The sequence below is a fragment of the Xiphophorus maculatus genome, chromosome 19, assembly GCF_002775205.1.
Source record: "Xiphophorus maculatus strain JP 163 A chromosome 19, X_maculatus-5.0-male, whole genome shotgun sequence".
Taxonomy (NCBI): Eukaryota; Metazoa; Chordata; class Actinopteri; order Cyprinodontiformes; family Poeciliidae; genus Xiphophorus; species Xiphophorus maculatus.
Window position 1 is genome coordinate 2,743,062 of NC_036461.1, and position 132,216 is coordinate 2,875,277.

Below are 132,216 nucleotides of genomic sequence, written 5' to 3' on the forward strand. Positions count from 1 at the left end.
CCTCTTCAACGTCTGATTTGGTGTTCTTTTCTGGCCCACAGCAGAGCAAATCCTCATATGGATTCAAAACATTTCACTGCCTACTTAATCACAAAACAAATTGTCCTGGTTCTAGTTTCGAATGGGATTTTTTTTCTCCCCCCCAGCAAGCAAAGTCCCACCGCTGCCTGCAGTATGATCCAAGGCTCACCGCACTTGATCAAGTGGACCAGCCTGTCTCTTTTGGGGATTACCCATCAAAGTGCCAAGCGATGGTAACTCGATGCTTCTTGCAGACAGTGATTGATGATAGTTCTGTTTCATAACAAATCGCGCCCCCACAAGAAGTCGCGCACAAGTGGGAAATGTTAATTGAAATGCTTTGTGTGCAAAGGGTTGTGATTTTTACCAAGGTGTTACAGCAATAAACTGAAGGCAGACGTGGGGGGAAGACTGTATCGGTTTCATGTTTTATGAGAAAGCGAACAACCTGACGGCAAACTGGAGTCGACTTTGAAGTGGGAGTACTCACCGTATTATTTACAGGTCTTTTGTTTCGAGCAGATAGCAGGAGAGCTTTGCTGCAGGGGCAAAAGGAAAACCGTTACTCTTCTTTTCACAACAAATCTATAATCTAGTGTTGCTGTTTGTTTTTTGGGGTTTTTTTCAGATACAGTTATGGAAAAACAACCTCTATCAATTTGTTGGCAAAAGACTGAAGAAGCACTAAGAAATCAGAATCTGACTATTTTGGACTCATAAATTAAAATTATTTCATACACTGCAAAAACACTAAATCTTACCAAGTATTTCCAGTCTAGATTTTTGTCTGGATCTCTTTGTATAATGGAAAAATTAACTAAAAGTAACTTTTCAGCAAGATGTAGAAGCTTGTTTAAGTCATTAATTTCTTAATGTTAGTGGAAGTTAGCTTTGTCTTATTTCAAATGGACTAAGATACCTAGACAAAAAATGTTTGGCATGATTTTGTGTTTCTGCATTGTACTATTCATTAAATCAATCTATTTCTATTTCTATAAATGCTTCAACACTCTTAATGGACGTACTGGACAGTAACTGTTATAGTATTTCTTTTTTTATATACTGTATTTTCCGCACTATAAGGCCCACCTAACAACCTTCAATTTTCTCAAAAGCCGATAGTGCGCCTTATAATCCAGTGCGCCTTATAATCCGGTGCGCCTTATATATGGACCAATATTGAGCCACAACAGGTCTCATAACTACGGTAAGCAGCCGCCGACTTCATTTTCCCCCGTAGAAGAAGAAGCGCGCGGTGCAGGCTGGGTTTTGTGTAACGACCCCAAAATGGCTCCTATTAAGAGACGAGCTGACGATGCAGAGTTTAAGCTCAAGGCGATCAGTCAGTAGAACACGGGAACAGAGCAGCAGCCAGAGAATTTAACATGAACGAATCAATGGTGGGAAGTGGAGGAAGCAACAGCTGTTCATTCATTTTGGGAATGAACGGAGTTTTCAGAACGCTGGTTTGTAATCCATTAATAAAGTTTGACTGACCTATCTGACTATTTTGTTGACCTTCGCTGTAGCGCAGCTTCATCTAATGGATGCATAACGTAACCCCAGCCTCTACTGTAGCGTCTATTCTATGCACCTTATAATGCAGTGAGCCTTATATAAGAAAAAAGTCTTAAAATAGGCCATTCATTGAAGGTGCGCCTTATAATACGTTGGTTTTTTTTGTTGTTTTTTTACACGAAAGTGTTTCTGATGACCAACCAATTTTATTATCCAATCATCTGTGCAGAATTATTTTCATTTAGCCATGTTGGAAAGTTTTTGATCACAAGCAGCCTGTGTAAGATTATGCCTCAGGATCTCTTGACTTTAACTAGGTCATTCTAAACTTTTGTTTGTGTTTTGCTTTGAGACTTTCAGATTACTTGTTGTGAAACTGAAAAATAATTCCAGACCACATAGAACATCATATGATGTCGTTGATATCGGCCAGGGAGAATCTGATTGGTGCATCTCCACAAGGACAACACGTCTCTTCTCCTTCAGTTGAATCATTTTTTCTTCACTAAATTTCAGCAGAGGACTCACCGTTCATATGGGAGAGGTTTGAACTTTTCAGGTCCAACTGCCACATAATGCTGGTTGTTCTCCAGTTCAGAAGATCCGCTGACAGGACGTCCGTCTAACCGGCAAAGCCTGGAAAGTTTAAAAAAAGGTAAATAAATGAATTATATATCACAATTCACACCAGTTTTAACCTTCAGGTCCAACAATAAGACACTAGTTGACTAATTTTGCCAATTTAAAAGGCAGTCATTCTTATTTTAGTGACTAGAGTCTCAAACATGAGTCATCAAATCTGATCCAAGCCTTTTAGTGAAAAGTTAAGTGGAAGAAAAAAGAGGAAGAGGTACACTAACAACGTAAATAATCACAGCCTTGAGAGATTTGTGAAGCAAAAAGTATTCAAATCTGAACCTTACAATCCTGCCCCGTTTTCTCCGGTTGTCTTCACAGATTCCTGGTGTTTAATTGTTGTCAATTATTTTCTTTTTCTTTTCAAAAAGAAAATATTTGAGGTTGTCACTCAAATATTTTTGCAAAATGTATAAACACCTCTGATGGGAGAAATTTGTAAACTCTGGTAGGTAAAGAAAAGAGCCAAAGAAATATTAGCAGATGTATTTAATAAAATGTTTTACACCTTTTTTGCAGTCACCAAAGCATATGGAAGCTTGTTTTTGTGAAGGGTGGATTTTGTTTGAATTAATAGAACAGAAAAATGTAGAAAAACTAATACTGAGAAATTATCAAGTGAGCTTCACTGACTTTACCAAACAGTCTTCAAATTGTGTTGCAGCAACATGTTGAGCACTTCAGTCAACTTTTTTTATAGAACAAAAGTCATAATACAGTAACAACAAAAAGAAATCGTGTCTCTTGACTCTCTTCACACTCAGTTAAGTCACAGCGATTGATTTTACTTGTAAACGGCCCCAGTGCGGAGTTCCACTTTGTGCGTCACCATGGATAAAACACGGTCCCAGCTTTTAAGAGTGTGCTTTGGGATCCGGACCCGAGCCGGAGGAATCCGCAGCTCTCCGTTGCTGAAGACGCTGTAAAACAAAAACCCCTGAAATACGCTACCAGACACTGTACTGGGAGGACTCTGGAACCAGTCCTCACATCAATACTCACTTTATTGTGCAAGTTCCATCCCTGATTTTCCTCCAGCGAGCCGAAGCAACTACTCTGGTGTGAGGTACAGGTTTAATCTGTGCAAAAGAAAATCAGGGTCACATAATGAAATATCCTATTTTTTTAGGTTCATTAAATGCATCAAGATAAAACACTACAATTTCTTTATACACAACAACTAGCTTTTTTTTCTCATCTTTGTGCGAGTTTAATGTAAATGAGTGGAAGGTTAGGAACACAGAATTTGGATTTTTGCTGCCCAAGTGCTAAGAAACATAACAAACTAAAAACACTTAAACTTATTAGTCCACATGCATTTATTCAACATTTAATTTGACTGTAATACTTCAAAATATGGCAGAAGCTTTATGAAAACTGTTTTACATGATGATACAGCATGATCATTCAACTGAACAAAAGTGTATAATTTGTTCTTACCAGATTATTTTTCCTTTTCTGTGGCTCTATGGTGGCTATCCCACAGTAGCTGGGAAAAAATACAAATATTGACTCAAACCTGGCGTCCAACATGGAAATGTAAACACCTAATAATTGCCTATTTTAATAAATATAGTGAAGACAAATTACATTAATGGTTAAATAATTACATTAAATTGTTCTTTAAAATAGCTAATAATTATATTAACATTACTTTCTGGACTTGTGTTTTCTGTAGGTGTGTGAATGCAGCCCAGATCTGGTGAATTTGTGGTTATAACCAACTTGTTCTTCATTCAGTGAAACAGCAGGTAGAGTCTCCAGAGATTTAACTCAAGGAAGAGTAGCAATACCTTTATAATAAAATTACTCAAGTAAAAGTGAAACGCATAATAAAAATAAAAAATATTTTTCTTCACAAAGTTACTCAAGTAGATGTCACTGAGTAAATGTAACTACCACCCATCTCTGGTTTTTACTAATCATTCCAACTAAATCCCTGTTTTACAGCAGCGCATTCAGGCATTTCAAGATAAAAAAAAGATAAATTTCCTCCAGAAAACTCTGACATTTTTAGATTAATCTCTGAAATTTTCTATATAAAAAAACTAGGAAATTTCTGAGTCTGAAAAGTCTAAAATTTGTTGGAAAAAAAAACTGATTTTTTTTTTTTTTTGATTCATCTCAGAAATTTTATGGAAAAAAGTGAAAAAATTGCCAGAAAAACAATTGAAATTTTGAAATTAATCTCTGAAATTTTCTTGTTTTTTCTTCTAGAAAATTTCTGAGTCTGAACAGGAGAAAACTTGTTAGAAAAAAACCCCCAGAAAATCTCAAGAAAAAAAAACATGGAAACTTCTGCGTTTGAAAACTCAGAAACGTTTTACTTTTGAAAAATGTCTGAATTTCTAAGATTAAAGATTTCTACGTTTTCTGGTGGGAATTTGCTCCTTTTGTAAACTAAAAAGTTAAAAGCAACTAGTTACTATTCTGGTTATTATGAATCCCTCTAACTGAATCCCAGTTTACTTACTTCAGGACCTTGAATGGTTCTTTCCCCGCTGCAACATAGGAGCCCCCATGTTTCAGCTGATCCAGCTCCTGCACACTGTGGCCCTTCGTGGGTGTGTACAGCCGCCTGACGGCGCCGAACGGAGCCTCCATGTGTCTGGTTAAAGTGTTCATAAAGTTGTCGAAAGTTGACAGATGCCGGGGATTCATCACTACTTTTTTCCCGGGATAGAAAGCGTCTCCATTCCGGTACACGGTGACGGTTTTGGTCGGAGGAAGACGCGCAGTTATCCGCGGGCTCGCCGCCATGTTTACCTGCAGGCGGTCCGGTCTGGTCTAAGTGGATCCGGGATGCTGGGAGCCACTGGAGACGTAACTGGATCTATGAGCTGGTAATATGGGGAACAATTCAACCACAGGGGAGGGGCGTCATCTTGAAACTTATCCTCCGTCTGTTTTCTTGTTGTGGGATCGTTGCCAGTTAACCGGCAGAGAACAAAAGCTGTATCCATGGCAACAAGAATCAGCGTTTTTGTATTCTTTTTTAGTTGGCTAAATTACAATATTTCTGCTTATTTAATCCAGTCAGGTATCCCCTGGATTGGTCGTTCAGAGTCGGCCTCAGCATCCTTTGATAAATTATTATTTTTTAAGATGAAAAGTTCAAAAACGCTATTTATTAAGGAACATTAAATGTAAATCATCCAAGAGTTTTCAAAGACTCGTAGATGGCGATGCAGTAGCAGTCAGGCTTACAACGAATCTGAAAAGGCCTCTGACTGAAACCAAAAAAAGCTACCTATGCAACATAAAGACATAAAAATACCGTATTTTTCAAACTTTTTGTCATCAAAACTAGATTATCAATTTAGATTTGTATTATTTAATGAAAAATGTGCATGTCTTTTAATTGATCTTTTCTTTCTTGTTGTTATATGTTACAAAACTGGACCATATTCCTTGTTTGTGTTTGACTTGTGAAGCACTTTGTGCAGTTAGAGTCGTTGAAAATGTGCTATAAAAATACATTTAACATTGACATGCGAGGCTGTCCTGCATATTTTTACATCAGAAATAGCCACACCTGAACCAGATAAAGTCAAGAAATGTTTAAAGTATTGATGAGTTTGGACATGAATAAGTATTTGCTTTTTAGTGTCACAGGAAGACATTAGAGAGGAGGAAACTCAAACCATCTCTTCCATCAATCATAATGAAAAAGAATCATATCTAAAAACTCTCTGCCCGACTTTCTAACCAGACAGTCAGTCAGATATTTAAAGAAGAGCTGCAAAAGCAAATGAGGTGGATTAGCAGTGCTTGTAAAAAAAATAAACTAAACTAAACAAACTGATGCTCAATCTTCAATAAAACATATTTAGTATTCCATTTTTAAAACATAAAAATCACATAACCACTTATTATTTTACTTTTTTTTCCTCAAATTTTTGTTTCACACTATCTCTTACTTCTGTTTGTGCAACTAAGTTTTCCATTGTTTACTCTTCTACAGTTTCACCAGCCCTCCAAACAGTTTATTCTTATTTCTGCAAAGGTAACCAGAGATTGAACCAACCATGACACTTAATTGGTTTATGCTAGACAACTCCTGGTCATGTGGCTGCATAATTCATTTCAGCATTAATTATTCATTTCTTAAGGGACTGCTGGTGTGTTTTATTTGAAGACGTGCATCATGCATATTCAAACTCCTTTTCCTAGAGAGCCACAAATTAGGATATCATCTCAGCTGGGATGCATAACTTAAAAACAATAGCTGGCAGGTTGTGGAAGGCAACTTGAGGTAAAACGCAAAACAAAAAAAGCTAATCTAAAGTAAGATTGTTATTCAGGACAGAGTCCACAGAAACATCTGTTTGGAAAACAAATTGGAGCCCCCTACAGGTCAGAGTGGGAATTACCTCCCAATATGGTGGACGACTGATCTTTGATCCTGTGGGATTTCCAGACGAATAAAATCGTAACAACCAATCAAGTTTGAGATGAAGAGCAACTCACTCCACCCAGAAAAGCAATGTTTAAGTTTTTATCAATTTTATACTGGAAATGTTTTTCAAATAGCCACATTTTTCAGTTTCGTAAAGCAGGGTATAGTTGACAAACTACAACGCACAGCAACGTGTGGGGGAGGGGCAGAGGAGGCTCCAGCAGGTAGGAACATAAAATAAATTCAGTTTTCATACAGTAATTTTTAAAACCTTGAGAAATAGTTCTGATTGTCTTTAGTTCTCCACATATCTTAATACACTTGAAGTGAAACAAAGCTAACTTACAAGTAACTTTTCAGCAAGATATAGGAGTTTGTTTTAATCCAATAATTTCTTAATACTGATGTAAAACGTACTTGTCCCATTAGCAGATTATTTCACTTACAGCAAAGATTTTTCCCATGTTTTCTGAAATAATCTGCCATTAGTACTTTTTCATCAATACAAAGCTCCTATATTTTGCTGAAAAGTAGTTTGTCTTATTTCAAGATAAAATACTTGGTAAAATGTTCTGTTTTTGCAGTGTACCAGCTTGTCCTTTAAGATGATTTTGGTTTGGTGTGAGATTTGAATATGGGGATTATTTCCTGTTGATTTTGTTTGTGTGCACTGATATTGTTTTAGCAAACATTTTGCCTTCAAAAATGTTAAAGAAGTGGAATTATCTTCTGTCAAAAGTATCTCTGCAGGTTTTCTCCTCTCCTTCAGTCTCAGGGTTTTTCTCAGCTGCAGCACTGCTGCACTGAATAAAAACAGCCAGCTCAGCAGTAGGAAATAATGTCCTCTTTCTTGTGTATCCATCACTGTTTATTGTACAAAAACCTGCACATTTCTTATCATGTTGAATATAAACGCAGAAAGCATGCTGCATTCTATTTGTTTGATTAAAAGCACTCAAGCAGAAACTGAATGTGTTTTTTAATTGGATATTTTTCCACACAATCTATAGCCCACTGCATATTTGTCCTGTTTGTCAATGAGACTCTTACAGGATATTTGCATGCCATAAAAGCTCAATATGCAGATGGAAGAAAACCAGAATATGGTAGTGCGGATGCGATTTGAATAAGAAGAATTTAAAACAAACTCAGGATCCTGCAAACTCAGAAATAAATAGCTTATTAGATCCACAATCAAACAGAACGTTTCCTTAATATTTACATGAAGACTGATCTCTAACATTTTTGTATGGCTGCAACTAACGATTATTTTAGCAATCAGTTATTCTACCAATGATTCTGACCGATTTTAAAAAGTTGTGCTTTCTGCAGATTTTTCACTTAACCACTTAAGCCTTTTTTCATAAATACATTAAAAGATTCAAATAAATAATTAAAGTTTTAAGCAAGAAAATAAACATTATATTGCCCAAAATGCCATCAGAGCCTAATCATGTGTAGCAAAGGATACACTGCAAAAACACAAAATCTTACCAAATCTATGTGACTAGTTTCTGGTGCAAATATCTTAGTACATTTGAAATAAGATAAAAACAAACTTACAAGTAAATTTTCAGCAAAATATAGAAGCTTGTTTTATTATATATTTTAAGTCAATAATTTGAGTTTTGATAAAAACATCTAGTTCCATTAGTAGAATTTTTTGATTTATAGCCAGATATTTTTTATCATAAGTGAAAAAATAGAACTAATACTTTTTATTAATATTCAATACTTATTGACCTAAAAAACACATATTTTGTCACTTTTCAAGTGGACTAAGATATTTTCACTAAAATACTTTGTAAAATACACAAAAGATTTTGTGTTTTTGCACTGTAAAAAATACTTCTAACATCAACATGTGAAAAGCCCAGACCTTTCTTCTTGACTTAACATCAAAGCAGTGTTGGGTTTATTTATTTTTGGATGAACCAATTAATAATTAGATAGGAAAATGTTCTTTACAGGAGATAGATTTCTTTTTTTAATTGAAGATTTTGAACCACGTGAAGTTAGGAGCAGTTCTGACTGGATAGAACAGATTTATACACAAATACATATATTTTATCTTAAATGCAAAATTTATATATTTTTGTTCAGTTTTGGCTTAATTACATCTTTGAGTATGTCTTTCTTTTTGCAAACAACCTCTTTAAAATCAGTGTACTCCAGTAAATGATTAATTGAATGATTAATCAATTACTAAATTAGTTGAAGATTATTTCAACTATCGATTAATCATGACCATTCATGACTAATGTAGTTAATCGCTCCAGTAGTGTGTGGTTTTATCCCCGTTCTCACACAGAGTCTTTGTTAAATTCACAGATGAAGAACATGGTGGGATGGCAGGCCACGTCGGTCCACTCCCCGGACGCCACCATCTCCGTGCAGTCCTCGTCGTCGTAGGCGTTGTTGGGCTCCCCTTGCCTCCACCTGCTGAAGGTGCTCATCGGGGAGCGGTCCACGTAGGTGAAAAGCCCTTCCTGGTCCAGGTCGTGAACGCCGATGTAGACTCTGCTCAGGCCTGCCTCTGTTATGTAGCCGGCGATGGCCGCGTTGGCTCCGTCGTCCTTCGGCATGGCCAGGTGCCCCCCCCTCGCCTGGCAGTAAGCCTCGGCGTCGGCGTAGCGCTTCTCCTCCTTCACCAACAGATAGACCTTACTGTCTGTCTCTTTTATGCCTGCAACAGCTGCAGGGGAGGGCAGTGCTGTGAAATGACCACTTGATTTTCTATAAATTTCTTATTGACTTGCACACCAATTACATTTGGATGAATGGTTACTGCATAATAATGATTCGTTTAAGAGAATGTTAGTGTAGAAGGTTTAGAGTATACCATTTTTAATAAAGTTCAGTTCTGAGGACAGGTGAGCCACGACGATGTCCATTTCTCCAATCGTCTTCCTCATTGACGCGCACTCACATGGAACACCTGGTAAGGCGGACGTTTGATGGATTACCACTCTGCCGCTTTACAAGTTTTGAATTTGTTAAACTGAATAAAGTAGCTTTTTGTCTAACCTGGCTCTCCGTTAGGACCTCTAGGTCCTGGGTCGCCCATGTCACCTTTAACCCCTGAGAATAAAAAAGAGAATTCATTCAAAACTAATATTTTCTTGAAAGTTTATTGCTAAATATACTTTTTTACGAGAGGGTCTGAAGTATTTGTGCATGTGTGTGTGGTAGCTCTCCCTAACTAAAAGAGAATCCGTTGTATAAGTAACTTTAAAAACAAACAACAAAAAATTCTAACACTTACAAACATACTTAGAAATCTTATTGTACACTTGTTGATCTTATTTTACGCATACAAAGAGATATTTGCACGTTTTGTGAATCTTTTTGAGACTAATTCACTGTCCACTTAGAAAGTGTCAACCAAAGAAAATCAGCTTCTTGTTCAAATGGCAACATCTCAAGGCATCAAAGTGATATTCAGGAAGGATATGGGATTGTTAGGAAGCCTGCAGTCGATCCCATGTGGGTCAGAAATGGTTCCCAGATGGGACTGCTGGTCGGGCAGTGGGTGGAATAAATGAAGATGGATTACTGCGTCCAGGTTCCACAAAACAAGACAACTGAAACGTGGACACAGTATTCCAAAGCAAAATAAACCTAGACTGGTGTTAGAAGAGCTAAAAGCGCTAACGTTAACATTCTGAATGACCACAAGCTAAACCATATTTTAAAAACTAGCGGCTAGGCTAAAACCCAGGAGACAAACCAGTTTTAATGAGTTACACCAGTTTTGACAAAAAGAGAGTTTAAACATTAAGAATCAAATCAGAAGTTTGTTGATTTTTACAAAAGTCGGATGTTGTCTTAACAACCAGCTAATGGAGACTGAACCTCTGCAGACGATGGTGTAAAAAAGGATATAAACTGAAGAATATAAATATCCTGAGCAACTTCTTCACAAAACGGGAATAAAACAGCATCTTCAGTCAGAGGTGTCTTCAGAACCGCTGGATTACATACTGCTAAGGAGATTCTTACTGCCGACAGACATAACCATCTAAAGTGACTCTTTGAGAACTTTGACTTGCAACAATGTTTAATTTTCCTTTAAGATTTAAGTTTTGAATTTATGTAACTGTATTATTTTGACCCTGAAATTAAATTAAATTTTTATTTCGAACAAGTTAGCTGTCAGAGGAGAAAACAATATATATACATATTAATAATCAAACATAAAAATGGATGAAAGGAAATCAACAATAAATCCAAAGGCCAAACTTATAATATTTACACATATGATGAGTTTAGGTTAACTTTTGACCACTACCTACCTTTTATTCCACTTGGGCCAAATTTTCCATGATGTCCCATAATTCCTTTCTGTCCTTTAAGCCCAGGTTCTCCTGAAAAAGCAACACATTATAAAAACTTTCCAAACTTTAAAAAAACAACGGATCTCTGATTAAAGTTCTGCTTTTAGATACTTTCTGTAAACACCTAAATCAGAATATAGTGACTCAATCTGAAAACATCCTCCACGCTTTATTAATCTCTGCAGTAAACTCTTGCAGTAACCCTGCATTCCTAAATTCGTTCCTCCTCCAACTTTTCACCCAAATGTAAACACATGGAGATCTGTGGCTGGCCGGGACGCAACTTAACTGCACATTATCAGCACAAGAAATGTGATCTTTGCCCCGGTAACTGCTGCAAGTCTTAGAACATAGAAACGAGGCTTTAGGGAAACAAACGTACAAAACAAATATTCAGGAGAACACTGCAAAAACACAAAATCTTACCAAATATTTTGGTGTAGTTTCTAGTGCAAATATCTTGGTACACTTGAAATGAGACAAAACTAACATGCAAGTAACTTTTTAGGAGCTTCTTTTAACTTCATAATTCTTTAATATTGATGAAAAAGTGCAAGTTTCATTTCACTTATAACATGGGAAAAATGTGTTGTTATAAGTGGCATAATCTGCTAATGTGACAAGTATTTTTTCTTCAATATTAAGGATTTTTTTTTAACCGAAAACAAGCTCATATTTTTTCCTGAAAAGTTATTTGCATGTTAGTTTTGTCTTATTTGAAGTGTACAAAGATGTTTGCACTAGAAACTAGACTAAAGTTGAGTGTTTTTGCAGTGCAACATGAAGGTTTACCGTTCCCTCCTGGAGGGCCGACTCTTCCTGGTCTGCCAGGCGTTCCTTTTTGTCCTTTTTCTCCTGGTTCTCCTGCAGCAGCAGGAAATCAAATCAGACATATTTCACCTTTAATATGATTGTTGTGTTGAGAAAAGCAGATTATGCACAATGTGGATCATTTGCCTTTGAGTCCAGGGACAAGGATCTGAATTGTACAGGAGTCTTCTGCCACTTGTTGTCCATGTAATAGCTGCACTTGTAATAAACTCATCATCATCACAGATATCAGAGTCGCATGGAGTAAAGGTTTCCATCGTGCCATTCTTCCACATGGACTGGATGGTGTGTTTACTGGAGAAACAGAACAAGATTAGAAAATATTAGGTTAGAGGATGAAACTGGTTCAGAGCTGAAGTAGTGACGTTTAGATTCACTGCAAAAACATAAAATCCTACTGAGTGTTTTTGGTTTTCTAGTGTAAAAACCTTTTAACACTTGAATTAAAACAAAAATAACCTACAAGTTAATTTTCAGTAAGATATAAAGCTTGTTTTAAGTCAGTAATGCACTGTCACAATCAGACATTTTCCCCAGGATATAAATGAAATCCACAAGTAGAACTAGAACATTTTCATCAATATTATGGTGTTATTGAGTAAAACAAGCTCCTACATCTTGCTGAAAAGTGACTTGTGAGTTAGTTTTGTCTTAATTCAAGAGCCTCTAAGATATTTGCACTAGAATCCTTGGTAAAGGTTTGTGTTGATGCAGTGTCGTTCCTTTAGAAGGTGCTCATAATAATCCTGGAGCAGAGACAAAACACATGATTTATTTTTATGAAAACTTCTATCTTTTTAGAAATATTTCACAGTTTAAGATTAAAACCTTTGGTTTTTCTGACGCTCACCTTGACGAGTGTTTTCCAGACCAGACAGGCGACTCCAGCTTCCAGATCTGCAGCAGCTTTGATTTCTGGGCGTCCTACTGAAAAGTTTTCATGTTCCTCTTCGGATGTATGTATGTGTGTGTGTGTGTGTGTGTGTGTGTGTGTGTGTGTGTGTGTGTGTGTGTGTGTGTGTGTGTGTGTGTGTGTGTGTGTGTGTGTGTGTGTGTGTGTGTGTGTGTGTGTGCGTGTGTGTGTGTGTGTGTGTGTGTGTGAGAAAGTGTGTGTGATAGCACATTTATAAACAGTTCAGAGATAACGTGCTGAAGCAGTTGGGGCCCCTGCAGATAATTGGCTGAGAAAGCAGCCTGTGATGGATGTGAGTTTAAATTCACAGACTCAGTTATATCACTCATTTTTTGCTTTTAATTATTCATTTAGATCTTTACCGTCATATGTATATATATAATTCAGAATACTTTAAGTATGGCTTTGTTTAGAGGCTTAAATTCTGTCAAGGAATTAAAATATTTTTATAGTTTCCTGTGCAATTCAGTGTAGATGTTTGCTCATTTAACGCCTATTTCAAGAAAACTGCATCATTAGGACTTTAAAACAAAGATAAAAAAAAAATCAAAAATATATAAATGACAATCAGACAAAATTAAGCACAATATACTGTAGAGTGAGGGTAAAATTACAACATAATATACTGTGTTACCAAAAATCGTGTAATCCAATCCATAGGAATACAGCTGAGTAGGATAACTTATAAAAAAACAATGTGAATTAAAAAACAACAAACTATTTATAATATATAAAAATAAAACTGTGCAAACATACATGTAAAAACCAGGAGAAATTTTATTAGAAATAATTTGTTGATTTTCCAATTAATTAATTTTATGTTTTATTACTATTTAAGTCATTTGTAGAACCTAAATTTCCTGCTCCAGCTTTTCAACATGTTTTTCACCTCTTTGACCACTTGAGGGAGCCAGCGTCCATAAAAGGAGAGAGTAAGTCCTGTTGGCATGTTGTGGTGTTTGAACCGTTTCATTGCATCTCTTTGTGGTGCTTTTTTGTTTTTTCTACTGTGTCCAGGACTTCTTAGCGCCACCAACCTGGTATTAAAATGGTACCAAAAAAATGTCCAGCCACTGTTGGACATCTTGTGTCAGTAATCAGATACGGTCCACTGTGGGAGTATCCGATGTCCTAATTAGATTTACAAACCCTGTGGCAGCCACTGTTTCAGCTGAGGATTGAGTGTCTCCTTCAAAATTCCCCCCAAAAGTTTTACATTACCTGCTTCTCAAATATTCATGACTCTCAAGGCAGCAGTTGCAGCCACTTCATCTAAGCTGATGAAGTGGTCAGCGGTTCTCTGTTACTCTGCTGCAGTTTTATACCTGCAGAGTCCAACCAACCCTCTCCACCTTCCTGTCATCGAGCTGAATTTAATGTTTGTTTATTTATTTATGCTATATTTTGGTGCGACTCAAGTAAATGAAAAACCAGTTGGAGATCGATTATTATAGTTTCATGGGGTCATCATAATTTTTTTTTTAAATGAAGTGGTCCAAACAGGCAAAGTTTTTCAGAAAAACTAAATATAATTGATTTCAATTAAATCTGTTTTGACGGTTTAGCTTCATAGTTTTTTGAAAATGCGGAACTACAACAAAAAATAAACACATATACACACAGCGACAAAATTGTTTGTTTACAGCTACCAAATATGAATAGGAGATGAAAAATGAGAATATGAGCACAGACGGACGGGCAGACAAACAGACAGACAAACAGATTATGTTAAAGATATTGTTTAATATTTTGATCTTAAATGTCATGTTTTCATTCATCAGAAAATTGACATAATTAACAAAATTACTTGAAAACATCCATCTTTGTGTATCTATATCATGTGAACTGAGTTGTTGAAATAGGAGCAAAGCTGTTTATTTAGAGTTAGAACAACGTCCAGCCCCTTTAAAAACTTTGTATAGGCTTATAAACTTCATATCCACACACACGAAACGATTAAAAACAAATTGGACGTAAGACGATAATTCAAATATTCAAATGTTTGTTAGTCAACGCACGTTTTCCACGCCTTTAGGCGCCAGTAAATCTACCTGACACGGGATCTTACGAGCAGCACTTTAACGCACCTCCAGGATGACGTCACGTGCGCTCACCGGGGGCGCGAGCGCAGCGTTTTGTTGCAGCCTTTCATCTGTGCGTCCTGTGCTGCAGCAGCGCGAGGAAACGCGGAGGATCCTGGACCTGATCCGTCTGAGGGACATGAGAGTTGTGACGGTTCTTCTGCACCGAAACGGATCCATCTGAACCAGATTAAACGGTAAGAGTTCGGGATTTTATCAAACTTTAACTCCGGTTCAGAAACTCCCTCACGTTTCTTTAATTTAATGATTTGTCATGTGAATTTTAATTTCTATGCATAGTGTTTATTATAAATTTATTGGACTTTTTCTATTTTATTGTGTCTTAAAAGTAAATTTGTAAGTAAATTTCTTACTTCCATGATAGAACATGGAAGATCCTTTCATTCAATGTTCAGTCATGGCCAGCCTTCTCTTGTGTGGATGTTTAACTTTCCAGTTTTTGAAATGTTCTTTTAAATTTTCTCCAATAATACAAATCTTTATCTTAACCCAGTGTTTCATACCTTTTTTAAAAAGTGCAACCTTCCCAGTATTCACTGCTGTCCAGTTTTCCATTCTCCCTTTGGCCTGCTGTAGTCAGGAAACAAATGGCAGGAAACAAGAGGCGTGTTTTATGTGTCCTGCTTCAAACTCTGAGCTAGTGTCCGTGCACACTTACATGCTTGCTGTCTTCTGATTTGCATGCTCCTTACGCTGATGGCTGGCTGACTTTGGTCCAACTTGAAGCCTATCACCTCTCTGTTTGGATTAGGGTCAAATACTAAGAGGATTTCAGGCTGCAGAGTCAAAGTTTTTCTGGGTGAAGAACTGATCATGGTTTGATGAGGAGTTTGGATGTATTCTCCACAATTTGAGTTAAAGTAACATTGAAAAAGCTGCTGTCGTAAACTGAAAATCAGACAGTTTATGTCCTAAGGCATATGCTAGTTAGGAGGCTGCTTAGGGCCTCCACTCCACCAGGGGGACCCCAAGAGCACCAAGCCAGAGTCATGGCTCTCTAACTATATACAAATTAAAAGTTATTTCACATGAAAAAAATAAGTTCTATATCATGTCTTATAGTTGTTACATAATAATACGGAAGTATAATAAATAATAATAATAGGTTAATATCTTCCTGCTGCTACTGTTGGGAAAATATGAAATATTTCCCTAATATTTATTTACTGTAAACTTAGTGTTTATCAGGTGATTTTACACTCAAATAGTTAAAATAAAATGGCACACTTAAATACCAATCTGCATTTCAAAATCCAGTTTTTTCTTTTAGTTTGCTCCTCCTGTAAGGTTAAAATCAACAGCCATGATAACACTGGAATGATGTAAGCTAATTACAAGTTATGCTAATGATAGCAGGTATGTTACACCTATAAGGAAGCTTAGGGATGATGAAGCACTTTGAGTTGAGTTGTTGGTGAGGGACTCCCAAATGAAAATCTGCTTAGGGCCCTGAAAAGTCTTGGGCCGGCCCTGCCTGTAAAGAAACTCAGATCAAGGTTATGAACTTTAGCATAATTCTGTAGTTATCATCCATCTAACAAAAACAGTGACTCCATTCCTCTTCCCCCTCACAGCCTTGATCTACCACTTCAAGGCTGATGATAAAAACTGAGAGGATAAACGTCTCTGCTGTGGTTTTTAATTTAACTGCTTTCAACATTCAGTTCTAATTATAAATATATATATATAAATATAAGAGGTCCATGTGGGTTTTTGTCAAGTTTGGTTTCTGATTTGGGTTGGATTTCTTGCAGTTTTTATGGCTGGCTTCCTGTCTTGTTTTATTGGCGTCACATTTTGTGCCACTATCAGCGTTTATAAGCTACAATAAAGAGTTTTCAGTTCTTTATTGTTCTTTATTTGGGTTCAGTGGCTGATCCTGAAATATCTTCCTCAATGCAAAAACACTTTTGTCTAATTTCTAGTTCAAATATCTTAGTTTTCTCTTATTACAAGTGTACTAACTTTCAAGAAACCTATTGGCAAGATAGGAGCATCAATAATATTGATGAAAATGCAGCAGTTGCACTGACAGATAAGACATTTTCCCATGTTACAAGTTAAATAATCTACCAGTGTAACTAGTACATTTTCATCTACATTGAGGAATTATGTACTTAAAATAAGCTCCTGTATCTTGCCAAAAGGTTACTTATGAGTTTGTATTGTTTCAAGTTTGTAAGATATTTGACCTGGAAAGTAGACAAAAATATTTGGTAAGATTTTGTGTTTTTACAGTGCTCTGCTTGTCTGCTTGTCTACTTTGGACAGAAATGCAGTGAATCCTTCTAAAACTCTTCTAACTGCCCATTTTATTAGTTTAAGCACCAAATTTATATTAATGTACATTAATATGCACAGTGGAAACCTTCCACAGAAGCTAATATCTACAGTCTTTCTTATTTCTTCACTTCGTACAGCCAATCAGAACCCAAGGAAAATAAATGGAGCTCTCCGGTTGGCTGCTTTGCAAACGGCAGGCAGTAGCGTGCCATGTAGCATTACAGCTAGCTGTTTCAATTCCTGAATTTGCAGGTTTTATTTAAAGTATTCTAGATATTCTCTATGGAAAAATCTGCAAATACAGAATTCTCACAGAATAATTTGGAGTCTCGTTCCTGAGAAAAAGTTACAAACACTTAAACTGTTGTTATGGTGTAAAGTCATTTTAAAAAGACAATGTGCCTGAATTTTTCTCTGGGTGCAATAATGCACTCCTGTCTTTTCCCAACTACTACACTTTTTCACTGTTCCAAAATGAACAAATTCACCTGTTTAGAAATATTTCAATATATATGATCAGTCATGGTTCAGAGAATCACCCAAATCTGACAAATTGTTTATTATATTGGCTGCAGTTGGAATAAATGTTGTTGTTTTTGTAGAGATGCATCAATAAATTCACCAAAAAAATCCAAATTTCCTTTAATCACCTTTGATTGTTGAGCAGTAAGTGAGTTTTTTTTATCTTCCTTATTCAAAAAATGCTTCCAAATTTAGAAGTAAGCACATGAAACAACAACTTGAACCTTTTTAGTTTAATAAAGGTCAGATGAAGGTCAGGAGCAGCCTAACAGACCGGAGCAGCGCTCACTTTAAAGAAGACGAAGCACAAATCCATCTGCAGTCCTTTTTAGAAATATATATAAAATCAGAATTTGATAGGTGCATCTCTAGTTTTCTGTTTTTATTGACAGCAATCAGTTTATGCAGCACATTATTGCTGCAACCTTCAGTATAAATACCTTATATCATACTGCGAGTTGCATAAGCTATATAATTTATCATGCTGCAGGTATCTCATATCGACTTATGACTTATGTTAACTTAAGGAAGTTATGTTCTATAAAATTATATTAGAGACCTTAAATTTACTTTGTTTAGACCTCACACTGCTCATTGTTATGCAGCCTCAACGCAAACGTTATAATCAACAAATGTAGAGAAACAGTGTGTGTGAAAACTGGAATAAAGTCTGACAGGTTTTATCTGAAGAACATGATCAGTAGTTTTATCACCAATCTCTTTGAATGTCCAATCCCTGAAGATGAATATCAGCTATTGTTGGGTTATAACATCTATTACAAATGTTTATAGCTGTTAACGTCCAATCAGATTGTTTTTTTTTAGCAGAAATTAACCTCCAGTGGAGCAAGAGAAGCGACTTTGTCATCTTTCACTGTTTGCTGATGTACCAGAAACATTCAAATCCAAAGTTTCCTCTTGGAAATCTTGTTTGTAAAATTAAATTAAAAAAAGTTAATAATTGTGTTAAAATCGAATCAAAATTAACATGTTAAAGTCCCGGCCATAACAAGAACGCAACATTTTTACATGATCATGGAAATTATGTTAGTGTCTTCATCAAATACTGTGATGACAACATCAGCAAATTAATATGCAGTAATTTATAAAATCAGTTGCTATTGGTCACATTTTCATCACCTATATTTTTCTCTTTCATTGCAATGCGTCCAAACTATCTGTGACCTTTATCAGCATTGGCTCTCACAGCTGGGCAGTGTGTGGCTATCTACTCCATCCAACAGGCTAAGCTGTTAGCATACAAAGCATCACTTGGAATATAAGTGCCAACAAATATCACCTTTTAAACAGGCTTTTTATATTAACACATCACTGCATGTGCTAAATTTACCCACTTTGAACACAACAGCAGTGTTCATAGTGGAGTATGTTCCTATATGTCAACATGATATCCTTTGTGCTAGCAATAGCATATTTAAGAAACATTAGCATGTTACCTAATTTAATATAAAATCGGCTAACAAGTTATATCAATGTTCAGTAATATTGATATAATTATCTAACATTATAAAGTGTTTGTGTTTGTTTTTGCATACTGGATGGACTATATTACAGGCTTTGGGCTGAATGTCAACATGCTATCCTTTATGCTAATATTAGCATTTTTAGAAAACATTAGCTAATTTTAATTAAAAGAAAAACTAAGCCTATCACACTGAATGGAGTGAATAAATGTTAGTTGACATGCTAGCGAAAGACAGAAAGGCAACAGTGCTCCATGAAGCCCAGATTTAAAATATGAGAAGCAGCCCAGTTAGAGGAGAGATGTGTTACTCTGATCGCCCTTGCATTAAATCAGCTTTAAACAGAATGAACAGTAACTTTAATAGTTTTAAAGCTGTAACTATTTAAATCCGGTTAACTATTCCTGATAATCTTCATTTGGGATGTTCATGTGGGGTCACCTGAGGTCATGCTACCCCCTGGAGTGATTTCAGGAACCCTGCGGGGCGTATTCCCAGTCACATTGGACTGGGAAATCCTCTCTTATAAGATCAAGAGGGGAATAACAGGTTAGTGGAAAGAAAAGCAGACAGCAGCAGCTGGTCCAGTCCCAATCAACTAATGCAAAAGACTGGGAAATGTCACTGCTGACATCATTGAGAGTTCTAGTAGTTACTCTGATGCGGTCTTTCTGTTTCACGTAACAGATTGCAGTCAAATGATATTAGAAAATGTGATTTAGAAACATATAGAAAGCTGATAAAGAAGGTCCTGGGTTCAATTCCCGGCCCGGGGACTTTCTGCACTGAGTCTGCATGTTCTCCCTGTGCATGGTGGGTTCTCTCCGGGTACTCCGGCTTCCTCCCACAGTCCAAAAACATGACTGTCAGGTAAACTGGTCTTTTTAAATGCTCCCTAGGTGTGAGTGTGTGTGTGTGGTTGTTTGTCCTGTATGTCTCTGTGTTGCCCTGCGACAGACTGGCGACCTGTCCAGGTGACCCCGCCTCTCGCCCAGAACGTAGCTGGAGAGGCAGCAGCTCCTCCTGACCCCATTAGGGACAAGGGTGTAAGAAAATGGATGGATGGATGGATGGATGGATGGATGGATGGATGGATGGATGGATGGAAAGCTGATATAAATCTGTTTAGTATTAGATAAGAAATTTGGTGAGTGGCACTATTAACTGCACTGCAAAAACACAAAATCTTACTAAGTATTTTTGGTCTAATTTCTAGTGCAAATATCTTAGTATACTTGAAATAAGGCAAACTAGATATAGGAGCTTATTTTAGCTGAATAATTTATTAATATTGATGCCAGTTCCACCGGCCGATTATTTTATTTATAATATATAAAAAATATTTTGTTATAAGTAAAATAATGAGCCAATGGAAATAGCATATTTTTACCAATATTAAGGAGTTATTAAAACAAGCTACTATCTATATCTTGCTTACTTAGAAGTTTGTTTTTCTTATTTCAAGTGTTCTTAGATATTTGCACTCGAAATTAGACCAAAAGTACTTGGTAAGAGTTTGCCTTTTTGTAGCTCTGATAACAGACTGAAGCGTCTTTGTGCATTTGGAAGTTAGTTAATTTTAGAAGCTGAGAATCAGGTTTGGTTTTATGAACTGATGTAAAAAATGCAAATCTGTGTGTCTAACTTTGCATATTTCTACAAAAGCAGGTTCTTCTTCTATTTGTTACCCACCTTCCTGTTCCTGTCACTCTCTCCCCAGCGGTGCGGCTCGGCTGAGCGGAGGTAAGCCATGGAGGACGGGAAGCCAGTGTGGGCGCCCCACCCCAGCGACGGGTTCCAGCTGGGCATCATCGTTGACATAGGAGCCGAATCGCTCACTATAGAACCGCTGAACCAGAAGGGCAAGGTGGGTCATCGCACTCCTGCACACAAACTGTGACTCTCAAGCAAGTTTCGCTCCGAACATGCAGCGAGAAAGATGATGTGCATCGGTTTGATTTTAGTATTTTGGTCTCAAAAGTGTCGCCACTCCGCTGTCAATACAAGGTTTTCAATGAGGCGTTTCAAGGTTTTGGAAAGTGCTTAATTTCTGTATAAAGTGCTTGATATTCAAACTGCACGATTTTTTAATAAAGTGCAATTTAACATTTGATTAAAAGCTTAAATTTTGAACAGTTGAAACAAGATATTTTCATCCACCAATTAAAAAGACACAAGCTGCGTTTCTATTGATATAATTCTGCAAATTGGAATTAGGAAAATACATTTTTCTTAATGGAGACACGGCAGGTCTTAAAAGTTTCCGGCTCTATGAAATTAGTGTATTTTACAAAACTGGAATGGAAAGACTTTTTTTTTCCATCACACTAGTCAAGTGATCAAAAAATGATTTGTACTACTGGTGGAAGAAGACAAGAGGAAATGATAGAAGGATAATGGCGCGATACGGTTTTTTAATTACTTATCACATGAAAAAATGTATTTACATGTGATTTTTTAATTGCATTTTTAATGTAAAGGGATTGTTTTCACGACATTAGTGGACTACCGACAAAGTTTTTTGTGCATTTGTATTGAAATTGCTGCTACTGACTTTTTCTTTCTCACTATCTGAACTTACATCAAACTAAACGTTTCTTGTTTTAGGTCAGTTAGAATCAGCAAAATTATTTCTATTTCCTAAATGCCAGAAAACTAAGAGAGAACATTTTTTAGACATTTTTATATTGTAACTTTTTTGTATTTGTGTAGTGGCATTTAATTTAACTGTAACATAGTTTGCGTAATGAATATTTATTATTCCTAATGCTTCAGTGACTTATATTAAATATGAAATTTTGCCATTGTTTTGGTTACTGTGTCTGTGCTACAGAATGTATAATACTATTACAATACTACAGGAAATTATATCATATAATAGTTTAAACTGTATTTTTTAGTTCATTTGTATTGTTTTTATCTCCAAAGTGGAAAAGTTAGAAAATTTACATTGAAACTCATGGATTCAGGGAAAACATTTTCCCCAAAAAATAAATTCTGTGAATAAATATTTCTGTAACTTTCCTTCAGCCAGTCTCCAGTGTGATTTCAGGCTTGAAGGCGTCAGCACAACAATGTGCATAATGGGAGAAACACGAGAGACCGCATGTACAGAAACATAAATAAGTAAAGAGCAGCAGCAGCAGGTGAGCTGATAGCGTTGCCTAGAGAGAGAGAAAAGAGAGAGAGCAGCTCATTAGGAGGTGAAGGCCACCTGTTGCACCTGAGTCACCACCGGTCCACAACCTGCAGCCATCTGATGTTTACAGCAGCTGCTAAATGCCTCTTATTCTTTAAATAATTTCATAAATCTTTTTTAAATTCTGTCTTAATGTCTTGCTAGGAGCCCTTACTTAATCTGTAAGGTGTCGTTTATACGGAAAAACAACAAATTCAGAGTCTGTTCCTAAAATAAGAGTGTGATGTGTTGCAGCTTTTCTACAAACACACCAGACAATTTTATGCTAAATCAGTTTAGCTATTATACAACACAGAAAATAAGATAAGACAAAATAATTTTTTTGTCTCCCGTAGGAGAAATTTGTCTAGGAAGCAGGAGCAAAAACTGCAGTAGAACAATAGAAACAACACATGCAAAATGTACAATAGCTGCGAATAAATACGTAAAAGCAAAAAAAAAAAAAGGATTATATTTGCATAATCTTAGTGAGATTTGACACATTAAAATGGCTGTATTTTGTTGATTTCAATAGAACAAATGCAGATATGTTCAATAATTTAGAATATCCTCAAAAAAGTTTAGTTCTATTTTCTACCAGATGTTAATTTAATTATTTACTTTTTGGTCATTTTTTACTTTACCACAAGTTAAAAAAAAAAAAAAAACACCACACACACAATGCTGAAAAAAAAAAAAGACAAACATTTTTTAAATTCCTCTCAATGGCAATAACACAAAATGCTGATTAAAGAATTGTAGGTAGAAGTTTAAGCATCAGCAAAATCAATCATTTATTTTAAAAATGCTGAAACTCCTATACAAAATACACAGATTCAATATTTGCAGTTATAAATTTGAAATAAATAAATTATAAATTATAAATTTGATGGTTATGACTTTCAGCAAATAAAAACCCCAATTTTTTTTTATCAGAAAATTTGAATCTTACATGTTAATTTTATATAATTTTATTTATTTCTTTATAATACCATCAGCTTGAAATTATTAAAAATAATGTCATTATATTTTATCAGTAAACTCAACAATATTACATAATAAATAAATTCCACTTAATGGAAACTCCTGTGTTTTAATTGTCACACATTTCCAAATGACTGAAAATTAAAATAAATGTACTTCTATTTTTATTTGATTATGTTACGTCAAACTGACGTAACGATCAGGAAGTAGAAACATCCAACAGCACCATCCCTTTCTCTCAGCTGAATTTACATATTTTACTTCAGATAATTTGTTTAATAAGTTCCAGGGACGCCGGCGCTGCATTTTTTACCTCAGCTTTACTGCTTCCTGTCAGCTTTTCCTGCTCCTATGAAAATTATACATTTGCAAACCATCTGAGCTGGAATGTTTTCAGGATAATTAATATTTGTTTGTGTGATGAAAAAATCCCTTTGAAGTTGAAAACATCTTTGTTTTAGAGCCTGATCCCCTGAAACATGTCAGCAGGCTCATTAGCGGCTGTGTTTCTGCGTCACGTTTTATTGGTTAGCCGTTATTCACGCAGTCGTTATCATGGATGACTGTGTCTGTGTTTGTGCCAACATCCTCCAGGAGGCTCACAAAGCTCCCCTTGTTTATGATCGCCGGCTCCCTGTGGTAATAAACCATGCAGCTTTGTGCAGCCGGCCGGATTTACGCTGCCAAGCATTAATATAGAGATGTGGAGGAAAGCCATTAAATATAATGGAGAATATAATGGAGTTTATGAAACCAAAATATATTGTAGGAGTGAAACTTATGTTTGTCTTGATTGATTTGTCACCATTAATAATAGAGCTGCTTTATTGGTTCCTATGAGTTCAGCTTCATCATCATCAGGGCTGAACAAAGCATTTTTAGGGCCCTGAGCAAATTGTAATGTGGGTCCCCCATTTTAAAATCAACACCAGATGCTTCGTCATTTCTAGGTTACTCTATGTGTGTAAGATTCACTTCAAAAACACAGTAATATACCCTGAATAATTGTCACAATAAGCAGTAAATCAATTAATCTTACAGTAAATTAAAATTCTCAGTTTCCTTTAGCATGATTTATAATTTTTCTTTTTCTTTCTCTTTCTACCAAAAACTGGATGACAAAAGTTTTATATCTGGTTCTTTGGTCTCAACTCGCCATTTTTTTAAGGACAATTTTGTTTACAGAGACTTCAATAAAATTTATTTTATTTGTTATTTATGTTGTTTTGTTTATTTATTTTGCATTAGTAACATGTCTTCAAGTTCGTTAGAACTTAAAGTTTATTGATCTTTGAGAATATGTTCTTGCATTATTATGTCACTAACATTATATCACTTGATAAAATGGTCTCAAAATAACAATATTATCGCTTATTGCAATAACTTTTGGTTGGTTATTGTCACAGGCCTGCCTGAAATAAGACACTATTATAACTTATAAGTTACTTTTCAGCACAAAATAGAAGCTTGTTTGAAGGAAATAATTCATTAATATTGATGAAATCGTTCTAGTTCCACCGGCAGGGGAAAAACATTAAAATCATAATAATCTGCCAATAAAAAGTGTGCTATATTATTTTAACTATTTAAACACAGAATTTAGAAGAGAAACCTATTATAAATGTACCAACTCTAAAAATAATGTAGTTTTTTTCATGTGTAATAGCATTTATTTTGTATTATTCGATGTTATTCAAAAACAGAGGTAATTTTATCATGCTAGCTTTTTGCTCTGGTGGTGTAGAGTCCCTAAGCAGCTGCTTAACTTGCACGTGCCTTGGGCCGGCCCAGGTCATCATCATCATCGGCTCCTCACTCAGTCCGCTCACCGACTCAGTCAGGTGTTCAGATCCTGTTGCTCTCCCTCCAAATTATTCATCACGCTGCCATGTCTCCCCTTGTTTCTCTCACAGCCGACTTGTTCCATTGAGTTTATTTCCATTGACTCAGACTCAGAGACAAAGCCGCAGAGCAGCAGTAACTAACACATCCATGCTGCGTTGAACGTCATTACAGCCGTCTTTAAGCGTGATCAATCATGTTTATGCCGGATTGATTTGATCTTCTCTGTGCTTAACACACATCTGGCTTTTATGCCCCAATAAAAATGTTTTCTACTCTGCAAAAATGTAAAATCTTACCAAGTATTTACTACTACTTACTACACTTAAAATAAGACGAAACTAACTTACAAGTACATTTTAGCAAGATATAGCAGCTTGTTTTAAGTTATAATTTATTAATATTAATAAAATGTGTCTAATAACATGGAGGGGGGAATATTTTAAATGAAATAATCTGCCAGTGAATTAGTACTTTTTTTAATAAGTATTAAAAAATTACTGATTTAAACTCGTCTATCTTGCTGAAAAGTTACTTGTAAGTCAGTTTTGACTTATTTGACATATTAACACTAGAGCCTTCACCATAAATACTTACTAATATTTTGTGTTTTTGCAGTGTAGCATCTAATAAATGGTAAATATTTGTTGCATAAGTGAACCAAACACACCTTGTGTTTTTTTTCTTGTAAATGTTGTGGTGTAAATGTTACCGTCACTGATGTGGTTCATGTTTCAGACGTTTCTGGCTCCTATGAACCAAGTCTTCCCAGCAGAGGATGATGTCAACAAACACGTCGATGACAACTGTACGTTTCCAGTTCTTAAAAATTTCACTTTGTTCTTCTATATTTTCACTTGAATTGTTCTTTTTTTTCTCTGTGTTCAGGTTCCCTCATGTACCTAAATGAAGCCACTCTTCTCAACAATGTCAGAGTTCGGTACAATAAGGACCACATCTACGTATGTTTTTACTTCTGTCTATAATTTACAGCCTTGAAAATATTATGTTTTACTATAACGATTAATAGATCAGGATTCTGTGGCAAATTTTTCATATTTTTCAAAGTTTTGATCTGTTGGTGCTGATTTCTCTGTAATAATTAGAATATAAGAGCAGAAATCAGGAGATTCACCTCATTCCTTCTATGAACAACTTTTAAGTATTTTATAAGAAGCAAACTTTCACCTCTTGGAAAAATGGCTACCTTATAAAACACAACATTCAGAAAAATATGAAGAGAATTTTGAAAAAATGCATGTCTTGCATTGCTATATATATATATATATATATATATATATATATATATATATATATATATATATATATATATATATATATATATATATATATATATATAAAGAGAGAGAGAGAGAGAGAGAGAGAGATTATATAAGTTTTTCTGCTGCTGTTCTTTCATTGTAAAAGTTAGAAAAGATCCTAGCTTGTTAATAAGAACCTACTGTATATCAGTACAAAATCATTTAGATCATGAAAAACAGTCTTCATGTGTTTACAGTGGAGACCTTGAAAGTAATGGAGGAAGCAAAATGTTGCAAAAATAATATAAATATTTGTCAATTTTAATGTTTTTGGATCAAAAACAAAATTAATCATGTGGAAAATGATGGACTTTAACTTTTGACTATGTTTTGCTGCTAACATTTAGTTCTGTGGACTAATAGAAACTAAATAAGCTAAAATCATTAAAAATAGGCAGCTTGGTTTAGCCTTCCTGTTATCTATTGAAATTTTGCTCTCTCTTGCTTTCTTGCAGCCTGAATGAATGACAAACATGTGGTATTAATTTCTCTTTACATACACTTAGGCTGTTATTATTGTACAAAAATGTTAGTATTGACTTGGATTAAGTAGCAGATTGCAGAGCAGAGAGACAGGATCTCCATCCTTGACTCCCTTGGGAAGAACTTCCAGGTGGTACCGGGGGAAGGTCAGACCCGGGTCAGACCGGGAAACCCTGCCTTTACCTCACTGACTCACTTAGGAAATTAGAAACAGCTGGTTGATGAAAAATTCAAGACATGAAAAACGGTAGAAGGTGTGTCTTGCTCGCTTTCAGTCCTCTCTCTTTCACTTCTGTTATTGTTTTTTGTTGAGGAATCTAAATTATGCATCTGCAGTGGCTCTAACCATGCATGTGCTTCTCCTGCAGACATATGTGGCGAATATCCTGATAGCCGTTAATCCTTACTATGACGTACCGAAACTGTACGGGCCTGACGCCATCAAGTCGTACCAAGGAAAGTCGCTGGGAACTCTGCCACCCCACGTCTACGCTATAGGTGAGAACTCGCCTGTCAGACTGACCCCTTGCAGGTTAATGTTTGCAAAAACGCCGTGCAAACTTTGAACTTCCTGCTCAATGAGGATGACACTGAATGTCCAGGTAGCAGAAACAGGCAGGAAGGAGGACGGATGCGTTTTGAAAGTCTTCACACGCCGATGTTTGAGTTCTATAAACTTGTTCTATATGTTCTGCACTATAGTTTCATAAGTGAAATAATGCATTATTTCATTTCATAGATTTGCATGGATGGCAAATGACACAATCAGTGTTCCATTTTGTTTGTTGTAGCGGATAAAGCCTACAGGGACATGAAGGTTTTAAAGATGAGTCAGTCCATCATCGTCTCTGGTGAATCTGGAGCTGGAAAAACTGAAAACACCAAGTTTGTTCTCAGGTATTTCCTCTTTCTTTCCTTCTTGTTTTGCTCTGATTTATTTCAGGTTATTTTTAAAACAGTTTTCAGATTCTTCATAAAACCATTCATGACCTTCAGAACATTTTTACCTTGAGTGTATAAATGCATTTTATTTCTATTTTGTGCTGCAGACCAATAAAGAAAGTAGTGCATTGGAAAATAGTTTGTTTTCAAACATTTATACAAATCTGAAGATTAAACTGCATTTGTGTTTAAGTAAAATCCATTTGCATCTGCCAGTCTCCTAAGTAGATAAAACACACTTTTACTTTTTGAAAGTTTTTTATCTGACAAACACTTTGGTGTTCAGTTTAACTATAAACCATTTTTAAAAAGGAGAAATTCTTAGTTTAACTCACAATGTTTGAGTTCATTTTTAGAAAAACAAATTTGAAACACTTTTTAACACCTTTAAAACCATTTAATATTCAAGAAATCTGCTATATTTTCATTATAGTAAAGGTTGATCTCATTCCCACCATATTTGGTTCATTTTTTGGATTAATAAATAGGATTAAAAAGGAATTCAGAACAATAAAAACGGAAAAAGTGGAATTTAAGAAAATAATAATACCATGGCACACATTTCAGATTTTTATAAACAAATTTTAACAATCAACAAATTAGTTTTGTGCTTCATTAAATGGCATCCAATAAAATACTTAATAAGAAGGTTTTGTTATAAAATATAAAAACTCTTTATTCTCATGAAGCTAACAATTTAGACATTTTAAAGATTAAAAAAAACTTTTAAACAGATGTTTTTTTCTGTCAGTCAGAGAACAAAATCTAGATTTTAAATCTAGAGTTTTATCACCTGAGATGTGAAGTTCTTCCTCAGACTTCAATACTTAATAAACACAATAAATAATATCATCATGTCTAACTTCATTGTTGACTGTGCAGCTGATTACCCAGCATGCTTTGCATAACCACCATCTGTGTTTATTTTTCTGCTTCGTGCTCATCCTGCAGATACCTGACAACAACATATGGCAGTGGTCAAGATATTGATGAAAGAATTGTGGAAGGTAATCCATGACCACGTCACTGCTGGATTATGTGTGTTTTTGGAGTAATTCTCACTGTGATTTTTACACTTTATGCTCCAGCAAATCCCCTTCTGGAGGCATTCGGAAACGCGAAAACTGTCCGTAACAACAACAGCAGTCGGTTTGGGAAGTTTGTAGAAATTCACTTCAATGACAAAGTAAGTGATGACGACTTCTTCAGTTTTGTTTCCATTTAAAGCACATAAAGAACTTTTGGTTTAATTTGTAGTGTAAATATCTTAGTACATTTAAAATAGAACAAAACTAACTTACAAGGAACTTGTATCAGAGCTTGTTTTAACACAATAAATCTTTAATTATGATGAAATAGTGCTAGTGAAACAAGATGTCTATTCCATATTACAAGTTAAAAATGTCCACTGGTAGATTATTTAACTTATAAGTACTACTTTTTCATCAATATAAGGAATTATTTACTTAAAACAAGCTCCTCTACCTTGCTGAAAAGTTATTCAGAAGGTTTTTTTTGTCTTATTTCAAGTGTACTGGGATATTTGCTGTAGAAACTAAACTCAAAATACCTGGTGAGATTTAGCATTTTTGCAGTGTCTAGGTAATTATTCATCAACACACCTGCTGTAAAACTTGTCTTGTGCGTCACCAGAACGCTGTTGTGGGTGGATTCGTCTCCCATTACTTGTTGGAGAAATCCAGGATCTGTATGCAAAGCAACGAGGAGAGGAACTACCACATCTTCTACCGGCTGTGTGCCGGGGCGTCTGAGGACCTGAAGAAGACGTTACACCTCGACTCGCCCGATAACTTCAGGGTCAGTGTGCAACAACCAGCTTCTTACAGAAGTGTTCGTGTCCTTGAAGTTTGTCATGTTTGGTCTTTTTAAAACCACAGATGAGCAGATTTCATCACTGCGATTATTTTGGGATCCGTCTCTACGAGCTTTATGCATCAAACGTTTTTTAAAGGTTTTTGTTTTTGTCCAATCTACTTTGGAAAATAGTAGATTTTAAATATGCAATATATTTGGGAATTGCATATTTAACCATTTTTCATCATGGGCATGGCACTCCGAGTTAATTGTCCACACCTATGTTCCACATTTATGCAAATCCAAAATTAAAACACAAAGCTACTCTTATGATTGCTTTAATACTTAGTTTAGTTTGAGAGTTGGTGCAGCTACTTGCACTAAGGACGCAGACTGTGCCGCACTGACAGGTGAGAAGAAACGGAGCTAGACGTCCAATTAGCTCCTTAAACTAGCATTAAGTGGGATTGTGGGAAATGAAGGAATAAGTCATGTGAATCGCACAGCTCACAAAATACGCCTGAGTATATGGGAGCTTTAAGGGAATCTGAATAAAAATGCACACCGCACGTTTCAGATTATTTTCTGTGAAAACCTGTGAAAACCATGCAACCTATCCAGAAACTTAGCAGACAAAATTTGTAGCCAACCAATATTGCGTCGACTGACATTCTAATTTCATGACTGAATATTTTCAGTTCAGCTATTTAAAATATAAAAAGTGATTCTTTATTTTTGTTCTGAGACCAGAACAAAACCCGCCTCAGGCTGCTCCTGTAAATGTTTACCAGCATCAAATCCCCAACGCCTCTTCCACATCAGCAGAAGCCGCTTCGTCAGGCCGTTTTCTTCTAGTTATTCAGAATAATATTGCAATAAATCAATGAAGATTTCTCACCAACGATGAGTTTAATATTTCCTAATCTTGACATTATTGAACAGTTTTTTCTGGATTGTTTTTGCAGTACCTGAACCGAGGATGCACCAGATACTTCGCCAGTAAGGACTCTGATAAACAAATCTTACAGAGCCGCAAGAGTGCTGAGGTAACTTTCCTCCTGTGTCCCTCTAATGTTCAATTTTTGGTTTTTCTAGAACATAAATGAAATTAAATATTCTAGTTTCAGCAGTAACAACGATTCTCTAAAGTGCAAACTTACTTTTTAAGACAAATGATTATGCAGTCTTGAGTAGCAAAGCTTTTTAATTAATATTATAAAATGATACAAAAACCTATTTTCCTCTCCATCTCCTCACAAATTATTACATTTATTCTGTAAAAACTGCAGAGTTTTGGTGAAAATAGATGCGTTACGCACAGCATGATGCATTTTAAGGGTTTCATTTTGTTCATTTAATATAACAAATGTAGCTAATAGCTAATGAAAAACCCACAATATATGAAAATTACATCAGACCAATTTAAAAAGAGGCTTTAATGCAGAAACATCGCTGACTTGGAAAACTGCAAAAACACAAAATAGTACAAAGTATTTTTATTTTACTACGCAGTAAATATCTCAATACACTTGAAATAAGACAAAACTAACTTATAAGTAACTTCAGCAAAATAGAAGAACTTGTTTTAAGTCAATAATTTCTTTATATTAATAAAAAAGTTCTGGTTCCACTGGCAGATTATTTTACTTATAACATGGAAAAAATGTAAATGAAATAATCTGCCAGTGGAAATAACATTTTTATTTATTCCCTAACAACAACCTTGGCTTCATGACTTGCACGCCATCTTTTTGCCTATTTCCTGTCTGCATACTTCAAAATAAAAGTGAAAAAAAATCATTTCCTATTGGTCTGATGTAATATTAAAATATTCTGAGAAATTTGGGGTTTTTATTAACTTTATGCCAAAATAACCAGAATTAACACTTGAGATAATTAAATAAATTAACTTTTCAGTGAGATCCTAATAGATTGTTTTTTAAACCTAAAGGATTATATTCGTACCTGTAATAATAAAAACTGTTTCATCTGACATCAATCTTGTTAATCATATTGTTTGCTTATAATGTCTATAATCAGTAATTTAATGATGAACGTCCTGTGAGCTGTGATGTAAGTAAAACTGATTTATTCGTTCCTGATGATGTCATTTCCTCTCTGTCCCGTCGCTCATAATAAACAGGAAAATAAGGTGATTTGTTTTTCCTCCTGTTTTTTCTGACTTGCCGTCGGAGTTTTCCAGGCTCTCGCTTTTAGTGAAAACAGGAAATGGGCGCATAAAGTTTTTTTCTTTCTTTTCTTTTTGCATTTGCATGCCAGTTTGGATCTGGGTTTGGTGTGGCTTAATTATTCAGCTGTCTTCAGACCTTAAAGGCACGGCTGCAGAACTTCATGCAAATTTTACATGCAGCCATGTCACCCTCTTAGAAAAAAATAAACATTTTTCCTCCTTTTTTAAATATTGACGAACAATTCATCTTCAGTGATCACTTTACAAGATTTATTGTGATGTAGAACTATTCTTACATATTCATACGTTATTATTTTATTCTTATTGTAATATTTTGTTGTTCCAAAGGTGGAACAATAAAGTAAAAAGCACATGTAGAGATAAACTGTTGCTCCATAAAGTTTGCTGAGTTCTGCTGGTGGAGGCATTTCTTTGATTTTCATATTTCAAACCTGTTTTGCAGTTTCAGTGTGAAGTTTGAGTAGGGATGCACAATATATCGTCACTAACATCGGTATCGGCTGATATTAGTTTTAACATATCGGTATTGGTTCCATTAAACATAAATAAACTGGGCCAGAATTAACAATCTTTCCATCTTGTTGCCATTTATTTCTGGAGGTTTGTCAAGTGACGGTAACAGTAGCTGCATTTCCATTACAAATGTGCACAAAACTTTGTTGATGGCACATTAATGTTAAAAAAATACAATTTCACATTTACAGTGTTTCCATTAAATACCAAACTCAGTTAAAATCACAAGTGAATACGTTTGTTTAGGCAATAAATCATAAATGATCAATAAACATCATCCTTCAACTACATCCAGTTGTTTTCTACTTCGTCTTCTTGCTGCTAGGCAACAGTGTGCAGCCCTATTGTACATAACAGCAGTATTTATATCAATATCGGTCCAGATTTTATATTTGTGCATCCCTGTGTTTGAGTGTTTGACTGAATTTTTTAACTTGACCTTCTGTTTACTTTCTGACTCCTCCATGTTTCTTGCAGCATGTGAAGCTGGGTGCTCTCCGCGACCCCCTGCTGGACGACCAGGGCGACTTCAACAGGATGTGTGTGGCCATGAGGAAGATCGGCCTGAACGACACGGAGAAGCTGGACCTCTTCAGGGTCGTCGCTGGCGTTCTGCATCTGGGAAACATCGACTTTGAAGAAACTGGGAGCTCCTCAGGTGAGAAATGAGCAACAATCAAGAATATTTTATTATTTAGTCTCTAAAAAACAAAAACCCTGGATTGGATAATCAGTTCATTCCACGGCTTTATAGGCATCATTCATTTCCACATTTTATTTTTTTTTCTGGTTTTTACGATTGATGAACATGAAGTAGTTCATTTTGATTTATACCAACATTTTTCAACATTTCTTCTGTCATATTTGGACACAAAACTTCTGTAAACATCCATTTTAAAGTCCTGCCATAGATTTTTCAGTTAGATTGGGTTCTGGTTTCATCTAAACCACTGCATTGTTGCTCTGGCTCTACTTTTTCTGCTGGAAGATTAACCTTCACCCCAGTCTCACGTCTTCGGCAGCCTGTAACAGGATTTACATTTGTTTATCTCTCCATCAACTCTGACCAAATTCTCCTCCACTGCTGAAGAAAAGCATCTCCACGCCATAATGCTGCCACCAACATGTTTCATCATAGCGATGTTTGCTGTGGTCTACATTAGCTTTCTTCTTCTCATTCTCCCATAAAGTGCAGATTTGTGCAGTGCACGACTTAGATTCCCACATCTCAGAGTCGAATCTCTGCAGCTCCTCCAGAGTTGGTATCAGAAAATAATCTAAATCCAAATGTTTGAAAAAAAATTTAGGTCTTTATTTGTTAAAAAAAAAATTGAAATTTATGTTTTTTCACCACGATTATACACTATTTTCTGTTCTAGCTCCTAAAATCCCAATAAAATGCTTTGAGTTTGGGTTTTAATACAACAAAATTTCTTTTCTGCAATTATTTTCATGATAAATTCAAATCAGCTCAACTTCCGTTTTGATGTTTAATGTCTTTTGAACAATACTTTATATCTGGGTTTCGGTTGTGTTTGGTTTTTGTTTCAGTTTTATTTATTGCTTTTGGTTGTCGTGTTTTATTTTGGATTTTTAAAATGTCTTTCTGTTCTGGAGTTACGTGATCTTTAAAAAATTTAACTTTATGGTGAACCTGCATTATTATTCTATTATCAATATATTATATTAAAAGTAATATGTTGTCTATCACAATAATTTATTGTCCAGTAAAATTTGATATTGTGACAAGCCTAATCTTTCAAAACGTTGTGTATATGTTGCATTTTGTCATGGTTTTATTTCAACTAAGTAGATAAAAGTTGTCTTTTTAAAAATCTAAGTGGCATTTTCATACATTTTTGTAACCGAAAAGTAAATTGTAGACCTTCAATGCCACTGCAACTTAGTCAGAGAAGGTAATAAAAATGGAGATGCTGCTGTTGATCTCTTTACTTTTACTGGCCAGTTTCTTTTTGTTGTCCGTTGGGAAGGCCGTGTCTCTGTTTCGAGACTCCAGTAAAAGCAAAACACTGTAAGGACGTCTCGATTACGAGGTTTTGTTGTTTATTTATTTACTTTATTGCTTTTGCTTCCAGGCGGTTGCACCATTAAGAAACAGTCGGACCAGACGTTGAAGTTCTGCGCAGAGCTGTTGGGTCTGGACCAGGACGACCTGCGGGTCAGCCTCACAACTAGAATTATGCTCACGACAGCAGGGGGCGCCAAAGGCACGGTTATCAAGTAAGAAAACCAATCCTGCTTCAGGCACAAGGATAAACTTTGAGGTGATTTCAGTGAAATAATAAGAGTTAAGCTAAAGGAGATGTTTCTCTTTTTCCTAATCTGTCTTCCTAAATGCCCTGTGAGTTAAACGAGCGTATGCAAATGAGGATATGATATTAACACTGCTCCTCTGTACTTTGGTGGTGATGCCATGTTTGGTAGATGAATATTTCAGAAGGGGCCAGCTGCTGGCCTGGCCTGGAAGTGTTTCCTCCACATCAATAATGCAGCTTTTGTCTGAGGAGGCAGGGGAGCGTGGCTGCGGTGCGCTGAAGCCCCGGTGTCTGGGGAGCAGGTGGAGCTTTGTTACCAAGCTGCAGATACATCCAGGCGTCCCCTGGGAGGGAAAAGTCTTTTAACTCATCAGATGAAACATTGCAGCTGATAAAATTACCTGTCATTGAGAGTAATTGTTTGTTTGTAAGTTTAAAACAAGAAAATCTGCTAACAGGCTGATTGTTTTAAATGGGCTTTTGTATCTTAAAGGCTTTCGGAGCCGAATAACAAAAGGAAGTAGAAGGAAAAGAGATAAAACGGCTATTTTAAATTAAAATTCAGCTTCTTCCCAGCTGGGACAGCTCAGTCGAACTCTTTGACCTGCACTTTGTGAGATCAGGCAACCTCTGTGAATAATTCGAACATGAATGGTAAGAAAAGCGCCATTAGAGATTCAGGTAGGGTTCAAAGTTCAGGTTTCTTTTAAAACTAAACTCCTAGCTGGAATATTAAGCTCCAAGCAACTTGAAAGATGCCACTTTAGAAATGGGGCTGATTTGGAAAAAGTGAAAACAGAGCGGCGCTGTCCCAGTTAGACTTTCTCTCACTGCCCCATTTTTTTTGTGTCCCTCCAGGGTTCCTCTAAAGGTGGAGCAGGCGAACAATGCTCGGGACGCGCTGGCCAAGGCCGTGTACAGCCGCCTCTTCGATCATGTGGTCAAACGTGTCAACCAGTGCTTCCCCTTCCAGGCGTCCTCCAACTTCATCGGCGTGTTGGACATCGCTGGGTTTGGTAAAGACAGATCCGCTCTGAGGACGCAGGCTCACTACGGCCGTTAAAGATGGAATAAAAGGAGTAAAGTTCTGCCAAAAAAGTTTTCTAGAAAAAACATTAAAATGTCTGGGTTTGAAAAGTGGAAAATTTGCGAGAAAGAAAAATTTTTTTTTATTAATTTCAAAAGTTTTCTAGAAAAACTTTAAGATTTCTGAGCTCCAAAATTCAAATATTTGCAAGGAAATAAAGTTGAAAGATTTTAGATTAATCTCACAAATTTACTAGGAACAATTTTTAAATATCTGAGTTCTGAAAAAAAAAATGTTCAGATTGATTTTATAAATTTTCTAGAAAAAACAAGGAGCTTAAAGACAAAATTTCAGGGAAAAAATAACGAGATGAATCACAGAAAGTTTCCTAAATAAAAAAATTGCGTTGCTGAGCTCCAAAATTTAAAAAATTTCTAAAAAACAAACCAATTCAGAAATAAATGTCCAGGAATTTTTGATAAATCTGAGAAAAATGTCGAAATTTCTGAGTTCCAGAAGTAAAAAATTTTAGCTCAGAAATTTTCTTGTTTTTTCTAGAATTTTCTGAGATTAATCTCAAAACGTCTGTGTAGTCTGGCAGAAATGTAATCCCTTTTCTTTATCTTCAACATCCTTAATACGTTGTTGTACTTTTTACCTGCAATTTGCCAAAATTTGCATTTCTTTTCTCTTGTCTCTTGTTGAGGAGGATGTTGCCTGAGTGTGTGGCCTGATTGTTAATTTAGCTAATGTGATGCGTAAACTCATTCCTCACCAGGCATCTTGTTGGAGAAACTCATTTCCCCGTTCCTATAATTAATATCAGCTTTGCATTTATTTGTCAGGGTTTTAATTGAAATGTATCTTCTGTTTTTTGATCCTCTCAGAATACTTTGAGCACAACAGCTTTGAACAGTTCTGCATCAATTACTGCAATGAGAAACTGCAGCAGTTCTTCAACGAACGTATTCTCAAAGAGGTGGGTGATGAGCCAAACGCAAAAAAAGGAAACATTGTTTGCATGCAGACGATTTTTCTCTCACTTTGCTTTCTTTTTCGCTTTCTACGCCCACATTTCCTTTGAGCTTTCCCATTAAAGTGCTAATTTCAGCTTTTTTCCTCTCCTGTAATGTCATTTAATTAGTGGCTGTCAATTCTGGTTCTGCTCAGTACTTATTATATAAAAGTTGTTAGTTTGAAGCTTGTTGGATTGTTTGAAAACCTGGAAGAGTTTCTTTCAGTGTTTGATTTCTGTGTTTTCGGTCATTACAGGAGCAGGAGCTCTACCAGAAGGAAGGCCTGGGGGTGAACGAGGTGCATTATGTGGACAACCAGGACTGCATTGGTGAGTTTCTGACTGGTTTTAAATCCTCAAACTTTTTTTTTTTACCCCTCCAGGGGGTCTTTTGTGGGCTCTAGTGTCCCTTATATGACAGTAGGCAGACAGGAAACGGGGAAGGAGAGGGGGGAAGACATGCGGCAAATGTCGTCGGGTCCGGGAGTCGAACCTGTGACGGCCGCGTCGAGGACTCAAGGCCTCCAAATACGGGTCGCGCTAACCGCTACGCCACCATGGCACGCCCTTAAATCCTCAAATTGTTAGGATATTTACATTTATTTGGCATCATTATTACAGTTATAAATTCATCATCAGTTCTGTTTTGCTCTTAGTAAAATGCGCATCGTTACACTGTGACGGTTAATTTGTTTTCTTGCATATTAATTTTGTAGTAGATTCAGTTACATTGTTCTGTTGTTATTAATTATGTGCTTCACAGCAAGCGATCTCTACTACAAATATGAAAAAAAACCATTATCATCTGCTTTTTGTGTTATTGATAAAATTATTTACATATACTCTAGGGCTGCAAATAACAATTATTTTAGCTATTCTTTAATCTATTGATTATTTTTTGATGATTTTCTGTTTAAATCTGTTTTACACAACATTGGAAATGCATTAAAATATGCACATAAACAAAAAAATATTAAATTCCTTTTTTAAATAAGAAAATAAAAGAAATTAACGTAGCAAATGATGCATATGCAGCTAAAAAATGTTCCTCATATCAATATGGAGAAAAGCTAATTGTTGATGATATTCCAGATTAAGAGATTAAAAACTGGACAGCAAAAGATGATTATTAGAAGATTTATTACAGAATTTTAACCAGGTGAAGCTAACATATTTACAAAGTTGTTTTTTTTTATTTCATCCTAAATGCAAAATGCTTTTGGTACAGTTTTGGGTAATTACTTCTCTGAATATGTTCACTTTTTTAGCCCCAGTTAATGATTAATCAATTACTAAATTATTTCAATAATCGATTTAAGCAATAAATGATTTCAAGCGAAATGTAATTTCTATGCAAACAGACAAAGAATTGTTTTGAATGTACAGTGAGAGATTTAAAGAAAACTTTTATCCATTGACACAAATGGATAAACCAGAACTTCAAGTATACAAACAAACTGATTTTAAGAAGAAGAAACCTAATTATTCAGAAAAGTCCCCCAAGTACACCGCTGCCCAGTAGTAAAAAAAAATGAGACAGAATGATGCTGGTTCAATGGGAAGATAAAAATATACATTTTTGGAGTAACTTAAAACAAAACTTTATGGAATAACAATGTTGATGCTGCACATCAAAGCATTTATCGCAACATAAACATATTGAGCAGCTAACTTGAAATCTGCTAACAGTTCATCTTCCTGATCGACCATCACTTGGTGCTTTTTGATTTATTTTTTCCTCTTTCTATTTGTTTCTGAGGTCTCGTGTTTCAAATATAATTTATATTTATACTGTAAATATGAAATTTACAGTATAAGTGCTGCTTTAATCATGTACAGTTCTAATGGAAATTAAAGTAACAAATACATAAAATATTAAAGCTAACTGTCAGAAATGTTATCTTAGTAACTATCACTGAGAATTTGACTTCTGCTTTACATGCATGCTAATATTATTAGAAGATGCCAGTACCGAAGCTAAGAAATAGTGTTTCTATAAAGTGTTGAAATGACTTCATCCCTCATATCCGCCCAACCACCGGCGTTCACCTGAATCCTTCCTCTGGGATCCGCGTCACAGCCGATAAATAAATACGTGACAGAAACGCAGACTTCCTGTTACTCTCAAAGCGTGCGTGTCTGTTGGACTGAAGGGAGAAGGTGCGATAAGTTTCAGAGGGTTTTACGGCCCTCGGCGCCGTGAGGAGCTCAGATTACGCTTCTTGTTTTGGTTCCGTTTGTCCTCGAATCAATCCTGGAATTAATGAGTTGAAGTCGTCCACGCACCAAGGTGAATGAGTTTGATTTGTATTTCAAAGGTTGTGATTATTCAGGTGTGAGGCTAACTGACAGCAGTGAATAACATTTATGACTTGCAAATGACCGTTTGGGATGGCCATTAATTCACTCATCAATCTTCTCCATTTATGCACAGGTGCTTGCTCATGCTAATTTTTCTAAGGTCCTTGGCTGTAACATTATTCTCTGAACAGCGTGTTGGATGAATAATTCAAACATGTGTCTAAATGAGCATCCAGGAACATATTTTATACTTTTTAAATAATCAAATTCAGAAATGATGAGCAGTGGAAGTCTCAATGAATCCCAAAGTCAGAAAAACATTTTGTGATTTTGTAATTTCTGTGTATAAAAATGATTGAAAACTGAAAATGAAGCCACTGTTGCATCATTTACTATCTAGGAAACAAACTGGATTTTTTTGCACCATCAAGTTTGTCTTTCTTTCTTTTTGTGTTCTTCAAATTTGAATAGTGCATGTTCTTTGGGATTAAGGGAGTGGAGTTAATGTTCTGCTGCAAAAATAGCAGAACAAAGTACATCTAAGCCTGTCACAATAATCAATTAATTGCGTAATGAAAATGTGCTCAATAATTTCCATTCTGATTAATATTTCTCTTTTGAAGGACAATTTTGATTGCAGACTTTCTAATTAATATTATTTACGGTTCTGTCTGTGTGTTTTTATTTCCTTTTTAGTTTTTGGTTGTTGTTTTATTTTGGATATTTTAAATGTCTTTCAGTTCCAGTGTGGAGTTTTCTGTACAAAATTAAAGTTTACTAGTCTTTGTTAGGGCAAACTTGCATTACTATGCCATTATCAATCGAAAATAGTCTCAAAACAACAATATTATTGTTTACCACAATAATTTCTGGTACATTTTGGTTGCTGCATCACCATCTTGTACTATTTATAGTTTTTGATCATATTGAAGGATTAACAAACCATCATAGATTAAATTTTAATGCTCCATGAGCTCTAAGTGTTCAGATAATTATTAGTTGAAATATTAAAAAATAGGTCATGTTGGCAGTTTCACTTTCAGTTCCAAGTTTCCAGAAACTTGATTGAAGACGGAGCGCCGCTATCTGTCTTATCTGATGATGAAATTGTTGAGACTGCAGTGATAAATCAAACTTAGGTCAGATTTGGACAAAGTTTATAAGTATATATAAAATACTTTAATAACATTATAACTTGATTCTGGTGCATTTTTCCTAAATAAGCAAAGTACAAACTATACTATAAAAATCTAAACAATTTTCTTTTTTTTAAATGGAGTTGAGAAACAATATAAAAATAAAACAATTTCAAGATGGAATCTAAAACTAAAGTATTGGTTTTGCACGCTAGTATCGATCCAATATTGGTATTGATGTTATCGGTATTTTGGATGGAAGTCTGTTAAATTACTTTGGACAGTATCCAGGTAGTTTTATTCTGATGTATTTAGTTTTATTTTGATTAATGTAATTTATTTGACACAATCATAAACCCAATTTATTGAAACTGGTCTGAAAGTTTATTTCAGACGTAAAACTTTGATGTCTCACAATATCAGCAAAGCAAAGCATAATCCCTAACTAGAAAAACAAAATTTCTGAAGAAATTTAGCCGGGGCCTGCCAAGGCGCGCCCGTCGGGCATGGGCCCGGCGTCGTCACGCCACAAATTGGCGTCGACGCTAAAGAACGCCGCGACGTAATCAGTGGCACGCGGAGAATCGCAAGAACGTTAAGCGAGGCGGACGTGCACCATTCAGTACGATTTAAAATGTTGTCAAGGCTTTTATTTTGGAAGTTTTGTTAAACTTCATTTCAAAGGGCCAAACTAATCCCATGCGTAATAGTCCTTGGGTTAAAATAGTTATATAATGCTCAAAACACAAGTAGCTGATGTAAAAGTATTCAAGGCTTTTATTTTGAAATTTTCAGTATGCTTCATTTTAAAGTTCTGAACTAATACCACGTGTAAGAGTGCTTTGGATGAAAAAGTCAAATAAAGCCAAAAAGAGCAATTACGTCATGTAAATATATTCAAGGCTTTTATTTTGAAATTTTCTGTATGCTTCATTTCAAAGGGCCAAACTAATACCACGTGTAACAGTGCTTTGGATGAAAAAGTCAAATAAAGCCAAAAAGAGCAATTACCTGATGTAAAAATATTCAAGGCTTTTATTTTGAAATTATTATTATGCTCCATTTTAAAGTTCCAAACTAATCCCATGTGTAACAGTGCTTTGGATGAAAAAGTCATATAAAGCCAAAAACAGCAATTACCTGATGTAAAAATATTCAAGGCTTTTATTTTGAAATTATTATTATTCTCCATTTTAAAGTTCCAAAGTAATCCCATGTGTAAGAGTGCTTTGGATGAAAAAGTCAAATAAAGCCAAAAAGAGCAATTACGTCATGTAAAATTATTCAAGGCTTTTATTTTGAAATTTTCAGTATGCTTCATTTCAAAGGGCCAAACTAATACCACGTGTAACAGTGCTTTGGATGAAAAAGTCAAATAAAGCCAAAAAGAGCAATTACCTGATGTAAAAATATTCAAGGCTTTTATTTTGAAATTATTATTATGCTCCATTTTAAAGTTCCAAACTAATCCCATGTGTAACAGTGCTTTGGATGAAAAAGTCATATAAAGCCAAAAACAGCAATTACCTGATGTAAAAATATTCAAGGCTTTTATTTTGAAATTATTATTATTCTCCATTTTAAAGTTCCAAAGTAATCCCATGTGTAACAGTGCTTTGGATGAAAACGTCAAATAAAGCCAAAAACAGCAATTACCTGATGTAAAAATATTCAAGGCTTTTATTTTGAAATTTTCAGTATGCTTAATTTTAAAGTTTAAAACTAATCCCATGTGTAACAGTTACTGAGTTAAATCAGTTATATACAGCCCATAGCAGCGGGTAGTTCTAAAGGCCAGTTCTCAGTCCTGATCTGTTTCAACTGAGGATAGATAGAACTACAGCGATGCGTATTTGTAGTCCAAATCAGCAGCCAATAGCCTCTTGAGTTCCGTTGCTATGGTAAATAATGGTCTCAGCAGGTGTGAGCTGTGAGCTCTGAGCTCTCAAACACACTTTGTGTGTTTGAGCAAACACGTTTTACTGAAAAAAAGCATTGGAAACAAATCCTTCTTGTTCGGGAACCGTAATACATATTCGAAAAGCGTTTCGAGCGTATGAGAGGGCAATGTGTCATCTGCGATAGTCCCGAGATTCATATCTGTACCTCACTCAGAGCATTTACAGTGATGAGAGAAAGAAATGTTGTGCCCAGATCTGACATTCTATTAAAATACATGGGAGAGAGCCTCAGACAGCCTCAGAAAATCCTGTCGCATGACTTTGCTCTGAAGCACCGTGACAGAAAACCGTACGGTCTAGATAAATTTCGAAAACATTTTACCGGAGCAGACAGGCGTATCAATGTCAGGACCGATTTTGATACTAATCGTGCGATATTTGTGGGCGTGATGGCGATTTCAAAAATGATTTGGGCTAAAAAAGTTGTCTTCATCTCTCACTCTAAGCAGCCAGAGACGCACTAAAATTTTTGTCGAGGCTTTTATTTTGGAAGTTTTGTTAAACTTCATTTCAAAGGGCCAACCTAATCCCATGAATAACAGTCATTGGATAAAATCAGTTATATAGTGCTCAAAACAGCAATAATCTCATGTAAAAATTCTCAAGGCTTTTATTTTGAAATTTTCAGTATGCTCCATTTTAAAGTTCCGAACGAATCCCATGTGTAACAGTGCTTTGGATAAAAAAGTCACATAAAGCCAAAAAGCGCAATTACCTGATGTAAAAATATGCAAGGCTTTTATTTTGAAATTATTATTATGCTCCATTTTAAAGTTCCGAACTAATCCCATGTGTAACAGTGCTTTGGATGAAAAAGTCACATAAAGCCAAAAAGCGCAATTACCTGATGTAAAAATATTCAAGGCTTTTATTTTGAAATTATTATTATGCTCCATTTTAAAGTTCCAAAGTAATCCCATGTGTAACAGTGCTTTGGATGAAAAAGTCATATACGGCCAAAAAGAGCAATTACATGACGTAAAAATATTCAAGGCTTTTATTTTGAAATTTTCAGTATGCTTCATTTCAGAGGGCCAAACTATTCCATTGTGTAACAGTGCTTTGGATAAAAAAGTCACATAAAGCCAAAAAGCGCAATTACCTGATGTAAAAATATTCAAGGCTTTTATTTTGAAATTATTATTATGCTCCATTTTAAAGTTCCGAACTAATCCCATGTGTAACATTGCTTTGGATGAAAAAGTCAAATAAAGCCAAAAAGAGCAATTACCTGATGTAAAAATATTCAAGGCTTTTATTTTGAAATTATTATTATGCTCCATTTTAAAGTTCCAAACTAATCCCATGTGTAACAGTGCTTTGGATGAAAAAGTCATATAAAGCCAAAAACAGCAATTACCTGATGTAAAAATATTCAAGGCTTTTATTTTGAAATTATTATTATTCTCCATTTTAAAGTTCCAAAGTAATCCCATGTGTAACAGTGCTTTGGATGAAAAAGTCATATAAAGCCAAAAACAGCAATTACCTGATGTAAAAATATTCAAGGCTTTTATTTTGAAATTATTATTATTCTCCATTTTAAAGTTCCAAAGTAATCCCATGTGTAACAGTGCTTTGGATGAAAAAGTCATATAAAGCCAAAAACAGCAATTACCTGATGTAAAAATATTCAAGGCTTTTATTTTGAAATTATTATTATTCTCCATTTTAAAGTTCCGAACTAATCCCATGTGTAACAGTGCTTTGGATGAAAAAGTCATATACGGCCAATAAGAGCAATTACGTCATGTAAAATATTCAAGGCTTTTATTTTGAAATTATTATTATGCTCCATTTTAAAGTTCCAAACTAATCCCATGTGTAACATTGCTTCGGATGAAAAAGTCATATACGGCCAAAAAGAGCAATTACGTCATGTAAAATATTCAAGGCTTTTATTTTGAAATTTTCAGTATGCTTAATTTTAAAGTTCCAAACTAATCCCATGTGTAACAGTTACTGAGTTCAATCAGTTATATACAGCCCATAGCAGCAGGTAGTTCTAAAGGCCAGTTCTCAGTCCTGATCTGTTTCAACTGAGGATAGATAGAACTACAGCGATGCGTATCTGTAGTCCAAATCAGCAGCCAATAGCCTCTTGAGTTCCGTTGCTATGGTAAATAATGGTCTCAGCAGGTGTGAGCTCTGAGCGCTGAGCTCTCAAACACACAATTGTGTGTTTGAGCAAACACATTTTACTGACAAAAAAGCATTGGAAACAAATCCTTCTTGTTCGGGAACCGTAATACATATTCGAAAAGCGTTTGCAGCGTATGACAGTTCAATGTGTCTTCTGCGATAGTCCCGAGATTCATATCTGTACCTCACTCAGAACATTTACAGCGATGAGAGAAAGAAATGTTGTGCCCAGATCTGAAATTCTATTAAAATACATGGGAGAGAGCCTCAGACAGCCTCAGAAAATCCTGTCGCATGACTTTGCTCTGAAGCACCGTGACAGAAAACCGTACGGTCTAGATAAATTTCGAAAACATTTTACCGGAGCAGACAGGCGTATCAATGTCAGGACCGATTTTGATACTAATCGTGCGATATTTGTGGGCGTGATGGCGATTTCAAAAATGATTTGGGCTAAAAAAGTTGTCTTCATCTCTCACTCTAAGCAGCCAGAGACGCACTAAAATTTTTGTCGAGGCTTTTATTTTGGAAGTTTTGTTAAACTTCATTTCAAAGGGCCAACCTAATCCCATGAATAACAGTCATTGGATAAAATCAGTTATATAGTGCTCAAAACAGCAATAATCTCATGTAAAAATTCTCAAGGCTTTTATTTTGAAATTTTCAGTATGCTCCATTTTAAAGTTCCGAACGAATCCCATGTGTAACAGTGCTTTGGATAAAAAAGTCACATAAAGCCAAAAAGCGCAATTACCTGATGTAAAAATATTCAAGGCTTTTATTTTGAAATTATTATTATGCTCCATTTTAAAGTTCCAAAGTAATCCCATGTGTAACAGTGCTTTGGATGAAAAAGTCATATACGGCCAAAAAGAGCAATTACATGACGTAAAAATATTCAAGGCTTTTATTTTGAAATTTTCAGTATGCTTCATTTCAGAGGGCCAAACTATTCCATTGTGTAACAGTGCTTTGGATAAAAAAGTCACATAAAGCCAAAAAGCGCAATTACCTGATGTAAAAATATTCAAGGCTTTTATTTTGAAATTATTATTATGCTCCATTTTAAAGTTCCGAACTAATCCCATGTGTAACATTGCTTTGGATGAAAAAGTCAAATAAAGCCAAAAAGAGCAATTACCTGATGTAAAAATATTCAAGGCTTTTATTTTGAAATTATTATTATGCTCCATTTTAAAGTTCCAAACTAATCCCATGTGTAACAGTGCTTTGGATGAAAAAGTCATATAAAGCCAAAAACAGCAATTACCTGATGTAAAAATATTCAAGGCTTTTATTTTGAAATTATTATTATTCTCCTTTTTAAAGTTCCAAAGTAATCCCATGTGTAACAGTGCTTTGGATGAAAAAGTCATATAAAGCCAAAAACAGCAATTACCTGATGTAAAAATATTCAAGGCTTTTATTTTGAAATTATTATTATTCTCCATTTTAAAGTTCCAAAGTAATCCCATGTGTAACAGTGCTTTGGATGAAAAAGTCATATAAAGCCAAAAACAGCAATTACCTGATGTAAAAATATTCAAGGCTTTTATTTTGAAATTATTATTATTCTCCATTTTAAAGTTCCGAACTAATCCCATGTGTAACATTGCTTTGGATGAAAAAGTCATATACGGCCAATAAGAGCAATTACGTCATGTAAAATATTCAAGGCTTTTATTTTGAAATTATTATTATGCTCCATTTTAAAGTTCCAAACTAATCCCATGTGTAACATTGCTTCGGATGAAAAAGTCATATACGGCCAAAAAGAGCAATTACGTCATGTAAAATATTCAAGGCTTTTATTTTGAAATTTTCAGTATGCTTAATTTTAAAGTTCCAAACTAATCCCATGTGTAACAGTTACTGAGTTCAATCAGTTATATACAGCCCATAGCAGCAGGTAGTTCTAAAGGCCAGTTCTCAGTCCTGATCTGTTTCAACTGAGGATAGATAGAACTACAGCGATGCGTATCTGTAGTCCAAATCAGCAGCCAATAGCCTCTTGAGTTCCGTTGCTATGGTAAATAATGGTCTCAGCAGGTGTGAGCTCTGAGCGCTGAGCTCTCAAACACACAATTGTGTGTTTGAGCAAACACATTTTACTGACAAAAAAGCATTGGAAACAAATCCTTCTTGTTCGGGAACCGTAATACATATTCGAAAAGCGTTTGCAGCGTATGACAGTTCAATGTGTCTTCTGCGATAGTCCCGAGATTCATATCTGTACCTCACTCAGAACATTTACAGCGATGAGAGAAAGAAATGTTGTGCCCAGATCTGAAATTCTATTCAAATACATGGGAGAGAGCCTCAGACAGCCTCAGAAAATCCTGTCGCATGACTTTGCTCTGAAGCACCGTGACAGAAAACCGTACGGTCTAGATAAATTTCGAAAACATTTTACCGGAGCAGACAGGCGTATCAATGTCAGGACCGATTTTGATACTAATCGTGCGATATTTGTGGGCGTGATGGCGATTTCAAAAATGATTTGGGTTGAAAAAGTTGTCTTCATCTCTCACTCTAAGCAGCCAGAAACGCACTCTAACTTGAGCAAAAATGAGAAACTTTGGGTCGCTTAGAGGAAAATTGTGGACAAACCGTAACTGGTATCGACGAGCCGTCTTCACTTTCGAAGAGATCACAGACGTATCTACAAAATGAAATTTGAATGGCATTTCTAGGTGAATTTGTGACGACACAGCAAATCCTCAAAAATAGGGTATTTCTAGGATTTTTCCCATTGAGTTATAATGGGGTTTTTTTCGCAGTTTTTTGCGAATTATGTCGCCACGTTAAGCCCAAATCCCACCAAAAATAATAGCTCCAATGGCGTGAATTTTCTGCACGTTTTGATACCTCATTTGTAGGTGTGCACCCAGCGGTATGAGCCGCATTAACGGTTACGGAAGAAAAATAAAGAATAATACTTAAAGAGACGCTTCTCTCCGACAATAGTAATAGGTTCCTGCCATTGCTTTGCATGGCAGGCCCCAATAATAATAAAGAAACTTTTCTTGGGAGAATAGCAATAGGTTCCTGCCATTGCTTTGCATGGCAGGCCCCAATAATAATAATAATAATACTAGAAAAACAAAATTTCTGAAGAAATTTAGCCGGGGCCTGCCAAGGCGCGCCCGTGGGGTTTGGGCCCGGCGTCGTCACGCCACAAATTTGCATCGACGCTAAAGAACGCCGCTACGTAATCAGTGGCATGCGGAGAACCGCAAGAACGTTAAGTGAGGTGGACGTGCACCATTCGGTACGATTTAAAATTTTCTCAAGGCTTTTATTTTGGAAGTTTTGTTAAACTTCATTTCAAAGGGCCAAACTAATCCCATGCGTAATAGTCCTTGGGTTAAAATAGTTATATAATGCTCAAAACACAAGTAGCTGATGTAAAAATATTCAAGGCTTTTATTTTGAAATTTTCAGTATGCTTCATTTTAAAGTTCCGAACTAATACCACGTGTAAGAGTGCTTTGGATGAAAAAGTCAAATAAAGCCAAAAAGAGCAATTACGTCATGTAAAAATATTCAAGGCTTTTATTTTGAAATTTTCAGTATGCTTCATTTCAAAGGGCCAAACTAATACCATGTGTAACAGTGCTTTGGATGAAAAAGTCAAATAAAGCCAAAAAGAGCAATTACATGATGTAAAAATATTCAAGGCTTTTATTTTGAAATTTTCAGTATGCTTCATTTTAAAGTTCTGAACTAATACCACGTGTAAGAGTGCTTTGGATGAAAAAGTCAAATAAAGCCAAAAAGAGCAATTACGTCATGTAAAAATATTCAAGGCTTTTATTTTGAAATTTTCAGTATGCTTCATTTTAAAGTTCTGAACTAATACCACGTGTAAGAGTGGTTTGGATGAAAAAGTCAAATAAAGCCAAAAAGAGCAATTACCTGATGTAAAAATATTCAAGGCTTTTATTTTGAAATTTTCAGTATGCTTAATTTTAAAGTTCCAAAATAATCCCATGTGTAACAGTTACTGAGTTAAATCAGTTATATACAGCCCATAGCAGCGGGTAGTTCTAAAGGCCAGTTCTCAGTCCTGATCTGTTTCAACTGAGGATAGATAGAACTACAGCGATGCGAATTTGTAGTCCAAATCAGCAGCCAACAGCCTCTTGAGTTCCGTTGCCATGGTAAATAATGGTCTCAGCAGGTGTGAGCTGTGAGTCATACATGCTCAAACACACAATTGTGTGTTTGAGCCAACACGGTTTACTGAAAAAAAGCATTGGAAACAAATCCTTCTTGTTCGGGAACCGTAATACATATTCGAAAAGCGTTTCGAGCGTATGAGAGGCCTATGTGTCGTCTGCGATAGTCCCGAGATTCATATCTGTACCTCACTCAGAGCATTTACAGTGATGAGAGAAAGAAATGTTGTGCCCAGATCTGAAATTCTATTCAAATACATGGGAGAGAGCCTCAGACAGCCTCAGAAAATCCTGTCGCATGACTTTGCTCTGAAGCACCGTGACAGAAAACCGTACGGTCTAGATAAATTTCGAAAACATTTTACCGGAGCAGACAGGCGTATCAATGTCAGGACCGATTTTGATACTAATCGTGCGATATTTGTGGGCGTGATGGCGATTTCAAAAATGATTTGGGCTGAAAAAGTTGTCTTCATCTCTCACTCTAAGCAGCCAGAGACGCACTCTAACTTTAGGAAAAATGAGAAACTTTGGGTCGCTTAGAGGCAAATTGTGGACAAACCGTAACTGGTATCGACGAGCCGTCTTCACTTTCGAAGAGATCACAGACGTATCTACAAAATGAAATTTGAATGGCATTTCTAGGTGAATTTGTGACGACACAGCAAATCCTCAAAAATAGGGTATTTCTAGGATTTTTCCCATTGAGTTATAATGGGGTTTTTTTCGTAGTTTTTTGCGAATTATGTCGCCACGTTAAGGCCAAATCCCACCAGAAGTAATAGCTGGAATGGCGTGAATTTTCTGCAGGTTTTGATACCTCATTTGTAGGTGTGCACCAAGCGGTATGAGCCGCATTAACGGTTACGGAAGAAAAATAAAGAAGAATAAAGAAACACTTTCTCCGACAATAACAATAGGTTCCTGCCATTGCTTTGCATGGCAGGCCCCAATTAGCATAAGTTACTGGATGTTAAGTGTAAACATAAGCTGTAATTCTGTGGTGGATCTTTACATTTCGCTCCAGATCTTGTGGAGGCCAAGCTGGTGGGAATCCTGGACATTCTGGACGAGGAGAACCGGCTTCCTCAGCCCAGCGATCAGCACTTCACATCGGCGGTTCAGACCAAACACAAGGATCACTTCAGACTGACGGTCAGACATTTGGGCTCGTTTCTTTTGGCCTCATTTCTGGTCTTATTGGTGTTTTGGCAAGATGTGACCTCACTGTATAATAAAACATTCAGTTTGATGGAAGATTTCAAGTGAACATAACTTTATTCTCATCCACTTGTTGTTTGAACTCGACTTAAACAAGTGGCGTGAACTTTTGGATGAAAAAAATGCTTAATGAGTTAATCTATTTAAGTTGAGTCAATTAAAAAAGTAAAGTATTTGGCAAGTTGTGATTATTTTGGAAATGGTTAATGCTTTATGTTACAGATGTTACTCCATTTCTGAAAAAGCAAACCTGCAAATCAAAGAGAAATAATTTCAGCATTGAAAGATAAAATATGCTCTGATGACACCATGTTTATTTAATATATATAGGTTAAATACAATGTTGTTGTTGGTAATAATCAATTAATCACATGATAAATTAAAAAGAGATCAATAATTTACATTTGCAGGATTTATAGTTTTTCTCTTTTCTTTCTTTCTACCAAGAACTGGATGACAGAAGTCTTTAGTCTGATGCTTTGGTCTCAACTTGTCCTTTTTTGAAGGATATTTTTGCTTACAGAGACATTATAATTCATTTTATTTGTTGTTTCTGCTTTTCTGTTTATTTATTTTGCATATTTAAAATGTGTTCCTGTACATTGATCTTGCATTACTATTATATTACTTGAAAACTTTTTCATCCAGAAAAGTTCCTTATCATGACAGGTCAGTCTGAGCTTCTGTACAAGTAAACTAAACGTATCAATCTATTTTAGGTTTGCAATACTGAAATCGCACATCGTAACTTCACTGTTTAGTTGCGTGTTGCAAGGATTGATTCTTTTGAGTCAATTGGTTTGCATAGGTTTAAGTACAGAGAGCCTATTTTCTGTTCTTGGTGTCGTTGTGATCAGTCAGTTCTGCAGTTCTGTGAGTGACGCACGGGCCCAGTCCCTCCCCCGGTCGCCGTCTTTGTCCTTATTGTTTGCCAGTCTGCCTGATTATCTGCCAACATAAAATTCTTTAAAGAATGTAGCCTTGACACTTATTCAAGCCCAGCATTAGAGGTGGCTGGCTGCAGCCGTGCCATTGTTGTCTTTTAAATGAAGACTATTCTGCGCATCTAATAGGGTGAGAAATGAAGCTTGAATGTGCTAACATTTGTACTCCACATCTTCTGCAGCTTTTCAGAGGCTCGTTTTTCCTCAATCTTCCAGCAATTTCTGCCTCCGTTTTTTTTTTTTTTTTTCATTGTTGGTTCTGAAGAATGATCAATGTTTGGACCCTTTCACAGCACTTAAACCCGACAAGATGAAAGTGGCATTCAGAGCTGTATATTCAACCACGCTCATTGAATAAGTACAACGAATCCTTGAACAAAGTTTGAAAGAATGCGCGTATTCTTAAAGTGTATTTCTCTGCTCAACACCAAGGACATAATAACAGCTCTGGCAAAAATTCCTCCAATCCAGATGATGTTAGCTAAAACGTGTGTTTCTTTCCCGCTCAGGTGCCCAGGAAGTCAAAGCTGGCAGTCCACAGAAACCTTCGAGACGACGAAGGTTTTATGATCCGCCACTTTGCAGGAGCCGTCTGCTATGAAACGGTATTTATGACGTGAATACTTTTTACCAAGAGTTGCTATTTATGTACAAGTTTTAACACCCTTTGTTTTTTCATTTTAATGTATTTTATTGAAGTTTGGTGTGACAAAGCAACACAAAATGGTGTAAAGGTGAAGGAAAATAAGCTGAAAAGTGTTGAGCAGCTGCAGGTCTGAGGATCTTTACTAGCTTTGCTCATTTTGAGATTTACATTTTTTGCCGTTACGTTTTGCAAATTAGTTTGAACTCGAAATGTTTGGACAGAAATTTAAGCAATTTTTAAGACTTGCTGTAAATTTTTCATCTGATTTAGAAACATTTAATTGTTTATCATTATAATAAATTTTTTATGATAGAAATTCTGATTTATCGTCACAATAAATTATAATTAATTATGTTTAAAAAAAAAAAAACGTCAAGGTTGGTAATTTCACAATTTTGTTCCACTATTTGTTCAACTAAAGAATCAATAAAAATCAATACATTTAAAATATGATTAAATGCAGATACAGTTTTCTATTTGGTGACATAAATCACACTTTGTGGGTTATTTACACATTGGTATGTTTTTCAAGAGATGCATCTGAGTTTGTGGGGCTAAGAAAGAATTATAAATATTTCCTATGGTCACTTTTGTTGTTATCACAATACTATCACACAATATTGCGTTAAAATATTGTGTGAGGGATCCCTGGAGGGATTTATTTTCTCTCCAGGATGAATTAGTAGCTATGAAATGAAAATTCATCTCCGTATCGTCCACCAACTCATTTAATCTGTTGATTCTCCAACCTTAGACGGAAATGTTTGCTCAAAATACTTCTGACAACTACTGTGTTCAAATTTTGCAACAGATTCAAAATTGGACTTTGACTAGGCCATTCTGACACATGTATTTGCTTTGATTTAATTAATTTCATTTTAATTAAACAAAAAATAAGTCAGATTTTTATAGAAAAATCAATGTATAAATCACTATAGATCCAAAACGCATCATTTTGAGTTGGTGTGTCAAATCCTGACGTTTGGGGTGGTGAATATTTTGAGTTATTGAATATTTCCGTCACATATAGAAACTTGTTGGTACGTGCAGAACGTATCCCGTTCTTCACTGGGTTTAACGCTCCATCAGTATGTGGCAAACGAAGCCTTCCACTACATAAATGAATGCGAATACGCTTGTGTTGACAGACGCGGTTCGTGGAGAAGAATAATGACGCCCTCCACATGTCCTTGGAGAGTTTAGTGTGTGAATCAAAAGACAAATTTGTTCGAGAGCTGTTTGAGAACTCCAGCACCTCCAAGGACTCCAAACAGAAGGCGGGCAAACTCAGCTTCATCAGCGTCGGCAACAAATTCAAGGTCAGTGGCTCAGGTCACACCTTTCTGCACCAATCAGCAACTTGGAAAAACTCTGAGGTCATAATTTTCTCTTCTTTTTTTTCAAATTAAAAAGTGAAACATCACTGTATCCTGACTTCTTTCATTTTCGCCGGCACAAAAACAAATTAAAGCTGTCATATTTTTGTGAAAGAAGTAGAAAAGATTATTGTAGGTCTGAAAAAGCCTCAGGTGTTTAATTTTTTTACTTTTTGTACTAAATGTTTCCTATTTTGGTGCCAAAAGATGTTTTCAGTTACAAAGAGGAGAATTTTATCCAGGTTTAGTTTGATTTTGACTAAAAAGTTTGTGGTTCGACTTACTAAGATACAAAAATGAGAGCAAGAAAAACAAACAAACAAAATAACTGTATAATAAAAAGAAACTGTTTAAATGACAAACATCTTCTAATTAAGAAGCTATAAGCTCATCAAAGATAATTTTATTTTCAAAAGGGCCACAAATGGCTCCTCGATGGCTCCTGCTTTAGACAGTATTTTAATCAACACCTGCTAAAAAGTCCCTCTGGGTTTTGTCATTTTTTTTGCAGTGAAAATCACTGAAATTGTGGCGCTACTGTTTAAATATGTGCAAGGAATTATTTTGTGATATTTTTTTCCGTTAAACTCATCCAAAATTCACATATGGAAAAAAAGATGAGAAATTTGTATTATTTAAACGACTTAAGTAACTAAATTATTTTTACTCGCCACATCGATCCTTGACATTAAGCAAGACTGAGGCAGCAGTGGAGTAGAAGTAAAACATACTGCCACCTGCAGGTGGGAGGTAGCATCACGTAAACCAAATGTTTTAACAATTTTTACAAAAAAATGAGCAAAAAATGTGCAGCTATCCATTAGAGAAAAAGAAGCGTGAGCTGTTGATTTTGTGTAAATTTCTGCAATTGCAAAAAACTGGAGGGACTGAACATCTATCTCAAATTATAGAATAATAAACTTTTATTTAGTTTTATATGGTTTTGGGTTCAGTTTTTACTTTTTGCCTCTTAATAATTTTTTTTATCTGATTTAAACATGAAGCATTTCATTTACAGATATCTGATGTTTGTTAAATCAGAATGTGAAATCCACCCATTTTCACTTTCTCTCTGTTTTTGCTGCCTCTAATCTCTCAGCTTCTTTTCAGACTAGTAGAAAGTGAGCTATCTCTAATTTTCTCTCCTCTCCACTTCCTGTTCCTCAGTTTCTTGTCCTTAGTTCGGACGCCCCTCTTAGATTTCCTCCAGTCTCACCTCTTTCCTCTGAGAAAACCTTTCTTGGTGGATAGATCTGCAAAAAGTCAGCTTGAGGTATAAAAACAGGGAGTTTTAAAGCAACAGCAATGGAAAGTAAAATAAAACAGTGTTGTTATTTTGTTTTTTGTAGAAGCAGAAGAAATCATTTTTCATTCAGATCAGTTGCATTTAAATAAGCTCTAAGCTGAGCAACACTTACTTTGTCATCAATATTTACGTCCATCTCTTTATTCTTTTCAGGAAATGTTTGTAATTATATTTAGGACTAAAACAATGAATCGGATTAATTATGATAAGTTGATTATTGAAATCAAATTGTTCAAATTCTGTTAAAAAATATTTTATCTTGCTTATTTCCCCCAAAGTCTTTGTGGGATTTTGTAAACGTAGGCCAGGAACTCGCAGAACATTCCTGGAAACTCTGAAAGTAAGTTGGGATTTTGCAGACATATTGTTATATCTGGCAAAACAAGAAGAAGTTTCTGAAGATCTGAAAAAAGCAACTCAAGATCTCACAAAAAAAAAACTTTAAATATGTGAGACTTCAGAAAAAAAAACCTCAGGGACATTTATGAGATCTTCCATAACAACTTAAGATCTAAAAAATGTAATGTGGGATTTTATTAAACTGTTGTGGGATCTCAGAAAAGTTACTCAGGATGTGCACTGCAAAAACACAAAATCAAATACCAAAAGTATTTTTGGTCTAGTTTTTAGTTTAACTAGAAGCCTTTAGATATCATTTTTTCTAGTACAATAAGTTATTTGCACTAGGCCAAACTAGATAAGATTTAGTTTTTGCAGTTTAATAAACCCCCTTCTTTTATTTTCCAAAAGTGACCCAGGATCCCTCAAAGTAACTTTAGTCTTGCTCATTTTTGTGACATCTCTCAAAATTAACTCTGGACTTTAGAGAAATATATCTCTTTTTTCTCCTTGAACTATTTTATTTAATTTTAAATCATTATGACTCTTATTTTAAAACTTCTGCCTAAAGTTTTTCTTCTTGCACAAACAGACACAACTAAACCTGCTCCTTGAGAAGCTTCGCAGCACGGTGAGTCCAATGTTTCTTATTGTTGAGTTAAACAACAACGCAGCCTGAACTGGATCTTCTTCATGATTCATTTTGTGTGCAGGGCTCCAGCTTCATCCGCTGCGTGAAACCAAACCTGAAGATGGTCAGCCATCAGTTCGAAGGAGCGCTGATCCTCTCGCAGCTGCAGTGCTCAGGTAGGAGAAGGGAAACTAAGTTTATGACAAAAAACAGCTCAGGAATTACATCTTATATAAACGATAAAATGCACATATAACTTTTTTATTTGATATGTTGAATTTAAATTAAAAAGCTGTGGAACGCATTACAGCTTAACTCTTCTGATAAGTTTATGCTTTGGGAAATGCATGTTATCTACGAAGGTTTTTAAGTTTCACATCAACAATTTATAGAGACAGAAAGATGCTTTTATTTCACTTTTTATTTTCTTTTATCTTGTATTTTATTTCATATCTGCTTTTGTTATGTGGCTGTCATTCTATTTATGTGAAGAGAGAGAAGAAAAAACTTTATTTGTAAGATGTTTAAATCTGACCTGTGACTCTGTCCAAGTTTTTAATTTGGACCCATTTTGGTCCTAAATTACAGTGAAATATTACAGCCGCTCTAGGAAACAAAAACAAAAAAAAGTTATAATATTACAGCTTTATTCTTCTAAGTATATAATTTTATCCTGGTTTTATTATGACTTTATTCTTCTTTATTTTGACATTTTTTCTTGTAGTGTTATGATTTTATTTTCATATGAGTTTATTCTTATAATTTTATGACTTTATCCTCACAGTTTATTTTTTTTATTAGAATGGCCCTCTGTCATAGTAAATAGAAGCTTGTAATTTTATTATTTTGTGATTAAATCTCCTAGAATTGGTAAGTCACTGCATTGTTGCAACTTTGGAAAAAATAAATAAAAAAATAAAAATCAGTTAATCAAACATAAATTCACAAACAAGCATCACTTGAACTGTTGCGCTGCTAAAAATCATGTTTATATGGATTAATAATGCTGCACCAAAACTTCTGTCTTAATAAATTTGGCGAGTCGATTCATCCTGATACGAACATGTAAAAGACGTTCTGCTGTATGCATGTTGGATAGATGAAGGTTTGTTTTTGTGTTTGGATCTGTTAGGAATGGTTTCGGTTCTGGACCTGATGCAGGGCGGCTTCCCCTCCAGGGCGCCATTCCACGAACTCTACAACATGTACAAGGCATACATGCCAGACAAACTCACACGGCTGAATCCTCGACTCTTCTGCAAGGTCAGCTCATCTGTTTCTCTGTTTAGTTGTTGATTAACTTGTTTGTTTAAAAGTGATTTAAAAATATGTTTAAATGACACATCACTGTCGATCTGATCCTTTACAGGCTTTATTTAAAGCTTTGGGACTAAATGAAAGAGATTTCAAGTTTGGATTAACTAAAGTGTTCTTCCGCCCAGGAAAGGTGATGTTTACTCTTAACGTGTAGCAGAAATTCGTCTCCAGTAAGAGTCGAAGTGTGACGTGTTTCTGTGCCTCAGTTTGCTGAGTTTGACCAGATCATGAAGTCCGACCCAGAGCATCTCGCTGAGCTGCTGAAGAAAGTCAACAAGTGGTTGTTGTGCAGTCGCTGGAAGAAGGTCCAGTGGTGCTGCCTGTCTGTCATCAAACGTAGGTCCACAAAACTGCAGAATGAGCAAACAGCTGTGGTGTGAAACGCTCCAAACATTGAATTAATGTTTAGTCATTCATGTTTGTACTAAAACTGCTTAACACGTCATATGAGCAATGACTATGAATGAAAAAAAAACGTTTTTCTGCTTTTTGCATAAAATTATAGAGGCAGTGTTGGACAAAATCAACTTTTTTCAGTTTTACATTATGTTATAATGTTATTCCCTTTTCTAAAAAGACAAAGCCCCAATTTCAAGGCGTTAAATTATAATGTTTGATTTATTTTAAGTCATATTTGATGCACATAATCTTTTTATAACCTCTTGATTGTGCTTTAAAGTGGCACCATGTACCTGGAAAACACATGATCCTTCATCTTTAACTGTATTTATTTAAAGATAAATAATTGAACAGTTTTTCATTTACAGAATAGAATAGAATTACTTTATTCATCCCAGCAGGTAAATTACTTCGCAGTTACAGCATAGAGACAAGACACAATAACAACTACCACTGAGTAGTAGTTGTAGATAAAATAAAAAATAAAAATAAAATATAACATGCTGTCAATATAAAAAGCAACTTAGGGCAGTCCTTGCAAAGATTCAAAAATGCAGATACAGTATGTATATGTAAATATATGTATATATATATATATATTATATATATATATTTATGAATAATTATTAGTTACATAAAGGCACAAAGGTGTTTTTTGTTACAGCTCTGCAGTTAAAATGAATTTTTTGTAATGAAAAACACAAGTTGGTATTTTAAACAATCAAACATTATTTATAGATTAGTTGATTAGCTCAATTAGTTCAGTTAGCAGGTTAGCTTAATCACTGATTTGTCTCCCCTGGACTGATTTTGTCCAATAGCTTTTTATTTTTAATTGGGACAGAAAGATTTAAGACAAATTGAAATCTTATCAAAATACAAAATATTTTAAAATAACCACACTTTTTTCAATAATTACCCAACAAATATTTATTTTAATCAAGGAAATCTGCAAAACCTTTAAGTTTCTTTCAAATAAAACAAATCTGACCACTACTTATAGTTAATTAAACTTTTACATTATCAAATTGTTAAAACATCACAATATAAATTGAGAAAAAGTTTGGACACCCCTGGATTTAAATTTTAAATCAGAGTAAATATTTCCTGTTTAGTTTGGTTTGAATGCTCAGATTTACTTCAGTTTGCTTAATGCCTGAATGACGAGAGAAAAAAAAATCTTTAATTTTAAAGTTAACAGTAAGATTTCTGTACCTTTAAATTGCTTTGGAAGATGATAAATCAATGATTTTAATGATTTTAAGCTTCTGAGTTATAGTAAAGTGTGTTACTCAGTTGCACCAGTTCTGTCTGAATTACAACAACTACTAGGAAGTTAGTCAACATGTTTGACCTACTGTAAGTCCTTTACTTTAAAGACAATAACACCAAATACTAAGAAAAATTATAGCCATTTTTAAATTCTACCAACATTAGAAATTACATCTTTCATTATTCTGTAAACAGAAATAATTTTCTTAGCCAATCTAAAACATTTAGTCTGATTTAACGCCAGTAATTGAGGGAACAGGTGGTGTGTTTTTAAAAATAATTTTAAAAAACTTAGTTCATGTCTTTAGTGGTGAAGCTAAAGCTGCTAGTTTGTAAAGTTGGTATTCTGTGTGTTTTACTGTAGCATCAAATGCAAAGCGGCCTGTGGCTGTCCGCCATTTTAAATTTACCACTTTTCATTTCTGTCTGAATTTTAAAGTGAGCAGCCTCCAGCCTCAACACCACTGAAGAGCACAACCTGGTTATTTATGCTCAGCACCAAGCTGCTGGTTTTCACTGTTTCAAACAGAACCGCCCGGGTCCAGCTTGTTTTTAAGCATCAAATGACCAGACTCTGCTGCCAAAGCAGACCTACAGCCGCGCATTGTTCTGTTTTCTCACATTTCTGTTTCAGTGGAGTCAGAGCAAAATATATGGTCAGATTACATTCTCCTTAAAATCAAAGTAAGCAGCTGATGACACTGAGTATTTTTGTTTCTTTGCAGTGAGGAATAAAATGTCTTACAGAGCGTTGGCCTGTATTAAGATTCAGAAGACGGTCCGCATGTGTCTGTGTAGGAAGAAACACAAGCCGCGGTGAGTTTCCTCTTTTCTTTCTGCTTTGTTTGTTTCTAAGGCTCCATTCACACCAACCACATTCAGTCCACTTTAATCCAACTCCAGTCTGTTTGCCTGGAAAGTGTGAATGCGTAAAAAAGTGAACTCTGGTCCACCTATAAACCTCGGTCTCTGTTCAGTTGAAGTGAACTCTGGTTCGATTCGAATGCATATATGAACACCACGCAGACCAGAGACCGCTCCAAACTCAGAAAGTGGACTACAGCACAGGGCATTCTGGGTAAACACAACCAAAACAAACGTGTTAGCCTAGCGCTAGCAGGAGAAATGGCTCTTGGTCTTTAGCCAAAAACTAAAGAGAAATCCTACTACTGCTAAAATCTGATGCCACTCCATTTTTATTTACATTTCATGAAGAAATTGTTTTTTTTGGAGGTGTTTGTGTCGTTTTTGTCAGTGGTTCTTGGTGCAGCGCCCCCACAGGCGAGGAGGAGAACAGGTTGCTCAAAGGGTTTGGTTTGAGTCAAAGCAGAGAGAAAGAACCACAGCAGCTGGAATAAAAAGCAGTTTGGTTTGAACCCAAAACAAAAAGGTCTTTCCTTTGTTATTGTTTATTTTGTTTTGCGCAGTAATTTTATTTACTCAGTTACATTTACTTGAGTAACATCTTGGAAAATAAAAACTTTTAGAAGCATTTTTATACCCTGTACTTTTTACTGTAACTTGAGTATTGTTATAATGAAGTAACTGTAAAATTTACTCTAGTTCTATTAAATATTAACAATTGTAGATTTTATAAAAGAATCCAAAAAGGAACTGAATTCTCCTTTGATTTGTTTATTTCGATTTAAGTTGCATCCATATGATTTTAGTAAAAGATTTGTAGCAGACTTTAAATCATTGAACCATTTTTGATATGTAAAAAATAAAGTAATCAGCTTTCTGCTCAGTGATCTGGTTAAAACACTATAAATACAGGTTCTTGATGCATTTGAACCATCTAGCAACATGCCCACTGATGCATGGCTGATTTACTGCTAATCAGCTATATTTATTTGCATAGAGACGTTAATTATATCTGAGTGCAAACGGAGTTTAGAATAACTATTAATATCCAAACAGAAACCGATTGAACTGATACAAACATAAAATGCCTGCCGTCCTTCTTTCATTACAGAACATCTATATTAAAAATAAAGGCTTTTTATGAACTGTAAGTTTCATGAAAAGGTAATTATTTTACTCTGTTGATTCAGGATTGAAGGTCTGGTGAAAGTTCAAAAGCTGAAGAAGCACATGGAGCGTTTCAACGAAGTGGTGAACGGACTGAAGGAAGGGAAGCAGGAGATGGCCAAGCAGGTCACAGAGCTGGCCACAGCCATAGATGCTCTGTCAGCAAAGATTAAGGTAGAAACTGGAACTAGAAGCAGCTTTTTGTGTCAATATCCAATGACATTTATTGTATGTGAAACTAATATTTTAAAAGTGCACAATAACAATTTAGATTTGTATTTCAGTTTCATTATTGATTCCTCTCAAATCTTTGCTGGTTTGTGCTTCTTTTTCCAAGTTTCCTGATTCTCTGTTTTTGGTTGTTTTGTCCTCAATATCTTGTCTGTTTCTAACATCCTGCATCTGACTGAAAAATTTTAAAATGTTTGACTTTTTAAAGTCACTTAAAGCTGATTTTACATTATAAATAGAAGCTTTGAACTTCCTTAATAATTGTTCTCATGGTGTATTTTAAGTGGAGCAGCCATTTGAGTGTATATTGAAGTTGTTTATCTGAACTTTTAACAGTCAGAAATTTGCAGACATAATGTGTTTAATTTTTTCTTTTCAGGTAATCAGGTTATTGATTGATGTATCTAAAGTAAGGCCTTAAAATATCTGAAATTTATTTAAGTTTTTAAGTAAATCGGCCTTTAATATGTTAACCAAAGGTCTTAAATTTTGTCTATAGGACTTTTCCATCTCATATATTTCATGTATTTTTTTCAGTCAGGTAAAGGAGTCAAAGTCAGACATCTACATGCATTTGTGATGCAGTTGAGGCTAACGCTAACTAGCTGCTAACATACCCTTGCTAGCTAGCAAGTTTTTTCTGCACATTTATTGCCAGTCAGATGGACAAAATTCATACATTTAGATGGAAATATAGGTCTTAAATTCCATCCTTAATGGTCTTAAAAAGTCTTAAATTTGGCTTGGTGAAACTTCCATAAACCCTGAATGTTTACATTAAACAGTTTTAAAAACATATTTATTCATGGAAGAAAAAGGTCATTTTTTTCCTTTAAGCCTCTCTGACTCATTTATTTGATTTTATTTTCTGTACATTCGGAGATGCAGATGTAGACGAAGCCCTCATCCTTGTATAACAAACCATAACCTTTTTTAAGTGTTTTGTGCCCTTTTCTCATTCTTTCTCTGAGAATCAATGTTTTCAATCACCTGAGGCGGAGAAAAGCTTGTGAAAAAGACTCCAATAATTTAACTTATTGAATTTGTTTTGCTCAGTGATCAATCACAGTTAGTTAGGTAAATCCCAGCTCTCCCCATGCAATATGCCCCTTTTATTATTGAACCCTTAAGGTGCAGCAAATAATCAGAAACATGATTTCATGCTATTTGAATTTGGTGCTCAAAATTCTCCAGTAGCAATGATACCATTTTTGTGCGCTGCAGCTTCCTGTATGTAATTACCAAATGTAATTATGGTGTTCATTGGTATCCTGATTGACACTAAGGAGCCACTGACCTGGTTTCTTACTCTCTCTCTCTGCTCCAAACACTTTTTCCATTCTAACTGTTGATTTATTAGCATCCCTGCTGTCAAACACACATGTTACTCTGAAGGTTCAGCAATTGCTGTTGGCGTGGCGTGAATAATGCATCAGTTGCCAATGGCTGTCGTTCAGCCCTCTATACATCTGTCATCTCACCTCTTCATGACACAGTTAGAGACTCATCCTAATGAATCCCCATAATGCCTTGCAGATATTTAGAGGAACTGGACACCACGCCTGCAAAGTGCAACTGACAGACTTACTGTCACTCTGTATCACATGGCCTCATGGGAAACATTTCTAATCAATACCGCTATTATGATTGATCTCCGTGGTGTTTAGTCCTACAAATTCAAGACAACAATGTTATATCCTGTAATATTGGAGTTTAAAAATAAAAACTAAATAAAATTCTTGTAGAAATGGTCGATATGACTGAAAAATGTATCACATTATAAGCCTTTCATATCAGTCGATACTGACAATTATTGATGATTTTTTTCTTTTAAATATCTGAAAAACTGCCAAACTGATGGCATGTCCTTCATGTTCTAACCACAGTTTTCACTTCACTGTTTATTTTTAAACAGGCAACCTTAAACTGCTGCTGCAGTTACTCAACAGGTGGTTGCTAGGTAACCAAAGAGTGAGTGTGTTGCTAGGTAACCAAAGAGCGAGTCAGTTAGTTGGTGCCACCAACCTTCCTTAGCTCGCCGTTAGAGGTTGAGCAGAAAAAGTCAATTTTTAGATTGAAAAGTCAAAAATTTGCTGGAAAAAAACTCAGAAATTTTGAGATTAATCTCAGAATGTATTTATTTATTAATTTATCTTTCTTTCTTTTTTTAGAAAAAATTAAAACATTTCTGAATTAGGAATTTTTTGACTTGGAAATTTTCTAAGCTTCAAAAATTTACATTTTTCTACTTTTGAAACTCAAGTTTTTTTCTAGAAAATGTCTAAGATCTCAATTTCTGACACAAAACGCTCCAAAAATGTGTTTTCCATTAAGAAAGTATTCTGCAGGAGTTTTACAATCAGTGGAAGAACTAATTATACTTTATTTTTAGTTTTCAGGTTTTCTGGCTCTGAAACATTTTGATTTTTAGCCTTCAAGACTGAACTCGTCAGATTTTGTCGTCGTTTTTTATTTTTTATTTCCTGCTGCTTGTTTTGTAACCGTGACCTTTAATTTGTGCCTGTTTGACCTCCAGGCCACGGTGATGACCTGGAAGCAGATCGACACCGAGTACCAGGCGCTGGTGAAACGCTCCGAGCAGCTGCTCGCCTCCATGCAGAAGAAGAAACGGGAGGAGGAAGAGACGGAGAGACTGAAACACATCGAGGAGGAGATGCAGAAGGAGAGGAAGAGGAGGGAGGAGGAAGAGCAGCGACGTAAACAGGAGGAAGAGGACAGAAGGCTGTGAGTGGAAAAGATCCAAATATAACTGATGACATGTTTGTAAATAAATAATAAGTAAGTGATGGATTTGATTCTTTTCGATGAGAAAAACCTTTTGTTTCAACATTTTAGAAAAGCAGAGATGGAAGTGAAAAGAAAGCAGGAAGAGGAAGACAGGAAGAAGAGGAAGGAGGAGGAAAAAGTTATTCAGGTTTGAAATGTTTTGTCTTTTTCAACTTTGACTAAAAGTTTCCATGCTATGCTGACAAAATTAATTTTTTAAAAATCTGATTAATTAGTTTTATTAATTCCCTGCTTTCAGTTTTTTATTGGCCTCTTCTGCACAGCAGGGAGAAGAAAACTAGTGGAAGAAACCTGTGGAGTTTAAATATTACTGTAATTATTGCAAAATGTGTGGCACACAAAGCAGCATCAGTCATTTTACAGAAGCATGTTTCTGTAGCTCAGTGGCTCCAAACTTTCTACCATTAGAGCCAAAACGGCCGTGCTGAGAAAACCCGAGAGCCACATCATGTTTTTAATATTTTAATGAAGAAAAGTGGTTTAATTTTTGTAGAAAAATGAATCTGTAACTCAATCAGGTTTATTTGTGAAGCACATTTCAGCAACACGGCAGTTCAAAGGGCTTTATGTCGAGAAAACATTAAAAACAAACAAACATGTTGTATCGTCAGCAGTTGTGAAAACTAATAGCGAACGTTGTCTCTTGTCATCAGTACACATTGAATATGTTGGTTAATTTTCTATTTATTATGGTTCTAAACAGGCAGGTTTTTAGTCTTGATTTAAAGGAACTCAGTGTTTCAACTATTTCACAGTTTTCTGGAAGTTTGTTCTAGATTTTAGGTGCATAGAAGCTGAATGCTGCTTCTCTAAATCATTGTTGATCCAAAATATAAACCAGGTTTTCCACATTTTCTATGTTAAATCGCTTTTTAGACTTTTGTTGAGGTAGATAAGATCGGCTTCACGATCGGCCGATCGCCAATCTCTAAAAATTAAGAAAATTGGTGCACCCCTCATAAAAATCTCAAAATGAATCTCAAATTTGCTCCATTCTTGTATTATGGACTGAGTGGCCTAAGAAAATCACCCAGCGGGCCTCAAGCAGCCCCTGGGCCACACGTTGGACCTCCCTGATGGAGGTGTGTTTTGTGGTGTTTGTTTGCAGACAGAACTGGACGCGCAGTTGGCTCTGGAGCGCGAGGAGCAGGTCCAGCGCGCCGCCATGGTGGAGCAGGAGAGACGCGACCGCGAGTTGGCCATGAGGATCGCTCAGAGCGAGGCCGAGCTCATCAGCGAGGACGGCCAGGGCGACGCGGCCCTGCGCAGGTAGACGCAGCCGACGCACGGCGCCGCATGCACAACGCCCGCCCAGGCCGACCTGAGCGAGCAAAAGTTACTGACCTCTTCCTGCTGCTGTGTTTTCTCCAGCGATGACTACTTTTCAGGTCTTCCTGTCTCTTCATCCTCAGCCAGACTCATGTAAGATACCTGAGCAGGTGGAACTAACGCCAGTCGTAGTCGCTCACTTAATCCTAGACTCTCTTAATCCCTGCTGTCGCACCACATCTCTCAGCTGCCTGAAATAAATACCAGATTATAATCCACCAGTAAAATTACTCCTCTATAATTATTCAATCAAATTATTGAGGTTAATAATCAACATTATTGATGATTAAATGCAGATTGTTTTGTTATTCACAATTATTTATCATAAGGCTTGTATATCTATTATTAAATTTATTTAAACTAATCTGAATATGACGGAACAATAAAATGACTCCTTTTTAATTGTTCAATCAAACTATTAAAATTAATAATCCACATTACTGATGATTTTATGCAGATTTTTTGTCATTTATAATTATCTATCATAGGACTGGTACATTTATTTTTAATTTTAATGAAAGTGAAATCAGAATATTATTTATGATCACATTGTTTGTCTGGTTGAACTGGTGGTAAAAGTATGTCTTCAGGCTTTTTAGGACTTTCTAGTTATAATATTTTTGTTTGTCAAATCAAATATTTGTGCAGCAGAAACATTCAGACGGCTCTCGGAGAAGATCTCTCTTCCTCTCGTTCTCTTCAGCCAGGAGTTTTCCTTTTAACCTGCTGCCAGGAGCCGTTGCTCCACTTCCACTTCTCCCTGTGAAAAAATCAAGTCGACTTTTCAGATTTACAACCATTCCACTCAGGCACAAGTCGCAGCCGGAATGACAATGATCCTGAATCCGTTTCATCTTTCCAGTCAATAAGATTTCTAAAAGATAATCCAATGATTCATAGATCAGCAGCCAGAGACACTATGCTGACTGTAATTAGCAGAGGCAAATCCCTTCATTCCTATTATGGAATTAGCTGGTTCCTCTCAGCAGGAGGGCTGCAGACATGAGATCAGAACAGAGCAATCTGTTAAATTACTGAAATTACATCTGGTGCTATTAATCTGATTTATATAAAAGCATTGCGTCTTTTCCCTCGCTTTACTGTCCCACAAAGGGGAAATTCACGTCTAACAGGAGCATCAGGTGTAAATGCTCACACAAAAACAAAAAGCTTTTAGTGTTAAAGAAACATATATAAAAAAATAAGATTAACAATAACGATAATAGTAATATATTTAAAATTCTGCGATCAAAAGGATGTGCAACTGAGTTGGATGTTTACTGAACACTGAAAAACATCGACTATTTATTGTACGATCCATCAGTCCAGAAAAAAAACAGCTGAAATGTAATTTTTTTTAAAAAGCAGGAACAGAATAATTGTTCAAACGCCAGCATGTATCTTAAAGGGGCAGTTTTACGTAACATCGACTTTTTTGAGCTTTACCTCATGTTATAATATTATTCCCTCATCAAAAACAAACCTGGTGTGTTGCTTTGATTCTTGTATGCATGTTTGAGAAATCCTTTAATCTCCATGGCAACCAGTCAGCTGGCAGAAAGCCTGGGTGGACCTAGCCCCGCCTTCGAGACGCAGCGCCTCTTCTGAGCTGCAGTTTTCACGTTACTGAGCTTCTACCTCACAGAACAGCCACTCTGCTCCTTCAGACTAGCCAGCAGCAATTAGCAATTAACACTTGGTGGAACATTTCCTCTGCTGGGCTCATTATAGGAGCCACTCCTCAGTGAAACGCTGATTAACACGAAGTTAAAGTGTTAATAATGGAGCCATGTTGTGATGACTTCCTGAAGGCGGAGTTTCAGAAAGAGCAGAAGGTTTTTTTTTAAAGAGACAGAGACCCAATTTAGAAGTCAAATTTATTTTAAGTCATATTTGATATATAACTATTATGTACTACTTTAACCACACTGTTTGTTATTTTTAATCAATCACCTTAGTGTAATGCAAAACATTTGCTTTTTCTCTACTAATCTCACCTTTCCCAACTTACCTGTCTGCATCTGTTTCACCTTTCTCACACACCTTTGTCTGTTCCTAACCACAGGGGGGCTCAGGTGCAGGCGACCAAAGCTGCTGCCGGCGTGAAAAAGTACGATCTCAGCAAGTGGAAGTATGCTGAGCTGAGAGACGTCATCAACACTTCCTGTGGTGAGAATCCTGTTCAGCTCTCAATCCTCCATTACGAGCAGATTTAGGTGTGAGAGCTGTTCATGAAATTGATATTTTCCCTCCTTCATTCCCAATCTGCTCGCAGTTTTCAAGCACCATGTTAAATAATTCAGCACCAGCTCATATTTGGCACTTAATGATAACCAAATTCATTCGGCGCTATCTTTCTACATCTGTTTGATGGGTTTTCTTTAGTTGCCAAAGTGTCTGTTGAGCGTCTTCGACTCCAGCTGTGAACACGACGTCTTGCCTAAAAAGACATCAAAAGAGCAAAGTTGAGGATTTTCTTGCATCTGCTGCTCATTTCTGTGTCTTTGTGATGAGGAGAGGAAATTGTTACCTCAGTAAAAGGATTGTTAATTTTTCCTTTTCAGTCTGAGGCAACATGAAAAGCTGACGACCTTTTTCTCATTTTCATTGATGCGTCTCTTCATGCTATACTTTCATCAGGCTTGGCTTTCCAAGGACATCTGGATAATTATCACAATGGTGTCGATGATGTTTCGCCAGGATCTCATTAGAAATGTAGCAAATTCTCATCATTATGTTATTTATTAATTAATTTCAATGCATTGATAATTTGTCCAGAGAATTTAAGTGAAATCCTATCATTACCTACAAAAGTATTCATATCAGCAAAAACTTTTCACAAACTTTAAAATAATTTAATTTAAAATTTAACCAATTCAATGTAAAGTGTATTGTTTAAACATGTAAAGATATGAAGAATATTAATTTGCGTTTTTGAGTCCAAACTTTGTAGAGCCACTTTTCACAATAAATTTAGCTGTGAACGTTTGAAGGTACTGTATGTCTTTAATGTTAATAAATTCATCTATAATGACAATATTGATCTGTTAATGATTTTATGAGTGACGTCAGCGACATTAACTAGTAAATCTACAATAAATCAGAAGAATTTGAAATAATATGAGTTAATACAACATTTTGTTTCTCTTTTGGATCAATAAAGTATTTTTAATTTAAAATACATTTGTATATAACATCAATTCCTAAATTAAAATTTTTAGTGCAAGTAAATAAGTTTGTTTTCTTCCCATTCTGTATTGAAAAGGAGGAATCCCACAGCATGATGCTGCCACCACCATGTTTCATTAATTGTGTTTAGTGTTTCCCCCACATTGTTTCCCATGTAGGTTGAAAATGTTAATTTTTAGTAAATGTTTTATGAATTTTCTTTCAACAACGTCTTTCTTCATGGAGGCCATATTTTTAAAATGACAATAAAAGGCCAATTAGGGTTGTGTGTGTAATATAATTAACCATGCTAAAGAATTGTGAATATTTTACACTTAGATTCATTTGGCAGGTGTAACTTATCTCGGCATATTTTGGGAATTTTGTTGCTGTGAAACAAACCAGCAGAGAAACCAGTTGGAAACTTATTTAAATCTGCAAACTAATCTAATGATCAGCAAGAGTCCAAATCTGGAAGAATTTCTTCTGTTGTATTTTGATTTGCTTTTTAAAATGATCACTTTAGAAATGCATGAAGGTAGAAGAATAACCTGGAGATCTTGAAGTTTTAAAATGTTTTCTAGAGTGTATGACAATAGATCCCAGCCTATCATTTTAAATGTAACAATTTTTGTGAGTTTTAACAAACTTTTCTTTGTTTTGAAAGACATTGAGCTGCTGGCAGCCTGCAGAGAGGAATTCCACCGTCGTCTGAAGGTTTATCACGCCTGGAAGTCCAAGAACAAGAAACAAAATGATGACGGGAGCGACATGAGGGCTCCTAAATCTATCACTGACTATGGTTGGTAAACAACATTATTGTTCCTGTCACCCTGTTGCTCTGACTGCAGGAAAAATAATCCAGTTATAGTAAACAGCTCATAAACCTGAGGAGCTCTCATAATTTTTTTTCTTGCTTTTTTATTTTCACATCTAGTTCATCTTTACAGATAGAGACCTAGGTGCTGTAGGTTGAATATTTTAAAAGGATTCCCTCAATGGACAGATTAAACCCATATTTTATGTTTAATTTGGCTTTAATAACACCAAAAACAAACATCAATACTGCTAAACTGCACCGTTATGCAGATGACACTCTGCTTTCCTCTGTTGGCTCTAATACAGGTGATTCTCAGTTTTAAACCTTATTTAAGTTAAAGTTATTAAAAACATTGGGGATAATATTCCCACAGTTGAAGTGCATCTGTATGCAGATGACACCACAGTTTACTCTAAAGCTTGTCAATATTGTGATATAGGTTATAGCTGCCCAGGCTGATGTTTTAAAAAGGAATTTTGCTGCAGCAAATCTCTGCTCAGTTGCTGCTGAAGGATTTACTCTCTAACATGGCGAGTCTAGCCAGAATAAATATATGGGACCACCTTTAGCTGACGAGGCTAACACCATAGCATTGGTTTGTAGGTTCTTTCAATATGATGGACAGAAAAAAACCGATGTCACATGCTAGTTGTGCTAACGCTGCAAGCTAGTGCTATGATGCTAATGTTTGAGAGCGACTATAAATGTTAGTAAAGCTCCCAGACAACGTAAGCCAACACTGTCTCTTTAAATATTAACTTTGTGGATTTAAGGAGATAAAAATTTTGTTATATTGAAATTAATTAGGTTTTATCTTTACTACAAAGAATCTTTTTCCTTCAGAAAATGTAGTTTCAGTATTGGAAATGTTATCAAAGTGATTCCTTTAAAATGAATAAATATGATCCAAAAATCCCTCTCATATTTCAGATAATGTTAATTTTTCTACTTTTAGAGTAAACCTTATTGAAAAGCTAAAGATAGCTGAATATTTGGATGAATAGCAGCCTTCCATTTGGAGTGAATAGTAATAATTTTTTTTAAAAGCCGAAGCTGTGCTTTAATTGTCAAAGTAGGAAACAACCTGTTTTAACAGTCAAGAAAAAACTTTTTCAGGCTACATTTTTGAACATTTGTGACATAAAGTATAAATCTCCCTTTTTATGCTTAATAAATATTTGTTGGGAAAAAAACTGCAGCACTGAAATACTTTAAAGTACCAAATCAAACTGTACAATCTCTCCTCTTTTTAAAGAACTTTTAAATATTATTCTTTGATTCATATCAGACCAGACAGCTTGCTTTTCCTCTGGATTTTACTTTTGTTGTTGAAATAATTGAATTGCAGCTGAGCAGAACCCGGCTCCTCCAACACCGGCCCAGCATCAGGAAGTCGCCATGAACCGCCAGCAGCGATACTTTCGGATTCCTTTCATCCGACCCGCTGACCAGTACAAGGACCCGCAGAACAAAAAGAAGGGCTGGTGGTACGCCCACTTCGATGGGCCGTGGATAGCCAGACAGATGGAGCTGCATCCAGACAAACAGCCCATTGTGTTGGTCGCAGGTGAGTCATCAACTCGCTCTTTGTTTCCTCAAAAGGTATTTTTTTTAGGAAAATCATGTCAAACACACAAAGGAAATTTCATCATGTTTGGTCACTGATGCTGAAAAATGATATGAAAGAAAATTAAAGTCTTCAAAAAATCAGTAGAAAAGATGGTTGTAGTTTTCTTAATGGATTGATAAAATATGCAAAAAAAGTATTTATTTTAGGTCTTTATTTGTGTCCCTGTCAGTTTATCTCTTCCCTAACTACAAATCTCCAATAAGTTTCATGAAACTAATGAATTAAAATATAATTACAAAACGTATTAAACTCTAAAAATTTTATTTAAAAATCATTTGATATAGAGTTGATAGAAAATTGTAGCAAAAAATTTTAAATATTACATCAGAATAATAAACTGTCCAGAAATTTGAGCTTACACTTGGTTGGGGCTCCTTTTGCATGAATTACTGCATCAATGCAGCGCAGCACGGATGGAGGTTCTGCTGAACCTCAGGAGGTTCTGTACGCACTGTACAATGGCTGTTGGAAAAGAAAAGTGTCTTGTTCAACACACTGAAACCATTCCAGAAACCATTTGCTGTGTTCCTGTTGGTTGTGCAGGAGGTTCCACTTCTGCTTTTCAAAGATGTATGGTTGTAATTACACATATGTTTACAGCCATTTTTCATGTCCGAGTGTAAACGTTGAGTTGGGGGCGTGGCCAGCAGCAGCTTATTTGGATTTAAAGTGACAGAGACCCTAAAACAGCTGAAAATAGGTAGATAATGAGATCCAAGAATAATTTTGTGCACAAAAGGTAAAGTAGGATGTTTTGTAGCCCATAATTTCTCCTAATGTGTCCAAGGACTTATAATAAATCACTTTTAACTGGGAGGTTTATATTTAGTAATTCAATCATGTTGTTTTCTTCTTAATATTTAGCGCTGGGCGTAAATCTCTCTGCTTTCTCATCCTCCTCCACCACGAAGGTAAAGACGACATGGAGATGTGTGAGCTGAGTCTGGAGGAGACGGGTCTGACCAGGAAGCGGGGCGCTGAGATCTTGCCCAGGCAGTTTGAGGAGATCTGGGAGCGCTGCGACGGGATCCAGTACCTGAAGAAGGCGATAGAGAACAAGCAGGCCCGACCAACGTACGCCACCGCCATGCTGCAGAGTCTCCTCAAGTGAAACCATGCTTCTGCGTGAGCAGTTCACTGTCTCTGCGCTTTGTGGGAAATTAAGGAAATAACATGCAAAGATGCTCCCTGTTCATCTCTAAATGCTCACTTGATATCAATTCTTATACTGATATAATTTTCTATTTTTTATTCCTTTGCAGTGCAACACTTTAATTTAGTAGCGTTAGCAAACTGGTTGTTGTTTTCTGAAATCTATGCAGAAATTCAAAATCCCACTGAGGCCTTAAAATTGCACCACATACGTCTTAATTGGTTCATCCTCTGTAGCTGTAAACTTAAAACCCAAACAGTGACACCAAATTAGAGCTTTAACTGTCTTATGATGCCATAAAATTAATACTTTATGGTTTTTGGGACTATAAACGAGGACAGTCACCATTTACACCGAAATAAATGGTTTCATAAGTTTTTAGCAAAGTCAGAATCCAATTCTTATTCTTCAAACAAACTCATACTGACTGAATTTGATCATTTTAATGTTTTATGTTGTCAGTTATGGGAGATATCATGTAATGTTGCAACAATGTGATGCCTGTAAACAATAGTTTGTTTTTCCTGGCTGCACATATTCTGTAGCTGGAGTTTTTTTATTGTTACTCATTTGATATGGAAGAGGGAAATGTTTTCATGTTTGCAGTTTTGTGCATACAGGATTGTTTTACAGCTAATAATGTTGGTGTTTGTGTTATGGGTTTTTTCTCAATGGTTAAACAATCAAATCTTCATTTACCTGAAAAACAAAAATCCCACTTAATACCAAAATCTGAGTAATGAAAACTCAGATTTTGAAGCATGACGGCCTTCTCTCTGGAAAAACTGTAGAAATAAACATTTCTGAAAAATTCCCAGTTGATTTGTCTTTTAGTTCTATCAAGATTTTTGGTTTTGAAATTACAGCAGCAGTTTATAATTAATATTTTTAAATTAGTGGGTTAATGTGTTGTTCTGTGTTACATAAAAGCTATTAGAGGTTTTATACTTATGAAGTATATCAGATTTTCACACGAGCATCTAACAAAATGTAACTAAATCAATTTTAATATTTCATTTCAAAATTAAGGTGTGTAAATATTTCTTTTATTTGAAAGGGTTGCTTCACACATTTTTTTCTTCCATTTAATTTTCCATTAATATGCTTGAATAGAGCGCGATAAACAGCCATCGTCTTGAGCTGTGATCTTTTATGGCTTATCCCCTTTTTGAACATTTTTGAAATTGTCAGACAATAAATTTAGAAAAAATTGTAATCAAAATGAACTAAATATTTTAATGTCTAGTAAACTTATAAAGTTTAATTTAATTAAATTTCTTCCAATATTAATTCTAACACTAGATTTAAAAAGTACGGTAGTATTTACTCCAAGATCTCCACATTTTTTCTTCTATTAAACACTTTAATCATATTAAGTGTTTTGCTTATAAGTTCGGTATTATAATAAATCATTTCCACCATTTTTTCATTTAATTTGATTCTCCAAAAATGTGTGCAGTTGCATCTGAATACAGTTTAAACTGACAGAAAACACGCAGCTTGTTCTTCTAAAAACCTTTATTTTATTTGCTTTACATGAAAAATGTATAAAAATATGTCCAGATCAAATGGTTATTGATAAGTTTGTGAATGGGAGTGACTGAAGCAGCCAAGTCAGTAGCTTATGCAGTACATTCTCTTTTTGGGACACAAAACACGTCAAAAACAAAATATATTACTTTATCTACACATACAGTGAGATACAGCCATGTGCATCTTTCTGTAAATAATAAATACCTCATTGTGAGGAAAGACCAACCTTTGCCAAGCGTGTACAGGAAATGTTCCTACCATTTACAACGTGTAATAAATATTAGTTTCCCCTCGAACGCAGCCTCATCTGCAGAGCTCTCTGTCTAACACTATGAACGTGAAACTGCAGCGTTTTTTCCTGCTTCGCTCCGGATCAGGTGTTATCAGAGAACTGTGACTTCGAAACAGTCGCTGTCTGGCGCCCGCAGCAGGCAGCACCTCCCGTACTCACTGGACAGTCGCCACGTCTGGAGGAAACGAGAGGCAAAGAGTCAGTTTGTTCCCGGTGGAGAGACGCTTCGTAATTATCATTCATATGGGAGACGGCGATTTTCACACAGAAATTACAAAAGCTTGAAATCACGAGCTCTTCATTTGGAAAATGTTTTCCATTGTGCAACAGTTGTTAGGATTATTTTTGTGTTGTTAAAACTGCAGTAGGTAACTTTTTTTTTTCAAAACCAGCTTTTTACCTATTTGTTAAAATCTGTCACCATATTGTGTCAGTCTGAGACATTCTGTGAAAAGATCGATCTCCTCCACCTCCATCCTGAGCTACTATTCCTATCTGAAGAAATGCATCACTCTCGACCAAACGTAACCAATCAGAGCCAGGAGGCGGGTCTTAGCGCCGTCAAACAACCTCTTGTACTTGCTGGTAAATGTGCTAATGGGGGGAAATCAACTTATCATTAAAGTAAAACTGTTGATCCGCCGTCATTAGTAGCAATGCTAACTAGCCTTAGCATTTATGACAGACTATGCTAGTTGTAGCAATGATTATTTAACTGACAGTGCTAAACCAATCAGAGCCTCCTGGCTGTGATTGGTTGTCTCTAGTTAACACTAGGAGTTGGCAGAGAAACTCAATTTTTTCACAGGTTATCTACCTCATGAAAAACCGTCACAACATGGGGACGAAAACAAGATATTTTAAAAAAGGTTACTGCAGCTTTAAGGGAAAACTTTGATCACAAAAACGCTGCAGTGATTCTGGTAGGTGAGTAAAATCATCACTGATAGTTTTGATGGACTTTTACCTTTGCAGGCGTCAAAGAGCTGGAAAATATTTCATCAAGTTATTTATACTTTAGCAAAATGATTTTCAACTACAGTGAAAACTAAAAACGGTGCAAGTTTTAAATTACTGGGTCACATTCATTTGAGTAACAGCAAATTACAAAACATTTTTGAACCAACAGAGTAAATACATAATTGTGGAGCAAAAGAAAAAAAGCTACATTACTTGTTTCTAAATAAAACATTTATAACAGGATAAATATTAAATGTATTCAGTCAACGTGACAATACTCTGGAGAAACAACTTTACCTGCAGTTACAACTACAGGTCAAAGTTCAACTCCAGCCCTCCATCCAACCCTAACGCCAACCATCCGTCCATTTTTCTATTTTTGTGTTTAAACAAAACACCACAATTGAGAAATTGTGTTTTTTGGATATTAGTGGAAAACTGATGTTTTGTAATAGAATCTCAGTCAATGTTTAGAGCTGAAAAACTTCTCACAAGGAACTTTAATAAAAATAATTTCCAGATTTGCAGACACATTTAGAACAAAGTTACTCAAAGCAGTTTATGCCAGTCTTACCTCACTGTGTGGCAAACTGTGATGGAAACCCACCATGTCTGACACTAACTTTTCTGATCTTGTTGTGTAGAGTTGTCTGGGGATCTGCAGAGAGGAGACACATTTTAACGTTTTTCCTCCTAAATAAAGATGATTAAAGCAAAGATTTTACACAAATCTACCCTAAATTCAAATAGTGATGAAATTCATCAATATTAAGGATTTGAAACAAGCATCTATATTATAAAAGTTACTTATATGTTAGTTTTGTCTTATTTAAAGTGTAAGAAGGTATTTGCACTAGAAAATAAAAACATTTGGGAAGATTTTGTGTTTTTGCAGTGAAAATAAATCTACGCTCTACAGTCGGGGTGTCCAAACGTTTCCCAACAGCCAAAATCATCGACTCAAAAATACAAAAACATTTTCCAAAAACTTTTACTGAGATTTTTTTTCTGCTTAACAATATTTCAAACATGAAAGTATTTTGATTAAACAAAGAAAATAAAAAAAATGTTTGTAGCTCCAAAACTTCAAAGGGTTTCACATGAAAAAATTTATTTTGGGCTCAATTGAAGAAAACTGAAACAGATTTCATCTCTTCTTCTGAAAACATAATGTCATTGACTTTTTATTTGAAAAGTTTAATATAATAATGTATTAAAAGCTTTGGTCGGTGTTCCTATCTAACATGAAAATAAAGAGAAAGCAGAAAGTTTGGTTATTAAAAGATTAATACTTTGAAGGGATGTAACAATTCAAGCACCTTGATTATTAAAACTCCTCGAAGCTTCAATAAATTCATTAAATTATGTTTTGTTACTTAGCACCAGGTGCTCTGGCTGGATAATTATTAAAATATTTTAATGTAAACTTATAAAATATAATTTCAGCTTTTTAATTACTTAAAATGAATGTCAACTAAAATCATCCTATTAAAATATTCTTGTACACAAATGTCAATGAGTTTTATGATTGGTAATTTATCTTTATACATCTATATATTGCAACATTATTTCTAACATTGGATTAAAAAACTTCATCACATTGATTTACTCCATGATCTCCACATTTTTTTCTTCTATTGCACCTTATTATAATCTATGGATTAAAACCCTTGAATGGTATTAAATCTACTGCTAACCAAAAACCTTTGCCGGCTTTTTTCCCACTCGGGTTCATTTTCTGAGCTACAGAAAAGTAATTGTTCATTTTTAGTACGACCCAAATATTTTATGTTGTGAGAAAATTTAATTTGTGAGTCATAGTTTTGTCCTAATTGTAAAAAAAAGAAAGAAAAGTCTCTCCTTCTGCATTAACCAACTGAACTTATGGGACAAATTTGACTGTCTGGCTGCACTTTGGACACCCCTGTTCTACAGCAAATGCCTCTGAGGTCAAAGGTGAAACCTACAAAGCAGAGTTAAAGGTGTGTGGACGAGAGGCTCAGAGCAGCAAACCGAGCCAACCTGAGGCGGTTTTCCTGCTCTGTAGATTTGAGGTTAGTGTTTAGTCGGGTTAGGTTTTAATGCCGATCCTCTCGCTGTACCTCGATACTCAGGCGTATATTTTCAACCGAGGCAAAATGTTCCTGCTCAGACTGCGAAGAGGCAGAGCTTGAGGCACACGGCAGAGTGGAAACATGAGTTAAGACACCGTCATCATTCTCAAAAACCGGGTTCTCCCTCAAAGTGTTCTCAAAGGCATACGGTGCGTGGGTGTGCCTGCGATGCAAACGCACACAAACGCATTTACAGCAGCGGCGCCGGCCGACACCCTGAGAACGACAAGGATGGGTTATGCAAAGCGAATGCAAAGCAGGGTTCTGACTTACACCAGAGCCACAGCCTTCCTGGTCCTTATGCACTTCTTGTTGATGAATATTAAAATGCCGATGACGGCGCAAACCAGGCAGAGGCTCCCCAGCAGGCAGGTAGTAATCAGAGCCGGGTCCAGAGGCACCGACACCAGCTCACTGCAGCGCGCGCCGTGGTAACGCCAGTATTTACCTGCAGGGCATCTGAAACAAAGGAGAACAGAATGAAAGCCCAGACACTTTCCTGAAGAAAAGGAAATTAATAGTTTACCGTTTCTTTCTCTGCAGGAGTGATTCAAAAACAATTTAGCACTTCCAGTTCTGAAAGCAAATGTTCATGAATAAATCCCCCAGAGCGCAGAGTAGACACAGACGACATGCATTTCAATTTAGGCCTGCAATCGGGCATTTATATGGTGTATTTCCAAAAGTTTTAATGCAATGTACAATAAATAAATAGAAATACTGAAACATTTTGTACATCAGGTAAAGGTGGATCTGTTCTGTCTAATTCTGTGCTTTATTATTCATTTTGGTAACATTTTAATGCAAAGATGACATTCTTAATGGACTTTTAATGAAACTTTGCATTAAAAATGTCATCATTTACCAAATGACACTTCATGACAACAGGCAAACGTTCATGACGACTCCTTCATGTTTATAACACTGGCATGTCAGATATGGACACCCACTCAAATAAATTGTTATATTTAAAATTCCTATTGGAAATTTCTGAGATTGATATCAAAATCTCTGGTGGAAATTTACTTTTTTATACATTTATACAACGGCCCTAAAATGGCTTTACAGTACAGATAGAAATAATATATTATGTACCGTCTGAAAATTAAACATAATGTTCCTCAGTCAGTTTATGTCAGTCCAAAGTTTTTGGACCAAAACTGAAAAGTCAAATTTACTTGCATGACAGTAAAATAAAAAGAAAGACTAAAATAAATTAAAGTTTTCTCATTTTGGGGGGCTTTAATAAACAAATTTATTCTGTTACAAGAAAACACTTTTCTTTCAAAACACTTGTTATATTTATGCAAGTTTAATAACAGTTGAGTTATGCGCAGAAAAGTCTTTAGTTCTAAAAGTTTGGTTATAAAAACTTAACTTTTTCTATTCAAATCAATGTTAATTCTAAAATATTTTACTGAACCCAAAAAGAATTTAAATAATGTTGGTAATTTACCCAGTTTGCATTTCCCGCTGTGATGAACAGGACAAATTTGCATCGTTCTTGAATTGCAGCTGGGGGCCACAAATGGCCCGCGGGCCGCTCTTTGAACACCCCTGGTTTGTGCGTACCTGCAGGTGACTCCGTGGCCGGGGATTATCTCACACACGCCTCCGTTCAGGCAGAAGTCCGGCTGCAGGGAGCAGGCGTCCTGGCAGGGCCGGCCGTCCACCGCGCTGTAGCCGGGGTCGCACAGGCACTCGGCCTCGCCGCTCCAGCTGTTCACCACGCAGCGAGAAAACTCGTTGCAGGCCAGGAACTTACACGGATCTGCTTGGTCAGCTGCGGCCAGCGGGGCGGAGGAGGGAGATGAAAGCAGGAGCAGAGAGGCGCCGGTTAGCATTAATGAAGAGGAGAGCTTACACAGCGTTCTGATTCATCTCATAAAGCAGCATTTCAATGAGAATACAAACCATCACACAAGAAAAGGTAAAACAGGAAGAACCTGAAGTCAACTACTTTTTGTTGGAAAGTTGACCTCTACAGAGTCAAGATTCTGCTGAACAGAACCCGTCTTGCAACACAAAGTAGGCTCAAAGATCTCAAAATAAAGAAATTCACAAACAGATGAGAAACAAAATCATTGATACTTTTCAGTCTGATGCATTTTAAAGATGCCAAACACTGAAAAAATACAAAATATTACCAAGTATGTTGTCTAGCTTATAGTGCAAATAACGTATAACACTTGATTAAAGACAAATTCACTCAAAAGTAACTTCAGCAACATATAAGAGTTTTAGAGTCAATAATTCCTTAATATTAATTTAAAAAAAAATACTTATTCCATTGGCAGATTATTTCTCTTATAACGTGGGAAAATCTTGTTCTCTATATTTTTACAGATTTTTTGCAGTGTTTTAATCATTTTTATTTTAATATGAATGCTTTATTTATCTGCTAAACTGTCACTTTTGACACTGGAAAGTCCAGATCAACATAAACATTTTCCAACACTGTAAAAACGCAAAATTTTACCAATTATTTCTGGACACAAGTAACTTTTCAGCCAGATATAGGAGTTTTAAGTCAACTATTCAGATTATTTCATGTATAACGCGGGAAAATGTCTTATTATAAGTAAAATAATCTCTGTACGTCACTGTGACAAAAGCAACAAACTACAGAGTGGAGTTTGTGTGATTAAACAGTTTATGGCAGACAGAAACTTAAAGCTTCCTGTGACCACGTTTGCCAATTTCACCCTGAAAATTGAAAAGTAAATGCGGACATTCTTTCTCAAGACCCAAAAAAAGTGAAGAAATAACAGAATACAAGCCAAGACTTCAGCAAGAACTTCTCACCTGGTTCAACCTCCAGAGAGCGACTGTCAATCTCGATGTCAAGCCGATTAGACGCGGCGCTGCACAAGTCCTCCAGCACACAGCGCACGGCTTCTGTGACGTTGTTCGGCACCGGCTTGTCCAGTTTCATCCTGCTGTTTACCACAACACTCCCATTCCTGAAGTTGAGAATCTCCAGCTGCTTAAACCCAGTCAGATTGGACTGTAAATATGGCAGAAGCTGTGCAAAGATAGAGAGGGACAGATTCATCAGCTGCTGCTTTTCAGATGCTAATTACAAAAGGATTAGTGTTGGAAAAATCTATTTGCTGCAGGGAAGCAGATTTTAGCTGTTAAAAAAAGAAGAAACCTGAAGTTTTACTTTATCTATGAAAATGTAAATGAATAAACAAAGCTGAATTTATTATATAGAGATGACAAAAAAACTTAATTATCTTCTGTTTTTATCCTCCATCAGTGACAGCGCTCAAGTTTTATTATTCAGGTCACATATGAATAGTTTGTAATTAAATTTTGATGTGAGCATGAAAGGATGAGTTTTCTGTCACTGATTGTACAATTAGATGCAGAACAAAATTGGAGTTTTGGTTTCAAAGCACCGGTGCCACAAAAATGCTAATTCTGGAAATTAGAAAAACTGTGAAAGGATAAAATAGTTTGATAAAAAGAATGTGTACTGCAAGTAAACAGTCTCAAACAGAAAACTAATCCACAACAACACTGTCCTACATTTATCCTAAGAGGTTTGCAGGAACAGAGTCACTCAGTTAACTGTAGGTTTAAAGCAATCAACAGGAAGAAAATATTTCCAGTACGATGTCCAGTATGCCAACAGCTAAAGTCAGGAACTGAACCAGGAGTTTCCTCAGCAAGATTGAACAAAATAGGTTTTAAATATTTATCTTTATTATGAACATTCTTGGTTTGCCAAGAATGTTTCTGCTGAGGAAGAAAATGGTCATTTAGGGAGGGAGAGGTGTGAATACTTTCTAAAATGATGGTTTGTTGAAATCAGCCATGACTCAGCGATTTGGATAAATTCTGCAAACAGGACCAAAAACCTAAATAAGACAGGAACTAATCAATCATTGTAGCTACTTTAACATTGATTATATAACTGCTCAATCTGACATTTCAATAATAAATTTGCTTAATGGAAACACGGCAATTTTGAAAAACATTTGTTTTTCAGTAAAAAGTTTTGCCGATGAGGTTGTTTGGTCGTATCAAAATGGGTTCATTTCATAAAACTGCAAAGGAAAAGCTTTTTTGCATCACGCCAGTCACATGACCGACAACCGGACGAAACCAACGAAGAAGACGACAGGATGAGGATGATGCGGCTTGTTTTTAACGGCTTAACACATGAACAAACTTATTCACATGTGATTTTAATTGTGTTTTTTCTTTAATGGAAACTAATGAAATTGTGAAACTGTGTTTTTTTTCCACTTTATTTTTTACATTAGTGGAAGTTTTACAAAGGTTTGTGGACATTTTTAAAGGAACCAGCTGATTGTTAAAAAATCTGTTCTCAGCCGGCGTGTTTTTGATCAGTCCACGTTTTTAGGATTTGCTGCAGAGAAAAATCATCTTCTTCCTTAAACGAGTTTTTACAAATTAACACTTTTTTCAATTATATTTTATTGTACAGAGACATGCAGATCTTTTTTATTAAAGATAAGATTTTCCCTATTTGACTCAACTTGCTTCTCCTTTATTAGTTTTTTTTATTATTATTATTGTGGCTCTTTGTGTCTCCAGAATTCTTGGACAAAAGTTCTGCATAACTGTAGAGATGTTTGTGTTGGAAAATAGTTTTCCTTCTCAGGCTGCAGCCAAGCAACACAACACAACACTCTGCTTTATCTAATTTAGCCATTTATCGTTTTCTAAATATTTCATGTGCATGCCTCGTCGTCGTTCATGTGAATAAGATGAGGGAGCCAAGACAAATAAAATAGTCTCGCTCCGCACAGCGCCATCGCTTTCTAAATCTAACTGGATTAACTTGATGCAGAGACTAAATTACATTATAAATGTATCAAACTCCAATGGAATAATTTAAAGTTGCTACTTCAAACATCTAAAGCAGTAAAATTACTTTTGACTCTAATTTAACCTAAACTTTAAATTTAAATATATTTGAATATGACTTAGACATGCAGTGACTTATAAAACTGTTCATCTCCCTTCAATCTTCAGGGATTAGTTTTGGGATTAGCCCAACATGGGACAGCGCATCCCTGGGCCAGAAGGAAAATGAAAGACAGTTTTCAATGTTTTTCAAAGAAAAAACAGGAAAATGTTTTGCCCCAAAGTTTAGATTGACGGATTGGGGTTTCATCTGCTAGCTAGTTAGCTAGCCAGCTGAGCTTTGGTTCTCTGCAGCTCCTCCAGAGTTGCCTCTTGGCTGCTTCTCTGATTAATGCTCTTCTTGTTCAGACTGTCAGTTCAGATCAGGGGTGTCCAAAGTGTGGCTCAGGGGCCATTGGCAGCCCATGGACTGACTGTGTGCGGCCCCAAACAACTTTGACTCCGAGGCTCAGGTGTTCAAAATGATGTCAAAGTAAAACCTTCCGACAATGAAAAAATACTGGCTACGGGGCGTGCCGTGGTGGCGTAGCGGTTAGCGCGACCCACATTTGGAGGCCTTCAGTCCTCGACGCGGCCGTCGCGGGTTCGACTCCCGGACCTGACGACATTTGCCGCATGTCTTCCCCCCCTCTCGTTTCCTGTCAGCCCACTATCATATAAGGGACACTAGAGCCCACAAAAGACCCCCTGGAGGGGTAAAAAAAAATAAAAATACTGGCTACAACACAAAGTGTTTGTCTTTAAATAAAGATCTTTTTTGCATTCTCTTGCCAGGACCAGTTTCTGTTACTCAAAAGTAAGACTTGCTGCATTCACATCTGTTTTTAATTAATTTAATAAACTTGGCTAAATACAGGAAGCACTTTCAAAGAAAAATCGACCCAAATCCGGATATTATTGTTCAGAAATGACTCAATGGTGTTCTTTTAATATTGTAAACCTGCAGAACTTTTTTAAGTTTTGGATCTAGAATAATTTACGCGTCCTTTTCCAGGTACAAATCTAATACTTATTTTAAATAAAGTACTGCATGTTTAGTTTGTTGTTGAGTAGATAAAAAACTATTTTTTAGCACTCAATATTTTTTAGACTTGATGAAAATGTTTGGACCCCCTGGTTTAGTTGGACGCCCATGTCTGCATAAGTTTGATGGTTCTGTTTGTTTCATTCACTAATTAGGAAACATTTGAAGGCAGTTGAGGTTAATGGGTTTTATCTCGGAGTGCCAGAGTAAAGGGGGAGGAATAAAAATGTATGACACACTTTTTAGATTTTTATAAATAAAAAATAAAAGAAAAAACACAAAATTCCAAAAATATACATGAAAGTTTGTGATAAAATATGAAAAAGTTATCGGAATAGTTTTGCAAATGCCTGCACTGTAAAAACACAAAAATTTACCAAGTATTTTTAGTCTAGTTTCTAGTACAAACATATTAGTTATTGAAACAAAATAAAACTAACTTACAAGTAACTTTTTAGTCAGATATAAGAGCTTGTTTTAAGTAATTAATTCCTTAATATTGATGAAAAACTTCTAGTTCCACTGGCAGATTATTTCACTTATAGGATGGAAAAGTGAAATAATCTGCCGAAATAAAACTTTTTAGTCAATATTAAGGACTTATTAACTTAAAACCAGCTCTCATATCTTGCTAAAAAGTCACTTGTAAGTTATTTTTGTCTCATTTCAAGTGTAATAAAATAGTTGGACTAGAAACTCGACCAAAAGAATATTTGGTAGGATTTTGTGTTTTTGCAGTGTGGAAAGCCAAACTATGAAGGAACTGATGCAGGAGGTCAGACAGCTAAAGAAACGGCGCTCCATCAGGGTCATTGATCTGAACGGTTCCCAAGTTGAGCTCACATGAAACTGCTGCAGCGTGAGGGGAAGAGATTACGCTACTTTAGCAGGCCTGAGCGGTGGAGGAGCGATAAGAAGCCTTAAGGCGCTCTGCTCAGGACAGGTGAGGGCACCTATCACCTGCCAACACTTCACCCAGAGCCACTGCTCTGACTGCGCTGCAGCTGCACCTGGACCAGCAGGGAACGACTTGCAAACAGTTTACAAACACAATAATTGTCACAATAATTTGTAAAGGATCTCTCTACTGCAAACCACAGAACTTCTACATCCACAACTTGAAGGTTTCATAAAAAGTTACGCATGTATCTACTGGTTCTGTTAAAACCAACAGGCCTGGTGCAGATGTCACTGCAGAGTCACCATGAATATTAACCAGCTTGGCATGTTTATTTTCATTCAACATAAAGAAAAAAACACTTTCTGAACTCCATGTCCAATTTTTTTTGGTTGCTTCACAAACCAGTAGGTACAGGAGTAATCCGAGCCACAATGGGCCGACAGAACATACATATACACAGATATGAGCATTCGGTGTCCGTTTAAATGGGCTCATTTACATGATACTCAGCAGTTCATTATGATTTCTGATGAAACCAGGTTGGATCATTTAAGATAAATAAGAAGTCGCCCATTTAAAGGAGAATATAGCTGCGTTCCCATTGACCAATTGCGCAAATTGAAATTACAAAAATAAATTTGTAATTCGTTAATGGAAACAGGTTTTCAATAAAAAGGTTTTGCACAATGATGAGGTGGTTTTTCTGCTGTATTAAAATTACTTTGATTCACAAAACTGCGACTGAAACACTTTCGCATCACATAAGTCACGTGATCAACCACCGGATGTTACTACTGGCGGAAACCACAAAGAAGACAACAGGAAGTGTAAGGAGGAGGATGACGCCGCATGTTTTTAACAACGTATCACGTTAACTTACTCAAATGAGATTTTAATTGTGTTTCTTACTTAATGAAGAAACAACAATTAGAAAATTATTAGCAGAATATCAACAAAGGTTTGCGCACATTTGTGATGGAAACGCAGAATATATTGGTAGCACTCAGAGCGGTAAATACTTACCGGATCAAACATCTGAAATCTAGTTTTGCCAGGAAGCTCAACAAATTAGTTAACAAGCAAAGTCCAAGGTTTGAGCAACCACTAAAAATTGGAGATGGAGTGTTGCTTTTACCAGCTATACATTGCTTTCAGCTTTTCTTTCAATAGTTTCTCTGCAGACAAGACAAGTTACCCTGTGAACAGAAACGAATCAAAACCAGCTCAACACATCTGTGACAGTCCATCGTTCATCCTTGCAGAAATATGTTTCAATGCATCTGCTCATATTAAACATGCAAGCATGCTAACATACCAAACCCTAATGCCGATTTTTAAATACAGCTTAATAAAATAATAATAACTAATGTTTCAACACTAAAAGTGACTTGATTGTTTTTATTCCATTTCCTGTGGTACATTCAGTTATATTGCATGCAGATACAGTAAGGAGATTGAAACCAGCATTAGCACAAAGTGTGAGATGCAGGAGCTGACGAGAACCTCTAAGCTGCTTACTCCACGTCACAAACCGAAGACTAAAACAGCAAAAGGTCTCCTGACCTCCATGCATAAACTAACTCGGCTTTAGCAGAACATAAGCATAAATCAGAAAAACATCCCGAAACTGTTCACAAAGATCATTCACTTACTATTCTAAGCCAAACTGATTTATATTTAAGGCATCAGACATGCAAATAATGTAACATCGTAAATGTGAAGCCATGCTGCATTTTTGTCTGTATAAGTAGTAAAATAAACTCCACAATCGAATATAGATCATGTTAAAATTGCATTTAGTCATTTAACAGTTGCTACAACTAAGAAGCAACATTCACCATAAATTTTTTATGCTACATATGTTTGCTAGCACCACATTCAAAGCAAGTTGAAGTAGCAAAATAACTAATAAGAAAACAAAAACTCAATAGTTTTGTCTATAATATTGAGCCTTAAACGATGATTTTACTTTTTTGCAACGCTATAAAATCACTTCTGCAGCACACAGAGTGGGAGGAGCTAACGCTACTTCACTGTATATTAAGGAAAGTTTTTCTTTAATTGGTTTTAGTTTTCAAACCAACATGTTCTGGAAACTGAGCCACAGTTTCCATTAAACTATAGAGCAGTTTAAAAATAACCAGAAAGTTACGTAAACAAACAGCAAATTCTAAGAAAATTCAAATAAAGTTGCCTAAAGGTTACAGTAAACTTTTGTTTTGTAGCTCATATTTATTTTTAAAATAACCAGTAAGTTATTTTCCAAGTAACTTTCTGGAATTCTGTTACGTTTCAGAAATCATGGGGTATATTAAAGGAAAACAGCCAGAATGTCCGGGAATGTATAAAATAAGTTTAATCAAAGATCCAGGAAAGTAACCAGTAAGTTGTAAAATGTAAGCGTGCCCAATAAGTTCAAGGAAAACACTCATGTTTCACATTTCAATGAATTTTCCAGCAAGTTAAAGGCAGATAACCATCATGTTGTCAATTAAGATACCAGTGAATTCAAGGAAGGTTTCAGAAAGCAACCAGTAAGTTCCATAACAGAAAGTAGTCAGGAAATGTCAGCAGTGTTGTGTAAAGTAACTATGAAGTTTTAAAAAGTACTGCTTAAGTTCCATGAAACATCCACGAATATATGATGTAAAATGTTTGAAGAAATGCAGTCAGGTCTGTGAAACCTCTGTAAAGATACGCCAGAACTTCCAGGAAAAAGTTACAAGAAGCTCAATGCAAGCAAGCAGTAAGTTCAAGGAAAGTTCAGGAAAGTAACAAGTAAGGTTTGAGAAAATAACTGATAATGTCCTGAAAAATATTACTTTCATTTTAAAAAGTCATTATGATACCCGCCAAGGGCAGGAAAATAACCAAGAAGTTCTGCAAAAATGCCCCGTTGAATAGAATTTTATAAAGTGTGTTTTAAAAAGTACCAGTAGGTTTCCAAAGAATTTCCCAGTATATTCTGGGAAAATAAAATCAAATAAAATCCAGGGAAGTTCCATAAGCTCTGAAAGACAGAGAGAAGTTATCAAAAAATAGCCAACAAGTTTTGGCGAAAAAGGCCTGGAAAGTTTTGGAAAGTAAGTTTGTAAAAGTTTCAGTAACTCAGCCTCTAAAATCTGTTTTATGAGATGATACTGAAAAATGCAGGTTGCACAGGACGAGAATCAGGGCTACAACCACTTTTAATCTCCCTGCAACTCTGGTGGTTTGTGTGAAAAACAAACTTTTCCTTCAGTAATAGAGACGTTTTTCACTTCTTTATATTCTTATCACATCTGACAAGCAAACCTGATACCATTCGGGCATTTTGTTAGAGTTTAAAGCTTGCTAAGGTTGTGTTTTGTATTGAACAGTTAATATGTTCTCACCTGTTTTCTGCACTGTAACATACAGAACAGTTCACACAGTGAAGATGAGAGAAGGGATAAAATCAAATATTCGACCGGTTTGTGTCGAGGTCAACGCTCTGGACTAACATTGTACACACTAAACTTTCAGTGGCTCAGCAACAAAGCACAAACCCGTTTCCTAAAACTTTCCCTTTTCAGTTAAATCTTCTGCTGCTGAACTTTCATCAGATCTCTCTTACTTTCAGAATATTTACATAAACTCACAGAGCAAGTTTGGGACCAGGCGAAGCCTCTTTAAGGTTAACGCATTTCGTCCTTATTTTCCCTCCCAACAATGTGTGCTAGATAATAACTTTAAAATTACCAACTGAAATACTGCTTAGAAACTCAGAAAATAAAAATATCTTACAAAGCTGCCACAAACCAAACTCTAACAGCTCAATGCTAAAACAAAGAAAAGAAACCTCTGTTCACAGTTGAGCAACAATTTGAGTGTTGCAGACTTTTAGTTATGTAAAAGTCCTGCAGACTGGATTCATCCTGTTTGGCTTTGCAACCTGTGAATTTCCTCTCATATCCACTTACGTCTTACATCATTTCAAAAAAATCACACACAAATGGAAAATACAAACAGATTTTACAAGAATGTGTGCTTTTTAAGATAACAAGGAAACATAAATACAGACAAGCAAATCAGCAGCAGCACAAACTGAATGTTAGTGAAATATTTTCAGGACAGATTTTTAAAAAAAACTGCAGTGTGACTCAAAAGATTAAGGCAAAAAGATGAGAAGCACAGAAAAGAAAAATCTTTTTCAGTATGGAAATGTGTGAATGTTAGGATGTTAGGCTTCTGGTTTTACGTACTGCATTTTTCACGTTGTTAGTGAACAAACTGAGGAGGAGAAGTTCCAATATGGAAACAGATAAAAAGATACCGGTATGGAGGCTAACGTTGTCTGTCTCCCCAGCCCAGATTTACTGGAAGCTCCAGGGTTTGGCTGGTTTCTGGACCCAAAGTGCTGAGTCTAAGTGAAACAGAACAATTTCACCACGATTGTTTCCACACCGTCAACATGGCGGCTCCTTTGAAACAAAAGTGTTAGCATACTGCAGGTTTTCGGTTTGAAGACATCTCCCATTTTTACAAAACAAAAACAAAAACAACAGCAACAATATATTCTCTTCTCTATACTGTGAGGATAAGACTTACTGCACAGCACACAGACTCCTCGTCTGTTCCTGTTTTCCCCCCACAAAAATGTTGAGCAGTGGTGCAATAAGTTTTCTACAACTGCAACGTTTTTATTTAAGCTGCAGTGTGAGGGCCATAGTAAGAAATACCATGAAAAAAAAACAAATTGCAAGAATAAAGTCAAAATAATACAAGAAGAAAGTCATAATTATTATAATAAAGTCATATTAATGTAAGAATGAAGTCATAATATTTCAAAAATAAAATCATATAGAATAAAGTCATAATAGATCATGGATAAAGTCATAAGAATGAAGTTATTTGTCAAAAAAAGCTTGTCATTATTTCTGACAAGCATAAAGCATGAAGTCAAAACAATGAGAATAAAGTCATAATATTTCAAAAATAAAGAAGCACGAATAATATTACCATTATTATTATCTGTGATGATAATAACACTAGAATAATGTCATATTATGACTTTGTTCTGATAATATATTTACTTTATTCTTGTAATTTTTAATTTTTTTCTTAGCACGGCCATATTTAGTCAGTCATATTTATTACAGTTTAGCCTGGTTTCATAATATAAGGTAGGACAGTGAAGCATGCAGAAGCATAACATCCATCACAAAAGCTTGAGTACCTACCAGTTCCAGAAAGGTATTCTCCAGTGACTTATACTCTGGGGAGCTCTTGTTGAACAGGTCGTCAGTAAACATCATGTTAGTGACCCTCAAGCTAAAGAAAACCACCAATTCTTTGCTCTTCTCCACAGCGGTCATCACAGGTGTGCGGGCTTGTCTCATCGCAGGCGCGGCTGTCGAGCCGTACGGACCTTCATCAGATTCTGACGCAAATCCGCTCCCGCTCTCCTCTTCCTGTTGCTCTGTTACTCCATCTGCGGTGTGTGAATAATCTCCAGGAGCGGTTTGGGTGACCGGGGTCAGATCTGATCGACCTTCCCCTCCGTCCTCAGGGGACGGTAAAGGCTTCACGTCTGGTCCAGGTTCGCTGCCCTGGACGGCGTCCTCAGCAGATGAACGGGTGGAAACCGGGTCAGCGGAAGCTGTGGGTGGATCCAAGTTCACCTCAGCAGTTTGATCTCCTTCAGGCCTGGAGCTCGAACTTCCCACCAGCTCCAGATCTGGTGAAAAGAAACAAAACAGCAGAGGGGTCGCATTTACATTTCTATATTCAAAAACACATTACAGTTACAGTTTTGTACTTATATTTGCGTTTCTACTTCTTCTGAAACCGGCACAAGGGCTTTACAAAAAAAAACAACATATTTTTGGCAATAAGGTAATGTGTTTTGGTGTTGAGCCACATTCAAATGGCACAGCACAGTTACCTAGCAACCCCAACTAAGTCCAGCCCGTTACCTAGCAACCCAAGCATAATTCCAGCTCATTTAATCAGCTGGTTTTACCACCGTATGCGCTGTACAATGGCTGCTGGAAAAGACAAGTGTTTTGTTGTTGACTTACCATCAAGAAACCACTTGCTGCGTTTTTGTTGGTTGTGCAGGACCAACAAAAATGGTTGGTCCTGCTTTTCGAAGATGTATGGTTGTATAATTGCGCATCTCTTTGCAGCCATTTTCATGTGAGTGTAAACGTTGAGTTGGCCAGTCAACATAGTATATCAATTTGTGATCACGCACCTACATGTACAGTTTGTGCTACAAGAAGTTGTTGTTTTACTCATAGTTCCAGTTTTGTAACTGTTGTGTTTTGCTAACTTTGTTTCTGACTTCGCTCAGAAAGCACACAGGACTTTAAACTGCTGCCTTCTGGATACACAGTAAACATCTTAGCTGTGCCTCAACGCAGGCGGAGAACATGACGTTAGCAGAAATGAGCTCACCGCTGGTTCTGGGATTTTAAAAGCGAGACGTTTTTCAAACATTTCTCAGGCAGAGGATTAGCAACTCACTCATGTTCCAGTTTAATTTCTGAAACTGTTTGTGTGAATACTTAGATTATGAGGAAAACATTCAAGAAACTAAAGGCAGTTTGTTTGTTTTCACATTTTCACATATAACAGTTTTAAAGGTTAATCAATATTTGATATGTTTCTAAACGTTCATTCTAACTGTGTTAATTTCTGGCCAGAGCTGTAGCTGCTTCTGTGCTTTTATTTTTATTAATTTTTTTAAATGTGTCCTAACTGTATGATTTATGCCTGTTTTAATATAAATTATTCCTAAACATTAAATTTCACAACTCTGGCAGCTCATTTATCAAACATGACAAACTATTCTTTTTATTCCCAATCCAAACACTTGGTGCTGACTTTATTATATAAACATTCCACCGTGGAATATATTAGAAATTAACCATTTTCATTAAATATGACATCTGTAGCTGCACCAGAGGCTTTTCACACATTTCTCTAAAGTTTGGGTCTCAGCTGTCAAGGTGGGAAAATGTTGCTGTGACTTAATGAAATGCGTCTGAGCAGCGCAGCGTGACTTGGTGATGACTGGGCCAGAGGCCGGCCGGCCGGCCCCCTGCTGATGGAGCTTTTCCAAGGGTAAAGTGACAACACCAAGTCTAATCATGCTGTCATTTCTATTTCCTGGGTCAATCAAGGTTGCATTTAGATGCTGTAACTGTATACGATTATTTTTTACAAACTCTTACGTTTGTGTGTCCCTCCCCGACACTGTGACAGAAATATCTCACTTGATTTCCGCCAGATGTTCAGGAGCAGGAGGAAGATATGAGACCATAAAATAGAAAATACGAACTTTAAAAGTGGTCCCTGTAAAAACCTAAAGTCATTTTAGTACCACTGAAATACTAAAAGTAATAAAGTTCTTACAAAAACTGTTCCTTTCTTCATACGTGCTCTTTGTTTTGATCATTTACAGATTCAGCAGCATCTTAAAAAGTCATAAAATATTTATCTGATGGTTTTTAAAGTCTTCAGATTTTCCATCACTGGTCTTAAATTTCACATAATTTGTGTCCTATTTATTTTCCATTATCTGTGTAATGTGAGCAATCATTTGCTGTGTTGTTGCATCCTGCCTGAAGGATTAGAGTGTTTTTATGCCGTGGAAACTGTGAGGCTCACAGTGGGAGGCACCAAACAGCCTGTGAAAGAAATTTGCCCATAAATCTGTCTTATTGTTGTTTGTTTGGGGAAGTTAAATCAAAGGATCCTTGTTCTACTATCCAACCCCCTTTCCTTCAGGAGATTTTATATTTATTTACATTTTTGGGTATTTTCACAGCTGATAATCGAGTACAGTTAGATTTGGGACCAAACTTGCAACATTTGTTGCAGTTTCAGATGCTGTGGTTCTTTTTCTCACAGACTGAGCCAAACCAATCAAATCCTTTAAAAATATGTTCCCCTCCTCGCCTGTGGGGGCGCTGCATCAAGAACCACTGAAGAAAACAACATGAAAACCTCTAAAGAAAACACTGAGCGCATCTTCTTTCTTCATAAAAATGTAAACAAAAATGGAGTGGCGTCAAATTTTAGCAGTTGTAGGATTTCTCTTTTGTCCACAAGTCATTTGTCTTGCTAGCGCTAGCCTAGCGCATTTGTTTGGGTTGTCTTTAGCCACAATGCACTGCGCTGTAGCCCACTTCCTGCTTTTGTAGAGGCCTCGAGTTCACATAGACATTCAAACCGAACCAGAGTTCACTTCAATGAGCCGTAGGTGTTAAAATGGACCAGATTCACTTTTTTTGGAATTTTAATCAAATCGGACTTTCTAGACAAACAAACTGGAGTTTGATTAAAATGGACTAAACAGGGCTGGTGCGAATTAAATTTGCTAAAACCTGTTTCATGTAACCATTTGCTGAGTATAAAACATGTTAAAATTTCACCATTACAGTCTAAGAGCAAACGGGCACCAACTAAAACGCACCAAGAGAAGTTGGGAAAGAAACATTTAGCCTAAGATAATAGCCAGGTTGAATAAAAGTTGAGTTCTTGTAGGTCTGAGGTTTAAATACTCATGATTTTACAAACAAGATTAATTTAACCAGGTGGAACTTGTAGAAACTTTGCTGTTTTTCTACAGCTGGTTTCTGTTTTACTCCTTTATGTTTGGATGTTATTATTTAACTCTGCAGATCCGCAGCCAACAGTTCGAAACACGGAGCCAACACGACACTGATGCGGTTTTCATTTCCAGAGCTCTTCTCATTACCTCTCAATAGCTTTAAATGGAGTCTAACCACAGTTTACTGTGTGGTTAATCAATAAAGCTTTAAATTTTTAAACTTGGCTCTCCTTGACATTCTGCTTTATGAGCTGGATCCACCGGAAGAAGGGTCATCATCTGTCACCTCAGAGTCTCACTCACCTCCATCTTCACCATCACCCACTGGAGCCTCCTCTTCCTCTATTCCCTCCTCTTCCTCCTCAGTGGGCTTTTCTTCTGCAGCTGCCATTGAAGGAGTCCCATCAGTAAAGCTAGAGCTGGCCTTTGGGAGGATGATGGGGATAAAAGGCACAAAGGTGTTTGTTTTTGGTCTGACGGTGGCTGAATCCCTCAGCTTGTTTTCCAAAACTCCCACAGTGGGGAATAAACTTTGGGTGGGTGGGTTGACATCTTCTGGTTCCTGTGTGGACATGGAGTCCACAACCGGATAAACCATGGTCACTGCAAAATAACAAAAACAGCTAAAAGCCACAATTTATGGTAACATAAAACAACAGGAATATTCACGTTTATTTAGAGGAAAAAATGTTAATTAAATTAATTTCATTTCCAAGTTAAATATTTAACTGGAGCGGTTCAGTTCTAATAGCAGCAGATTTTATATAAAGGCCCTCAAAACCCAGCTTTTATTTTGATAATCCACTTCCACTTATCAGCAAGCTAATTTCCATATAATCTAAATATTTGGCTGGAAACGTACATATTTATTTGGCAAGCTAAATATTTAGTTTGAAAATTAAATATGTGGCTTAGAAAAATATTTAGTTGTGAAATAAAATGTTTTGAAAAGCATTTATTTGGCAAGATAAATATTGAATTTGGAGCTAAATAACATTTTCAACAAAATATGATGTTGGCAGCATATTATACCAACTGTTTTTTAATAAGCAAAATGTTTGGTTAGCAAAAAAAATATTTAGTTTGTACACCAAATATTTACTTTGAAATCTAAATATTGAGCTTACTCTTAAACGTTTAATTTGAACTAATTTAGTTAGAGAAATAAATGTTTAATTTGGGGTTAACTATACAGTTAGCAAAAATAAATATTTAATTAGCACAATATTTAGTTTCTAAACTAAACATTGTAAGATAAATATTTAATATTTATTATTTAATATTCCCAATCTCGTTGTAATCTGTTGATGACAATGACAAATAAATCTTATCTTATCTTAGACTTAAACATTGAGATTAGAACTAAATATTTATCCTCCTAAATAAATATTTTGTTTGAAAGCTAAACTTTATAGCTTGTGAAATAAATATTTAATTGGAAAATCTGACATCTATAAATGTATGAATAACATGGTGAAAATATGACTTGGAAACATTTTTTTCTCTCTGTCAGAATAAATAAAACAAAACTGTTAATGTTTTACTGTGTAGCTTTACAAACACATCCCATAATAATCATTAGACTCAGGTAAAAATGATTACCAGCCTCAAAGCTGAGTGTCTGTATGTCCAGCAGCAGCGTCGGCTCCTGCTTCAAGGCCGTAACGATGATGCGTTTCAGTTTCGGCGCATTCACATCTTCGTTTGTCTCTTTTCTCTCTTCCATCTCCAAACTGTCAAAGTCTTGGTTTAGCTCCGTTTCTCCGTTAAAGACCACAGCGTAGCGCACAGAGAGATCCTCTGAGCTAATCAACACAAATAAAATCCGTTAAGAAAGCCTCAGAACAGACTGAATGTTCTGCAAAGATCAATCCAACATTTTTAAATCCCTGATTAATTTAAATCCCAATCTCTGTTGATGTTCAAATTGTGAGCTATTATTTGGCCAATTTCATCTAATATTGTTTTACAAGCTGTCAGCTTTATTTTGTTGGACTAATAATCATAAGTTACATGCTAGCATTAGCCTAGCACTTAAACTCCTGTTGTTGCATGTCTCAAGTTGGAAATATTTTTATAAACAAAAGGTCTTCTGTTGCTTATAAAGATATAATACCAATACTAATGTACACCCTATATTATGTTATTTATTCACTTCAGAATGTTTCAAGTTTCAAATAGGGACTTGGTATCATTAGTAAAGTCAAAAATAAAAGACAATAATTTGGGTTATTTAGTCTTGCATGATAAAAAATAAATCGGTTTCAATTTCATGAATATTTTACCATGTTATTCATGAATTCATGACTAGTACCAAGAAAAATGTTTAATCGAGCTAAATATTTGGTTCCAAATAAAATGTTCAATATCTAGTTTACAAACCATATTTAGTTTGAAACTAAATATTTAGATTGCTTAATAACCCAAATTACTGCTGTTAATTTTTGACTGTGTAACTCTTTGTCAAAGGCCCATTTTTATATAATTTAAACTGGTAGGAGGAAATTCAGACGGGGAACCCTAAAATTCAGTAAACTTAATCACAAAGCAAAGTAATTTATCAGTTAGGTCATTTATTTAGATTATGCAACAAATTCTCTAAGCAGTTAACCATAAACTGTTGGAAAACCTGAATACTTTCCCCTAAACTAAGTCATATTTATTAAGGAAATGCAGTTGAGTTTGACAGTAAACCCATAAAACAGAAGAAGAAATAACTGTAAACACATTTTCTTTATTTTAGTTGATTTGCTTCCAAAACATTTATTAAACTCACCGAAATCCAAGAACACGTATTTCTTTGAATCCTGGAACTTTTTCAAACACGTGAACCATCTACAAAGAAAAGAAAAAACTGAGAATTGAAAAATGTCAAAAGTGCAGAGAGGTTTTGTCTCCAGGTTCATAGTTTTAATCATCTTACAGGTAAATTAGAATGAGCGGAAATATAAATAAAAAGTTAATTTATTACTAATTCATTTTTAAAAATTAAACTTATGTTATTAAGTTTTCTTCTTGGCAGAGTGATAAATTTAAAGGATTCACATTGCAAAAACAAAAAGTTTTTTTCTGGTGGAAATATCTTAGTACACTTGAAATAAAACAAAACAAATTTACAAGCAACTTTTCAGCAAGTTATAGGAGCTTATTTTATTTTTAGTCAGTAATTACTTAATATTGTTGGAAAAAAATTAGTTCCACTGGCAGATTATTTCACTAATTACAAAACGTTTTTCTCATGTTTTAAATAAACAGTGTTGCTGTCTTGCCAAGTCCATCTTCAAGAAGAGATTGTAGATTTCAAAGAGGTTTTTATCTTGCTAAATTAAGGTTATTATTAAAACTAATGTTAAAGTAGCTTTTCAGCAAGATACATAAACTTGTTTTAAGTCAATAATTCTTAAAAAGATTTTTAAAATTACTAATTTCACTTATAATGAGACATTTTTTGAGTTTTAAGTGAAATAATCTGGGAGAAGTACTTTTTGTGTCTATATTCAGGAATTATTTATTATTATTTTGCAGAAAAGTTACTTTTTCGTTATTTCTGTCATAATTCAAGTGTACTAAAAACATTTGTAGAAACTAGACAAAGATTCTTGTTTTTGCAGGGAATAATCCTGACTTCTGAGGTTCTGTTCTGCTCTTAGTCACTAATCTCTTTGCACTTCTTAGTTTAGATCCTAAAGGTTGAATCAAAGCTGTTAAATCAATCGGGGAAAGGTTTCCTCTTACAGTACAATAAAATCTGGCCTTTCCCTCCTGCGTTGTTATTCAACCCTCCCTGGGAGAGCCGGCGCTGCTGCTGAAGCGACCGCAGGCTGCCGGCGTTTGCATAAAGGTGAAGACAACAGCTGGGAGGAGAAGTGCTGACATTTGCTGCAGGCGGGTGATCTCACCTTGTCTCTGAGCTCTCTGGTGACGCTGTTGTAATGCGGCGCTGCGGGGTTGCTAAGCATTTCGCTGTATGTTGGGTCAGACACGGTGATGCTGAACTCAACAATGTATTCCTCGTAGTTCTCCTTAATCAGGTCTTTAACCTGGGGAGCGAAAAGATACAAACAATTTAGGTATTTCTGGAAAACTGACGGTGAATTCTGATGGTGGATTTACCTCGTCTGTTTCTGCTGGAAGCAGAATGGGAGGAGGAGTCCAACTGCCTGAAATTAAAGATTTTTACAGAAAAACTCTGACTTAACTCCACAGATTTACAGAATATGGATTAGTGAACGAAGGCAAGACTTACATTCACTGCTTGGCTCTTCCTTAGCTGCAACAAACCTACAGGAAAATAGAACATCTTTTTTTACTGTGATATTTTTACTTGGGTGTTTTTCTGAATATGTCACAATTTGAACAGTATTTCACAGACAGAAAATAAAATTGCACATGGTTTATAACAGGGTTTTGTTTTGCCAATATTGTGGATGTGAAGTTTGTTTATTCTTTGAATTTATTCCGTTTAGTCAAGAGGTTGCTTCTCCAGACATTTGTTGTTGTATTTTAAGTTTCGTTGTGCTGCACTTGACAGTCGGTGGTTACCATAGCAACCAGTAACTGACAGAAACTCCTCCCCCTTTTTCTGTTGCCTGCAACTGTGATATGTACTGGGAATAACTTTGTGTTTTCTTTACAAATATTATATTTAATCCTATTTTAGACAAATTGAATCATATACAGTGTTTGTTTTTTGTTTTGTACAATGATTTGACTTTTTTGCCAATTACATTATTAAACAGCAGAAAATATTCAAGTTTTTTTTCTTGTAAGAATATGATATTATTCTTGAAATCTCAAAGTTTTGGATAAAAGTTGGCCAGATTTCATTATATTTTTTCATCTATGCTCCATCGTAAGTCTGAGTTGCAATAAATGCAGCTTTTCTACTTGTTCCATAATGATCTTTAAAACATTCTTTAACTTTATGTTGATTCCCAATAAATCTGAATCATGTGTAATATACAAAAATCTCCTGCTACTTCATTTAGCATACTGATACTTTTGATATATTATAAGACAAATTTAGGTAAAAACATTGACATAGTTCTACTAATCTAATATAATATCCAGAGGACGATGCCCCTACCCTTCTCTTTCAGCCTCTTCTACTCTCTGAAATGAAAAAAGAAAGTGGAATCCATAAAAGTTTAATTTTAATCTTAAAGGTAAACAAGTTGTGATGAAATGTGAGTTTCATGGAGCTGCTGTGAGTCTGCATTGCTCACTCTGGCCACCAGGTCCAGATGCTCCTGAGAGCTGCTGAAGTTCTGGGCCAGGTCGTCCATGCAAAGGTTCTGATGCTGGCAGGTGAACACCCAGGTCCGGTACTCCTCCGGGGCCGGGACTCTGTCCAGGAAGATCCGGAATGCTTCCCAGATTGCTTCCTGACAAACTGACGACAAAATCCTTGGTTTAAAACAGAGAATCCTCAAAAGCACGACTGAACGAGGCGTACGCTGTTCACTGCAAAAACACAAAACCTAACCAGGAATACTTGTTTTGATTCTAGGTCAAATATTTTAGCGCACTTCAAATAACAGAAAACTAACTCAAAAGTAACTTTTCAGCAAGATAAATATGCCAATAGTTCTTTAATATAGAAAAAAATACTAGTTTCACTGGCAGATATTTTCACTTGAAACAGGAAAAATGTCTTGTTATAAAATTTAAAAATCTGCCAGTGGAACTAGAACATTTTTATCAATATTCAACTTAAAACAAGAGTATTATTCATTAACAAGACAATAATTTCGTATTTTTGCAGTGCTGAAAAGGTTTTTGTTGTCCTTGACGGTTCTGGGTAACTCAGGGTCAAACGTGACAATTTAACAAAGAAATAAAAGTAAAATAACAGTATTAAAAGATAACCTTCTGAAAACAAACAAATATTGAAAACAAAACACTTTTCCCATATTATAAGAGAAAAAATCTGCCAATGGAATTAGTACTGTTTTTATTAACCAAGAAATTATTGAATTAAAACAAACACCTATTTCTTACTGAAAATTACTTGAAAATCTGTTTTGTCTTATTAAAGTTCTCTGAGATATTTGCACTGGAAACTTTACAAAAATACTTGGCAAGATTTTGTGTTTTTACAGTAAGGAAACTAAAGAGTAACTATTTAGATTACTAAAGTACAAGTGCTCTAGAATAAATCAGAATATAATAAAAATGATTATGGCTGTTCACAAAAAACAACAAGAATTTAGTTAATCAGAAAATAGTTAAACTATGTAACTGCTTATTACAACAATATGATAGCTGTACTAAACTTTGACATGTGTAAATAAATCTGCAAAGATTAGGATGATTTATTTTCATTATACATCCTACAATCATTTTTCTTCACGTTTCCAAAAGAGTGAACTGTATATTTACGACTTGTTGACGATATTTTAGTGAATATTTAAACGTTTGGAGCAGAGGACCAGTAAAGCAGCCACGTGTTTCAGCCTGTAATGAGCGCCACATTGTCCAACGCCTGTGGGAAACGTATTCTGCCACAAACCCATTTGAAACGATGCTATTACCTCTAAAAGAACAATTTAATCTGTCTCACGTTGAAATGACACGCTGCAGCAGCTGCTGGGATGACTTTGATAAGAAGCCATTTGCAATCGTTGCATCCCCGTTTAATTCCCCTAAAACACCCACAATGCATGTTGGAGGATGTCTGTGCGTTTCGTCAACAATTCAAGTGCCTCTGTTGAATTTTATCATCAGCATTTTTATTTTGAAAACCCTCCGAGTTGACTGTGACATCATAAAAATGCTTTATAATGTGTTTTTTTGAGCAGCCAGGTCATGATTTTATATAAAATTCATTTCAACAATCAAAGTGGATCTACCTCTGAGTTTGTAGTAGGCGCGGTGGCTGCCAATGACGGTTTTCATCGTCTCCTGGGGACACACTTTGACGCCTGTGGTGTGGACGGCGGACCTCTTCACCCGCTGTCCGTCCTGCTCGGACCGGACGTTGGTCGCATGCCTGATGGGTCGGGAAGCTTCCAGAAAATGCCGGTACTTCACGTCTCTGAGCCCAGAAAGGTTTATGTCATTCAGTTCTGCAGGAGGAGAGACAAAAGAGGAGGCAGGAATGTTTCAACAAACCACTGGGTAATCACAGCAAACGTTAGTTATTTTGAACAGGCTGTCATGTTTATGTCAGTTATTTGATGAGAATTGGTGGAATTACAAAGTAAACACAAAATGAAGTTTGGGCAAAGTCTTTCTGGGAACATTGTTGGTATTATTTTATCTACCTGAATGGAGATTTCTTATTGTTGGTGGTTTATCCCATGTGCTCTTTTGACCTTCCACACTGGCTCCCAATAACTTTAGCCAAAAATTAGGCAAAACCAATTAGCATTTTTATATAACAAAGGCAGTTTTTCTGCATTGAATTTCCAAAAGCAATGACACAAAAAGTAACAGTAACTTGTTTTCAGATCTGTTTCTCTTGTCATTACTTTCAACCAATGTGCTTTTTAAAAAATCAAAAACAATTATCTTTAATTTTAATCCTAAAAAGAGAAATAAAATGCTTCTACAGTAGTCTAAAAAGTTGTCTTGTTTCAAAAAGTTGTGATATTTGCAACTTTAACCGAGTCTTATTTGGTTCACTGCAAAAACAAAATCTTACCAAGTATTTTTGGTTAGTTTCTATTGCAAATATCTTCGTTCACTTTAAATAGGGCAAATTAACTTACAAATAGCTTCTATTTGTATCTTCTATCAGTAATTCTTTAATATTAATGAAAAGCACTACTGTTGTGCCTCTGGCAGATTATTTCACTTTTGGGGAAAATGTCTCGTAACAAGTAAAATAATCCGCCAGTGGAACTAATACTTTTGTTTCATCAGCCTTTCAGACTACAGGTACACCAAAAGAAAATCGGCCCCAATTTCCTTAATTTTGGGGGATCGGTGATCGGCCAAAACTTACATGTGAAACAGATCTTATTTACCTCAGCAAAGGTCTAAAAATCAACCACTGCCTACAGCCATCACCATCTTCAATAACTCTTTGAAGAATCTGAATGAATGAGATACAACATAAATAAACAAATAAAGTATGTTTGAATTTTGATTTTTGCACTGAGCGAGGTTTGACTGACAAACCGGACCACCAGGTAATCAGCCAGAAAACTATTCCAGGCCTCTCAGGTCTTCTGGTTCCGGAACCAGAACCAAACATGGAGAAACTGCATTCAGCTTCTATGCTCCTCTAATCTGGAACAAACTTCCAGAAAACAGCAAAAATGCTGGAACATTGAGTTCCTCCGGAGCTGGCTGTTTTTCAGACGGACTTATCCCAATATCACCTTATGGTCAAATCTTTTGGTAACATGTTGCCAAGTCGCACAATAATTAAACACAAACCTTCTGCATAAAGTAATTAGGTCCAAAAATGTACAAAACAGGAAAAGTGGAAGATGAAAAGATTTGTTGGCTCTGGGTTCGTTTTTCTCGTGTGAGCATGAATAAATCTGACGTTAATCATCATGGCAAACAGCATGTTAGTGAATCTGTGGTTGGTTTCTGTTTACATCAGAACTGGGTTAAATGTGGAAACATTCAGCCGCCATTTTCTTCTCAAAGCGTGAAACAGTAAAAATATAAATACACGCTATAAGATTCACTGTTTGTGGGAACTTTAACATCTCATTGTTGCTTTTGTCTCTTTGTCTTTCCTTTAAGTTGACGGTGAACTTAATTAAGTTTAAACTAAAAGTTTAAATTACAGGAGTGAGTATTAAAACATTAACCTTTGTCTGTCCCTTAGCGTCAGGAACGGGTCAGCCAAGGCTCACTATCTGTCAGGAGTATTTAATTTGCTCCGCAGTTAATCCAACAAAGTGACTTACGGCGTTTGCTGAGCAGTTCTAGTCTCTGCTGCTTCCTTTGTGAATGTGTTTTAACAGAATTTTAACGTTTGCAATGAAACATATACTGGTTTATCTTTGGACTAAATGCCACACAGAACTCCTCTGTGGGTGTGTGTGTGTGGGGGGGTGTGTGTGTGTGGGGTGTGTGTGTGTGTTTGATTTCAGGTGCAAAGTCATTTAGAAACTTTTATGTATGGAAAGTTTGGAGTTGATGGTTTGTGGTTGGAAGAAGTTATGCAAAAGTGCAAAAAATAAATGAAAAGGAAAAATGTAACACTTTGTCTTGAGGTGAAAGAACAGTTGCTTCTTGGCTCTTTTGTCATTTCTGACTAAATACAGCAGCAAAAATATTTTTAAAGCCATTTTTCTGACACCATTTTTAGACAATTACATTTTGTGTCTGTGTTTTTAATTGTTTTAATACCATTAGATATTTTGTTTGTTTGTTAGTCGTCTTTCATTTTAAATCCCTTCAGTGTTTTAAAATGTGCTTGACATATTTCTAATATGCAGCAAGAAGGTCCTGGGTTCGATTCCCAGCCGGGGTCTTTCTGCACGGAGTTTACGTGTTCTCCCTGTGCATAGTGGGTTCTCTCCGGGTACTCCGGCTTCCTCCCACAGTCTAAAAACATGACTGTCAGGTTAACTGGTCTTTCTAAAATCTCCCTAGGTGTGAGTGTGTGTGCATGGTTGTGTGTCCTGTCTGTCTCTGTGTTGTCCTGCGACAGCCTGGCGACCTGTCCAGGTGACCCCGCCTCTCACCCAGAACGTTAACTGGAGAGGCAGCAGCTCCTCCCGACCCCACTAGGGACAAGGGTGTAATAAAATGGATGGATGGATGTTTCTAATACATGTAACAACCAAAGTAATTCAAATAAGCAAAGAAACCAACACAACTGACTGAGAGAAAACGTACCAAAGACATTCGGTGCAGAAACATACCGAAAGTCAAAAGAAACCAATTATTGTTTATTTATGTTTATTTGATGGGGGAAATGTCTTGTAACAAGTGAAGTAATCTCAGTGGAACTAGTACTTCTTCTCAGTATTATTTACCTAAAGCAATTTCCTATGTCTTGCTGAAAAGTTACTTGTAAGTGAGTTTCGTCTTATTTCAAGTCTTCTGAGATATTTGCACTAATAACGAGACTAAAATACTTGGTGAGATTTTGTGATTTCTAGGGAAGCAGAGAAAGAAGGGGGAAATGAAAGCAGCGTGTCAAATCAAGAGTTGATTGTCAGAGAGATGCTTCACATAATGCAGCCTGAATTACAGATTAAATTACCTAAAAATAAGAAAAGCTATTTTGTTTACCTTTAGAAGCTCTGCCAGAACTTCTGTTGTTCAACAGAGTAATTTTGCAGCGTAACAAAAGCCGGCATGATGATCCTAAATGTGTGGGCCGGCAGCCTTGTTGAATAATTTTAGAAGAAAGGCCTGATTGTGACGCCAGCTGGCAAATCTTCCAGGACTTCTTAAGACAATAAGCCAGGATTTATGAGCCCCAAAACACAGACTGGAGGTCACTGCACCCAAATAAACTATCATAGCTCCTGGATTAGGAAACTGAGAAAAGGCTGAAGACAAACCAAAGGAATAAGTGAGTGTAAATAAAAAAAGTTTGTGCATAAACATCTGTAACTTAAGCTACCAGTATTAGGTCAGCTTAGCTGCCTGGGTTTTACTTGCATAAAAGAATATCAAAGAATTATTGAAAATACAGACAGAGGCCGAGTGATATGCAGTATACCAACAAAGACGTACAATTTAAAGGCATTTTAAAATTGATTTTGAGTCAATTCAGAATCCCAGCAACAGGAATTGTGATTTGATTATTTTTTACTGCACCTCTATTTTCTATCAAATGAAAAGCTGTTTAGTGGCTTAATGCAATCCACTGTCGCCACATGCTTGCTCAGAAGGAGGGATTGCTGAAGGTCTGTGAATCATGCAATCGGCTGGGCTTCCTCTGATGGAAAACATTTTATATCAACCGTCATAAACTGAATTTAACTGCTTTAGGATACACCAATAAAATGAACCGAATTAAATTAGATTTAGACTGAAGGCAATCTCTGTCTCTTCAATTAAATTTTGCTCAGGCGGAGTATTTCTGGAGTTCATCATATCAGCCTATTCTCTAAGCTAATCAAAATAAATTATTTTTGGGTGCATCATCGCTCAACCCTCCTGAATCAGCTTTCACTTTTAACTTTTCAGTTATAGAAGGAAGATTTTATACATATTTTTCTTTACCTTTTAGCAATTTTTATGACTTTTTTAGTTTGTACATAATTCAAACTAATTCTGTAAAATCCTTACAATATGCAAGGATTTTATTTTTTATGAGCCCTGTAAAGAATCCTTACATTCTGTAAAATTAAAATCCTTACATTTTACAGAATCCATACCTTTTATATTACAAAATGTAAAAGGTAAGGTTTTTATATGTAAAATATATCTATATTTTATTTATGTTACACATTTATTTTTTTTATTCTTCCTCTGTATTTCTCCATGTCTGCAGGTGAAGAAAGAATATTTTGATTCCTTAACTTTGACTTTACTGTTAAAGAAAACATTTTAAACGATTTGTCCTCATAAAACCCAAACGCTAAAACAGAATTACAGGAGTTTTGTTAGATATGGTTTTAAAGACCAAACTTTAACATTCAGGTCAAATACAAATAAACATAATTTTATGCAGCTTCATATTGTTGAATTGGCTGGGGAATTGGCTGGGGTCTACTCTGTAGATTCATAGAAAACTAATATTTATTGATTTGGTTTCAAGTCAGCTGCAGATGTATTATACAAAATTTATTTTTTACTTCCCTTTGTTATCTCTTGCTGTTCTCAAAACAGCCCAAGTGCTAAAATAAAAAAATATCAGCCAGTTGTTTTTGGTAATAAGTTAATGTTTTTTGGAATGTGGAAAATGAGTCGTTTCAAAAACCTCTGGATTGTAACACGTCAAAGCAGCAACCATTGTCCCTCACCTAGCAACCCCAGGGAAGCCCAGTCCTGTTACCTAGCAACCCAAGCTGAGCTCCAGCACGTATGGTCAGCTGGTTTTACCACTGTATGACCTGTACAATGGCTGCTGGAAAAGACAAATGTTTATTTGTTGACTTACTATCCAGAAACCACTCGCTGCATTCTTGTTGGTTGTGCAGGAGGCTCTACTTCTGCTTTTCAAAGATGTATGGTTGTATAATTACACAAATGTAAAGTGACGAGAGGCTCTAAAACAACTTATTCTGAAAGGAGCTCAAAACGGGCAGAACTGAGCAAACTAAAATCTCATTATCCAAGAATGATTTTGTGCAAAAAATGTAACGAACATGTTTTGTGACGTCCATAGAGGTATCCTAACCTGTTCACGGAAGCATAATAGGTCACCTTTAAGACAATTTCCACCTGCTTACAGTCGGTCAGCTGAGTCCCTTCAACAAATCATCTCCCTAAGCTGGCAGCTGCCGCACACATGCAGTGACACAAGGCGCAGGAGGACGGACTGTTAGCGAGTGGACATTATCGCCTGAAAAAGGCCCCACTAGAGAATTACAAGCCAGAAAAGATTAGCGTCCCGCAACAGTGAGAACAAAATGGCTTTTGTTTGCTTTGGGATAATGAGCTCACCCCGGGGCACATCGTACCGAGCGAGACAAACGGAAAACATTTTCGCTCTGCTAAAACTCTCCATCCTGGTGAACAATTCTCATATGTCAGGCTGACTGGCGGAAAATGTTCATGACCTTAAAAACTCATAGCGAGCTGTTTGATATTTGCTTCACATCCAAAAATCTAATATCCCTGAGATGGAGCTGACATTTTGGATTTGTGATGTTTACCTACTATTTTATTGACACAAACACGCCTGAATTGGGCTGTCATTCAACCACATATGAAAAGCAGCACACAAAGTTTCCAACTCCACTGCAAAAAACACTAAATCTTACCAACTATTTCTGTCCAGTTTCTTGTTCAAATACTTTAGTTTTAACTATTTAAGTGCAAAAACTTGAAAGTAACCTTTCAGCAAGATACAAGTTTTACTGTTTAAACTTAGAACATGAAGAAAATGTCTTGATAAAGTAAAAACTAAGTGATAACTTATTTTTTCAGCAATATTAAGGATTTTTTGACTTAACACAAGCCCCTATATGTAGCAGAAAAGTTACTTGTAAGTTAGTTGTATCTTATTTGAAGTGTATTAAGAGATTTGCAGTAGAAACTAGACAAAAAAAAAAACTTTGTAAGATTTTGTGTTTTTGCAGTGTTGGAAAGGTTTATGTTGAGCTTGACAATTCTGGATAATTAAGAGTCAAATGTGACTCAGTTAAGTAAATAAAGCATTAAAATAAAATGATTAAAACTCTGCAAATGCCTTCTCAAGACGAGTTAAAAAAATATAGAAAACAAGACATTTTTCCCCATGTTATAACTGAAATAATCTGCCAATTGAACAAGAACATTTTCATCAATATTAAGGAATTATTGACTTAAGCTATTAACTTATAAGTAACTCGTTGCTGAAAAGTTACTTGTGAGTTAGTTTTCTCTTATTTTAAGTGCAATAAGATATTTGCAGAAGAAACTAGAGAAAAATACTTGGTAAGATTTTGTGTTTTTGCAGTGTCAGAGTTTCTGTCTTTCTACTTACCTTTGATTCGACTCGCCTGAAGAGTAAACAGACACAAGGTGAGAAATACTCCTGACTTTAAAAGCATGATGGGCTGAATTATGTCTCTACCACTTCCAACGTGCTCATGTGTGAAGAAAAGGTGTCAAACAACAGAAAAATACAGAATCTCTTGACGTCAAGTCCATCAGGAGGCGGTGGCGTTTCCCATCAGGCACACTGCTCTGCTCCTGCGTCTGTTCCCCAGAGCGGCTCCTGGTCCGGCTGCAGAACTGGCTGTATGGACGGACGGAGCACGAGGGAGTGAGGGAGGAGGAAGGGGAGTCCGGGTACGAAGAGAAGTTTGGGTCTGGGGTTTCCTTCTGCGCTGCCAGGGTGCCAACAGTGACGAGGTTAAAAAAGCAGGCTGTGTTTTCGGTCTAATCTCTTTACCTTCTTGTTGCCGCTCGTAATCCCTGCTGGGCCACGTGGTCGTTCACTCTCATCCTGTTAGTTACCTTCTGGACCCTCGTCTGTCTTTTCAACAAACTTGGTGTTTGTTGAAAAGACAGACGAGAAGCAGAAGCTTAATTACAACTTCAGAGTCCTTCTATAAATCTGTCAAGTTTTCGTCAGTTTATTTCAATAAAATGCTGCATGGTTTGTGTACAGCTGAACAGGCAAGCAAAAAAGGAATACTATGAAATGCATTATGTTTCTACACTGCAAAAACAAAAAATCATATCAAATACTTTTGGTCTTGTTTCTTGTGCAAATATCTTAGTACAGTTGAATTAAGACAAAACTAAACAACAAGTAGCTTTTTTGGCAATATATCAGAGCTTGTTTAAATCAATAATTCAATGATTCCTTAATATTGACAAAAAGTACTAGTTCCACTGGCAGATTATTTCAGTTATAACATGGGAAAATGTATTTGCTTAATTGAAAAAATCTATCATTGAAACCATTTTTTTTCAACAAAATAAAGGAATTATTCACTTAAAACAAGCTCCTATATCTTGCTGAAAAGTTGCCTATAAGCTGGCTTTGTTTTATTCCGAGTTTACTAAGATATTTTCATTATGAACTAGGCGAAACAATCTGGTAAGATTTTATGTTTTTGCAGTGCAGATGAAGCATAAAGTGCAAGGAGCTTTAAAAACCCCTCTGTGTCCTTTATCGTCAAGCCCAACTGTTCCAGTAAACCTGGCCAGTTTATGACCTCAATCCTTCAGGATTACAGTCGGAGTCACACATCAGGTCTCCGCTAAGCTGTAAGTCAGTAGTTTGGAGGTAAAGATTAGGAATAAATTTAACAAATCAGTTCAAGTTTAGTTTTAAAGATTTGTGAAAATTAGACTTTACAACTACGTGTTTTTTCTGTTTGTCTATAAGGTAAAATTCTGTTTAAAGACATTGAATTTTAGGGTGGTGACATAAAATCGGCCTTGTTCACACAAACTCAAATGCAGTTGACAAAATCATCATCAGCCTTAAAGCTTTCCAGCATAATTAGCTCTTAATGTTATATTTTATGAGCTGCTAACTCCATTAAAATGACCTAATATTCACCGTTAAACTATACTAGTTGCTACCCTGTTTACCGTTGGAAAGTTTACAGATAAAAAATAAAAAAAACAAGAATTATAAACATTTTACTAAGAGATTTAAAAGCGTTATCTTTACCAAACTATTTTCTTCCAGGCTCTGGAAAGCAGAGGACATGCAGGCGTCAGGGTTAGCGATCTAAAATTTGAGTCACGTTAGCCGTCATACACCACTTACAAGTCTTTGGGAATATCCACTCAGGGCTGATTATCGCTGTGATCTAATAGACATTGAGCAGCAAAAGTGTCACCGTCAGTGTGCTAAGTGCCTTTTGCTCACATCATCCTGCAACTTGGCACCAGCAGCAGAGGTTGCATAACCTATTATGCAGATCAGGGCTTGCACAAACAGGTTCAACACAGCCTGATATCCTTTGGTCAAAGAGCATATTTAACCTCAACAACATGCTAAGCTGAGTCATGAAGCTGGGTTTTAACTCTGTTAACAGAGGATTTCTGAATCCTACAAGGGATTTAAAGTGTGCCCCGTTTCCTAAAGATTACCAGCTGTAAAGTAAAGCAAAGTATAAACTATTGGCTAAGTGGCTCCTTGGAGCTTCCACAATGGATCTTAATATTTGGGTAACATTTTATATATATAGTTAGATATTTACAAAATGCAGATTTTAGCTTTGTTTTCTGTTTCTTTTTTTGCATAAAATAAATCTTGCATTGAATTTCCACAACAGAAGGATACAAGTATCACAAACATTTTTTTCCTTGTAAACTAAGTGCTTTTTTTGTTTGTTTTTTTACATTTCCCACAAACTTCAACATCCAATAGAAGAAAATGCATCAATCCTATTTTTGTAAATGTTTTATGTTTTTCTTAGTTTTAACCTAAGAACAGAAATAAAATGGTGGCTCTTTAAAAATTACCATAAATTTTCTGAGTTAGATATTGATTTAAAAAAAAATAAGTTTTCTTGTCACAAAACGTTATATAAATTTCCAACATTATTAAACCGGAACATAACCAAACAAGAAGTTACTGTATAGTAAAATAAAAGAAATAAACAATAAACTGAGACACTTACACTGAGATGTTCATACGGAAGAACCGTCTATTGATGCTCTTGAAGGAACTTGGCTCCGTGAAGAAAATCAACTTGCGACAAAATCAGCTTTGCTTATTGGCATCACGGGTTTTTCCATCATCTACATTTTTTCTCAGTCCTGTTTTTCTGTGATCACATACTTATGGAGTGAAAATAGTGTCAAAAAGACTCGTCTTCGTAGCAAATCCGTAATTTTTAATTGAGAAATTGCCGCTGCTTCGTCACGCAGCTCGGCTGAATAAAGCGCTGTTCATTTGACACTTAAGGAGAATGTCGAGTGTTTTTATTTCTAAACAGAGCCGCATAAAGCTTCTTTTACCTCCAACACTGAACTCTGTTTTGACTCTCTTTACGGTTCTGTTTTAGCCGCCATCTTTGTTTCTGTATCGATGGCTCTGCTTAAATGGCTAGCCGCGCCCTCTGCTGGATGGAGGCCAAACTACAACACTAAAAGTCTCACTGGACGTTTTTTCCAGTAAGACCGATTTTATCGAATTTTAATATAATAAAACTACATTATTATATTAAAAAAAATTAAAAGGTTTATTTTACTTAATAAAATAAATTGTTGGTTACTATTAACCAACAATTAGTATTAATTAACAGTAAGTTGATTAATTGATTGCATCCCTAATCAAAACCATTTTCTATAAATGGAAAATCCTAAAAGACATTGTTTGACAATCATTTTAATCCTAAATTCAAGCACAGTTGTGGAGCTGGACAATCATGCAAGACATAACAGCAATCTACTTCTGAATGGTTCAGAAAAAGAAATAAAATCTGCAGGTTTTTCAAAGTCTGGGAACAAACCTGACTGAGATGCTTCACATGTTAAATTGATTTAAACAGAAAATCCTTCACTGTAGTTGAATGAAAACAATTTTGCAAGGAAGAGTGGATGAAAATGTATTCAGATAATCTAAGAAAATTCATACAAATGCACAAGAAGCATAACACTAAGGAAATAAACATATAACATATAGCAACAATGAATCTAATGAGGATGGACAACAAAAGGAAAACCAAGACAACAGTAGAAGAACATGACAGAAGAAACATAAATTTAGAAAAATAAAATCAATGTAGGCTTAAGGACAAGCTATAAAACTTGACATAAACCAGCAAAACTAAACCTAATGAGCAAGAAATAAAAGAAATGAAACAAAATGTGAAAAGACATTAAAATAAAACAGAAAGAGAGCAATCTAACACACAAACAGAAATAACCTAGATAAGCTATTCAGGAAGTGGAACACCATAATAACCTACCAGGAAGAAATAAACACTGGAAGCAGGAAAACAGAGATTTTCAGAAAAATAAAGTGACTTTTTGATAACTGAAATTTGCAACACGTCTGTGAGCACTGTAAAATTTAGGGCTGCAACTAACGATTATTTTAATAATTGATTATTCTGATTGGATTAATCACATAGAAAAAAAGTTGCAACATTCTCCAGATTTTTTATTTAAGCAATTTTTATACAAAATTAGAACTTCATTAAAAGATGCAAATACCAAATTATTAAATTCCTTTTCAAGTAAGAAAATGTACATTTTATTGCCTCATGCAACAACATAGTATTTCATTAATGAATTTGAACCAGGGGAAAGTTACACTGCAATCTTACCAAGTATTCTTAGTTTCCAGTGTAAATATCTTACAATAATTCCTTAATATGAATGAAAACTACTAGTTCCACTGGCAGATTATTTTACTTATGGGAAAAATGTCTAGTTATAAATTAAAAAACCTGCCAGTGGAACTAAAACTTTTCCATCAATATTAAGGAAGTATTGACTAAAAATAACCCCATATAGTTGTTGAAAATTTGCTTGTGAGTTAGTTTTTATCTTATTTTAAGTGTACTGAGATATTTGCACTAGGAACTTAACCAAAAGGACTTGGAAATATTTTGTGTTTTTGCAGTGAAAGTAGCGAGAATGATCCGTTCTGTCTCTGTTCTCCAGGCGAGGTGCTGGAGAAAACCTCCTGGAGGCAGGCGGGCTGCAGGCAGGAGTCTGAGCTCAGGGGATAATAAAGTCTGGAACAAGGAAAAAACAGCTGAAACTCCTGTTTCTGGTCAAAAAGCAGCAGATTATCATGTTCTCTGCTGGCTTGTTTCACATCATCCCCTTGGAAAAGATGGATGCTCAGGAAAGACAGCAGGGGAACTGCGGACGTGGGAAAGGAAAGGGAGAAGAGCATGTTAAACAGACATGAAAGGAAGAAGCAGAGAAACAAACTTGGAAGAAAGGTGCTGCATATGGCAGGGGAACAAACAGGAGAAGGAGGTCAGGTCAACCGACTGAACATCAGGGATGCTTTTCTGCCCCTGCTGGTAATCCTCACCTGTTTACAGCAGCATGATGGAGGCAGCATGAAAACCTCTGACACATTTAAACTGTGGCAACAGTGAAAAGAGGCACTCATGAGAACATGACTGAAATTTAGAAACTGACCTGCCAATCAAATTATGTAACACAGCAGCATAGATTTATCTAAGAATGCCATAAAATTGGTGATTTGAATTCCTGTTCCTGCTGATTTGGGACTTCCTTTTACATGAAGTAGGTCAGATTTTAAAGGTGATCTATTACACTTTCTAACATTAATAAACTTAGATATGTCTATAAAACATAACAAAATAAGATCCCGTCAACAACAAAACACTTGTCTTTTCCAGCAGTCATTGCACATCGCATGTAGCAATAAATCTACAATAAATCTTTGACAAATTTTGAAATAATATGAATTGCAACAATATTTTGTTTCATTTTTGGGATCAAGCATTTTTGAATTGAATTTCAAAACCAGCTGACCAAACATCGTGGAGCTTCGCTTGGGTTGCTAGGTAACAGGCCAGGCTTTGCTGGGGTTACTAGGTGAAAGTCTGATTACATTCCAAAAGTTTTTGAAACGGCTCATTTTCCATACACCAAAAATATTAACTCATTGCCAAAATACTGCTGGATGAGTTTTTTTTTAAGCTCATGTGGAGAAACAAACTGTTTTTAGAAGCAGTTGAGACCCAAACTGAAGTACAAAAACATTTAAAACGAGAATTTTAAAACCTGAAAATGAGCTGTTGAAGCTCTCCAAAGACCAGATTGCCCCTTTTTAGTTTAAAGAGACTCTGCTCTGCTGAATTTTAAATTCTGACCATTATGCACCTTCTTATTCATGGAAACATCCAGATAATAAAATGAAACCTGTCAATCATTTCAAATCCATCCTAGCACAGTAATTTTCCACAAAGAGAGATCAGTTTTATGAAAATAGCCTCAGATTAAACTTAGCGTTTTCTCTTTATAACCCAACCAAAGCTGAGACAGGCAGAGTGAAACCTCCACCTTGTAGATTAGAAAAGAACCAAATCGATTCAATCTGGTTTCCAATCGTCACTTCACAGGCCTGCAACATTTCATTTAGGTGATTACATGGACAACATGCTGAAATCATGTCAAACCAATTACTTCTAAGACATTAAATGTGTTTAGTTGAAGAAACAAACAAAGCAGGGCTTAAAATTTTTGTTTTTACTATTTACTTCATCCTCAGATGGTTTGGCATCTGCTGAAAACTTGTCTGTGTCTTGAAAGGAGAGGAAGGTGACCTGGATAAGCAGCTGAAAGTGGAAAGCAGCACGCTCGGTAAATAAACTCGTCTGCATCCTCCTCCTACTCGCTCTGTGATGATGGCTATAATTTGGAGGTGGAGGAGGTGGAGGAGATGGAGGAGGTGGACGTTGTTTGGTTCGGCTGGCGCCACAATTTCCATAAAGGTTTAATGGAGCTGAGCGTCTAGGAACATTTCTGAAGCCTTCCTGCTTTGCTGGGAAAAAGAGCCAGATATTATAATTTGAGGAATTAAAAAGTGCTTTTATCATATTCACTTTGGTTTTTTTCTCCTTCTTCAGTTGTTATCTCACTCTAAATGTTGCATTAATGTGAGAATAAAGTAAAGAGAGAATGAAGTTGTGATTATTTCAGAGTACAGTCTAAATAATACCACAATAAATTGGAGGATGAAAACATAATAATATGAGGAAAAAGTTGTAAAAATAAAAGCAAAGTTGTATTAATATGAAAGAAGTAACAGAAAGAGAATAAAATTGTATTATTTTTATTATTTCCCTTATTTAACCAGGTAAACCCCAATGAAATCTACATATCAAAAGTCTGCAATGCACAGCAACCTGGTTACAAAATAAAACTAATTAATACATATGCATAAGTGTAAAACAATAGAAAAAAATTTATAATATAAGAATACAGTTGTACTAAAATGACAATAAAGTTGTAATAATACATAAAGTCTCAATAATAAGAGAACAAAGTCCTAATTTTACAAGAATGTAGTCATAACAGAAAGACAATAAAGTTGTATTAATTCAAGAATATGAGAATAAAGTTGTAATATGAGAATAAAATTGTAATAATATGAGAATAAAGTTGTAATAATATGAGAATAAAGTTGTAACAATATGAGAATAAAATTGTAATAATATGAGAATAAAATTGTAATAATATGAGAATAAAGTTGTAATAATATGAGAATAAAATTGTAATAATATGAGAATAAAGTTGTAATAATATGAGAATAAAGTTGTAATAATATGAGAATAAAGTTGTAATAATATGAGAATAAAATTGTAATAACATGAGAATAAAGTTGTAATAATATGAGAATAAAATTGTAATAACATGAGAATAAAGTTGTAATAACATGAGAATAAAATCGTAATAACATGAAGATAAAGTTGTAATAATATGAGAAGAACCGGTCTCCTAACTTGGCTGCTTTTTTGCTTGTTTCCAATCTAAAACTTTAAAATTTTCAACCTAACAAAAAGCAACAAACTGTTGTGTTTTCTGCCAGTCGAGATGTTGCAGGATGTAAAGTCGACGGCATCCTCCACTGACCTGCTTCCCCCTGACTAACTGGGGCGGTTCCAGTCGGGTCCTTCTGGGCCCGGCCGATCTCTCACAGGGCTTTGGGAGCGCAGATGTTAAGTCAATATGTCTGCCGTTATTCTGCTCGTCGATCTGAGGTTTCTTGGGTTAGAGTGTTTGAAGCATGAAACGTGGTGAACATGATGGCAGCTGGTCGACTCAAAACTTCAAACAACAGGGTGAAACCTGCAGGGCCCGATTTCTAAATAAAATGCACAGATTGAGGTAATTAAGGCAATGAAAAAGTGAAGCTAATGGAGAGCAACAATCGCTCCTGTTAATGTCTGCCTCCCAACGGAAACAGAAAGTTCAGTGGGCCTGACCTTTGAGCTCAAATGTCAGCAGAAAACAACACGTCTGGCTGTCAACAGTTTTTGTCCCCATTAAACATCCGATTATTAGTTTGTTTTGTGGTTTGTCTGTTTCCAGTCTGGACAGCTACAGTTATGAGGCGCCGTTTGTAAAGTTACACAGTAAAATACTAACAGCAATACTTTATTTTATTTAGTCTATCAGAGGAAAAAAATGGGCGCTTTAATTTTAATGTCATATTTTCACCAAAAATTCATACATTTATAAATATCAGACTTCCAAACTAAATATTTAATTCACAAGCTTTGTTTTGTTTGCAAAGTAAATAATTAGCTTCTTAATTAAACATTTAAGTCTGAGATAGCCATTTAGTTTCTAAATTAAATATTTAATTTGAAAGCTAAATATTTAGTTTCTAAACAAAATATTTAGCATTGAATTAAATATTTAGTTTGCAACTCTCACATTTATAAATTCTTAGTTTATTCGGTTTTTAAACAAAATATTTAGTATGTGAATTAAATATTAATTGTGCAAGATAAATATTTAGTTCCTAACTAAAAGTCTGAACTAGTTTGTGAACTAAAATTTTAGTTTACAAACTAAATATTTAGTTCCCAACTAAATTGTTTATATCAATTTAAAATTTAAAATTAATATTTAGTAAATATTTAATTTGGTTTTTCTGACATTCTTAAATGTTTAGTTTATTTAGTTTGGAAATTAAATATTTAGCTTTCAAATTAAATATTTAACTGAATATTTAGTCTCCAAGTTAAATATGTATTTTGGTGATTAGGGTGTAAATCTACACCTCAAGCTGCGACGCCATGTAGAATAAATTTATCTCCAACAGGAAGTCAAAATAAATCCTGTTTCCTGTTTTCCATGAGCCAAGTAGGAAACAAACAAATGGAAGAGTCTCTGCTCAGATGAAACCAAAATAGAACTAAATTATTGGCAGACTAACACTGCAAATAATGGGAATATGCCACTTCCCCATGATGCATGATGATTCCCAGATATGTAAATGACAGCAGCAGCATGAAGACCTGCAGCTGTAGCAGCAGCACCAGCATTTCTACTAAATGTTATTCAGGAGGACAGAAAACAAACGGAAAAAACGTCTTTCAGATTTTCTGCTGTTGAATTATTTGAAAACATGTGTGTCATTTTCTTTTTGCTTTTCAATCATAAATTCCCACTGAAACACATTGAAGTTTGCGGTTTCAAGGTGAGCAAAAAAAATGCAGAAAAAAATTCAATAACTCCTTTTGCTAGGCGAGTTATTGTTGTACTGAGCCAGTTGTGGTTGAAGTTCCTGTTGTTGAGCGGAGCGGTGTATTATTAGACGTGTAGGTGAGCTGGAGGAGAAACTAATGCAGTGCTGTGAACCTTTAAACACTATAAGGCCGCTGAGATGCTGTAAGGAAATAAAATAACACACACTGCTGAAGGTTAGGCTTTAACACACACAGGTGATAAAATGCAGGAAGCGCCTGAGCTGTGTGTGGCTGTAAACGAGGCACTTCACCTTCACCGATATCCTACCAATAGATTGTCATTAGAATCATATTAATTATGGAAACTTTAATCTATTAGGGCTGCTATATGTTTGCAATAAAGATGTTCATAATCTGAAAGGTGTGGAGGATTGATTTAAAATGTACATTTCTATCAGGAATCTATGAAGTTGGATGCTGTTAGATAAAAGATTACTGAAAGTTAGAATTAGATGTGGCGTTTCATTGTTTTGCAGCCGTTCCCTCCAAAGCCGTCTAATAGATTGCTTAGTGCGTTTACTGACCACCAAGGTCAGCTGTGATCGCCCAGCCTCAGTTCGTCATTAAGAGCAGGTGGCCTCCATTTTTCAGGCGATGAATGTTTTAAACCTTCCCTAATCAGAAAGGGTGAAACAATAAAGCTGCTAACCAAACTACATGCAATAAATTCATATTTTACAGCTTCGTCATCAATGTGTTTGGCCTCGGTAAGTGTTGTCCTTCACTAGCCGTCAGATGATCAAAATAAATAAACAAAGCAATATGATTATTGCACGATGCAATTGTTGTGTTTGAATAATCAGATAATGTGCTCTGCAGCTGCTGCGCATGAGTCATTCAGTAAATCACAAACCGTTTACTGAGCATAAAAAATGATACGGTTTCCTCCGGGTGACTCATGCGCTGGAAAATTGTCCCGCTGCTGCACGACTGAAGAGCAAAGGTATCATTTCTGATAACACACATATTTATGAGTTCTCATTTTGTTTAACAAAGTTGGATATTTTCCCCAAACACCTAATGTATGGAGTCCCATTCTGGCCGACTGAACTCTGGTTCTACAGATGGCTACACTGCAAAAGCTCAAAATCTTAACAAGTGATTTTCATCTAGTGCAAAATATCTTAGTTCACTTGAAACAAGGCAACACTAACTTTTCACCAAGATGTAAAAGCTTCTTTTAGGCCTTAATATTGATGGAAAAGTGCTGGTTCTGTCAGAACATGGAAAAAATGTTAGAATTTCTTTTGTTTTTGCAGTGTATCTTCAATATTAAAATTATTTTTGACCTGAAACAATTCAGTCTGACTTTTTAACAGTGTAAGAATTGCCAATAAAAATCTGTTAAATGTTTTAAATTGTTCTCTGCTGTCATCTTTGATTGATAAAGTTTGGAGAGGCTGCACTTTCTTTTCTTAGTAAATTTTCTGTAAATTTAGCTACTTCTGCACATGGACATTTATAAATAGCTCAATAAGGCAAACATTAAGTTAGGATTTTCTCTGTTCAATCTCTGTTTTATGCAAATCTTTTCTTGGCTTCGCTGCATTCTTAATCTGTTCTTTAAATAAGAACTTGTTTTATGTCATAAAAAACTGAACATTTCGCACCATTAACCTTGTTAAACACAAGAACCTCAACTGTTTCCTGCAACAACACAAACAATTATTTCAAGACAACAATCTTGTCTAGTTTCTAGTGAAATTAGCTTAGTACTTGAAATAAAACAAAACTAACTAGAAGTAACATTTCAACAAGAAATAGGAGCTTAATTTAAATAAATAATCCCTTAATATTGATTAAAAAGTATTAGATTCACTGCCAGATTATTTCACTTATAACAAGACATTTTTTCTGTCGTAGGTGAAATAATCTGTCAATAGAACCAGAACCGTTTCATCAATATTAAGGAATTATTGACTTAAAAGAAGTTTTTACGCATTTTCTGAAAAGTTAGTTTTGTCTTATTTCAAATGTATTAAGATATTTGGAATAGAAACTAGACCAAAATTCCTTAGTAAGATTTTAATCTGTATTTTCTGTAACTTTAGTTACTTCTGCACATGGACATTTATAAATCGTTAGGATTAAATAGGATTTTCTCCTTTCAGTCTCTGCTTTAGTTTAATCTTTTCTTAGTTTTGATGCTTTCTTAATCTGCTCTTTAAATAAAAACTTATGCGTCGTGGAAAACTGAACATTTTGCATCATTAATCTTGTTAAACACAACATCATAACGATTATTGCAGGAAAATTTCAAATTCTGCATCTGCTGTTCCATTTTCCAGCCTTTCTATGCATGTCTGAGACTAGTTCTCTAAGCAAGAGCTTTGTTCAAATATACTCATCTTTCATGCATATTAAAATTCTCAAACAGAAGCCCATGGGGAGGGGTGTGTTTATGCGTTTGCTGACATTATGAGGGCAGAAGAGCTTCTCCCACCATCATATCTCAGTGATATCTGACAGCTGCTGATCAAATAGATGTGTGCTCCTCCCAGAGGGAACCGAGCAGAGAAATTAGACGGACTGGAAGACGGTGGAGAAACCAAACAGTATGAAAATGAAATCTCCTGCTTTCATTCTTCATATTTTCCCAAAGCATTTAGAGCCACAAGACGTTGCTTAATATGATTTTTGCCATCATTTTTATTATTCTGAGGGCAGTAAGCTCTCATTTACAGACATTAAAAAGCTTTTATTTCACAAATTTACACCACAATATTTAGTTTTTGAATAAAGAGAAATAGTTTTTTCTATTGCACTTCCCTTCAGGTGGGACTCTGCAGCTGTAAGGTTTTACATACAGGTTCACTCATGCTCAGTAAAACAGGGGGGTGTTTGTTCAGCAGAATTGAAGTCATCATGGCACTCAGCTTGGCAAATATCAGATGAAGTGTTTTTTTGTTTGACATCGGTTTTATGTGAATGTTTTCCTGCTGCAGGGTGCAGCCTGCAGCCTTTTGGTTCGGTTATTTTTCTCCATTTTCTAACCAGATGATCATTGAGTGGAGCAGAAAAACAGGCTGTGATCGTGAGCAAAACAAACGCAAACCTTTGGATTACTTTAACGTTGACATTTACAGGATGTTTTCAGGCTTAAAAGGCATCAACCAATCTGACAAAGATCAAAACGGACCAGTTTCTCCTGCGATTAGCACCAATCCATGGTCAATATCTCAAATAAAATGTTCATTCAGCATCAATCAACAGCATGCACTGTTATGCACCTTGTGGAATTTGATAACTAAAATTGTATTAAATGTTATCAATACATTTTGTGATGCATGAAAGTAGGCAATTTTGGATTATACTCGAATTAAAAAAATATCAAAATCAGCTAATCAGATTTTGAGAAAAGCTGGAACGGGGTTGATTGATGCATTTCTTGAGACACTGAGCATTACTAGAACATTTAATTAAAATAAATCTGTTTCATTGAGCCAAAAAACACAGAAAAGGCATCAATCAATCTGAAAAATACCAAAATCGACCAGTTTTCCCTGTTGGTTTATCCAATCAATGGTCAATATGTGAAATAAAATGTTCATCCAGCATCAACAGCATGTACATGTATGCACCTTGTTGAGATTGATAAATAAATAACATTAGAGTTCTCACTATTTTTTAAAACACAATTTAAAAAAAATAAATGATCACATGACCTAATGAATCCTGTTAGTGCGGAGGAACAGAATGATTGATGCGTCTCCTGACAGATCTTTGTTTGAGCATTTCATTAAAATAAATGTTTCTGATTGAGCCAAAAAATGCAGAAAGTCACAGAATATTCCTGATCTGGGCTGATAATCAGAAGAAACTGTTATATTCATAGTATTCATCATCATCATCATCATCATCATCCCTTCTGATCCTTATTCACACACAGACTGTGAAAATAGTGACTCATTTCTACACATAAAAGCAACTTTCAGTTCCATTTTCTTCTTTAAAATTTGCTCAAACTCATGATAAATCAAAATAGATTATCCTACATTTTATTAAACGGCTGTAAATTATAAATATTCTTTTTTGCTCTTTGTGATTCACATTTTATATCCATTCCTCTTGTAACTAAACCTGTACAAGGTCATAAATAGCAAAGTGGCTCCTTTGCCATTTCGTCCCTTTCTAGTCTTGGATATGTGCTGCACATTTTCATCCACAAATCACAAAGTAATTATTTTATGTTGCACACATTTACTGTGTTGTGGAAATATGATAATATGACTCCAATAAAGGTAGCAGGAGGTTTCATAGGGGTCATAATGTGTCATTTTTCCAATCCCTTCCCTCATAATGTAGCCACCTGTTTCCATTTCCTCCTTTCCTTCTTCCATTTCATATCCACGTTCCTAAACCACTGGGAATGAGTTTATTCTTGGCTATAGTTTATAATTTCAATTATTCACAGTGATGAAAGGTTATAAAAATGGCAAAATTCCATCTGTAAGTTAATCGCTTGTCAGTTCTTCTCCATTCTACGGAAGAAGATTAGGGCCACTGGAATAAAAAATCTGACTTAAATCTCTGAATTTTGACAATTTTTCTCAAGAAAAAGTCCAAAAGTCAAAATTCTGTTCAAAAAATTTCTAAATTCCACACCAAAATTTGGAGAAAAAAGTCAAAATTTTTAGATTAAAGTCAAAATTCTGAGATTTAAGTCAAACTCTGAGATCAAGGTCAGAATTCTATCAAAATTCTGAGAAAAATGTCAAAATTCTGAGAAAAAAAGTCTAAATCTTTAGGTTAAAGTCAAATCTTTTAAATTAAACTAAGAATTCTGAGATTAAGGTCCAAATTTGACATCTAAATGCTGAGAAAGGTTACAATTTTAAGAAGAAAAATCTGATTTCTTTTTTTAGTGCAACCTAATCTTCTTTCTTGCTATTCTCAATATTTTAAATAAAATAAAACAGATCATGACCCCTTATGACCTCCAGTGACTTCTGGCTTGTAGATGTTTTCACTGGATTCATGCATTTCCATACATTACACAATAATAAATAACAAAAAAAGACAAGTAATTCTGTACCAGAAAGAAAACAATTGAGGTCTGAAATGGCAAAATGGTGAAATAACCAGCAAATAATTAAAATAAATAGAATTGAATTGGCCCTATAGAATTTTATTTAATTACTTGAAGCTTTTTTGAATGACGTGTTATCTCCATGAATCATCAAAATATTGAATTACTCCATAAACGTATCCGTCATGTCAAGTCAGTTTACAGGTATGAAAGGAAACAGTTACGGACGAAATGGCAAGATTTTTTTTTTTTTTTGTGCTTTTTATACATACACAAAACAAACTTTAATTTGGAGGATCAGTTCAGGACCTGCAGCATCTGAAGCGCACTAGTTTTTGGAAAGCCTTCTTGAAATCCTCGTTGGACATGGTGTAAATGATGGGGTTAATCAGAGAGTTCAGGTATCCCAGCCAGGTGAAGAAGTCGAACAGCTCGGGGTTCAAACATGTCTCACATGTGGCCACCAGCAGCGTGTAAATGAAAAACGGAAGCCAGCAGACGATGTACGCACCGAGGATGATCCCCAGAGTCTTGGTCGCTTTTCTTTCCCTGGCCGCGGAGATGCGCTTTTTCTCCAAAAGCGCGTCGGACACCGTGACTTTCACCTGGTTCTCGCTGGTCGACGACCCGGTGTCGCTGGACGGAGTGTCGTTTCTCGCGTACTGCAGCGAAGTCGTGGACGCCACGGATCCGGGAGAGTTAGTGACCAGGTGCGCAGAGGTCAGTCTCTTCCCGACCTTTTTTGGAGACTGTCTCAGAATGCGCTTCCGGGCCTCCAAGTAAATCCTCCAGTACAGCACGATGAGCAGCAGGGTGGGGATGTAAAACGCCCCGAAGGTGGAGTAGATGGTGTAAAAGATGTGGTCCGTGTTGACGCTGCAGCTGGTCAGCTCCTCCGCCTTCACCTGCCTCCAGAAGAGAGGCGGCAGGGAGATGGAGATGGCGATGACCCAGGCGGTGGCCACCATCCCGGCCGCGCGTCCCGGCGTGCGCTTTTTGGAGTACTCCACCGCATCCGTGATGGCCCAGTACCGATCCAGCGCAATTACGCACAGATGCAGGATGGACGCGGTGCAGCAGGTTATGTCGGAGGAGAGCCAGATGTCGCAGACGATCTGGCCGAGCGTCCAGGTGTGGATGACCGTGTACAGGACGCAGATGGGCATCACCAGGATGGACACCAGGAGGTCGGTGACCGCCAGGGACGCAATCAGAAAGTTCGCCGGAGTTTGCAGCTTCTTCGATTGGGAAATGGTTGCGATGACGAAGGCGTTGGAGAGCGTGGTGGCGAGCGTGATGACCGACAGGACGGCCGCCAGAGAGATCTGATAGGCGAGGCTCTCCGCGCTGTCAGGTAGGAGAGAAACGAAGCTGTCATTGGAGGCGTTCACCGGCTGAGTCGCTTCCAAAAGCTCCATCACTTCTTCCACTTTTACTTCACCCACTGATGCTGCCATCCGGTCAGAGAAACATAGAAACTCGTCTTCATTGTTTCTTTTTTATTCGTGTTCGGCTGGAAAAATGTAGAACCAGAATTCCGTATATCTTTTCCATTATTAATTAATAAATTAATTAATTAACTATTTTTATTTTATTTTTTTAATCCACAAAGTAAATTTCTAACTGCGATCGCGCTGAAAGAGACAGAAAATGTTGGAGAATAAATGACGATCCGGATGTTTTAACATCTGGGAGGAAGTCGCAGTCGATCCGCATGAAGGCCAGATGTTTTCCAGAGTTGTGGCTCCTCGGGCCCCTTGTGGCTGAATGGAGATCCGAGCTGATGCCTCGTTTTATACTCTGACATCAAACAAGCGCAACTGATCACAACCTGTTTCTCTCTCTCTCTGGAGGAGAAGGACCTCCGCTGGGTCATAGCGCCCACAGTTCCCATCTGGACACAGCTCACCAGTCAAGAAAATAATGATCCTCTGACATACGTTTTTCAGCATATTTGAATGTTCGGGAGACAGAAGAAAGGAGGAGTACATTTCCGCCAAAAATATTTAGATTAATCTCAGAAATATCCTGAGATTTTCTGAGTTTGAACAGGTGATATTTTGCTATAAAATGTTTCAATTTTGGGATCAAACTCAGGAATTTTATTTTAAAAAACAAGGAGATGTCTGAGCTAGACAAGTCGAACATTTTCAAAAGAAAACTCAGAAATTTTAAAGAAAAAAAATTTAATTATCTGAGTTTCAAAAGTAAAAAATCTTTTAGAAACAAAAACTCAGAAATTATTTTGATTAATCTTTTTTTTTAAAGTGTACATTTCTAGATAGATCTTAGAAATTTCTGATCTTGAAAAGTCAAAAATATGCTAGAAAAAAACATAGAAATTTTGAGATTAACCTAAGAAATATTCTAGAAAAAACATGGATCCAGTATTTCTGAGCTACATGTGTAGAACATTTTCCAGACAAATCTGAAATTCTGAGATTTAGCTCAGAAATTTTATAGAAAAAAATTTATTTATGAATCTTCAAAAGTCAAAAAACTGCTCAGAATTTTCTTTGATTAATCTTGAAAATCCTGGAAAGTTAGAAAATACTAGAACATTTCTATGGTTGAAAAGTTGAACATTTGCACCAGAAATTTTTAAATCCATCTCAGAAATTTCTTGAAAAACCTGGAAGTTTCTGAGTTTGAAAAGAAATCAGCTAGAAAAAATTTGCAGTGCAGCTTCCATATCTGCACAAGCAAAATGTGTCAATATTATGTTTCTGCCATTTTTGCTCATAAAATTAATTGATATGATTCATTTATTTGTTTATTTAGTACATAAATGTGATAACAAGCCACATCTGTGCATCAATCCAGTCTGAAAGTTTAATTCCAGATGTTTCTTACACAACGAGATGAAAAGTGACATTGTTTTATTGTTGAAGTCAGGGATTTTCACGCACTCTTCCTCAACAGTAGTGTGTACATTTCAATTTCTGCCTTTATTTGCTCTATTTTACTGGGTAAGGCTTTGTGTTTTTTGCAGTGTGGAATGAAACATCCACAGCTGCTGATCTGCTGCCAGTGTTTTCACGTCCGATGTGTGAAAGGAGCCGTCATTAAAAACACACCAGGCTGTAAACCTCCTGCTCTGATCAGCGCTCACATCGAGGTGCAACCAGATTCTCTTCAACCAACATTTAGACATCCTTCTTTTTGATTAATCCTTCTGTTGCCAATGAGTGACTACAGCTGAACATTTCACAATTATAAACAAAAAAGATGCTAAATAATCAAACTACGACAAGTTTTAATGTTTCTTTGCGGTTTATGTAGCAGCTTTAATGCTCATGCATGAGTTAAGCGGCGGCTGATGTTCTGTGTCAAAGCCTTGCAGAGAGCAACACCAAACCTTCCTGTAAGTTCATGATTGTACTCCTTGACTGAGCAAGAGCGTCTGGCACATCCGATGCGCGCTCACTGACACACACTGACATGCCTGCTACGTTGTGTTTTCTGCTGCAGACACAAGTCCATCACAGCAGAGGAGAAAACATAATAAAACCACAAAAAAACTCAGAATTACAGGAAAAACTCCCACAGAACACCAACTGGAAATAACAAGAGCACTGACGCTTTCATCTTTATGTTTGTTTGACTAGAAAATATAGATTTTAGTTCCCACTGGTGGAAGAAGGGGCAGGTTGGTGGATTTTTTGACATTATCAAAGAAACTTGGGTACATGTCTATCACATTAAATGGCAGTACTTTTTTTTTTACATCTTCTTCTGTTGTGTCCAATCTTGTAACTTACATAAAATTGTGCAAATTGGAGTTACAAAAATAAATTTGCTCAATGGAAACAGGGTAATTAAAAAAAAAAGTTTTAATGCTAGCATGAGAGTTTTTTTGGCTGTATTGAAATTGGTTAATTTCTGAAAACTGCAAAAAGAATTTCACATCACACAAGTCATGGGATCAACAACTAGATGTTGCTACTGGCAGAAATGACAAAGAAGACGACAGGAATTAGTCAGAGGATTTTTTAAATGACTTATCGGGTGAACAAACATACTCACTTGTTATTATAATTACTTTTCTTGTTTATTAGAAACACAGTAATTGAGAAATTGTGTTTTTTCAAGATTAGCGGGATATTTACAAAGTTTTGCGGACATTTGTAATGGAAATACAACGAATGACAATGCTGACTGTGTTTCATACTTTCAATATTTGTAGACTATAATTCTCTGAAATGTAATTACATTTCCAATATTTATAGTAGAAGGAAATACAAGTGGCTTCTGTGGTCAATCTCTGATTGAAAAGTTTCAGTGTGACCCACTTTGACAGCAGCAGCAGCAGCATGTGCCACTTTCAGAGGCTCTGTTGTGTTATCTGCCCTCATCTCCAAACACAGGGCAGAGCCGCGCGGCGCAGTAGACAGAGACCTCCAGTCTTTCTCTGACCCCAAACTCCTATTTTTAGTCATTTAATAAGGGACCCAGAGAGCCTTTAGGTTTGTAGTGTGCACTACATGAAGCTGCTGGTTCATGTCATCAGTAAGAATCGTTCAAAAATGTTTGAACTTTGGGGCTAGTTTTTGTTCCAAAGCCTTTTGGGTTTCTGTGACATACTGCTCTCTGATTGGGTTAGAATAAAGGTCAAGTTTTACCTGAGGTATAACCTAAAGAGCTAAGATATGTTGGAAGACACAAATAGTTTGTCAGATTAAAAGAGCCTTTGAAAATAATAACCTTTAAGCAGCTAAATGACATGACGAAATCAGAAAAAAAATGCTAATGTGCTAATAGCAGAGCTAATTGTTCATCTAGCATTTCAGCTAACTTTGAAAATATTTTCATATCATTTCATTCATCAATTAAATTGCTACTCAGGGGGTTTTGTTTGATTTCAAGTTAGTGGTTTAGGATTAGCCTCCACTAGCTCTTTTGCTAACTTTGAAAATATTAGCATGTAGCACACTTAGCTTTCCCTAAATTCTAAACCAATAATTTACTTGGTTGTCTTAAAAACTTTTAGTTGTCTAAAGTTTGATGTCTGTGTTGAAGTTTTGGTATTGACTGAGAAATTATTTGAATTAAAGTTAGCGCTTTATGATTAGGTTCTGCTAAATACGGTGCTGGTGTAGAGCTTTAGCGTTAGCAGAACTAATGTTTATGATAGTGCTATAGGGTTAGCGCAACTAACATTTTAGTTGGTGGTACCCACTACTGTGAAAGATAATCAATTTGTTTATTGTCATGCTGTGTGCATTTGAGGCAGAGATAAGACAACCACTAAAAAACTGCATTTTAAAGGTTTTTAAAAAATTAAAAGTAGGAAAACTGAGGGAGGAGACTGACTGACAATAATCTAAAGGAAATAAATGAAAATGCACAAGAAACAAGAAACATGGGAATAAACTAAAAAAGAAAAAAACTAAACATAAAGAATGGGATAGTCTTTCAACACATTAGTAACAATAATGAAATAGAGAAATAAACAGAATACTGACATAAATAAATCACATGGAAATTATGAAAACACAAACATAAAAGGAATTCAACACCAAACACCCAACAGTCCTGACGATAATGATGGTAAAAAAAATCCCTCCCATATTCACAAAAGTACCAAGAGTCAGTAAATTATATATTTTTGAATAATCCAAACTGACGGATGGAATAGCAACCTCAGCAGATGGAAAAACAATGTTATACAAACTGTACCATTAACTGTGTGGGTGAGAGTCTGTGGAGAAGCCTGTCTGCACAATGGATAAGATTATTACCTTATACATTAGTTTTATTCTACAGCTGCAACTAGTGGTTATTACTTTAGTAATCGATTAATCTAAGGATTATTCTGATGATTAATCTGATAAAAAAAATTGGCACATTCTACAGATTTGTTTTATTTAACTATTTAAGCGATAAACCTAAATAAACCATTTCCATTGGTTTGTTAAAAGAACAAACCAATGGAGAACACACATACACAGTTTGTTTATTGCATTTTATTGCCTAAATGCAGTAACATACTGTTCCTCTAGTGAATTTGAAGCAGGTGGAGCTAAAGCTATGCTACCTGAGGAGTTTGGGGTAAAATATATTTACAGACAAAGATGTTTTTCTTACCTTAAATGCAAAATTTGTCATGATTTGCTGGTTGAAGAATGGTGAGATAGAGAAGTGGACCTAGGTAGTAAAAGAAATGGTGGTTTAATGGGGAATAATATTTTTTTTCCTCCACACACAAGCTGTTTATGCCAACTGTTAGCAAATTATACAAGTCCACAAAATGGCGAGAGCAAAAGTTGTTAGAAAAGACTAGTCAGTTGTTCAAAAATAATTTAATAATTTTTTTTAAATTGTATCTTTTGTCACGTATTTATTACCCGATTGATGTAAATATAATCACAATACTTTGATCTTTTTGTATTCTGCAACTAAAAATTAACCTAAACCAACTAAAACTACTACTACAACTAATGACAACTAAACTAAAACTGAAGAATATTTAAGTAAAAATAACTAATAAAAACTAGCAAACACACTCTAAAACTCTAAATTAAAGCAAACTGAATTAGACAAACAAAACGTCACAACAAATTAAAACTGAACTGCAATGAGAGGTTGGTAAAAAGCTCAAAAGTAAAGATATTCAGACAAAATGCTGCTTAGAAGATCAAATAATCAGAATAAACTTTGCATATGCAGACACTATCTTGTTTGCTCAAATCAGAGTTAGCAAAACCCCTAAAAACAAGTTTATTTATTGTGGTCACTTCTTTCTATCTCCACCAATCGACAGCTGTAGAAGCTAAAGCAAATAGGGCAAAGCGAAAATCAGGACAGATCCCATGTCAGAGCCAGATTTCACCCTCCCCTTCCTCCCGATACCCTCGCTGCGGGGAACGGCTCCTTCTTATCCATGTGCTTATGAGATGAGACATGGGAGAAATGACCGAGCTGAGCAGCTAGGTCAGCCTCGTTTGGAGTCTGGAGGTCTACCAACAGCTGTGCACTTAAATGTGGAGTCTGCTTCAGCACAATCTGCTTCACACGTACCAGTGGCGTACCTGACAAGCATCCCAAAGCTTCAACTGGGGATTCACAAATGGGCCTGATAGCTACGGTCAGCATCTTTCATCTAACGTCGTTAAATAAACACAACAGCTAGACTCTTCAAACCAGGACTGGATTATTCTCTACTAATATCAGAACATTTAAAACCAAGTTTTGTTGGAATTTGTGGAACTTCAATAAAGAGCGATTTCAGACCATTTTTGCATCTGGATCACACTAGAACTGCTCTAATTCCCAAACTACAACAGCTAGACTCTTTAAACCTGGACTGGATTATTCTCAACTAACAGCAGAATAGCTAAATCCAAGTGTGTGATTTATGAAACCTTTATTGTTTATTTGTGAAACTTTAAAAAAGGCGCCTTCAGCCCTTTTTTAGCATCTGTATCACATAAGAACCGAACTCTGAAATGTCCGTTATTTTTCATATTATATCCAATTTTAACCTTTTGTTTCCTCTCATTAAAGACGCTGAAGGCAGAGAAAAATGATGTAAAATGGCCCTCAATAATTCCTTAATATTGATTTAAAGAGTACTACTTCCACTGGCAGATTGCTTCATTTATAATATGGGAAACACGTCTTGTTAAAGTGAAATAAGCTTCCAGTGGAACTGCTTTTTCTTAAATTTTAATGAATTATTGATTTAAAACAAGCTCCTATATCTTGCTGAAAAATTATTTGTAGGTTAGTTTTATCTTCTAGGATATTAGCGCTAGAAAGAGCAGAATTACTTGGTAATATTTTGTGTTTTTGCAGTGCTAAAGAAGCGCATTACAAATGGGAATGTTGTGTTTGTGGGTCTATAATTGCACATTCAGTCATACAGTACTCTAAAAAGAAGCAATAAATACTTAATATAAAAATAGTACAGCAAAATATTGTGATAAAACTGCTATCCTGACTCTTAGCATTTAAATGTAGACTGTCCCGGCGGCCATGCTGTGTGTTTCAGTGAGCAGAGAAGTGGAGGCAGTGAAGTTGTGGGAGGAGCCGTGAGGGTGGAGGGGTTTGGCCACGTCAACCGGCCCTGGAGCCACTGACGGACACGGACAAAAACCGCCGCAGCCTCGGCACAGAACACGGGGTGGACCCGGGCCAGGACCTAGCAGACCCGCCCACCGGCCAGGCCCACATCTCCCCGCTGCCTCACTGCGTCCACACAATGCTTCACATCATTACTGTAACCTTCAGACTGGGCTCGGTTTTACAGAGCGAGTGGAAAGTCCTAGTATAGAGTTAGATTTTTTTATCCACACAGACAGAAGAAACAAACATGAACTCACTCTTTCCAAAGTGTAACTTAGAGCAACCAGTCAACCAATTAACAGTCATATTTTTAGACTGGGAGGAAGCCAGAGTATCCAGAGAAAACCAGTACATGCAAAGGCAGGACATACAAACTCCGTCAAAAAAGATTTCAAACCAGGATTCAAACCCTCACCTTCTTGCTAAAAGACACTATAACTGTGTTTCCATAACAAATGTGTGCAAAACTTGGTGAATATTCCGCTAATGTTGATAAAACCCAATTGTTGGTGTTTCCATTAAGTAAGAAACATAATTAAAATCACATGTGAATAAGTCATTAACAACCTACAACTTCCTGTCGTCTTCTTCATGGTTTTTATGCCAGCAGTTCCTGTTAGTGATCATGTGACTTGTGATGTGACAAAAGTGAAGCAGTTTTGTGAAATAAACCAATTTCAATACAGCCAAACAAAACCACCTCATCCTAACGCCAAAACTTCTTATTGAAAAACGTTTTTTTTTTCTAAAATTGACATATTTCCAGTAAATATTTTGTCAACAGAGTCATATTTAGTGACTATCCGTTCCTGCTAAAATGATAGAATACAAAAAAAGACAACTGAAATAAAGTTTATTTTACACGTTGCTTTTATTTTGTTAATACTGGGATAAATTTTAAGGTGGAACTCCCCTGTAAAACCATAACTATACTGAGGGGCGTGGCCAAGCGTAGCGGTTAGCGAAGGGCAGTAAGCGAGGTCAGGATGGGAGAAGCACTGTTGCTAAATTATAAACCTCATTATCTTTAGTGACTTTTCAGAATTTTTATCAAAACAAATTCATGCTGGAGACAAATTTAGCAACTTTGTGTTGTTGGAGACAGAAAAAAACACGGTTTAAATATTGCAGGACTAAAGAAATTTACACAAAACTGTCAAAATTCTGAGAAACATCAAGAACCCTAAATAACCTTAAATAACCTTAAATAACCTTCAATAACCTTAAATAACCTTAAATAACCTGTGTAGACAGTTTATCAGAAGAACATTTAGATTTTGGGGTTAGTGAGACTTTTACTATCTATTGTTTTATATTTATTTCTATTTAAAGGTGACCTAAATGCTAAGGTAGGTCAATGGACTACACAAAACATGTTCATAAGAATTTTAACACAAAATCATTCTTAGATGCTGAGAGTTTATTCTGCTCAGTTCTGAATATTTTATTACACAATTATATAACCGCACATTGAAAAGCACAAGTGAGCCTCCTGCACAACCAACAAGAATGCAGCAAATGGTTTCTGGATGGTAAGTCAACAACAAAACACTTTTCCAGCAGCCATTGTACAGCACATACAGCAGTAAAACCAGCTGACCAAACGTGCTGGAGCTCATCTTGGGTTGCTAGGTGGGCGGCTGATTCGTGACTTTACATTCCAGAAGATTTTGAAACAGCTCATTTACCAGAAACCAAAAAACATAAATTTATTGCCCAGAAACATCTGGATGGTTTTATTTAGCCACAGTAGAAATCCAAATGGAAGTACAAAAAAATGCAAAATGTAGATTTCACATAATAGATCCTCTTTTAAAACACATCAAAATTTGCCACCCTCAATTCTTCAGATAGTGTGGATGCTGCGTTCAAATACAATGAGATAATAAAAAATAGGACACATGTTGACATGTTGCAGAACCCATTTCTCTGCTCTGCGGCCGAGCCGGGTCTGATGGGATCTGCTGTTTTCTGCTTCGCCAATCAGCTCTCCAGCTAAAAATGCATTGAGAGAAAAGTGGGCTTCTGTGTACAACTGGGGGCTTTCTGAGCGCGAACCATCCAAATCGGATGATCGTATCATCAAACCCTTGCCACCATGTTGGGGATTGTGCTACTTTTTGAAGAGATGTGTCCTATTTGTGCTTCACACTGCGGCTCTGCTCACTGGAACAGCAGCACATCCACGAGAGGAGAGGCGGGAAATGTACACTAAATGCACAGAGTAAGGCTCTATTTTATTCCCTTGAGACAAATACATAACAGGAAATGAGCTAAGTGTTGCTGATAACTGGAAACTGTGGTCTGACTCATTTTGACTTGACTGGAAGCCCATTTAGAAACTGAAGGTTGGTACAGGAAGCTCACGTTAGGCAGTTAGTTTTAAATCTACACTTTAAGTATAACAACACAAGTGCAGAGTGTATTTTAAACAATAATATATTGTTTAAAATATATTAAACAATATATATTGTTTAATATATATTGTTTATTAAACAATATATGTTGCATGTTAGTCTAATGCAAGACTAACATTACTGTCAGCCATAAAGGTTTGTTATAGAAAATCATGTCCAAGGCTACGTCTCCACTACAGGCCTCAAATCTCTATTCAGATTGATTGATTGATTGATTGATTGATTGATTGATTGATTGATTGATTGATTGATTGATTGATTCACACTTCCAAATATATCCGGTTCACGTGATCTCCTGTGTGAACTGCAAACGACCTGAAAGTGTCCCGCATGCGCAGTAGACAGCGTGCTCAGTGTTTTGCCAGCTGCCAAAGAAGAAGAAGAAGAAGTAAACGTGGATGCTAATGGTGGAGCATATCTTACGATTTTGAAGTTGTCTTCCGACCGGAGGCATCAAATTAACAACTTAATCCTCATTATCGTCCGCCATGGATGTTGTTTTTCTGTCAGGACGCAGAATAATGACGTCGCGTATCAATGACGTTCGCCATACAGCTTCATGCCACATTTGAAAATATTAGATATGTATGGATTTATTTACAACCACATATCCAGTGTGATCGTAGCCTTGATTAACAATGAAAATAGTAATAATTATAAAGCTCATGCGGCTCAGATGAATGGATCTGTGTTAGAAAATCTCTCTCTATTTGCATGCTTGGTGGCGTTGCCGTGGTGACAGAAATCCTCTTTGGTCAGGCAAGTGTGAACAGCACACATTTGGACTGTGGGGTGATGCTCTGTGGATTGTGAAAAGCTGCAGGACGAGCACAAGTCATCTGAAATTTTATCATCTTGTCAACAATGTTTGATGAATGAAAGTGAAGCCTGGAGACGATCCTGAGGGACGTCACACCTCTGAGCGTCTACTGCAGCAAAAACTAACTGCTGGGAATCACAGAGCAAAGACCCTTTAAAGCACATTCAGAACAAGGAAGTATGAAATCAATTTCATGTAAGCATTAAATATAAATTGATATGCGAGGGGTGTTATTTGTAAAGTGGCACTGTAAAAAATTAACATTAATAATTTGAGTTATTTAGAATTAGAGGAAATTTTGGTTTCACCATTTATTTAATCACTTACATATATCACAATTTCAAAGTAAACATTTAGTTAGCAAACTAAATATTTAGCTCTAATCTAAATGTAGTTGGCAATGCTAATTATTTAATTCATAAGCTAAATAGTTAACAAACTAAATATTTAATTAGTAAAACTGAATGTTTAGTTAGCAAGCTAAATATTTAGTTTGAAATTAAATATTTAGCAGACAAGACAAATATTAAGCTTTAAACTAAACATGTAGTTGGCAATGCTAATTATTGGGTTAGCCAGCTAAATAGTTAATGTGCCAAACATTTAATTAGTAGAACTAAATGTTTAATTAGAAAACTAAATATTTAGCTTCAAACTAAATATTTACAATGTAAGTTTAATGCAAAAATTTACAAAATGTTTAGATTTCTAACTAAATCTGAATCATTTGACTGAATAGAACATATCAAACTAGAACTGTTATAAATCTATTTTTTATGGATTGACTTTTATAGCTTGTAAAGTAGGTGGGTCAGCTTTCGTGCTTTTTAAATGTAAATGAGAATAAAAGTGAATACAGAATAAGAGTGAGGTAAACAAAAAAGCAAGGTCATAATTAATCATTTATCATATTATCTGTTTTCTGTTCTTCTGTACTTTGTCATCAAATTAGCTTTCCATCACACAGCAGGGGAGCGATTAGCAAATTAGGACCAGCTGTGAGGAGAAGAGCTGAGGGCAAATCTAAACAAAACTAACAAGGAAATGCAACAGCAATGAGCTCAAACAGTGTTTAGTTTCCAAAAAAAACAAACACAAATTCACCAAATTCATTAGAGCTGAGATCAAACTGCACAAAAATCCATGAAACCTACCAGGATCTCTCATTAAGGTCAGGATAAAGTGATAATAATCCTCCATTCTGGACAAATCAGAGTTTTTATGGATATGCTAAAAGCTGCTGTTCCACAAGCTGGGACTTAAAACCGACCTTGACCTTTCCATCATGTTTGATTATGATTTATGGGTAATTTAGTGTGTTTGCATGCTTGTTTTATGTTCTAACGTTTTAAAAAGCACTTGGTAATACATTAGCTCGCATGCTCTATTCCTGAAGTTTGACTGAATAAAAACACAATGCAGTAAAAAAGCAGCAGACAAGCTGCTCCAGTACAACATCCACTGGAAGCCAGAAAAATAAAAAACACAACTTGAAAAAAGTCTCAACAGAAACACAAAAGGATAACCAAGCAGATAATTAACCAAAGAGGAAAACACAAGAACATGGCACTCTACGAAAATATATGTTTTAATTTTATTAGGGCTCAAACACTTAATCAGATTAATCAATTACTGAAATAATCATCAGCTGATTTTTAATTAATTTAGTAATTAACTGAAGTATATAAACCCCAAAATGCTATTTGTTAAAAGAACAGTCATAGTAGTAATTGAGCCAAAACTGTACAAAACAATAGACATTTTGAATTTAAAATTTAAAAATACTTACTTTCTTTGTCTGTAAATATGTTCTATTTTCTCTTTTTACTATTAATCACATTTT

The 132,216-nt window shown here is 35.8% G+C and overlaps 5 protein-coding genes across 8 annotated transcripts in view; 1 reads left to right on the forward strand and 4 right to left on the reverse strand.

Moving 5' to 3' along the window:
* Positions 1-5,071, reverse strand: part of dcdc2c (doublecortin domain containing 2C) — a 25,169-nt gene extending 20,098 nt beyond the window's left edge. Inside the window, exons 1-6 of the mRNA XM_005801314.2 lie at positions 4,649-5,071; positions 3,616-3,664; positions 3,178-3,254; positions 2,964-3,095; positions 2,068-2,175; positions 512-560 (exon numbers count right to left, since the gene is read on the reverse strand). Of these exons, the coding sequence (XP_005801371.1) occupies positions 512-560; positions 2,068-2,175; positions 2,964-3,095; positions 3,178-3,254; positions 3,616-3,664; positions 4,649-4,935 (702 nt within the window). The 5' untranslated portion in view covers positions 4,936-5,071. The remainder of the gene's footprint in view (positions 1-511; positions 561-2,067; positions 2,176-2,963; positions 3,096-3,177; positions 3,255-3,615; positions 3,665-4,648) is intronic.
* A 3,428-nt stretch (positions 5,072-8,499) lies between these two features.
* Positions 8,500-12,662, reverse strand: colec11 (collectin subfamily member 11). 3 transcript variants are annotated; one of them, XM_023353137.1, is made up of 7 exons: positions 12,593-12,662; positions 11,869-12,036; positions 11,704-11,775; positions 10,870-10,941; positions 9,602-9,655; positions 9,417-9,512; positions 8,500-9,219 (listed from the first exon to the last, which is right to left on the reverse strand). In XM_023353137.1, exons 2-7 carry the CDS (start codon positions 12,005-12,007, stop codon positions 8,900-8,902), a joined length of 753 nt encoding a protein of 250 aa, XP_023208905.1. In that variant the 5' UTR covers positions 12,008-12,036; positions 12,593-12,662; the 3' UTR covers positions 8,500-8,899. The 3 variants fall into 3 exon arrangements, with proteins under 3 accessions (XP_023208905.1, XP_023208904.1, XP_014325110.1); XM_023353136.1 differs by having other exon boundaries at positions 8,500-9,269; XM_014469624.2 differs by having other exon boundaries at positions 8,500-9,287.
* A 2,142-nt stretch (positions 12,663-14,804) lies between these two features.
* On the forward strand, positions 14,805-71,782 carry LOC102223118 (unconventional myosin-VI-like). Its single transcript, XM_014469614.2, has 33 exons — positions 14,805-14,933; positions 20,767-20,913; positions 25,789-25,858; positions 25,939-26,012; positions 27,224-27,353; positions 27,647-27,752; positions 28,749-28,804; positions 28,886-28,983; positions 29,451-29,615; positions 30,578-30,658; positions 32,815-32,995; positions 34,434-34,578; positions 35,472-35,629; positions 36,528-36,619; positions 36,913-36,985; positions 49,404-49,531; positions 51,051-51,146; positions 52,336-52,506; positions 54,801-54,839; positions 54,922-55,015; positions 55,972-56,102; positions 56,209-56,286; positions 56,363-56,492; positions 58,553-58,643; positions 59,882-60,032; positions 62,626-62,834; positions 62,946-63,024; positions 64,006-64,166; positions 64,269-64,319; positions 66,292-66,395; positions 68,062-68,196; positions 69,563-69,781; positions 70,756-71,782. The coding sequence occupies exons 2-33, from the start codon at positions 20,797-20,799 to the stop codon at positions 70,953-70,955; spliced, it is 3,813 nt and encodes a 1,270-aa protein (XP_014325100.1). The 5' UTR covers positions 14,805-14,933; positions 20,767-20,796; the 3' UTR covers positions 70,956-71,782.
* Positions 71,783-72,526: 744 nt separating this feature from the next.
* Positions 72,527-106,669, reverse strand: LOC102230542 (interphotoreceptor matrix proteoglycan 1-like). Of its 2 annotated transcripts, XM_023352131.1 has the most exons (19): positions 104,863-106,669; positions 98,156-98,371; positions 96,530-96,696; positions 96,391-96,416; positions 95,551-95,585; positions 95,418-95,464; positions 95,204-95,344; positions 94,081-94,139; positions 92,907-93,109; positions 91,608-91,907; positions 87,925-88,421; positions 87,018-87,107; positions 78,702-78,921; positions 77,469-77,679; positions 76,170-76,355; positions 75,885-76,059; positions 74,357-74,440; positions 73,790-73,808; positions 72,527-72,997 (listed from the first exon to the last, which is right to left on the reverse strand). In XM_023352131.1, the coding sequence occupies exons 1-19, from the start codon at positions 104,927-104,929 to the stop codon at positions 72,978-72,980; spliced, it is 2,763 nt and encodes a 920-aa protein (XP_023207899.1). In that variant the 5' UTR covers positions 104,930-106,669; the 3' UTR covers positions 72,527-72,977. The 2 variants fall into 2 exon arrangements, 1 of the variants encoding a protein (XP_023207899.1); XR_002754420.1 differs by lacking the exon at positions 75,885-76,059 and having other exon boundaries at positions 72,924-72,997.
* A 12,011-nt stretch (positions 106,670-118,680) lies between these two features.
* On the reverse strand, positions 118,681-120,814 carry LOC102230275 (5-hydroxytryptamine receptor 1B-like). The gene has a single exon (XM_005801311.2). It carries the CDS (start codon positions 120,524-120,526, stop codon positions 119,372-119,374), a length of 1,155 nt encoding a protein of 384 aa, XP_005801368.1. The 5' UTR covers positions 120,527-120,814; the 3' UTR covers positions 118,681-119,371.
* Positions 120,815-132,216: the final 11,402 nt, after the last annotated feature.

Excerpts from the sequence above, each read along its gene's own strand:
- colec11 (XM_014469624.2), bottom strand. The coding sequence starts at position 12,007 with ATGGCACGATGGAAACCTTTACTCCATGCGACTCTGATATCTGTGATG. Across the intron at positions 11,776-11,868 it reads CCTTGTCCCTGGACTCAAAG|GAGAACCAGGAGAAAAAGGA; the intron begins GCAAATGATCCA and ends CTGCTGCTGCAG. Across the intron at positions 9,513-9,601 it reads AGGTCCTAACGGAGAGCCAG|GTGTTCCATGTGAGTGCGCG; the intron begins GTTAGACAAAAA and ends CCGCCTTACCAG.
- LOC102223118 (XM_014469614.2), top strand. The coding sequence starts at position 20,797 with ATGGAGGACGGGAAGCCAGTGTGGGCGCCCCACCCCAGCGACGGGTTC. Across the intron at positions 36,620-36,912 it reads ACGAACGTATTCTCAAAGAG|GAGCAGGAGCTCTACCAGAA; the intron begins GTGGGTGATGAG and ends CGGTCATTACAG. Across the intron at positions 64,167-64,268 it reads GGCGACGCGGCCCTGCGCAG|CGATGACTACTTTTCAGGTC; the intron begins GTAGACGCAGCC and ends TGTTTTCTCCAG.
- LOC102230542 (XM_023352131.1), bottom strand. The coding sequence starts at position 104,929 with ATGCTTTTAAAGTCAGGAGTATTTCTCACCTTGTGTCTGTTTACTCTT. Across the intron at positions 93,110-94,080 it reads ATACGTGTTCTTGGATTTCG|CTCAGAGGATCTCTCTGTGC; the intron begins GTGAGTTTAATA and ends TGTGTTGATTAG. Across the intron at positions 77,680-78,701 it reads CTCTCTGGAGGTTGAACCAG|CTGACCAAGCAGATCCGTGT; the intron begins GTGAGAAGTTCT and ends CGCTGGCCGCAG.
- LOC102230275 (XM_005801311.2), bottom strand. The coding sequence starts at position 120,526 with ATGGCAGCATCAGTGGGTGAAGTAAAAGTGGAAGAAGTGATGGAGCTT.